This window comes from Chlamydotis macqueenii, chromosome 2 (genome assembly GCF_036417535.1).
Source record: "Chlamydotis macqueenii isolate bChlMac1 chromosome 2, bChlMac1.mat, whole genome shotgun sequence".
NCBI lineage: Eukaryota > Metazoa > Chordata > Aves > Otidiformes > Otididae > Chlamydotis > Chlamydotis macqueenii.
Window position 1 is genome coordinate 113,673,973 of NC_141557.1, and position 144,179 is coordinate 113,818,151.

Below are 144,179 nucleotides of genomic sequence, written 5' to 3' on the forward strand. Positions count from 1 at the left end.
ACCAGACAAAGCATGGCCATGTCCCGCATCCGTTCTGTTTTATTCCTTCTGCAGCTAATGCAAAAGAAAAAAAAGCCTCTAAGTCGGTCACACCATGCGAAAGATCCCTTTGATGGACTTCAAACAGCCTGCTGAAGTCCTCCGCTGCACACGCAGGGCCAGGCTGCTTCCAGAGGCGATGTTGCAGGAGGGCAGAGCGATGACTGGGGAGCATGGCCCAGGTCAGGGACCACATCCACAGCCAGAGGAAAGGCTCCTTGTCTGCACAGCCGGCGGAAAACCAGCAAACCCCATGCCCAGGGAACTTGGCATAGCACCATCCTGGTGCATTCACAGGACAAAGCAGTCCTGCTTCTCTTGCAAACCACTTCTCTTCCACCTGCATACCTCCTCCCCTCTAAAAACACTCACCCTCAGGGCAACGCTGACCCATAACACTGTTGTTTGGGGAGAGGAACCTCCCTACTTAAAGCTGGGCACCCTGGCACGGAACAGGGTTTGTCCTGTGAGCAGTGAACCAGGCTGGCATGTTTCACACGGGGAGCTGCTCTTTCTAGGTTTCACCCACACCAGGCTATTGCGTTTCCATTTCATAACACTTGCAAGGGAATATTCAAACAGGAGAGGGAAAGGAAAGATCCTCCCTGAACCTCATCTGCCCCTTTCAGAGCTTTGTCCCAGTCCGTTTGGCATTGAGCATTACTGCGTCCTGTCCCGCCGCGTGCTGTCCTCTGGCTCTGAACTGGGGCAAAACTGCAGAGATTCAGGCACAATCAAAATGACATTTCACAGGAGTCGCTCTTAATGCTCTGTAATGCATTTCCTTAAATAGCCACACATTTGGCCTAAAATTACTTGGCCTGATGACCTTTAAAAATATCCACTTTGGAAACAATTGGATACTGAATTTCAGCATTTGAAATCCTGGGATGAATGACCCTAACTGCATTTGTCATCCTCTTACCTTTATGGGCCATCATCCTCCTGCTTCTCTCTGCAGTCCAGGTATGTTTTGTACAGAGCAATACAAGCAACAAACATATCCCTCACCAATCTTGTTCTGGTGGGCAAGAAAATACTAAAGGCTTAAGACCAGCAGATGGCTATTCAGACAAATTCACATCTTATTGAGCCTGCAAAGGATTAACACACCCATGTTGTCACTCTGTGGTTCTCCTCTGAGCTGTAAGGGTTGTTCCAAAGACAGAAACTGCAAATGGTTGTTTCCAAGGGCACTGTACGCTTCATGATATATTATCAGATATTATATTCAGTCCACTGAAATGCTGATTAGGTATTGTGGTTAGTTTAAAATTCCTGTACCTTCTCAAGAACAAAAATAGGGAGAGGTGGCAACACGTCATCGCTGTTTGGAGCAGTGGGAAACTTAAACCAGGACATTTCTTGAGATTAGAAAGAGGAATTTCAACACTAATTGAAGTTCTGCAATTTTTAAACCTTTCTCTACAGCCTGTTCCTCTTCACTTCTTTTTCTCACACACATGCTTTCTACCTCCAAAAATAATTACTCAGTTGAAACTGTACAAGGGGATCTCGTGGCCCCTTGTGAGTTGCTGATGTGGCCCGTTACACCAGTACCATGTAAATCAGTGGAGGCAGAAGATCTCTCCTGAAATGTGCTTCAAGTTTCTCAACACCATGTGTCAATCCTACCATATCACCACCAAGATTTTTTCTTGGAAGTTTTTACCGATGCCTTAAATCTAAAGGTGTCTTAGGCACCTTTAGAATTTCTTCTTAGGGCCATCTCACCACCATCTGCCCTAAGGATGACAGGGGAAATGGCACACACAAATGGTCCCTATGCCTTTAGCATGTAGATGTCTCACCCTGGCCACCCTCTGCACCTCAAAGGTGGTGCAAGGGCAGTTGTACCGATATTAGAGCATCAGCAAGGGAAGCCATGATTGTGCCAGCTGAGACAAGATATAGATGAACCAGCACTAACAAAGCTAGAGAAGACATTTGAGCACTGGTTACAGGAGGGATAAGACCAGGACTGGCAGATACAACTCTGTCATCCTTCTTTCATTCCTTTCCACTAGAAAACTGGTATTTTAGGACTCAAGAGTACAAAGTGGGACATGACAGAACCACACCTGAGGTTTCATTTACATCTGTACCCTTGATGTACAGCACATCTGACTCCATTTAACTGCGTATTTCCCCCAACTTACAACTTGCCTTGAAATTCGAGTCACAGCCCCTCTGTAACTTCCAGTCCATTCATTCATTACCTTCTGGCAAAGAACTGCAGGTTAAATTCCGTTCCCTTCGTATCACTTACGGGCATGACGGCTACTTTGCTGGCAATTTTAACAGCTTGGAGTTAAAAATAAAGCACAGATACATTTGATCAGCTTCAGTTCAGGGAACGAACACTCAGAATATTGATTCAAAGTAGTATTTAGCTAGCTGCAACAATTGCTCTGGTCTCTGACCAACTGGTCAGATCGATGTTTTTCTTCCTCAGAATCCCTTCTTTTCAAGGCATATTCGAGAGAGCTTTGAAGTTCCAGGGTTTTTCTCTGTCAGCATTGCTCCTGCTGCAAGTCAACATTAAGGCAACATAAAACTCTTACAATATACAACAGAAGACCTTGTTTTTCAGTGGAGACATGCATTTAAGGCAAATATGAAGATGAAGCTAGATTCTAATAGGCTCCCTCACAAAGAACAGCACTTTAATCCAGCAGCAGTCCCATTAAAGCCTTTGGGATTACTCCTGCAGTACGGTGCTTTTCAACAGGAGTATCACCATCAGGGTGCAGCTCTGGGAAGTAACACCATGGGTGCAAGGAGGGTGCAAACAAGCTTTTACTACTGAGGATCTACTAGTTAGTCCTAACGATGGTTTGAATGTGGCTGGTTGCATGTTGTCTCATTGGTAGAGCAGAAGAGCTCTTTCAATTAGTTCTGAAAGCGAGTCAATTTAATCAGAATTTTGCAGAATACGTACATATAGATATTTACAGATTATGCAGTTTTGTGCTAAACCCCAAGTTTTTAGCCAGGATTCACTTACTCTTGCTATGGAAGCCTCTTGCTTTGAGGCAGCTTGTTCCCATAGGAACACAGTCACGGTGGCATCATGGAGACAGCTAAAACATTTCCAAAAACAGCCAGCAGAATAATTCTGCTACATATTCCTTCTACTGCTCTAGTCTGAGTGTATGTATTATGTCCTACTATATCTAGCATTACATACCTGCAGGGCAAAGTGAAATATATATATATATACAAACACATGCACACATTCATACATATAGAGAACCAAAATCTTGTTAATTCCTTTTAGTGTGTATTTGAACAATTTCCTTTTTTTTTTTTCCCCTGAAGGGCTGGTTCAAAAACCAGCCACCTCCAAAGAGACTGCAGTAAATTAGAACTAAGCCACTCATTTTTACTTTGGAAAAAGGAATTACCAGTGTGTCCAACTTCCCAACAGAGAGACCTGCAGATGCACCAAATGCCATGCTAGGAGAGCTGCACCCTCCTGCTACATTGCCATTTCTTTCAGTTTGTTTTCTGGCCCCTAACTAAGTTTTATTTTGTAATAAATTTTAGAATGGATCTAACAGACTCTTTCCAGCTCTTATTTCTTCACAGCTTAATGGATTTATCCTTTCCTTGGGGCTCAAGGAGGCTTGAATTTTAGTCTTGTGATCTGAATGCTGTCTCTCTTCCCTTACTTTCTTCTGCACTTGAATGCTTCATTTATTTAAACAGCCTCATTGATCTCAACATGAAGATTATTACACCGAGGTGCTATTCAATTTGAGCGGAGACAGCAGAAGACTTTGGGTCTGTCTTGCCAGGGGATCGCCTTTCCGTTTATGTCATTTCCATTTGCTGCTTACAAAGCTTTCCTGCCAAAATATTCAGAGGAGAAATGTATCCTGTTTAGACCAATTTTTAGCAGCTTTCATTTGTATCAGATTATGTAAAACATGCATGTGGCAAGTTACGGTTATTTTGGGTAGGGTTGAGCTGCTGGTTCCCCGAGATGACCGGACAGAAGGGTGCGGGTCCACATTTTATTTCTTCCCTCTGGCTGCCTGCTTTCCACACTGGCCTGTGATTAATGCTACCCGCTGAAGATCTCCTGAAGTTAAAAGGGCTCTGAAACCTTCCCTGAAATTCTGGAGTGAACCGAGCGCAGCACTCACGGGATATCACATTGCATGCAGCCCAAAAAATGCTATTGAGCTGAATGCAAAACCCCAGCTCCCACCGCCAAAAAGTTTTCTGTTTGCTTTCTTCATTCCCCTTGGAGTCACACTCCCTGAATTTAATATTTTCAAGAGGAGGAAAAAAAATCCTTTGAACTTTTTCTTTTTTCTTCTTGGATATTAAACATTTCCAGTCGAGCTGAACTCATAGGAGAGGCTTTGAAGTGAAACCCTCCACCAGCACGTCCCTCCGGGAATTTCAGATTCTATTTATTTAATGTTTTTACTCATTGAAGACCGTGTCTGAGAAGGTGTCAACAGCGTTTTCACTCTCACCCTGCTCCTCGGTCTGACTGTCCTGTGAACTGCAGGATTTTCCTACCCTCGGCAGCCAGCAAACTGAAGGACTTGCTTGCAATGAATGTTTCAGAAATCTGCAGCCTACTTTAAAATTATCCCGCAACAACTAAAAATTAACAGATGCCATGATGAAGACGGATGTTCTTCCAGGCTTTCCTCTGAAATCTTAATGTCCAGTGATTCCATACTTGATTCCAAATTGTCTCAAAATGGTAAAGAACAGGATAAATCACAGCTGTCACTTAATTAAAACCTTAAAAAAGCTATTTTTAGCGGCCAGTCATTCTGTTCTACTGCAGTTACAAGTTGCTTTTTATTTATGCTGCTGCTTAAGGAGATTTCCAGGGACACAGGACATTCGCCCATCCCTCGTCTCAATAAAGACTACGCCATTTTGAACCTCACGCCTGCGTTACCTTATTATGATACTGCAAAAAAAAATAAATTCTGATTTCACAGAAGAAAACTGCAGCAAGACAAGGACAAACAGAGACAGGGGTTGTTTTCTGTACAAGTGCCCACAGTTTTTGTTTTTCAAGAGAGGGAGGAGCTACATGGCCCTGTTCCCATTTAATTGCTCCAGTAAGGAGCCAGCAACGGCCACATTCCAGTTGCAGTTCCGACATGGCCACCTTCCTTGTTTTGTCTGGTTATCCCACAAGCTCACTGAGGCATGGGGGAGCATTTTAACTGCACCTAGTAAAACAGAGCTCCCGTTTTAGTGTGGGTCTTTAAGGGATCTGATAGTATGCAGAGTGAAGAAACCATGACAGTAACAATAAAAAACCTCTAAACCAGTTTAAGTTGAATGAGGAACTTTAAAAATTCAAGCACGCAAAAAAAAAGTGAGGAGGAATTCAGGCTGGATGTGCAAGCCCTCAGCCCCGCTGTGTGCATACATCAGACCCGAGGATGATATCTTTTCCTCCTGCAGCTCCTTCCCTCTCTATATCCAAACCAGCTGCTCCCTCCTCCGCTCTGCTTGCCCGCTCTGCGCCCATGGTCCGGCAGCTGCCTCCGCCGTGCCCCAGAGCAGCTGGGAACGTCCCTCTCAGGGCTCCTCTAGGTCTGGGGACTGCATGTGCTCAGCCTGCTCAGCAAATGTGTAAGGCTGAGCTTTGCTCCACGAAGATACATCCTCACTGGCACTTTTAGCTGCTAGGCAGGAATAAGTCCCTAGATAGCATGTGCGAGCTATGATTCAAAGACTTAAAATCGGACAGAGGTGGGTGGATTTTGACAGAAAGGGCACCCCTGCCTCCTTCCCCAGCCCCACCTCAGAGACAGAAGCCCACCTCCTAAATTCTTGTCTCAGAACAGGGATGCTGGGGTTTTTCAAAGGAAAGGTTGTAAGAATTTCTAATGTGGGTGAAGTGATGTGTTTTTCTTGGTCTTCCTCTTGGAGCTGGCATAACTATTTTAACCAAAGTTTTCCAAGAAATGTTTGTCCTGAATTGGATCTAGCATGGATCTAGCAATAGAAGATGTTAAGTATTCTTAATAAATGGCTGTTGCCACCAGCCTCACCTAAAGGTACTGTAAGTTGGAGTAATGACATAGATTCTGGTTTTGATCACCTAACTAGACTGCTCTAATTTCTCCAAGGGACAAACAACTATCAAATTGGCCCTACCGCCTGTATGTGCGCTACCAGCCTACTGAACAGCTCAGGAACCTTTCAACGCACACACAAACACCACGTATGCTGCATCTCTGACATCCAGCATAACCGGCAGGTTGGGCGTCCTGACCATCCACACCCCAGCTGATCTGCAGAGACACCGTTTCATCTTCGCTGAGGGCCATCTGCTTCTGCACACCCTGCCCCGCAGCCACCCACGCCGCTCCAACCATGGTGTTAGGGGGTCACATATCCCTCCCGCCTTCCCACTGCCATATATTAATTTGGTTTTAGGTTAACTGGCTAATTTTGGCACCTACCCTGGAACGATGCACGCAAACAAAGTTAGGTTCTTCCTAAAGAGGCAAGTGTGGACCCACACATATCCAAGGAATGCTGCTCTTCGTGCAAGGTGACACTCATGTTAGTGTCAAGCTTTTACGTTTCAATTAGCAAAGGTGGCCCTTGACAAGTAAAACACTCAGGATCCTGTAAAATCACCAATGGGAAGGACAAGTACTTAGTATTTCTGAGAATCAGGCTAAATTTACAACAGACTGAAGGTTAGGGCCTGGCACCAACACAGGCCTTGCTATCCAGATGCAGTATTAGTCTTTTGTAAAGAATTTGTACTGTCTTTATCCAATTTCCATTCTTAACTGCGGCTTTCAGTGAAATGTGTTCAAACTCCCTCTACTTTTTTTTTTTTCTGCCAGACAGTCCTTCTAAGCAGAAGGACTATTAAATTCATATTCCAAGTCTTTCTCCAAAAGTTAGAACAGCTTTGCTCTTTTGAAGTGCAACTCTCTTCTGAGGAGGGACTTTGGGAAGGAAAGAAAAAAAGCGTTCATAAAGATTGAGCACTTCTTGCTTCTCTAAATTCTCGCACGGCAAGGGTGCTCACAGGCTACAGGAAATCTGCCTGACTTTTGGGATCTGATAGTGATATCCATGCCCACCGGTAATAATGATCTCTGTTCTCAACTACAGGAGCAGAGAAGCGTTATCTCCAGACTAAATCTTTGCTGTGCTTTGCGTAACAGCATTACCTGGCTGATCCCGATCATCAGAAAGCAAGCCTGTCAAAATTACAAGAGTCAATTGCATTTACTTTTTCTTCCCCTAGCTGCCTCAGTCCTGCAGCTCTAACAAGCACCGGTGACAATAAGAAGCTTGTTTTTGTTGCTAAAGCAGGCAAACACTGTGCTGAGGCCACTCAAGAGCCGGCCTGGTGACTCACGCTGGTGACTCAAGACCGGTTATTCCTGCGGAGTTCACTCGCAGTATAATAAAAATCTTGCTTCTAACTCAAATTCCAGGTGAAGTCTTCAATTCACCTGCAAAGATCTTTTTAAGCTTGACTGGCAAGCCTCTCAGGAGCCCAGCTTTAGCTCCAAGGTCTGTGGCCTTTCAGACTGGCTCTTCACCTCCTCCTGCCCGCACACTTGCATTGCAGCAGGACTGCCCTCACGCGAGGTAAAGTAAACCCAAGACAACATGAGGCTTCCACAGGTGCGTTAGCTTTCCTCTGAAGGCAGACACCCAGAGGCACCAATTCTCATTTCTCCAACTGGTAAATTGCTGAGCTTTCACTTTCGTCCAAATCCCTTCCATCCTCTGCGATCTCTTTAAAGCCAGCCTCTCCACTCACCTGGGTTAATGGGCCCCCCAAATTCCATGTTGTCTCCGAACACCCACAACCGGTGAGTCTCTCTTCCAGCTCTTGGTGCACTGTGTGAAAAAGCCATTGTGCTCTACCACTCCTGTTACGACTTGTCATCCAACCACTTACATAAGCCTGTGACCTCTGAAATAAAAACATTTGCTTGCACTTGGGTAGAGCTGGTTGGTTGGAAGAGAACTTGGAGAGGGAAATGATTGAAAAAACAGTCGCAGAAGCAAGCTTCCAGAATATGTCTTTTTGGTTTTCCTTTCAACTTTGCTATTTCCTCCAGTCAACCACTGGTTCCCCATCAAAGAAAAAAAGTTTCAACCGGCAAAGTCAATTTGTTTAACACTTCCACATATCCTCCAGCAGACAGGACTACTATAGCACAAGTAATTGTCTACAGTTTTCCTAAGCACAGATCAAAAGGACACAAGTAACTGGAAGAAATACTCACCTTAGGTGTGCACATTCATTTAAATTTCCTACTAAAGGTATAAATAGGTCTAGAGAACCTGCTACTTCTAATGCGCCAATTATCTTTGTACTGTGGTACCCCACTCGTTATCAAAAATAGCTTCACTTCAGACTGAAAAAAGTCATGCTTTCCTTCTTGTATGTGGCTTTCTCAAATGGGTTTATTCTCACATGCAGTGGAAGGAGTGTTTTAATCCACCTGCAATACGATTTTTGGAAAAGACAGTCCGTGTGCACACAGGACCCTCAGGGGTGCCTGTGCATCTGGCTGAATGAACCAGGCTAGCAAAGACCTACAATTTATCCCCACCCCTCTGACTTTGATGCAAGGAGTTGTGATAAGCTCAACCATCCACACGAGCATTCCCCATCTCAGACAGAGTATTGTAAAAATCAGGTGCCAAAAAGGATCTGGACACACGTGTGGAGAAGGAAAAGGCCACACTTTCCTCTGGGACAGTTCTAGAGCAGAGACTGTGGCTCACATTAAAATAATGCTTACAACAGACAGTGATTTATGCCATCACAAGAGTAATTTTGTGAAAGGAGTGCACACTTCCGCACTCATAAAAATTGTCCAGAATTAGACCTACCTCTGGAACCCCACCTGGCGTTTTGGTGGTGGTTCTCTTTCCCAGACCTGTCTCTCGTGAGAGGCTGGATTTGGAAAATAACGCTCCAGAACTCAGTTGCCATAGCAAGCTTTTGAGCTCCAGAGAAAAGTACACACTATGGCTGCTTTCCCTCAGAAATGCAAGAGGAAAAAAAAAAATCCCTGTAATGTGGGAGGTCTGATTTTCATGACCTCTCTGCCATCTAGTAGCAGTCCTTGGACCAGAGGTCAGCATCCAGGGAACGCGCTGACCATCAGGCTACGGTGCTGTGACACTTCTCTGTGGCCCAGGAGCCCTCCTCCAAAAAGTCCTGAATTCTTTTAAAAGCAGCTGTCTCAAAACGAGCACGGAGCTCCTCCATGGGAGCCGAGTGCATCACTGCCCCAACATCAGACATCCCACTGGTTCCCACTGCAGGGATGGGGGCTCCGGTCAAAAACAGGAGTTGCTTGCCCCATCAAAGGAAGGTGGCAGGCCTGCAATTCCTTGGTCTTCCTCTCCGAAACAGAAGTTCGAAGGACACTTTTCAACTAGGGGGGTACAGGGCATCTTCCTAGCAGACAAGAGATGCCAGCTGGGCTCTTCTCTGGGGGGGGGCGAGTGTAGGACTTCCCACTCAAATGCTCCATCCCTGAAGTGCCACAGAGACAGGCACACCAGTGCCCTCTGTTAGGAAAGACAAGCATCAGCTTAAACCTCAAGAGAGCAGCCTGAAATAAGAATGTCCATACCTCTCTAAGAAGGTGGGATCTGGGAAACATCCCCTTCCTCCATCATTTCCCCTTCCCTTGCTCAGCACTTCCTGCTCAGGATGCAGCATTCTTCCCATGTAAGGAGCCCACTCCAGGGACGTGGGGCCTTAAAGTTCAGGTTTTGTGGCACTCAGCGTCAGTAAAAGTCAAACTTTCAGAAAGCAATCTGAGTCACAGAGCTCAATTCTGAAGTCACTGAATGCTCAAAAGGTCAGTTTTGAGAGGAACGCAAACCTAGGTCCATAGCTTCCTCCAACAATAGGATTAGGTCCCCCTCTCTGACCAAGCAATCTTGGTTTGTTTTTTTTTTTAATCAAACTAGCAAACTTTTGATCAAATCATAGGGGGCACTACAATATTTGGGATGACTGTAAATCATCCACCAACTATAACTGGAATATAATACAAGTCATTGTAACGCTTTACGAAGAAGGCGCACGTTGCTATCTTGCAACAACCATATGTTCTGCTGTTTGTGTGTATCTGTTATCCAACCCTTACATAAGCTGTTGATGAAATTATCATCGCAGGACAAGAACACTTGTAGCACGGTTGAGTTGATCAAAATAAAGTAATGAAGAAATGAAGGAGCTTTTACGCTGAGGCGGGACTGGCCGCTCACCCTCCCCACCTGCAGCTGCCAGAGGAGGGACAACAGCCACCCCTTCGGAAAAGACAGGGAAATATTATTAGGTCCCAGCCCAAATTCTGGGGCTTGGGCTGTAGGCGGGAGAGCAAACGAAATGCCTGCACTTTCTCAGGTGCAGGGGAGAGGGAAGGGCTGGGGAGGGGCCTGCGGGAAGGGGGCTGCTTTAACGGTTTAGGGCACTCGTGAGATTTTGTAGAGTCAGACGGACGGACACGCACGCCTTGTGCAGCAGCGGGCCGCCGGTGCGAGCTGGGGCAGGCCAGGCTCGCCGCACCGGGGGTCGCCCCGCCGGCAGCCCCGGGGGCTGCCCCCTCCTCCACATCGCACCCGCTTCTCCTCTCCCTGCCCCGTGGCACTGGTTCCCACTCGGGTCCCTTCCCACCCACGGCCCGGTGGCAGCCCGGTGCCGCTCCAGCAGCCGCGGGAGGGGCCGGGCCGTAGCCCCCAAGCCCGGTGCTGCCGGTGTCAGCCTCCGAGGGCCATGTGCCGTGTACTACGGGCACAGACTCCACCTTCCCCGGCTCCCGCCCGCCCCCACGCATCCAGGAAGGGAAAAAGAGGAGGAGGAGGAGGAGGAGGAGGAAAAGAAGAAGGAGGAGGAGGAGGTGGGGGAAGGGGGTGAAAGGGAAAAGAAAAAAAAAAAAGAGAGAGAGGTTGAAAGGAGGGAGCTCGCCGGGACCCACCCTTCTCCCTCCTCCTCCTCCTCCGGGCTGCTGGCCGGGCTTTTGTTTTCCTCCAGCTCCCCGCTCCCCACACGTGATTGCCGTGTTATTGCACAGGGCGCTGGGCGGCCGCGGCTGCACCTATAAATACGGAGCGGGCGGGCGGCGGGGGCCCGGGGCAGCGCGGTCAGGCAGAGGGGATCCCCACGCCACCACCCCCATGCACCTCGGCGGGCCGACGGCACCCATGCCCCGCCGGCCGCCCGCCTGAGGGGGAGGCAGCGAGAGGCAGCGCCCGGCCAGCGGGGAAGAGAGGGGAGGGGGAGCCGGCCGACAATGGCGGCGGCCGCCACCGCCGCCAGCCCCGGCAGCCCCGCCGCCGCCACCGGGCCCCTGTCGCCGCCGGAGCCCTGCCCCAGGAAGGGACCGCCGCAGCCGCCGCCGCCGGCGCGCAGCGATCCCCGCCGCAGGCAGGCCGCGCTCTCCTTCCTCACCAGCATCTCCCTCGACGGGCGGCCCCCGCCGCCGGGCAACGACGGCCCCGCCGCCAGGCCCCGCCAGGCCCCGCCGCCGCCGCCGCCTCCGCGGCTGGGCAGCCCCCCAGCTGCGCCCGCCGACCCTCCCCGTAGCCAGGAGGAGGAGGAAGAGGAGGAGGAGGAGGACGCCTTCGCTGCCGTGCAGGTGCCGGCCGCCGCCTTCCTGGGCGCCTCGGCGGCGGGCAGCCGCGGTCGCCTCAACTCCTTCACGGCGGGGGTGCTACCGACGCCCTTCGGCCGCGCCAGCCCCCAGGGCCCCGCCATCGGCGGCGGAGAGCTGGGGCAACCCGGCCCCGCCGCCGCCGCCTTCGAGCTGCAGCGGTCCCGGTAAGCCGCGCCGCGGGGATGACGGATGATGCGCGGGATGCGGGGAGAGGATGGATGGATGGGACGGAGGCAATGGGCTTGCCCCTCGGGAAGGCGGTGGGGCGTGGGGGAGCAGGTCCGCCAAGGCGCCCGCATCGTGGGCGCGAGTGGCTGAAAAGTTTTCCCTCCTTGGTTCGGCGCTGCAGCGCGGCCGCCGTCCCCTCCGGCCCCCCATCCCCGGCTGCAGCCCGGCTCGGCTCCGGCGGGGCTATCAGCCCCTTTCTGAGGGCTGGTAGCCGATGCTGCCCCCCCCACCGGCCCACTTCTCTGTGAGGTGTCAGGCTGGGAACCAGCCCCCCAGCCAGATCGGGATCCCGCAGGGCGGGAAGGAAATCTTTCCGCGGATGACAGCGTAAGCTGCCTCCCTAAACGAGCCCTTGGTCTACCAGCGCTTGGTGTTCCGCTGGGTTGGTCCTCGCTGCCGGGTGCTCTTTTGCCTTTTAACCGGCTTATCCCAAAAGAACAACCTCACCTGCTTGCAAAGCTGAGGCTTTTGGCTAGGAAGGTGCAACCCTGTAAAAACGTGGGAATGCATACGGGTGAATTGCTTCACGGGTACAAAATCGTTTTCCTTCACTTCTTCAACGACGTATTCGGATATCAAAGACTTGGCAGGGGGGGCAAGGAAGAAGCCGGAGGAGATGACCGCGCTCCCCAGCCCCACATCGGTCGCCACTCCCACATTCCCCATTTGCCACGGCTCCCTTCTCGTTTCTCCCTTGGACAAATAGGTAGACTTTGAGTCACATGTTATTGTGAGGGTTTACAAGGGTAATTGAGCATAGATCGCTGTAGAAAAATCCCTTTCAAAACCAACTCGCTTAGAGAAATTGGAGGTGTTCCCAGAGAAAGTTGTCCTAGCTGTGTGCCCCACCGTTGTTGGTTTTTTTTTGCTTCCATCTGTATTTTCTGAACCCTTCTTCAGGTGCTGTGCTAGGGAGCCCCACCTTCCCAGGTAAAAATGCCTGCCGGTGGATTACTACCTGTCTTCTCCCCATTATGTGTCTCTCAAAACATTTCCTGCAGTGACAACCGTGGATCACCAGCATAGCAATGTGACACACACACGCTTGTGCATTTTAGTCTGTGACCTGGTTCTGCACACCACTGCCCGTGGCCTTGTGAGTTAGGAGTGACCTATAGGCCATGATTTGGGAATTGCTTTTCTACTCTCAAACTTTTTACTTTTTGGTGATAATGCACACCCTCTTAGTGTTCAAGAGGCTGGATTCTCCTTGGCCTTCCAGTTGGTGAGTTTATTATTCATGCAGAATTCCTGTCTTACCTTTCTGGATTCCCAAGGATCCTCCTTGGTTTTCCTTGCTTGCACGCTTTGATCCTGCGCTCAGTTCTGTGAAGGATGCTCGGATCTCACCTGTATCACTTCTTCCTTCAGCCCTCCCCCTTCCCATCATTGTTTTCCCTTGCCCCTGTTTGCCACTCTCTGAATTTTTCCTTCCACAACCAATGCCTTTTTTTTTGTTGTTGTTGTTACATGAGAACAGTATGGAGTTTAAGAGGGAAAGGTAATTGCTGTTTTTGTTTAAAGCATAGAAATCCAGCATCCTGCAAGTTCACCTGTGCTGCTAGCATGCACACAGGCTGAATGGATAGCCCAAGACCATGGAAAGGGAAATCACCTAATGAAATCTCATCAGGCTGGTCCTCCAGTCCTGTAACGACACTGCATTCTGCTGTATATTTTCTTGTGGTGTAAGATGTAAGGAAAGTGCTGTTTTTCTCAAGCTCTTTTGTTTTCTTGAGAGCTAGATTCGGCTGTGGCGGAGAACTTGCATTAACTCTACTGACAAAGGTGAGGCTCGCTGTCGTAGCACTTGCTGAGGGCTGGTGCTGGTGCAGGAGAGCTCTGGGTTTCTGCCCCCGCCTTTGCTGGCTGCTGTGATGCTGCAGAGGTGCAGCCTGGGGCAGACTTTGGCCTGCCTGCAATAATTTTGTTTCTGTTCTGGAAAAGGTATGTCTATTTTAAACATCAGGAGCGGACAGCTGCAGACCACGGAGGTTGCATGGAGCATTTGCTCTGCATCATCTCAATGGAGAAAGTGGTAGAGGCTCCAATTGCCGGGTTCCGTCTTGGCTGCGCAGAAGATAAATCATGGGCATGCACAGGGCTGGCGCAAGCCCAAGGACAGAGGGTTTGAGCAGACCTTCTGCTGCTCTCTTAATGGAGAGGAAGGAGCCAAATGCTCGGCACATGGCCTGCCCTTCCTGGCGTGACAGGGTGGGAATCACAGCAACTGCCCAGGGACAGGCGTTAGCTCACCTGGAGGAGGATGCAGAGAAGCAGAGAAAAATCAGAGATTTTTTTTGTTGTTGTTTCTGTAGTTTGTGTGTACATCTGCTGTCTCTCCTCCCACCCTTCCGCTCCCCTTGCAGAGGGCTTGAAATTGAGTTTGATGCGCGGCTTGACAGGCTAGTCTTCTGTGCTGAGACATGTAAGTTATGTTGTAACGTGAAACCATTTTCTATTACAGTATCAGGCAGGACAGGCTGCCTTATGTTGTTGTTTTTATTTAGTTTTCAGAAACCATTGTGAACATATAATCAGAGTTTCCTGCCTTTTTTGTTTGTGTTAGCAGTTTGTCTAATTGCGTACTAGTTTATATTTAACAAGGTTATCATTAATGTGGTTTGGGTTTGTGCTCTGTGCGTATTCACAAGAAGCAAGCGATACAAAAAAAGAACATGGAGCTTCTAGCTGTTCGCAGGCTAGTGTGTAATTACATGTAAATGGAAAAAAAAACCCGCTTGTTCAGAAGTCGGCTTGTTGATGCCAAAGGCTCCTGTCTAGTGCACAAGGAGTTTGTTTCAGTTTTGTGGTGAAGGAGATGAGGCTGAGGACATGAGGCTGCTGGAAAGTAGGGCCAGGTTCTGCCAGGTTTTTCTTCATGTTAAATCTATAGTTAATTTTAGTAGCTTCTTCTTAATTTAGTTTTGTAGAACAAGATTTCAGCAATGCCAGTTTAAAAGCATTTCAGATCCTGGGGGATAGGTGGTGGTCCCAGGTACTTGTTTTTGTGTATTTCTAGAGTTCTTGTTGCCATAGTTTTCTTTGGGGAAAAATACTGCTGCTGTTTCCATACCTGAGCTTTTCTTTTCTTACCTAAGGCCTTTTCCAGTGGGCTGGGTGGTTAGAAACAAGCACATGTTTCTTTGTGTTGCGGGGTTTTTTTTGTGGTGTTTTTTTTTTTTTTTTTTTTGCTAAGGAAGCAAATAAGTGATTGGATTTGGAGTTTAAACACCGCTTACAGTTGAATTTGTCTGTGTCACTGTGTCAGGCTGGAAGGCAGAGAGAATTCCTTCTGGGAGCAGCTGGTGCTGGGAAGGAAGCAGAGAGGAATATCTGCTGAGTAATCGCTGGGAGGAGGTCCACTCAAAAGGACATTGTAGTTACCATGGTCCAAATGGATTTATCGTCAGAATTTATTGACCTACAAGACAAATCTAATTTCCTGAGTAATTCTGAACTGAATTTATGATTAGTACAGCTTGTGGAGATTCGATTTGTTTCTGCCCATTAGAAAATACAGAGCAGCCTCACTGTTCATCTTCCGGAGAGATGCAGTGAAGTGGGACGCTGGAATGGTTGACTTGCCTGGCTTTTGTAGGGCTCGCAAGGTGCGATTGGTTGTTGGTGCTGGAGGAAGCCTCCAGGATGTTGCTGAGGAGCTAAATCCCATCGTTTAGTTTCATGGCAGAGGGTTGTGAGATCAGAGCCCGGTCCTCCATTGCCTTGGGCAGGCGGGCAGCGCAGGCTCAGCCCACCACAGAAGGTGCCTCCAAACTGAACACGGCAGAGACAAAAGAAGAGTCTCTCAGAAGCAAGTGTCTTACAGGCTGCGTCCTGAAATAGGAGCAGTACAAAGAGCTGTGGGCACCGTCCACCCTCTGGGGTCATCTCAGCCTCAGGAGCGTGCTCGTGAGCTGCTGGAAGCACATCGGACCTTTTGTGTGTGAGGGAGCCTCTGCTATTCACTGAACTTAAAGCCCTTCAGGCTGCCCAAGTTTCAGAATGATGTGTACAAGAACAGCGTGAAAACAGCAATTTAATGGTCTGAGAAGTGAATGGGAAGCGCACGTGCTGAACTAAGCCCTTTCGTAGGTGTGTGACCTTGTATGCTGCTGGTGTTTGCTGTCTCTAAAGAATGGGATGCTTATTGACTTCAGCTGTCACTTCAGGAGGCTAAATGGCCTGCCAGTGCCACCCTGAAGAGGGGACATTCAACAGCAGGGTTAAGACTCAGGTAATAAGGGCTGTTTCACTGGTTGCACCAGCATCCTGCTGCATCTCTTGGGGCAGGTCCCTCATGGCACGTTTTCAGTGCTACAGGCCCTGTGTAAGTTGGTTGCCCCCCAAGAAAGGACTTGCAGTCCCCGTGCACACAGCTTGCAAGCTCCTCCAGGAGTCCTGTGAGGGACACTGAGTGCACCCATGTCCTTTAACATGAGCACGGTGAGGGTCTGGGTCTTCGCAGTTGCTTCGAGCTGCGCAGGAGCCATCACTGACTGCTGGTGGGCTTTCTGAGCTGTGCATGTGCCAAGCACGGCCAGTCCCACATCACACTGACTGTCATCCATCACCATTCGTCTCTGCCTGCCTTTTCCCTTGCTCAGGGCACAGGTTTGAGCCTCTCTCTGTTGCTTCCTTGAAACTTGTGGAGGATATGGTTGTCTTCCAGATGTTAGTTGAAGTTGACCAGTGGTTTGAAAGTCACTGCAGTACGATGGTGCACAGATAGATGGACAGCATAGATGCGTCAGCCTTGTTCCCTTAAAAAGCTTTTAAAAACAAATCCCAGAAGTTTGCTCTGCTATATTTTAGGCGCTTACACTACTTAGCAAGCATCTCTGACAGATAAAAAAGTTAATATTCATCAGACAAAGGAAAAAATGCTTTTTCTGTCAATTCTGAAGAAGAGCTGGGACAGAACATGGCGTTCATGACTACGAGGGAATTAATTAGGCACCTTCACAGAGGGACAGACCCTGAGAGGGAGCTGCCTCTGCTGAAGCCTCAGGACTCATCAGGTTTTGGAGTGAGACTGCCTTAGGGCTGCATGGGTGAGAGGGCTTTGCCTGGGTGGTTGCTGATGAACCCCTGTGAGAAAACCTGAGCTGGTAGCACGTGAAGAGTTGTATTTCTGTTGGCTGCCTTCGCTTCAAAGCTTTCTAGGTCTGTCTCGGGAAGTCCGGTGGCTTTACTGCACAGGTGCCTAGCTGGTGTGCGATGACCCCTCATTAGCCATCAGGAGCATGGAAAAGCGAGACATTTCAGCAAGTTTGCTTTTGTGGTCGGTGCATTTCCATTACTTGATCTTTCTTTTCACCTTTTTCTTTACTGGCAAAGCTCCTGTGCAGGCAGCCAAACTGGCCCCTTGCTTTAAGAGCCTGCTACACAGCTTTCCTCTGCAAGCATCTTGAAATGATGAAGATCGGTAGCAACCATGTGAGTCACCAGCCCTCCAGACCATCACAAAATCATAGTTTGATGATAGATAGATAGCATAATGACAGATCATAGTTTGATGACAGCTTTTAGATAGGTAGTATGCTTTAATCTGTAATTATTATGACTTTGAGAACTCTTCTGATGGAGAATATAACTTAGCTTGGAACAGTTCAAAACAGCTAAAACACAAATATGAGATTCCCAGCTGTGCTCTCTGATAGGAAAAAAACCCAACCCTCCAGTGATTCTGTGGCTTCCTCGATTCAAAAAAGTAAACACCAGGTGGGCTGTCCAGAGGCTCTGTAGAGTGACGAGTGTGATAAGAAGTAAAGACGAGAAGCAGAACCAAATCCTGATGTATTTATTTTTAAAAAATTCTTCCCTCCCACCCCTCCCTCCAATTTCAGCTGTTCGTAGTCTCTCAGGCAAGATCTCCACTACACGAAGATAAGGCTCATCTTCATAATTTAACCTGAAAATGCAGAAGTTTGGTTTTATGCATTGGGACTTCTGTACAATGAAACTTCAGTTGACACCAACTTGTCCCCTGATAAATATGGGAAATCAGATTCTATTTGAGCCATGCAAATATCCACAAAATTCACCTGTGGACATATACTAATAGCTTCAAGGATATAATCAGTCCTGACAAACACTCTTCTACACCCAGAATTGCTGTTGATGGCTATGGGGCTGCAACAAGATACCAGGCTTAGCAACGCAGCAGGTGCAGCGAAGCACAGAGCTGGCTCTTTTCATAACCCAAGTCAAAAACCGCTTGCCAGTTTGCTGTAAGAAGTATTATTCCTAGAAAATGGAAATGACATAATTTGGCATATGGAGAGTATCTATCTGCCGGCCGGCAGTTTGCAAATAACACGCTGAGAAATGTAAGGAATGGTATTTGATTTCATAAGAAGGGCTTAGCAGAAGTTTTATTTGCTGCTAGGGTAGGGTAAAGAGCTCAGCAAATCAGTTAGGAGAAGAAAATTTCACCAGTGCTTGGAGTAAACGCAGCGTGCCAGTGGGAAACTTTTGGGGCTCTCAGGGTTTGATTTTCTGGCTGCAGTACGCAGATTTAGAGGAGCACATATTTAAGGACCTGTAAGGTTCCTTTATAGAGGCTACTGTGTTATAGTCGTAGCAACTGCTTTCCTGTTGTGAATGATAAATGTATTTTCTGTTCTCATGATGTATTTCAAAGTCAACACTGCTCTTAGCAGCTATGTTTCAGGGTTTTTGCCTAAGCAAGGTTTTTTATTGTGGAGAATTTAGAAGTGAAGGAAAACTGAAGCAAAGGCTACTTTCCTTTCTAGGAGAAGTATTTTTCTTTAAAAAGCCTCTCTCCCTATATATGAATTTAAAGGACAAGCACATGTTCTTAGCAAGCACTTGTGTTTTCCTCCATGTTGCTATAGATTAGGCTAGCAATTTTGTGAAATTAAGGTTTGGGGAAAAAAAGATTGACTCACCACAACTGAAATGTGTTTTGCCCTGCTTGTCATGGGTGGCAGAGGAAGGTATGTCCTTTCTGACCCAGCATCCTGCAAAGCCTGAAGTATATATTTACATATGTATAAAATTACTCGGTTAAATCAAGCGCCGGTGTAATAAGTTGTGCTAGTAAGTATCAGAGATTTTACTGTATAATATAAGTGGGATTAAAAAACAGAAAGCTAGATAACTTTATAATAATAATTTTTCAGACAACAATGGATTGCATTTTGGTGCTCCTACAGATAATCATATTACCAAGGTAAATATGATTAGGTTTTCAAATCTACATGCTGTCAAGACAAGTCAGATATAGGCACATCAGTTTATGGGTAGAGGAATTCAAAAGAATAAATTTTTCTACAAAGAAAAAAAAAATCCCCTGATTTTGTGTAACAGGAAAAATCTGCAAGGTGACATTATGCTGACTTCTTTCTGCACCACATCATGCAGCTGGATCTGAGCCACACAGAACGAACAGGGATGAAGCACTTCAGCTTGCTTTTTTCCCTTTCTCTGGGCTTTGAGTAGGACGTTGAGCACCAAGAAGTCAGTAGTGCCACTCGGTTTGCTGCCTGCTTTACAGGTAACTGGTTTTAGCAGCCATCTGCATGCCATCTGCTGTGTGTGGTCTCGCCCACAACGGTGCAGGACAGACCTGCACATCTCTGACCCAAGGGACAGAGAAGCCGTACTGGGATGTGGTGGTGGTGCCGGTGCAGCCTCAGCGGGTACCAACCACTAGGCACTGTTGCTGTCCTCGGAGTTCAGCTTGTGCCTTGTGCAGTGTGGGAAGGCTGGTGATGGATCTTTGTCTTTGTCCTCTCCTCTCTGTCTGGCATCATGTCCTTTGCCGTTTCAGGGTGGAGAAAGAGCCACTGCAGGTACAGGGTCAGCAACTCCCAGTAAGGAAAGTGGATAGGGAAACATGCGGTTTCCAGCATTCCCGGCATCGTTGTTTCTGGTGGGTCTGCCATGGGTGGAAGTGCAGAGAGAGGTCCCAGCCCTCCAACAAGGCTGGATCACACACATGTTAATATGGCAAAAAAGGAAGAGGAGGAGGAGGTGAGAGATCCGGAGCTGAGCTGTCTCCCCATCCAACAGGAGATGTACAGGATTTTTGTCTCTCATACCTCTCTACAGACAAAACTTTTCTTTTTCTGTTGCTTCTGTACTTGTGTTGGTACCTGCAGATCCAACAGAAAAAGGTGATTAGTTTCCTCCTTTTTCAAGTCAAGGTTATGATCAGCTACACCCAAGCAAATGTGGGGTGACAGAAGGATGTGTCCGTGGGGTGCGGTGGACTTGGACAGCAGGGAGTGAAGCCCTGCGTAGGTGACAGGGAGCTACATGGAAATGAGAACTCTATCTTGGTACCAGGGACATCGGCAGAATTGAGCAGGCTTGGTAGTTACAAGCAAACTTTATAGTTCTCCAAATCCTTTTAAGTGAGTGATAACTATTTCTGACCATAAAACAGGGAGGTGTTTTTTGGGTATTAGGAAGAGAGGAAAACCAGCTTTCAGATGCTACAGTGCGAAGTACGGTTTGATCGCCTGGGTAGGTGAGTCGCGCAGGTGCTGCAGCAGGTTATGTAAAAAGGCGTGGAAACATCGCTGTCTGCTATTAATAGTCTTGGAAGCGTGGTCTTAAAAACACAAAGGTATAATTACATTTTCTAAAATGGAGTTCACATAACCTCCCTTTTTCAATCTTTTCGATATCTTATTAGGAACCTTGTTCATTTTATGAGGCTGTTTTCATAATTAAACAAAACAGTACTTGATTTTAATTGGTGATGTTTACTGTTTTGTAGAATGCCATCTTTTAGCCTAACCTAATCCAGAAGAAGTGGCAGCTAAGAGGGTGGTTGCTTAAAAAGGTAGAATTATTTACAGCAGAACACAGAGTGCCACTGTCAAGTACCTCCATCGTGACCTTTGAGATTTATTTGTAAAAGCCGTATTTTTCTGTGTGTGTGACTTGCCTCAAGATAAAATGCTTTTCTATTTTAGAAGCCACTCCGGGTACTGCAGAACTCAGGGCCTGCCTCGCAAATAGCAAGTGTCTGCACGCATTTGTTTTAAGGAACAGACTTCATCGTCTGAGGTTTTGTGCTTCTGTTTGTTTTTGTCCAAGGTTTTGTGCTTCTGTTTGTTTTAAAGAGATTATTATAAATATTGGTTTCTTGTTTGTTCATTGGTTTCCTTATTGATGTAACGCTATTCAAGTCAAAGATACTGCTAGGGTGTAACAGGGAACAGAGTTTGAGCAAATGCATTTAAAAGTAAAAAATACAAATTGTAGGAATTTGCCAACCCACTTAGATAGACACTTTCAAGGCAGTGGTTTCTGTTGCTAGCCTCATGGTCTGTGTTAAGGCTGGATGCGTGATGTGAACAGGAACGTGTATTTTCTCGCAGTGATTTTGTGATCTTGCAAGTTTCCTTCTCCTGGAAGGATGTAGCCTTGCAGCAGGAGCGAGGATTTTTTTTTTTTTTTTTTTTTTCAATGGTGTGGTACCGATGCTGTCTTCAGTGCTGTACAAAACGTCGTTACTCCTCCATATCGCTTAATGAACTAAGCCCGAAGCTTGCAAACTGTTTTGTGCAGTAGGGCACCGCACAAGGGTGTGGGTTGTACCTGCAATTCGTGTGATGGTTGTGAGAGAAGGGGCTGGAGCAAAAAAAGCCCTTGTGAGCTGCTGTGTGTTTGCAAAGGTGGAGGCATCTGAAAACGAGTGGGCTCTGAATTAATTGCAGGGTTGATCAGGTACAATGGAGAACAGGATTAGGCCTGTCTTTTCTATTTTGGGTGCGGAAGTAGTATTTCTGACCTGTCGAGCGATTGCATATTTCGAGAATCTTACAGGATAAATGCATGTGATATCGCCAGTTGAGGGTGGCACGGTCTTTCATGTAACTGGCAGTTGTCTTGCAGTTGTTGCAGTTCTGTTTCGTACGATTCCCCCAGAATATTTCAACACTGTCTTGTTCAGGGTTTTTTCATGCACACCATTTACATACGTTAGAAGAAGCACAACTCTTGAGAGGCTCTTGACCCTCACATCCACTTGCAGAAGATGTGGAGTTATGGTGATGAAGACTTGACTTCACTTCTCCAATGTTTGTTCTGAATTAGATGTCTGTCTTGTGTTATTCCGGCTAAAGAGAGCAGAGCAGTCAAGCAATTCAAGCTGGGGTTTTTGAAGGAGCTTGTGAACCATGAATTTTGAGGAACTCTCCATTGAAAATCTCACTTTGAAAAGGCAACATGTGCTTTTTTCCTTTGAGTTTTCTTAAATTTTGCTTACCGCACTCTCCAGATCTGCTCCCGTTTGTGTACTTGTCCTCCCTGGCGTTTTTTGGGGGGCATTTGGCATTGTTGTGGACTGTAGTTGTGGTGCTGCTTTTGTTGAAGTTAACAGCACATTTCAGGTTTAATCAGTGGGTCAGAGAGCTTGCTTTGTGCCGAGGCATTAATAGAAATGGACAAAAATGCTCTTTATGAGGCTTGAAGGTCGCAGCACTAATCCTTTGCATCTTAGCCCGATATTGGCCATAAAAAGCAGTAAATTGAGGTCCAAATTGTGCTTTTCTAATGCAGTGTGATTGTAATTCTCTGATTGCTGTTCAAGCTGTTGTTTCCACAAGCTCAGAAGGAGACTAAGATTGGGATAAAAAGACATTTCAAAGTCTTGGTCAGCTTCTCACACAATGTGCCCATGCCGTGCTGTGCAGTGATGGTCTGTCCCACCGGGCTGCACTCCTTGTTTTGCACAAGCTGTTTAAACATCCAGTGCACTGAAACAAAGCTAACCAAGAACCACCGGCACTCTAAATTATTTAAACCTGGAGTCTTAGCGAGAGGACTGGGCCTTCTCCAAACGGAAGGGCCGCGTCTGCGTCAACAAGCAGCATGGCCCAGCAGGATCAGGTTGGTAGAGCCAGGAGCTTGGTGCCGAGGGCCAGATGTCCGAGCTATGGACGTTTAGACCAGCTCTAGCCTGCACCTGTGAACTAAACACCTGGCAGCAGTTGGAGGACAGGCGCTGTGCTCCTGCAGTGTTGTCACCTGGCTTCCCACCGTTTAAACGTGGTGGAGTCAGAGTCTCAGTTCCCTGTTCTAGGACAGAGGGATTCATATTGAGCTAATTTAAACTTCTCACACCCTTCCTTCCACTGAGGTTAATACACTTTTTGCTTGGCCCTGTGAATTCAGATGCTTTCTTTGTAGTCATTTGCACTGGGAATTACTGACTTCCCTCTTTCCACTGGGAGTTTTAAAAAGATTTTTTAGGGAAAATTTTTTTTTTGCTTGTTGAATCAGAGCAGTAGGCATCTGTTTTCTCTTTACTGGTCAGTTGTGGGCTTTCTAAATCTTCCTTTTGTAATACAGTAAATTGTGTGAAAATGGATATTTTTAATTACCATTATCTGCATTAACAGACATCTTTCTCATCTGTTTATTGGAAAAGGTGAAACAGGAAAACCAAAATTTCAAAATTCTGCATCACGTGTTGATGGCAGTTTGTGAGCTTGATCAACAGAGAGGTCTAATGTCATGCCCAGCACGGTTTTACCCTTGCCCTGTGCTGTTTTTAGAAGCGAGCATGCAGCAGCTGAGGAAGTAGTGGTTTCTGTTCATGAGGTCTGGGGAGGAGGGTTCGTTTGTTTAATTAAAAGAGAGAAAAAACCCCCACTTTTATACAAATATAGCTAATCTTGCTATCTGTGGAAGCAGTCAGGCAAGATTTTGCCTGTTACTTTTAGGTAAGTAGCTACCAAATGAGCCTTCGTGTTGGGTTCCACCCGAGATTTGCAAGGGGGAACCACACCGGGGTTTTGCACAGAGGTTGAGGGGTTGCGCTACTCCTCTGGCCTCGCCGGCTGCAGGAACTCACGCGCACGTTTCTGCTTCTCCCCTTTCCCCAGCCAGATGCAGGCAGCATTTGGCGAGCGCATCCGTGTGTCTATCTGCCCCTACCCATCCAAGCATAAGCCATTCCCCTCTCCCCTCCGTGTTAGACAAGCTCATTATTGTTCATGTCTGAGGAGGCGAAGGATGAAAGAAGCAAAACAATACAAGTTTTGTATAATTTGGTTTTGTTTTTTTCTGCTACTGTGGCCCTCGTACAGCGACACTTAGTTCAAGCTTCCTCCTCTGCAGAGTTTTGCAGAGAGGAGAGAAAATCCTGCGGGTGCTTGGGAGAGACAGTGGCAGAAACGTGGCTTTGGTTCCTTCACTGGATGGATTCTTTGTAAGGTGCTGCTGCTTCTAAAGGAGAAATAAAGGCATATAAATCTCCTGTTTTCCCAATACCAGTTATTAGATGCTACCCAAGAGAGGAAATCTTCCCAGTTCTCCTTATTGCTCTGTCACAGGTAACTGAATGCTGCTCTGTTAGCCCTCAACGTCTCCCACTTTACTTGTTGAACTTGTACAGATGGTTTCCCGCTGTTGGGATCGATTGTCCCGATCACCATTGCTGGGAGCACTGCTGGCTGCCCTGCGACAGCACCCGTGGGAGGACCTGAGCATCGGCTACAAACCCCTGGTCCACTCCCCTCCCCACCGCCCCAGCCTCCTTACACCTTCTTGCTCTGGCAAGCTTCACGGTGGGCACACGGATTACTTGACCATGCCTTTTCACCTTGACATTGGTCTCGCAGCCCGCGAGGCTGTGTAGGGCCTGTTGGAGCATGGTGGGATGGCTGGAGCTGCCACTGTGAAGGCTTCAGGTGTGCATTGCTTCACACAGTGGCTGTATTCCACATTATATTCGTCCTTATTCATACAAGCAAGGATGCTGATTCTGTATTGATACCTGTATTTATAATTTATGAGATGCAGGAATAAATTTTTCCAGTTGCTAGATTACAGGGGTTTTTTTCCCTGTCTAGAACTGCAGTGGTTCTGTTCCCAAATGTGGTTTGTTTTTTTTTTTTTTTCCCTGAAAAAACTTCAAATCATGGTATCCTTGTTGTGGCTTGGTGCAAAATTATTTTGGGTAATAAAAACAACAGAAGGAACTGTGAAGGGGAAATACTCAGTCTCAGGGCCTCTTTCTCCGTACCCTTTCTGGCTACTATAAATACAGAGAAATTTTTGTATGCAAGCAAGTTCAAAAAGTTCCTAAATGGTTTGTCTTCATAGGTTAGTATTGCCATCAGGATACAATTTTCTGTGTATTACTTACCCAGATCCTACACTGTATGTACTTTGAAAGCTTTCAGTAACCAAAAATATACTACAAAAATGTGTGCTTCTCGAGTTCCTACTTAAAGCCAAAAAAGAGATGCGTATTTACAGATCCACAAAATGTATTGTTTGGAGGAGGAATATTGTTTCTTTAATTGCCTGTCTGATATCCTCCTTGGAAGGTGAAGTATTTTCAGTAGCGGCTTTGTGGTCTATTCCCTGTTTGCTTAATATCTGTCATAAAACAATGTAACTGTTGCTGGTGCAGGTAAAACTTGAGCTTGCATTTAACTCTGGGGTAGGGTATTGTAAATGGGACACTGTTGTGTATACATAATCCCATTAGGCAATGTTGTTGTTCAAAATCCTTTTTTCTTTTCTTTTTTTTTCCCCCTCTCACCACAAAGCTCCTAGGTCTGCGGTGAAGTGTTTGTGACACATTTTTGAATGGGCCTTTTGCCCTGCTTTCAGTTCTTTAATACAAGAAGCTTTACCAGGAAACAAGAATCTCTTTCTTCTCTGTCTGTGTTTATTCAGCTTGGGGCTGTGATGCTGCGTATGCAGACAGATACACAAGTCAGATGATCTCACATGTGTGATGTTATAAGCTTAGCCATTTCACACGAAAATAATTTAAAATCTGTGTCAGAGTTGTTAGGTCTCCATTTAATGTCTGTTTGCAGATCAAGAGATATGTCTGTCTATTAGATCTATAGATTTTTCTCTGTTTTCACCCATCCTCCTTGCATTACTTTTAGTTGGATCTCCTGAAAGACATGATTAGTTTGAAATAAGTATTTCTAAATTATCTTTTTTTCATTGATAAAGGGCTGTATAGAAACAGAGCTTGATCCTGCACTTGCAGATATGTTCAGTCTTACTCGTCCAGGTAACTTGCTGCCTTCGGCGTGTAGATTCATTGCCTGCCACTGTCAAAAGGAGCAGTTTTGCGGTTTCGTTTGAGCACGAGCCCCATCAGCCGAGGTTTCCGCAGAAGTGCATCGTTAGTCATGCAGTTAGTATATTTGTTTAGAATGCTGAAGCGCACGAGTTCTTGCAGGATCAGATCAAATGATTGGTATTTGACTGACCTTTTTCCAGTTCATTAGCCTGGTGTGTTTTAAAATCTTGGAGAAAATAGGCTTTCAGTGGTCATCTTAGAGATGTTTCTGTAAATGAATATGTGTAATTAGATCTTGTAATATTAAAAGCTGAATCTAACTTATTGCAGCCTGAGAATATTGAACACTACATCAGTGAATTCGGTAACAAAAACTGATTTTTATCCAAAGTGGTGGCAAAATGATATTTTTTCAAGGCATTTCATGCTTTATATTCTCCTTTATATGCTTAGCCTTTTAAGGAGATACAATCAGCTGCTGTCACAATTTTTTCCAGCTGGTTTTCTGGTTTAACGTTTTTTGTTGTCTGTCTGATGCTGCTTACAGAGCAAAATCTTTCCTGCCTGGAGGTGCCTGTAGGTGATTAGACGCAATTAAAGGGATGACTGGCCCTAAGGCAGAGGCTGGCTGAAGCAAATATGCTCACAATCCAACATTTTATTTCACGACCCAGAGTTTCACCTTAAACTGAAATAGCTGCTGGTTTAAGCTAGCACGCAAGTCTGACTGCTCTCGTATAACCCCACGTTTAGGTTTTTCAGCTTTCAGAAATACATATCTCTGCTTCTTTTTGGGGGAGGGTGGGGGTGGACTAGATGACCTTTAAAGGTCCCTTCCAACCCAAACTATTCTGTGATTCTATGATTCTATAGCTTTTTAGATTGAATGGAGTAGGAGAGCCATATCAACTGCATCTGTTTTCAAGGACTCAAACTTTTTTTCTTTCTGCATATGCAAGTGCCTTCAGCAGAAATCAGTAATCACCTTTGAAAGGTAGCATATGCATGCACCTCACGCTCCTGGCTTGGGGAAATGGAGGGGCAAACAACAGACAGTGTGAGCCACGACTTGGCGATTTTTAAGATTTTTTAATAGGTGTTTTTAAGATTTTTAATGTATTTTTTTTCATGATGCTTGGAAGCATTAGCAGCTTTTCTAGATCACATGATCTGATAAAGGATCCCATCTCTCCTCTCCATCTTTGTTGCAGAGGAAATTATTCCAGTATCGCCAACTTCAAAGTCTTGCAATGTGTGATAGAGGCTTTTTAAAGTTCCTGGACTACTGGGATGAGGTAGAGATGCTCAGTATAATCTCCTTGTATTCTGTCTTTTTGACAAAGTTCCTAACTTTCAAGATCAAAAAAAGATTTAAAAAGATGCAGCCTTAAGGCAAAAAAAAAGTCTTTTTAAGGATTCACAGAAATTCATAAATTTTTAATATGTTTTAGCTTTGTGTTTGTTGTTTAAACAGATAATACAGAGTAACAGGTCTCTTGTGCCTTCTGCTTTCGGAGAATCAGCAATGAATACTAAAGGCACCGTATGCACCTGTAGAGTTCTTGCATATGTTTTTTCATGGAGATAAGGCACTCCCAAAAATGCCAAATGCCACCGTGGAAGTGGTAACAACTGTCCCCATCATGTCATTGCTTTTAGCATCTGCTTTGGGACTGCTGGTCACAGAAAGATGCTGCTTCTGAGGCAGGTGTGGGTATGGTGCAGATGGGCTGGAGCAGCTGGGGTACCGCTCTGTACCAAAGCGTCCCCCTGGGAGCAGAACTGTCTGGTGAATTGCCTCTGCGCTGACATCTCCTGTAACAGGAGCCAGGGAGATGTGAAACTGGAATACAAGCCAGTGCACCCTGGTGACCAGGGATGTGGTGCCGGAGCTTCCAGGAGGAGATGTAGAGAAATCCAAGGGGAACCATGTGTCCTTCTCAGCATTGAACTTTGTTCTCACATCCTCACCCTTCCAGTGGCATTTGTGGAAGGGGTCTGGATGTGTCCAGAAATTTGTAATACTGAAATTAGCCAGGAGGAACCTCTATTTCTTTTTTTATTGGGTTTTTTTTTTTTTTTTCCTGCAAGGCCATTGCCTCCTATTTCAAAAATACTTTTTGCCTGTAGACATCACCCAGTGGCACTGTTGCCCGTCTCAGCAAAACCAGATGGCTGCTTTGAGGTGGGCTAAATCCCCAACAGGTTGTTAACCTGTCACAAGATGGGGTGTCATCTCCTGCTGGACTGAGATGTTCAAATCCAGCTTGGAGCTTTTTCAAAATTACCTGTTTTGCACGAATACAGGTTTCGTAATGGTGTTTTTTGGTCACACTGAGGGCGGTGCTGACGAGCTCGTCGCTGGCTCTTGCTGGAACTTGTTCCAACAGCAAACACTTGTTTGGGTTACGGAGGCTGCAGGGCCAGCTGCTGCCCGTAATCCTGTCTTTGGGGTATGAAGCCAGCCATGAAGTGTCTAATTAAAATACCTGGGTCTGGATGACTTAATGATTTTTGACAATAACAGAATTACCGGCAGTAGTAAAAGTTCCTTGAAAAACAAGAAGTGGCACTGCAAAATTGTCACAGCGCATAACACTGGGATTGTATAACACTGCCCCTTGTATTTGTGACCCTTATTTTTAAGAATTTCTCTCTGATTGTTGTAATCTGTGAACTGAAATCAGATCATGTCTCCTCGTGAATATTCATGAAACTGGGTGATGTCATGGCCAGCTCCCCAGTCCCTGTGGAACTGGACGGGTTTAGTGGCTGTAGTAGCTCGGGAGGATGTTATTACTGACTTTCTTTTCAGTTTGTGATTTTTATTTTGGTTTTTTTTTTTTTGGAATGTATGTACAGTCTGTCAAATTATTTGCTTGTGCAGTGAGAGGTTAGAATAAGCGTCTTCCAGAGATCAAGGTAAATATTTTTAAAATTAAGGGCTTGATTCTGTGAAAAGCTTAATGGACATTTAGTTATGCTTTGAGTAGTTCACTGGGCTTTGAAAGGGAATTAAAAATAAGAAATGCTAGAAGTGAAAGTCGTCTCTGCGCAGGACTCTGCAGCCCAGTGAAAGCAGCTGCTCCAGGGCAAACCTGGTAGGGACAGGGTGGGGTATTTGCACAGGTAAAGGAGGGTAGGGCTTTTTTGTCCATCTTTTTCCAGGACGGAGGACAAGAAAATAGCTCCTGTTTTTACTCTATGTGCAAAGGGGAGAGCAGAGCTTTCAGAGGAAATAGGAGACAGGGAAGGGGAAGCAGCCGTTTCCTTCTTCCTCTTGCTTTCCTCTTCACTTCCTCACCCCTCTCTCATTGTTGGGAGGATCTCAATGCTGCAGAGGTTTGGGCTCAAGGCTTATTTTATAGTAAGACATGAATTGGGAGACTGGCTGTGGGATACGACTTCATGTAATTTTTTTCCTGAGGCCTGCCCTGAAGAGGCCGGTTTTTGGGGTGTCAGCTGTGGTGTTCCCTTGGGAAACTGCAATTTCATTGATGTCAAAAAGTGTACTTTGACTGTTCTCTTTTAAGAATAGGCTAGATAATTTGGTGTTTTCTGTTTCAGAGAGTCGGTTTTCTGAGTTGTTCAGAAAATTGCTGTCCTTTAGCAGGAAAACTTGCAGTTTTTGGGGTGTGTGAAGTGACGCACACGCTGTTTGCCTGCAAGTGAGACGAAGCAGGTCGTTCGAATAACCATCAGGTTGCTCTCCTCACTCTTTTTCAAATGCTTGCAGCAAATAACGGAGTGAACTGAACTCAAAGTGACTGCTCATGAGATAGGTGGGCCGGCTCAGGAAATACATGATAATGCAGAATAAATATGTTGTTTTAGTGATGCCTGGGTACAGCATCACGCTGTGACCAGATGGACAGGAGGAGAGAAGCCTCGCCACCTCTAAGTGTTTGGACCACTTGGCAAAATACTTTGAAATTCATTGGTTTTTTTCCTTTTCCATCGTCTACTGACTTGTCTGTCAGCAGTGGCAGAATACCTCCTGCTCCTCCTGTGGTTACAGCCTGGAGGTAGCTGCTGAAACAGCTTCTAGAGAATAAAATTGAGAGGTAATAGAGGATAGAGAGCAGCATGGCCACGTTTCGTATGTTATCTGTAATGCCTAACAGAGCTTCTTTAATAGAAGAGATTTCTTCTCTGCTGTCCTTGTGTTAGTGGGGCGCAAGCCTACGAGCAAAAAAAATTGCTTAAGTGAATATTAATGAAATCTGTCATTAATTACCGCCGGAGCAGACTCTGGGAGAATTGGGTTGCATTTTCAGTGGATTTAAATATAACTTTGCTTATGCAATCCTGTTAAACGTTGTTGCAATATGTCACTGAGAAAGCTCATTATATTTGCTATATAAAGATTACGACTTTGGTTGGGGGGATTAAAGTTTTAGCGGCAGTTGCCGTCTTTCTTGTGGTCACAAAAGCGAACTGTTAAATGTGGAGAAGAGGGGGGGAAGCTGTGGGTCAGCCAGATTCTCCATCTGCCTGGAAACACAACCTTTAATACCTTTAAGCCAAACCAGAGGAAACTCTGAGGTTTTTTTTCACGAAGCAAAATTCTTCAGAAAGGTGACATGTGCAAACAGTGGAAAATATTTTTTTTACCCTGGGTCTTTTGTATCATATATGCAGATGAATATGTAAGTGTGTGTGTATATATAAGAAGCTTTTTATATATATAAGAATATATATAAGAAGGAAAAATTATTTCACAGTGAAACATTAGCTTCAGGTGAATCAAAATGCTCTGTTCCCCACAAAACCTGAGATTTTTCGGTTTTGCTAAGAATAGTGACTAAAATGAAAACAGATTTTTCTTTTTTTTCCTAGTTGAGTCAAAACCCTGCACCTAGTGACTAGCAAGAGCCTCTGCCCTCCAGTGTTGCAGTCGGTGTGCCTGATTGCTAGAGCTGCTTGGTATTTTCAACCTGAAGATTTTGCTCTTAGAGCCGCGTTGTCCCGTGTTTTTGCTGTTACGCACCGAAGCGTGTCCCTTTGGCCTGCTCAGCTCTGTTAGCAGAGGTCCAAGCTTCGTGTACGGGACAGCAGGTCTGCCTTTGCTGGCAGCCTCGGTGCACTGGGGTATGGCCAAGGGGGTTGATGTTCAGGTACTCTTCTGCAATGTATTTTATTCGCAGCAAGCCACGCTTGCTTCAAGAAGTCATTTGCTGACCTCGGTTAAAGTGATCTTTGCAGACAGATAGCTCCAATTGGACACAAGGCACTTGGTGTATCAGTGGTTAAAAATAAGAAACATTCTGAGTAGTTACTGTACAACTGGCTTGAAACCACTGTGTAATGATGGTACGTTTGCTGTCAGATGAGGTCATGAAGCAGCTTTGCTGCAGCTTGGAAAATTAGGATCAAAAATAGTCCTCTGATTAAAACTTGAGCTTTTGAAAGCTCTTCAGAGAAGAAAGATGTGTGAATGCAGATGTATGGGAGAAATTAGGCAGTCTGGTTATGCACCGTTCTTGAATTTAAAGAGAATAATTGATTGAACCAGTGTGCTAGCTCATTTCTCACAGTCGCCCTGTCTTAACAAAATTAAATGAAACCTCAGAGTGATCTGGGAATAAGTTGCCTAAAATACAATCCATAATGAGTCCATGTATTAACACAGTGAATTTAGTAGTTTCTGTGGACATGGCAGTTCTTCTGCATGTACCAGTGTCAGCCTGCAATAGCAGTTGTCTCGGTTTAGATTTATTAATTTCTCCCACATTTAAAAAAATATCTCATACATTTTATCACATATTTATCAGTAGTAAAATAAATTCTCTTTGAAACAAGATTTGCTTTCTGCTATCATCAGGAAATGGTCTCCTCCTCCTCTGCCCTTTGCTGCAGCAGCGTGGTTCCATCAACTACGGGGCATCCTGCGGGTCCCTTACGTCCTGCCAGGCAGTTTTTACACAAGGGAAAAACTGATGTCTGTTTCCACCTGGCCCAAGCCCATTTTTGTATATTAAAAGTGATGCTGCATAGAGGTAGGTGTTGCCTCTCGTCTGTGACATGGACGTGATTTATGGTGCCAGTAAAGGGTCATGATCTTGCTGAATCCCTCTACCACAGCTCCGTTGGGCTGGACACCTACAAGGCATTTGCTCAGTCTTGGAGAGGAGCGAGGAGCAGAGAATTACAGAAGAACATAAAATCAACTATTGAGACAGACAACTGGTGTCAAATACAGTGTAACCCAAGCTCAAATATGACGTACTCCAAGCTCGGAAGTTAGCACGAGCCTCATGCCTGTTCAGAAAATTGCCACGGGCTCGACTGGAAAGCAACAGAAACGCTCCTAGAAATGAGCACCTTCCTGGCTAGCCGGGGCACTCAGATTCCCTTGCCTGTTTATCAGTGTTCCCAAGCTGAACGGCTGATAGAAAGTGCTTCCTGATCAGCATGATAAATGGAATTTTGCATGATAATTATGTTTACAGCAGGACAGATGTACTAATAACACGTCCCCTAAAGACTTCAAATGAGCTATAAAAGCACCAAATCTCTGCTGAAAATGCTGGCAGCAGTAGTATTAATTGTGTAAGTTACAGCTGATAATTGTCTTGTTTTATTTGAATGAGGCAGTTAGCTATTAATGGCTTGCGCTCTGTAGTACCGAAACAGCAGACTGCGCAAAATTTGTCAGGCTGGATAATACAGTTATATATTAGCGATGCATCCTAATGGACATTCTCTAGTGGCTAGGGAAGGGAAGAAGTGCTACGGTTAATTTCTAATGCTGTTTCATCTTTTATATCAAAATACTTGCTTATGTGCCTTCAGGAAGAGAATTTATTTTTCTTATCTACAAATTGTTTGATGTAAGACAATGCCTGCAGTAAAAAACCAAACTCTTTTTGTGATTATTGAGGATTGAAATGGAGAATGACTAATTAGCTGTCTTGTTCCACTTATCTTTTCTGCACTGGTGATATGAATGAAAATCTTAACCTTGTTTTCATGTGTATAAAATATCTTACTCTTCTGCTAATCTGTTACAGAACATGCATAAGTGTGCAAGTGCATGGAGACAGACATATATATATAATTTAGATGTGACCTGAAAACCTGTTAGAATAAGTTATCAAGCCTAATTTTTAGAACAACAGTAAAATGAAGTCCGAATCGGTAATCCTACTAGGTGTTTTGCCAGGTTTATAGTTAAATAAAGATCTTGTAGGTAACTAACAAAATTTAAAACCCTGCTGGTCCAAATTGAATTACTTTTTGTGACATCCTAATTCATTTGCATTCCCAAAGCGTGTTTCATTTCATCTACGGTAAGTTGAGCTGCTGATAGCATCCCAGAGGAGCTCGCTTCTAGCAGTCCTAGCCCACATCCTTGCTCTGGCTGATTAATCTGTAAATCCTTCAAAATTTCTTTCCCATGCTATTACATCAAAGCATCCCCCAGCAAAACATGTGAGCAGAATCCTGATATGTGTTCCCTTAGCATGAGAAGGACTCTTTGTGTGTTGTATTAGGCAGTACTTTGGGGCTTTTTGTGGGGAGCCAGGCGGTTGACTTTCTAAAGAGTGCAAGACGTGTTCCTTGGTTAGCAAAAGAGCACTGATGGCCTGGAAAAACTGCCTGAAGAGGCTTCCTAAAAACTGTCCTTGGTTCCTTGGAACCTTTCATCAACTTAATACAGTGCTAACAAACTGCAAGTTCATTGCAATTCATTGCAGAGCTTTAAAATTGCCACTGAGTCAGATGACAAAGTGCGTTGTTTTATGATATCAAGAAAAATCCTTCGATTGATGGAGGACTAGGCGGTAGCACAGCCTCTGAAAGAAGTCTTGGCCCCTTGTCACTGAAGGGTGTGTAAGTACAGCAATTTTGAGAAAAAAAAAAAGGAAGGGGGAGACTAGAAAACCAGAAAATCTTTGTTAGCTTACATCCGTGTAGGTTTTATCCTTACACCTGCTCACCCTGGGGAAATGGTTATGTGATGGATTTGTTCCAAGCAGATAGGCAAAGCCTTAAATATCAAATATATCCATTTTTGCATTGCCTTAGTGGGATTTTTCCTATAAACATTTTAAAAGTGCATGTGTATAAATAAGTGAAACACCAAAGGGGGTGGGGGGGAACCTACCAAAAAAAACCAAACCAGAAAAAAGGGTCTGAGCTAAAGAGAGATAAATATATTTTTTGTGTCTGTAGTCATGGCATTTGCCATCCAGATGTCTGTCACTCTGCCTAAGGTTGTACTTAGCATAGCTACAGTCATAACCGCACCACTACTCCTGCTACACCCTGGACATCATTCCAACTAAGTCAAGTCAAGTCAAGGTATGGCACGTTGGCTTTGAGAGGACCAACCACTGCATCGGCTCAGGTTCCCATGCTAGGTTTTTTTTTCAAGTCTTACGCTGTGATGTGCTCCTGTGCTTCCCAGACAGTTGGAGACAGGCACCTCCAGCAGCCAGCTTTGACTGATGGGAAGATTTTGAAATGTTGAGTGGTGTCTTAACGGTGATCTCTTTTGACACTGCGGAGGTCCATTGTCAAATGCCGAATTGTGGAAGCCATGCGTGCCTCTGCTGAGCCTCAAAAGTGGAGGAGGCAGTTTATTCCTCTAACAAGCTGCCCTTCCTGGGGCTTTACTGTCATTCGTAGACTTGCCCTCACCCCGCTATGTGTAAGGACCCCCATCTGAAGTACTGCAGATTAGTTATATATGGTATATAAGTATATGGATATATAAACCCACCCAGGAGCTGCTTCCAGAGGCAGCTTAGTGTTTGTGTTAATTTGCTTGTGATGGGAAGAGGTGGGTAACTCAGATTCTCCAGACTTTGCGTAAGGTTCAGGTGTGGACCTGTTCTTAATTAGTCATCTCTACCAGAAGATGAGTTGCAACTGTATTATTGATTGCTTTACATATTTCTTTTCTTATATGCAGTATACATTAAGTTGAGGGCTTAAGAGACATTTAAAGTTGGTCACTGTGACATTAGGGGTAGGTCAGCCAACTTCTTCCCTTCTTCATTGCATAACATGAATGCAAGGCAACATATCTTTTGAGTGGGCTGGGGAGAGACTGAACATATCAGAAATCATGGCTGGAGTTATTTGGTACAGGAATCGGTATGTTTTAAGAAGACTGCCTGCTCTTGCATCTGCCTGAGCTGCTGCCGCTGGTTCTTCTGGCACAGCGTGGATGTACATGGAGACAGTGAATGTGGCACTGACTTGGGTGAACCAAGGCAGGGGAGCGTTTCTCTGAAACATATGGATTGGCTTGGTCTTTAGCAATGTGCGGCCAGGGAAAGGAGGGTGTTGACTCCTGGGTCTCTAGTAGGATAGTGGGAAGAGTGCCTGATCCAGAGGGAATTTGTAGCAAATGTGCCCAGAACTAAATCCAAAGTATGCACCAGTAAACGCTTTGGATTGTCACCACTCATGCAAGCATTCGTATCTCATGCATGAGATGTTTCATGCTAGCTTTCGCTTGTTTGATTTGGTCTTTATATCCTGCTCACATAGGAGACCTTCTTTTCTCCATCGGAATAACTTTATCCAGGCAGTTCACAGTGTCTAGGATACTTTTTTTTTTTTTAGCAATGAGATTTATTAGTGCCTATTCAGATCTCTTCTAAGTCTAATGTTAAGGTGTGGGGTTGCAGAATATGTTTTCCCAGATAGCAAACCTGCATCTGGAGGCAAGATGAAGAGATGAGGTAGGGCTGTAGGTAACTTAAGAAATACTGCAGATGAAATAAAGGAAAACAAATAGGAAAAGGCAGCAGTTTTAGTTGTGTAGTTGTGTATGCAGGCTAGAATTAAAATCTTTTTTTTTTCAGGTGACTTAGTAGTGCATATACATGTTTCCATGTGTTATAGTATCTATTGCATATAGCCTTAACTTGCAAGGGAGTTTCTTAGTTAATTCCAGAACTTTTTCTGCTCTGAAATACAACATTATGGGAATCGTTACTTTAAAAACTAGTCTTCCAGTGTGGCTTGCTCAAATAGTGTCCTCAGTTTAAGTGCTGATTCTTTATTTCTTTTCCTAGGAATAGATATCCTTAGGATGTGACCTTTAAGGAGCAACGTTGCTTGTGGACAGACTACAGTGCACAGAGTTTGTCGGGCAGAAATGACTCATGAAGAATCTCTTAGATTAATGTTGATCAGACAAAGGCTATTACGCTGTGGGTCTTACTATAGAAAAAGGACATAAAGATGGAGAATTTGTATGTTCTTTACAGTGCTATCGTATCTGCTTTGGCAAGCATCCTTGTTTTCATAAGGATGCGTGATTAATCTTATTGTTTGCTCCTTTGCTAGTTTTGAGTGGCTTTAATTAAGCTGGTGCCCATTGATGTCTTACCATGATAATACGTTAGGTTATGAGGTAATAGCTGTTCTGAAAAATATAGCTGTGGCGGTGTTCGGGCATATTCAAAACAAATCACTGTGCACAAGCCTTCTGAAAGCTATCACGTTGCTGCAGAGTCAGTAGAGAGAAGACAGTGAATCTGTAAATCATTGGTTACAGATAATAGAGGATGTAGATTTTCGGCGCTTCAGGAACTGAGAGCTCTGCTGTCTTTAAATGAATCCTAGTGAACTGCAGCTGTAGCTCCTCGTTACGGCTTGGGTAGAGCCAGCAGTAGGAGGATTGGCTGCTGAGGCAGCTGCCTGCAGAGAGAAGATGGCAGGTTTCAAACAAGATCTGTCTCCGGTGAATTGAGAATCCAGCTGAGGAAGGTGAAAATGAAAGGGCCCCCAGAATCAACAACATGTGGTGATTGCTCTTTCATTCTCCCTAGACTCAACCTTGTTTTTTTCCTTTGCTAGCAATTTCCTATCAATGCCTAATTTTGAATGCATTTCCTCCCAGAATCATGTTTTCTAGCAAAACTAATAATTAATATATCAAGTTGAATTGTGCAAGATGCTTGAAAAAAAACCCCAAAACCAGTTCTACCATACCTTCTGTTTTTCTGCAGACATGCACATTCACACTATACAAACGCTTTGTCAGTGAGCAGATTGCTTCTCCCCAATTCGAGTGTAAGTCCCCTGTCTCTTTGCAGTGCTGGTACTCCTGGTTTTGTATTTGATATAACCAGACCCAAATGATCCCTCTGGGACATTGGGACGGGGCCGTGCTAGAATTTTGTGGGCCATTTGAAGGATCACGTGTGTAAAGCTGTGAACAGAGCGTTATGTTGCATGGCCACACTGTGAAAGGTCAGTGGGATGCTTCAGTGTTGTCATGTTGATTTCCTTCATTCTTTCTTCTTTATTTTTCACTCTGTATTTGACACGAATATGATTTGTACATTAAAAAAAATCCTACCTTCGGGTTGGCAGTGTGGGTATTTTTTACACTGAGACGTTACACACAGGCAGCACTTTGAGCACAGTGTATTTCGAAGCTTCTGCCTTGGGTATTGTGGGAGCCTTGAAAAAGGAGTTGGATGGCAGTGTAGGTAGGATACTCAGTGCAGGGAGGAACATCTGTTTTGGGAGGCATTTGTCATGGAGGCACATTATAGAGTCATAGAATCATAGAATGGTTAGGGTTGGAAGGGACCTTCAAAGGTCATCTAGTCCAACCCCCTTGAAAGGAGCCAGGGACATCTCCAACCAGATCAGGTTGCTCAGAGCCCCATCCAACCTGGCCTTGAATGTTTCCAGGAATGGGGCATCCACCACCTCTCCGGGCAACCTGTTCCAGTGTTCTGCCACCCTCAGTGTAAAAAATTTTTTCCTAATATCTAATCTAAATCTACCTCCCTCTATTTTGAAACCGTTACCCCTAGTCCTGTCACAACAGGCCCCACTGAAGAGTTTCTCCTTGTCTTTCCTGTAGGCCCCTCTTTGTGCCATAGCTCTCCCCTCATCCACTTGTTTTCTGCCCACCTTCCTGCTTACCCTCAAAAGGTTACAGGAGACCAAGGAGGCATTTGGCATGGCGTTATTCTCCTGATTATCGCTAGCCTAAGGTTTGAAGGTCTCTGTCCTTGCAATACATCTCCCAAGAGGACCAAGTTTTTGCTAGCTCAGGATTTCTGCTTCGGAGACTTTCCATCGCAACCCACTGCAGAAGGCTGTAGTCTCAAACCATGTTTGCATCCTGCCTGGACGCAGGTGACAGCTAAATGGAAGACTCTGAGTATACACTCTGTGTGTTTGGGTTGGGCTGCTGAATTAACAAAATAACCCATTTTCGGCATGCGCCAGATGCTTTTAACTGCCGTTGCAGGCAGCCTTGCCAATATGCTGTGCAGCTTGGAAGACCTAAATGGAGTTTGATGTTCTTTCTTTTCAGAGAATGGCTCTGCTGCATAATTAGGATAGCACACAATTAAGTACTGCTTTATGTCGGTTTGGGTAGCTCCTGGAAACTCTTGTTTCCCTTAATAATTTTTAATAGTCTCAGGGTTTGTTTTTCCTGTGTTTGTCTTCCTGTGATATTGGCAAAAGATAGGAAGAAAATGAGCTGGGACGTAGGTATCCCAATGGAAACTCCAGAGGGAGGGCGAGAGGTGACTCATTAGCGGGTCTTTCATCTGGGTTCGTGCTGGGTCAGGGAGTCAGGGGTCAGGAAGTGAATGGGGACTCGTACACAGCTGATGTCTCGTGTAATATTTCAGAAGACTGCGTGAATTGAGAAGCAGCTTTTAGGTTTCCCCAGGGTGACAAAGGGGCTGGGGCTGCTGGGGACAGGGCATTGCCTGCGTCTGGCAGCTCTCTGCTGACCGCCTGCTCCCCTGGCCACAGAGGGGGCTGTGCTCCTGTGGATATCCAAATCCTACCTCCAAAGGAGAGAGGGGGGAGAATGGTAAATGTAGCTTATTCAGAACTCCAGAGTTGCTTGGAAGATATGTTTGTGGCCAGTATGTTCTGGAGGAACTAAAATACTGAGCAGCCAGGGTTTGTTGTGGACTGTAGACCAGAACTGTGCTTATATATATATTTACTTGTAATATATAATACATATATTTACTTCTAATGTTTTTTTTTTTTCCATTCTAGCACTTAGAAACCTAATCTTAGATCTCATGAATACTGTCCTTGTTTTCCTTTTACTGTTCAAGCCATTTTGGTGTTGGAGGGAATAATAGGAAGCACAATGAAAAAATAGCCCTAGGGTTGCTGTTCCCGTAGAGGTAGGATCATGGTGATGCGGAGCCTGGTTTGGTCTGTGAGAGCTGCAAGTCTGGAGTGTGTTTTGGTAACTCCCCAGGGAGTGTTTGCAAAGGACCAGGTTGGCTTTAGGGCAACAGTAGGTAGGCTGTTGGGCCAGAGCTCCAATTTGAGTCCAGAGTTGGCACCTTTCAGATCTCATTCCCCATTGCTGCAAGTTTTATACTGGCTTTCTTTCCATTCTCCTTCTGTACATATCTAGGGTAGTCTTCCTGTGTGTAGGGTACATCTTTTGTGATGAAGGCATGGTGAAAGTAAGCAATTCAGCGTTTTCCAAACGCCAGGTAGTCTGGTGTTCTTGTTGATGCACCTTCACTTTCCCTGGCCACCTGAAGGGAGGAAGTGACTGAGTGGACATGTGAGCTACCAGCAGTCTTCAGCTGCTGAAACATCTCCCAGCTTCCCCTGTCGGTCTTGACACAGTCAGCAGATGTTCAGGTGACTGGCACTCATGTCGTATCATCACTGCATCTCTCAAGGGATTCAGTTGTCTCAGACAAAGTGGAGAAGCTTGTCCTGAGGGATGCTTTTGATCTGGGAGCCAGCGGCACCCACGCTACTGCCTTCAGCAGTTGTAGGTTTATCATCTTCACAGAAGCAGTGGGGATCTGCACACACAACTTTCACGAAAATTAAGCGTATTTAAAATGCGTTTTTTTTCTTCCTGGTTTTGTAGCTGTGCTAGCAAGTCATTACACATGGATTTATTTTTCCTTGTCTCTTGGATTATCATCGGCTTCCTTCCTTCCTTCCTGGATGAATTTATCCAGTGTTCTGATTGCAACTCTGGGGGTTTTTTTTATCACCTCCTGTCTATGGGGCTTCGGATTTTGTATGTTTAACATAATTGAGCTGAGTATTTTGCTGCAATTGACAGTAAAGGTAATTTTCCACTGATTGATGGGTTGGGTGCAGTGAATCTTTTTGTAGTCTACTGATTTTGGCTATTTGCTGTTTTGGTTACAAACCTGCTTTATTTTATTTGTCCTTGAATTTTTTTTTTTGTCCTTGGATTTTATTTCATTTTTTTCAGCTGAGCCACATATTAAACTGACTTTGGAAAGGGGAAACGTATAACATTTTAGGTTTTAAGAAACTTGTACAGACATTCAGACAGCTGGTCAGAGATAAATCCAGTATGCAAACAGGGTCCTGAATACTTTAGAAAACAGCTGTTTAAAATACCAGGGCATCAAATATCTCTTTAGTCTCTTTCTTTGGACAAGGCTTGGAGTTTGATTGTAGGGTATTAGTAATTTCTGAGCTCCTTTAACGATTGCACAGGGAACAGGGATGAAACAGAAAAAGGTTATTTTAGATAGATGTTTAAGAGAAAGTGGTATTACATGACTTTAAAACAACAAAAAAAATCAGTGAATTGCATGAGACTACAACCAACAGTGTCCTATGGGGGCTGATGGTTAGAACTAGGAGGTCATGATCTTCCCAGAGCTAAAATGCTTTTTTTTTTTCTGTGTGCATGGGGGTACCGGGAGAGGGGGATGAGTTTGGTAAACGTAGGATGTGATAGTTTAACTAGGAGAAAAGTTTTTTAGCCTTTCTGTGAGCTAGGAGAAGTTAACATTTGCACTGAAGTATCTTTCATTTTGTTATTAAGGGCAGTTGTATTTTAGTGTGTATTAACTGGCTGGCATTTACTCTGCACAAATTTTAAAGCATTTTATATTGAAAATGCATCTGCCTAAAGACTTATCCCAACGCTTGAATCCTGTACGAGTCACATAGTGCGATTTTGTTTTGGTCTACTTATAGATATTTGTCCTTAGCAATAGAAAGATTTTCCCCTAGTTATTACTGAAATCGGACATTTGTTATTATAAAATATGTATCTTGCATCAAAATGACAGTGATGTGTGATATAAAAGTTTGGGTTATTTCAGTGCAAGTGTCTACATATACCAGCTGCTGTAACATGGTAATCAGTTTTTGAAAAATAACCCTTTTAGAAGTTGTATAGATGGGCCCTGACTGCTTGCCTGCAGAAAGAAGGATGGTAAATTAATTTAAATATTAAACACCAGTTGAGGTGATTAATTTTTAATGAAGATGATGAAAAACTGGTTTCGCTTGTATTCCCTGGAACACTCTTTCAAAAGCTTTTCTTTTCCAAATTTGTTTTTCTCCGATGTGTGTGGCACAGGATGTGACTGGGTTCACAGCAGGTAGGTTCATTAGTTGACCTGATATAATATCCAGCTGTGCAAAGCTTATAAAATACTGGTATTCAGGTCATCATAATTAGGCCTTGAAATAAAGATTTAAGATAAAGTGGAATAATTGCACATACTTCATTGCGGCTGAGCTTCTTCAGTGAGAAGAGGATGCAATTCCTGGGCAGTATGAACTGATTTCAGCAGCGCTGCTGCAAATCCGCCTCACCAGTGCTCCTGTGATTGCGCAGGGAGCTGAACTGAATAAAACAAATGGTTTTAGGGAGAGGGGAGAGATGTGGCAGTTTTCAGCTGGTGGGTGTCTCAGCTCTCGCTGCTACTGATGCCAATGCAGGCGGAGGGATTGGGGCAGCCCCCATTTATATTGTGGCTTCTGTGTGACCAATGCTTATTCATTGCTGGTGATTTGAGGGGTTCATCTGCTTTCTTCCTCCCTTCCTTGCTGGATTAATTTATGCAGAGTTGTGTTCATACAAGTTGAGAGGGAGCTCAGGTGTTGCTGCTCCTCTCCCAAGCCTGGGTGAGCACAGAGCTTCCCACCCCACTTTGAGAAGTTGTCCAGACTCACCTGCCATGTTAGGTCCCCAAAATACTGCAAAATCACTACTCATTAAAGTCACCCAAGAGGGGTGGCAGCGATTCCCATCCTGCTTGTGTTGCATTGGAGGTTAACAAGGGAAAAACAGGAGGTAGCATCCCTGGTGCTGGGTTTCAGAAGCTGGAAGCCAGCGAAATCAGAACAGTCAGCAGGCAACTGCATGGCCAGCGTTTAAAGCTGCCCTGGAGCTGATGAAATGCAGTTGCCGGTATTTCTGCCAACCAGTGCGTCTGCCTTCATAACAGATACAAATGTAGGATCTTCAAGCCCATCTCCACCAAGCCATTGGCAATGAAGTTGAGGACGGTGTGTAACTTTGAGCGAGGAGGGACTTGGAGGAGGGTTGCAGTGGCGGCTGGAATAGTTTGATAAATTTAATACGAAGACCGTCGCAAGGCTGTACTGTTGTTTATCTCTCTAACGACACGTGAAGTATACTTTTGGTGTGGTAACACCGCGAGATGGGAGGGTACCATCATTTAAGTGTGTTATTAAGCTACTGATGTATAAAGAGGTATAAAAAAGCAACAGCTATCATCTGCTATGTCAGTGGTGTTGCTAGTTGAAATGTCCAACTTTTGTTTATGGACCAGTGTAACTGAAAATGGAGGGAGAGCTCCTCCTGATCTGAATTTCTCCCCATCTCTGTGTCCTCTGACTGTGGATGGAGCCGAGGGAGCACCCGTGGGCGCAGGAGGCAGATATTTGGTCTCTTCTTCCTTGTCTATGCCAGCAAGTTCAGCACACCTTGAAATGCAGACTTTATTTTTTTCTTAGCATTTTGAAGATGTATCCTGTCTTGTACCAGATCTTCTAAAATTCTAGTTTAGACAAAGCCTGAGGGGAATTAGGTTTGCATATTTTCCTAAGAGGATTACGCTTCACACTTAGTTGCTCTAGAAGTTGTTTGAGGGTTTTTTAATGATTTTCTAAGTACACAGAAAAGCCACATCCACATTCAAATTGTCCTGAAATTTGTTGTCTGGTGGTTAGTGAAAGAAATCTGGTGTTTGAACTAGTAGTAAACTGAATCACTGAACCTCAGAGTTACTTTGAACTGAAAGACATTTTGGTAATCAGATTTGCAGCATGGCTGCAGAACAGTTGTGGCAGCACAACTGGAAGGTCTAGCAAATTGCAAGAAGGATTAGAAACTGCTTACACTGGCATCAGAGAAAACAATTTATTGTGAACATACAACCCAGGAATAAATTAATGAGCACGCTTCCAAGCACGGGGGTGTGCGTAACACATTGAGATTCTGGAAACCCGTTTCTTGCAGATCAAGGGAGTAAGGCAGCTTGGTGGGAAGGATATTAAGGTAATTGGGGGAAAAAATAATGATAGTCTATGAGGACTTTTATAATTTAAGGTCATAATCTTGAGATCACTGGCCAGGTACTGTACACCTCAGCAGTGGCCCCTGGGAGGGATGGGTGCTGATGCTCCTTTGCTCTGCTGGCTGTCACAGCTGCTTAACACCCACCGATGGGGTCATTTTGATGATTGCCAGCTTAATTTTTCATTATGTGCCTGCAGGTGGGCTGTATCTTCTACATTTTTTTTTTTTTTGTATTTGCGGTGGTTTTTGGAGGGCAGGGTGCAGCTCCTCGTTCTGTGCTGCCATTGGGGTGTTTGGAGGTTGTGCAGCAGCAATGGCTGTTAAAACCAAGCTGGTACCAGAACAGTCAAAAAACTTGAAATGCTAAGATTTGCTTACTTCATTTCACTGAAGGTGGAGGAGGGATTTGACTCAGCCTTAGGAAACTGGCTTAAAACAGGACTAAACTCATCTGTGCGTCTCTGAGAGGTGGTCAGAGCTCCCTTTTAAGCTGCTGGTTTGTGTCCAGTGCTGCTGTCTCCATCCTGTTTCGCCCCTCTTCAGTCACTCCTCACAGGAGCGATGAGATGGACATCCCTGAGAAATGAGTGGCATTTGTTTGGTAGAAAGGGCAAGGGGCAGCAAGAAGTATCCCCTGTGGCAGTGTGAATGACAGGCAGTCTCTGTAGATCTATGTCTGTGTTATTTTGTCAAAAAACTGTACTTGTAGTGTGGCAAACTGTACTACAGGAAATGTGGGACTGGTGTTACGTGGGTGTTAAACCCTTGAAGGAATGAAAACATGAAAGCACAAACTGAGGAGGAGCTGTTGGGAAGTTTCAGCCTCTGTTTTGCTATAGAAGCTTGTATGGAGTAAGTTTGCTTCTGGTTGGGATCAAATGGATTTAGGAAGGGAAGCAGAACAGAACAAAATCAATTAATACCCAAAGGTATGGCTCAGCTGGTGAACGGCAGTTTGTCAGCTTTACTAAATAACAGCTCTGAGGACTTTCACGCCCTCTAACCCCTGGTGATCTTTTGTGTTCTGTTTTCTCTGCAGACGCCGGCTGATCTCCCAGCGATCTTCTCTGGAGACTCTGGAGGACATTGAGGAAAATGCCCCACTGCGGAGGTCATTTTATTTACTCTCTCTCTGGTTATTTGTCTGTAAGGCAGGCGCACGTACAGGCTTGCTGTCCCTGCGCGCGTTGGAAAGTAGCTGGGTGTTCAGGTCAAGATGTCCTTCGTAGAGGGTAAAGTGAAACCTCACACACCCTGCAAGGTGGTAGATGACATGAATTACACATTCCCTGGCTTCAGGTTATTAAATAAAAAGTCAGTATTTAAATAAAATGTCAGGAAATAAAAAGTCAGATTTGATTAATAGAGAAGTTTAGTTGTTGCTAACAGGAATGACTAGCCTCTAATGTAGTACCTTTAAAAACTAAGTAGAGCTGCTTTAATAAAGTAAAATTTTGAAGCCTAGTATTTTTAGTATTATTATTTTAAATGGATTTTTATTATTTGATCTCTTGGCATATGCAATCTTATTTCGATAACCAGCATTACTACCTTTCTGTGTTGGCTGGTAGTTCTGTCACTGCTGCCTCACTCATAAATCTGCCACCATCCTTATTATATCAGCAGCTCCAGTGCGGATTTATTTCTGCATCTAGGAGGCCACAGCTTCTCTGGGGACTGCAGTAATTAGTCATTAGGCAATCCTCTGGAGTGATGGAAAATGGAGCAACTGCTTAACAGTTCACAACCGGGCTGATCAGTAATCTGACCGGTGCGTGGTATGCTTCCAGGTCAGCTGTTGGGCAAGGCAGCAGCTTAATTTTGAATGTCTCTTTATCTTGGGACTTGCAATTCAGCTGGTTTACATTGATATTTAGCCTATAGACTTGTTTATCCATATGCAGATGGGCTGTCTCTCCCCACCTCGAAGCAAAGACTTTAATAGCAGAGGCTGTATCAACTGGCCTACTACCAAGGCTTGATTATTTTTACCAAGCTTATTGTTGAATGCTTACCAGCATGTTATGAAGCGTTCTCATAAATGATTCAAACACGTGTAATTGGCAAAAGATGTAAACAAAGTATGTTTTGCGAGATAGTATATTTGCTTGCTAATTTGCAGGGTTATTGGTAGAACCTCTCTTTTGGTGGTATTTTCCCGTGAAGAGCTAACAAGGCTAATTGCAACCAGAGAGTGAGAGATTCTCGAAGATTTTACTACCAGGAGTAGGCAGAAATGGCAAAGTGATGGAGTCCCCCTCTCTGGGGTCTACCCGTGCAGGGTGGTGGTACTTGGGTACAACGATGGGGACTGGCAGTCCTTGGTGGCTTGGGACTGGTGATCTGTGGTTTCAGTCCGAAAAAAGGATCTCTCAGGGCTGGGAAGCTGCTGAACTCCACCTATGCATTGGGGAGGATGGGAAAAATAGCTTAGAGGGGGCTCAGCACAGAGGGACTGTGCTGGTCCTATGCGCCGGTGGAGGGTACCTGTCCCTTAGCTCCTGCGGAGGGTGCAGCGGCTGCAGTCCAGCAGCCTTGGCCATGCAGCGAGCGCAGGAGTTATCTCCGGTGCCTGCACGCCGTGCTGTGCCTTGCAATAAAACAGCACTGAGATGAAACAGAGAAAGCTTTCACATGCCTTGTGGTTTCAGCTGACTAAAAAGAGCAAGATTGGAAGGGGGGAAGTATTGCTGTTTGTCTCATTTCTCCTCCCTCTGGCAATTTCTTTCTCTAACTGCAATTTAAAAAGTGCGTTCAGATGTAAAATAGATTTAAGGATTAATGTTTTGAAGAAAGACTTTTTTTTTCCTGAGGTAGTTTATGTTATTTTCAGTTGTTTTGTATGCTGTCAGGAGTGTGAAAAGTAATACTTAGAGTTAAAAGCGAATAGGAATTATCCTTGCAAATGAGAGACTTTAAATCTTTCTAAAATTAAAACAAGAGAGAACTTTTTTCCATAGCTCCTTTAGCTGAGGAGGATACAAAAGTGCGGGTGTTGATGTGAAGAGGAATTAAATCACATATTTGCCAGATTTTGGTTTGTTTTGATTTTTTTTTATTCCTCTGAAAACTTGGGCTAAGCTGTCACGGCAGATTACAGGAAGTTTTATTTTGCTGAGATTTTTTTTGTGGTGTGTTTTTTTTGCATGAAGGGAGGGGTGGTGGTGCCTTTTCTTATTATTACTTTAAATATATATTTTTTTTTTATTTGAGCTGTCACGTTTCCAGACTTATTGTCTTTATTGTTGTTGCTGATTCCTAACACAGGGTGACTTGAATCATTTGTCTCGTCTTTCCTTCCTGCCTTTGTGTAGACTTCTTGGCCATACAGCAGGGAACTGAGTACTTTTTTTTTTTTTTCTCCCCCTCCCCACAACTGATTTATTTTTCAGATGTCGGACACTCTCAGGATCACCCAGACCAAAGAACTTTAAGAAGGTTCATTTTATCAAGAACATGCGGCAACACGATACCAGAAACGGCAGGTACTGTGCATCCAAACGCTGCTTCTGCAAAGGCAATCCATGGGGCTCAAGGGAGAGGGCAGGGTCAGCATCCCCATGCAAGAACACGGCGTGCTGGTGCCGTTTACCGCATACTACATACATAGCAATGGCCTTTAAAGTAGTCTGTGACGGTGCAGGCTGCAGTGCACACTCCTTTCTCAGGTGAAATATGAGTCAATGGAAGTGCTGGCCCCTGGATTTTTAAGACCTGTGTCTCCATACAAGTAACTTGGGTAAAATGAGAATCAGCTGGAGTAAACTAAGCATAATCTGGTTGTGTTTCTTCAATGTACCAGGTGCTAAGTATGAGAGGGGCACATGGCCAAACCTGCCTGGAGCAAGTTTAGCAATGGCTGAATGACATTTCGACATCCATGGGTGTAAGGGTGGGCGTCAAGCTAGCTGGGTTGTCAGGGCTGCCTGAGGCTTACCAGACAAGTGACTCAAGAAAAACAGCTTCAGGGAAAAGTATTAAGATTGTCCTGAGTTTTACAAGATAAATTATAAATGTGACAGATCCCGATCGCACCGCTGTGTCCTCCTGGATGCAAAGTGCTCATTGGTAAATGCGCAGCTGGGAATGTCGCAAAGTGAGGGGTGGGATCCTTGTTTTTGGGGCAGAGGCAGGCAGAGAGGCTCCCGGGGGTATGCGCAGCTATGGCCACAGCACACCTCAAGCCGGGGCATGCACTGCCTGGATTATGGCCTTAGGCACTGGTGGGACCTGTATAGCAGCGATCGGCCAGGACTTCCCTTACCGCAAAGGCACAGTACCTGTCATGGTGTTCCTATCAGTGAAATAGGTTCTTTATTGCAGTATCATGGCCTCAGGTTGCGGCAGGGGAGGTTTAGGTTGGGTATTAGGAAACACTTATTTACTGAAAGAGCAATCAGGCACTGGAACAGGCTCCCCAAGGAAGCAGTGGAGTCACCGTCTCTGGAGGTGTTCAAAGAACGTGTAGACGTGGCACTTCAGGACATGGTTTAGTAGGCATGGTGGTGTTAGGTTCAAGGTTGGACTTGATGATCTTGGAGGTCTTTTCCAACCTTAAAGATTCTATGATTGTATGATCATCCAGCTCAGAAGTGAAACTAGCATCTCCCTAATTATGAAGATGACACCTACCCTCTCTTTTTTTCCCAAGAGAATTTCCCCATATGCCTCATGATTTTATTCTTGTCCTTCCAAACCCAAATAGGTTTGAAATAGGCTAGCTCAAAGGATTGCTTATAGACTAAACCATCCCACTGAGAGGTGACCCTTGCGCATGTCTGTTCTCATACAACTGCCCTGGGTGAGAACTACGTATGTTCCTGTGGACTGATACGTGCACATAGCCTGTGGTTTCCATCAAACATGGAACCAGGACAATACAAATTCTGACGTTACGTTGAACCACAGGTTTTATTAATTGAATTCTGGTAGGTGTTTGGCTCAAGCAAAATTTTCTTCACATTTATTCTCACATGTACAATTAATTGCAGTGAAAGGTAGTAATCAACATAAATATTGCAGAAGGTGGCTCTGAGAGATGACAGCTTTTTAAAAAGAAGTTTTGTAGCAAACACACGTGCAGAACTGTTGACTATTGTCCGACTAGCAGCTGATTATTGTCTTTAGAACAATACATGTGGAATCAAAAGCTGAAAAGCAGCCCTTTAATTTCAGTCTGTTTTGTGCATAAATAGATGTATGTTCTGGGAATTTCTTACAGCAAAAAAATACTTATTCATAAAGTATTATGCGAATTCCACAGAGAACAAGTAATTTCTGAGATTGATATATAAAATATGTGCATAAACGTGATAGAAATAGTACCTGCAAAAAAAAAATATTTGTAAACTCTTTTCTCTATGTTCTGCATAAAAGTGTTTGGAGGATATATGCAGCATTTTATCTTAATTCATAGATCAGTCATTATGTCTGATAATATAACTGAATATTTTTCTTGCTAAGAAAACAGTGAGTAAGCCTCTGTTATTCAACTGGCGTCTTATCTTTATCAGCAGACACAGTTTTCCAGAATATTTCCATAATAATAATGAAGATCTCTTTATCGAGAATACAGATGCAATAAGAGTAAGATACACGGTTTTGGAAATGCTTTTCATCCTGTATACAAAGAGCCACGGGGATGGTAGCTAAAAATGAAACGCAAAGTCAACGCTTTGTGTCACCCGTAAGGCCAGCTGGATCTAGCAGTAAGTTCTCTGCACCCGTACCCTGGTTTTCCAAGGGGTGCGGATGCTGTTGCAGTCACTGAAGTTAATCGGGCATCCAAGCATTCTGGATGAAAATGACCTCGGAGAAGTCAGGTGGATCTGCTTTATGTGTTCATCCTAAAATAACAGTTTCTACGTACCTTAAGACATTTAAAGCAGGTATCCTCACCAGTTCCATGTGACGTGGAGGGGCACAGATATTGCAATGGATAGAAAACCCTCCTTGGGCTCCTTCCTGTGCCCAGGACCTTGTGCCAGGCGGCTTGTGCGTAGGACACAGGTGCAGAGCTGGGCTCTCTAAGCTCTCTCCTAAACCCCTGACCCTTCTGTCACAGCATGACAGCCTTTCACTTAACTTGAGGCACCCAGCTTTGAAAACATCACCACAGAATGTATATTTGAGTGTTGAGTTTGATAGCTGGGCTTTTAAGTAGCTAGTGCTTTCAGTGTTTCTCTGGTGTGTGACTGTGAGTGTCACAGCAAAGAAAACCGCAGCGTGGATCATAGCTTGGGGCTCATTTCTCTGCTAGCAAACTGCCCTTATTTGTGGCTCTCCACCTGTGAACTGAGTTGTCTTTGTCCTGCGCCCAGGAGAGCTCTTCCCCTCTCAGCCCCCTGGGATGATACAAGCTGAGCGAGGATGCTCTTGGTCCAGCCTCCAGCAAGGCAGGACTGGCTGTGGTTAAAATAAGAGTTCAGTTATTTCAGCACAGAGAAAAACCACCTGTACACAGACTGCAGCTTATCTGCATGTCCTTGTAAAGCTTCCTGGTAATGGTTTTGTGCACTGGTTAAACCGGTTTCTTTGGATTTGTAGGACTTGGCTTATTAAAGGATCTGGAAAATTAGGTTTCCTAGACTATTATCAAAGCAGTCTTGTAGAATAACACGCATTAAATTTTCCCATTAAAGGACAAAGACAAGTCAACCCTAACATACAGGTTAGCAAAGGTAGCCACCAGCATGTGGTTTCACCCACTTTACCTCACAGATTTATTGGTGGTATCTTCCATAAACTGTGAAGCAGAAGATTTCCTATCTAGCAGAAACAGGCCACCAAAATGGCCACCTGAGCCAGCTGAACAAACAGTTCATGGTGGGAATGGGATAAGAACATTTCTGGAGTCATCCTGTGTAGCAGATACAAAAGCAGTAAAACAATGTTCCTCTCCCACCCCCATGTTATTGCTTTCTCAGTTTTTTTGTCAATATAGCTACAGTTCCATGCCAAGGCCAAACAGCATCTGTAAGATGTGAAAAGTCTGGTTTGCTGCCCTTGTAATTGTGGAAAGGCACATATATGCACTCTGAGAGTTTGGCTATTTGCAGTGTCCTCACTCTTCATTATTACTCTCAGCCACCTTCCGACAGCTCCAACTTGAGCTTGGGAAACTCCAAAATGATGTCTGCCACCTAGACAGCATCCATGGTTTCCGTGTTCACCTTGGCATGCAGGGCAGCGAAGCCCTGGTACTCAAACATCATCAGTCAGGTATGAGAGAAGAGGCTGCAATATTCTGTGTGCGTATGGTACATGTGATGTATGTCCCATTGCCTGATCACAGCCTTTTGGTGCAACACAATCAAACCTAGACAGATGCTAAAGAAAACAGACATTATACTTCCTCAAGTCAAGCAAATTACCGATTCTGTTGAGAGCCTTGTGCTCAATAAGTTTTTGTAGTTTCGTAGCATACACTTCATTAAAGAAATTAGAAGACAAGCTTTTACAGTCTCAGACAGTTGCACATTGTCAGAGCTCTCTTGTAAAATAATGGTCGCTCTGAACCATAGTAATTAGTACAACTTCTTGGTGAAATGAGAGAATTTGAGAGTGAAAACCTGTTAATGAAGTAATTTTAGACATGTCTAGGTGACGTGATGACAGTCAAGGCATGTAAATGCACTCTGACTGAAGCTGCTTCTGATGTCAGCGATAGCTCATTCAGAGCTGCACAGGATTGTAGACACCCTTTGTTGAAGAGTTGACATCCAGGAAAATGTTTTTCTCTCTTAACAATAATTCAGTTTTCTTGAACAGCAATGGGCTTCCACCACACCTTCTTCTCCAAAACATACTTTGTGACAAGTTCCTGGACTTTCTGCTCCAGCAAACCATTGCCAGCCCTCAGAATTATTTTATTTTATTTTATTTTATTTTCCACGCATATCATCAGACCTCTAAGTAAAATGCCTTTTTATCCCTCCGTGATGAGCTTCTGACCACTCACTCCCTGCTTCTCTTCCAGTCCAGCTCCTCAGGCTGTTTTGCACCAAACTCCTCCAGCAGCTCTGCAGATGAGGTTTTGTGGCATCCTGGCAGTGGAGGCTGTGGACTCCTATCCCGCTCTGCCTGGGAGATCTTTATGTAAAGAAGGTCCCTCTGTTTATGGAAAGAGAGGCAATACTTGGGTCCCAAGGGAAAGAAATCTGAAAAAACAGAGGCTGGGCTGGTGCTTTTTGTTTCCTTTCTGCTCTGATTCCTTCTGATACACTTCTCACTGTGGTAACTTCTCACTGTTGTCTCTGCTTGTGGATGTGGAAGCACCAGTTTGTTTTTTCTAAAGTATTAAGAGCTGGGTTTTTTTTTAGGGAGATGTAGGGCGTTTGTGGAAGAGCTGTGTTTCAAAAAGAACCCAGAGGAAGTAGGGGGGAATATGCTTAGCGGGTACTGTGGTTTTCCGAATTCAAAGATGCTTTCTGATGTCAGCTTGGAAATCAGTGCCAAGTTTCATGCATCAGCAAAGAAGGCTTCCAGTGAACAAGCAAGCTGTTGTGAGTAGCAACCATTCAGCAATAAGCAGTGGCAAGCACAAAATTAATCATATGACAGGGGTTTTTTTGCTTGTGGATTGCCTTAAATGTGAAAAAATATTCTCCCCTGCTTTATAACTTACTGCTGCACCATGAAACCATCTTATAGGATCTGAGGTGTTTACCATAGGTAAGGAGTTATAGCATTCAGACAAACAATGAAATCATACTTTTATCTGCTGCAGGAGAACTTCCTAATGTTGTGTGTGTTTTTATTATGAGAAACTCTCCTTTATTAAAGGGTAAATACTACTTTGCTTTTAAACATGCTTTTAAGGAAGAAAATAGGATTGCTGTAACAGAATGATCCAGGAGAAAGAAAATTGATCATTCTGCATTTTTCCAGGCATTACAGGCAGCAGCTCTCTTGCGTATCTAAATCTTTTCCAAGAATGATTACTAAGCTGGTCCCTTAAGGAAACAGTGTTTTAATAACAGCGTAACTGGTGTGAGATTTGTAGGTGCATATTGTAGTTTGTAAATATGGACAATAAATCACAAAAGAGCTTGCTAGGGTTTGTTGTTGAGCTTTGACTAGTGTAGACCAAAGAATGAAAAATCTGGATGAAATCCACACATACAGATCTGTGGCACACAACGTCAGAAAAATCAATGTTGGAGAGCAGAGCGAGGAAGTGCAATGGCCTTGACAACCAACCTAGCAGTAGTCCCAGCGTTTGGACGACAGGTGGAGATTTTTAGAAAAGTAAAACCTCAGCAAATTCTAACACTAATCGGATTAGAAGATGGCACAAATTGCCATCACTGTGTCTTAGAGGAATTTGAAGGGATGCATCCTGTTGGCCAGCTTTAGAGAGAAGAAGGAGTCTTTTTCATTGTATGTTGTACAATTGTACAATTGTCATTGTCCTGGAGGTAATAAGGAAAGAGGGTATATTTATAAACAATCAGTTGTTTATTGGCATCTTAGACCTTGATCAAGCTTCTCTTGGCTTCTTGCCAATCTGCATTTCCCAAAACTATAATTACATAGCTACCAGCAGTTTTATGGAAAGCAGGTCTTGACTTTAAGGTGGTTTTGATGTTGCTTAATGATATGTCAGAGCTTGATGGCTATAGGTAATAGTGTGGCTGTAAAACAGGTAGGTTCTTCTAAGACATTTGATGTCATGCCACACAGTGACTTGACAGATGATGCCAAGATTTGCAGGCTGGTTAAAAATACGAGGCATTTGCTGTAAGAGCGGCCTGGATTCTGAGATAAGCTCTGTGCAGGCAGATAATGTATGCTTTCATGTAGCCAAATCTTGAGCTTCCTGCCTGTAAGGAGTGAAGCAAGCCATGCTTACAGGAGGAGGGATCAGGCCCTGACAGTTAGTGACAGATAGACTTGGTGACAGAGGCTGACGGGTCGTCAGGGCTAGACACTGATCTTAAAGGTAAGGCTGACGATGACGATTATATCTGCCATCTGTGCAACTGCTGAGGCAATGATGCTGCCCAGACCAAGAAGGGTGATGGGAACAAACTGGAGAAGATTCAAGGAGGAATCTGGAAAACAGTGAAAGGATCTGAAGGCTTATGATAATCGCAAACTTTGACTTCATCCATGAATCAGGCTATTTCAGGAACAGGAAGCTGAAAGTCAAGGGAGTCCTTTGGTTTGGCAGAGAAAGCTCATGACCAGCAGCTGGAGGTTCTTGTCAGATAAAGGCAGACTCCAAGTCAGCCACAGAGTTGTGGTGTGTACCACAGGTGGTTGTCAGCGTCTGTCACCTGGTTGCTGTGGGATTTGTCTGTTTAGTTTCAGCCATAGTGGGGAATTGTCAGAATGGCTCCTTGTCTCTCTGGGGGGACTCCTTTCATTAGAAGAACACCTATCCTGACTTCCAGGTGAGGTATCCAATATAGTCTTCCTAGAAAGCCTGTAGAGGGAATGGGACTCCACTACTTATTCGCTGTGTAATGTACGCACAGGCTTCAGCACTTCTGTAAAGACTCAGTAGCGCGATACCCTACCTGTGAGATAAAAACAAGAGGGAGAAATAATCCAGGATGGAAGTTTTATGATTACAAATTCCTCAATGGTAATATCTGTTGCTTTGCTTATTGTGCTGGGATTTTTAAATTTTAGTCTTTGATTTCTTTTATTTTCTTTTATATTTTAGAATAGTCCTTATCAGCAGCAGAAGATCCTTCTGTAGCATATTTTCAGTGCTGCCATATCGAGACTGTACCCAAGTCGGGTATGTATATCTATACATGTATTACATAGTCTTTCTGGGCCTGCATGTAGACTTATAATGGACAACAGCATGATGGAGGTTAATGCTTTTACGTATCTGCTCTGAGGAGCGATAAATGCACTTAGACATATTTGCCTTTTGGAACATCACCAGGTTAAAACTACGGCTCTCAGTCACCAGGTTGTTTATATGTGTTGTGGTATCTTGGATTATTAAACTGGAGAAAACTCCCCTCCTGAAATCAGTGTTCTTGAAAAATGTACTGTTTTTATTGTTTCTTCTGACCTCACTCATCTTTGACAAAAGAAGAACTTTTAGACAGCACGATTTTTATTTTATAAGCAGTCTTAGCTTTCTCATTCTCCCACGCAAACATGGTGCTGCTGTATCTAGATTTCCAGAACTATAGAGAAATATTTGGATTTAAACATAATACCTTTTTATTGTACATTTAGCTGTTGGTCAGATCATTCAGTGAGTGAAAACAGATTATTTTGGCCATAGTACCATACAGGTTCTTTGCTCCTGTAAGCAATGTCTGTGAAGCTGCCTTGCATCCCTCAACGTGCTGAAACACTAGACCTCTGATAGAAAAGTTTATTTGTATTGAAGCAGTTCTCCAAAGACTGAGAAAGCTTTTTGCTCTTCCACTGAAACTGTGGAAGTGGAAGAAACTGGATTTGGCTATGAGACATCGTCTGGCAGGCTCTGTGCCCCTAGGGCAGAGGAGTGAATCATAGTGACTGTGGCCACTCACTGGAGACCTGAGAGTTGCCTGTAGCTGGGGTCAGCTCAGTGCCTGCAAGGCATAAAATTTGGAGGATTTCAGTGTATCTTCAGCTGATACACTGAAATGTCTGTTCCTGGGCGAGATGTCCTAACTGGTTTAGGTTCTGCAGACATTAGTGAATGGTTTAGGAAAAGAAACAAAGTGTTGCAGGGAACCTTGGGCACATCTGAGTCTTTGGCAGAGGCGTTATCACGGGACATTCTGCTACCAATCGGCTCAGCCTTGGCCAGCAGTGGGTCCGCCCTAGGCCTGGCCAAGCCCACTGAACAAAGGGGAGCGACTTCTAGCAGTTTCCTACAGAAGCTACCACCTTAGGCCCCCCTCACTAAACAAAACCACGACAGAGGGTTTGAAAGAACCACAAATCATCTAGAGTCAAAATCATCCAGTGCAAAAAGATTGGCTCATATTTTTCAGCCGTCTGTTCAGTTCCGGACGATTATTTGCCCCAAGCTACTTGTGCATCAGTAATTCAAAACAAAGGGAATACTTGCAGTACTGCGTCCAGCTCTGTAGTCTCCAACGTAAGAAGGACGTGGACCTGTTGGAGAGGGTCCAGAGGAGGGCCATGAAGATGATGAGAGGGCTGGGGCACCTCTCCTATGAGGACAGGCTGAGAGAGTTGGGGCTGTTCAGTCTGGAGAAGAGAAGGCTCTGGGGAGACCTTATAGCAGTTTTCCAGTACCTAAAGGGGACTTGTAAGAAGACTGTAGAGGGACTTTAGACAAGGGCATATAGTGATAGAATAAAGGGTAATGGCTTTAAACTCAAAGAGCATAGATGTAGATTGGACATAAGGAAGAAATTTTTTATGATGAGGGTGGTGGAACACTGGTATGGGTTGCCCAAAGAGATGGTGGATGCCTCATCCCTGGAAATGTTCAAGGCCAGGTTGGATGAGGCTCTGAGTAATTTGATCTGGTTGAAGATGTCCCTGTTCCTTGCAGGGGGGTTGGATGAAATGACCTTTAAAGGTCCTTTCCAACCCAAACTATTCTGTGATTCTGTGATTCTATGATTATTTTTAATGCACAAATGAAGGGAGACACCTTTGTAGGAGAGTTGACTTGCTCTCCTGTCTCTTGGAGTAACAAAACCACGACATTTGTCTTTCCTTAATTAAACTGGGATGACACATCAGGCAAATTCTTGACAGACTGGCAGCTTTGTTTGTTCTTCTTGGGTACACTGCTGTTCATTTATGGTCATTGCCCTATGGAAATTGCCTCTTTATTGAAAATTGAATATATTTTGAAATGTTGATGACTGGTTATACCTTCTAAATTGCAGCAGTAATGAGCCCAGCTGCAAACTGAAATATTATTTCAGCATGTGATGTCTTGTACCATGCTTACGCAGCAAGAAGGGCATGGGATGAGAAGGTAGCATGTGCCAGTACAAAACAATCCAGCCCTGTTTCCTTTGCTAAAAAACCAAGATTGAAAAAAAAAAAATGCCCTCTGTCTTTCTTCCAGAGCATCAGAGGAAGCGAGAAACAATTCAATGGCACCTCCTTCCAGGAACAGCTGGTGCAGAGAACAGATGAGGCAGTATAGCATAAACTATAGCCACTCTGTTAGAGCTGCACAGTGTTTTCTTACTTGTTTGCACATTTTGGATGTGTGGTAGGAGCAGGGAGAGACGCTGGTACCCTTTTTTAAGTACTGTAGTGACAGCACCCTTCAGCTTTGCTTTCTCTGAATCTCTGGATCGCTGATGTCTGTTCCTGGGCGAGATGTCCTAACTGGTTTAGGTTCTGCAGACATTAGTGAATGGTTTAGGAAAAGAAACAAAGTGTTGCAGGGAACTTGGGCACATCTGCAGTTAGACTAGTAAGCCCTGTCAGGAGAGCGAGGTGGATGTGTGCACAGGGGAGGCTGCTCCATGTGAGAGGAGCACATGGTGGAGCTGCTGCTGCTGCTGCTTCTCCACTCTGCTCCAACTCGTGGGCACTGCAACCAATGAGGAAATCTCTGGGTGCAGCTGTGTTTTGGGGAGGCTGCCAGCCCCACTGATATTGCAGGCAGCACAGAAGAGCTCTGCTGCATTGATGCTGACAGATCCACTTCAAAAAACGATGTGAATGGCAGTTCCTGTGGACACAGCCAGACTCTGCGTGTTTGGCCAGGGTGGATGGAGTGGCATCGCCCCTTACCAAGCAGGTGCAAGCGATGTACCTGAGGCTGTATCCCTTGCTTGTCCACCTTTCGTGCTGAGGCCAAGCTACAGTAGCAAGAACCCTCCCCAAGCCCCCAAACCTGTGTTTTTAAGTGGTTGTACAAAAACAAATGGAGGTCTGGGGGGTTGCAGGGAGGAGAGCTGTGGAAGTACATGAGGGGATGAAATTTGAGCTGTCCCTAGAATACCTTTCCCACATCCCGCTCCCTGGCAGCCGGGCAGCTGCTGGCTCACTGGAATGTGGCTGGCAGCAGGCTTTTGAAGGGAGACATAGTCCAGAGCAGCACAGAGGCTGCCAGTGATGAATGGTAGGTGTTGCTGCCTGCAGTTTCAGAAGGCCCATCTGGTGGTCCTTGTTGGGACTGAGAAGGAAGGACACTGTGTGCTGGGGGAATTCCTTTCTCTAGTTCTCTCTGTTAGGCTGAGGAGAAGTGAAAAGTATAAAGCCAAGAGTGACGTGGTGTGGAGAAAAAAGTCATGAACAGAAATAATCACGAGAATTTTCTGCCCTCAAAATTTTGTCCATATCTTGTATCTGGTGGAAATAGAATGCTTTAGCTGTGCTGCTTTTGTGCAAGGGAAAAGGGGAGAATTAAAACTAAATTGACAAAGATTATCTCCTTTATCTCCTACTAGAGTCGCTGAGAGGCAGGTACTTTTCTGGATCTGGGCCGTAATTCTCCTCTGTAGGTCTGGCTACGTTAAGATTGCCCACATCTTTGCTGGTGGCACGAGGACGAGCACAACTTCACCTGTTTCCGTGGGCAAGAGTAGGGTAATGGGCAGGACCAGAGCTTGCTTTTCTTCTCCCATCTAGACCACCAGAGCAGCTGTGAGAGCAGGCATAGCCAGACAAAAGCAACATAAAGAAGGCTGTACTGCAAGTCAGGAGCTGGAAGAGGTGCTGAGCATCTTGCCTGCTGGCTTCCCTTGGCCCCCAGCAACCTGCAGTGTTACAGCCCAAAGTCGTCAGACCCTGCGCAGGGTTTAGTGGTGGTTGAGGGCAGTGATGAGAGGGTTGCCCTGTGCTGAAAGCACTGTAACAGTGTTATTGCCTCTGCTATTAAATTAACAGACACACACACAAACTCTCATTATCATTACAGGCTGATCTGCAGAGGCAGATAGCACTGCAGGATCCAGCAACACTGATAATGTTGTCTGAATGCTTGGCTGTGATGATGCTTTTATGAAGTACAAAGCACCTCAGAGGTGAGGCAATTCAAGGGCTAGTGGTGGTACTGCAGGATCGGTTATGCAGTTACTACTCTTTTTTTTTTTCAGTGTATTAGAAATCTTCATGGCTAAAGGGTATTCATGATCTGAATTTTTCTGCTGAAAAAAGTCTTGCTCACCTGTTGTGGTAATGTTTGCAAAGAAAACACATGCATGAGGAGATGTAGCAGTGTACTGAACCTTTTTTACCATTGTGGAGAGACACTTGTGCTCTATAAAAATTGTTTCTCCTCTCCTTTCTCACCATTCACTGATGTTATACTATGGATCACGTCAAGACCACAGTATTCTTTAATAATAGTTAAAAATTTGAAGCATCATATGTAATGTTATGCTAATACTATTCTTCAAGTTCCTCTTTCTTACTTAAATACAATACTCCAAAAGATGGAAGAGCTACGTTGTGAACAGTATTGAAACTGGATTTCTGGCTCAGCATCCACTTTGTCTCCCTTGCAGGAGATGAGAATTAATCCCCGCCTAGTTCTGCAGATTGGCAGAAAATGGGAAGTAATGACGGTTATTGGAGGTGCGCCTCATGCAACCCCTCAGCTGCTGTAGCACACACCACCGTTGCCAAAGTTTGTCAGGGTGGAAGCTCACAGCAGATGGAGTTGAGCCTTCGTGCTGTTCCTCTTCCGGGACAGGGGGAGATGCCTCAGGTCACTAGGACATAGCTGCCCCACCACACACACACTCGGCATGTGGACATACACACGCGTGCTGGCCTGCTTTTGGCCCTCTGAGGGAATTCATTTCACGGCAGACCAAAGAGTGGAGCCGCTTGCAGATGGATTAAACAAGACTTGAAGGAGTTCTTAATTTGGAGATGGGCTCCAGATGGTTTGAGGTGAATTGGATTTCGGCCCTTTGAGCTAGGGATCAGACACAGTGGATATTAGCCATTTAGCCATTAGACATGTCGTGCTCCAGGTGCTAGGATCACTGCACGTGTCCCCATGGAGGAACTGTTACAGCTGGGCTCTCCCTTGCAGCCAGCTCAGGGAACATGGCTGTGGGTTTGTGCCCACCCCACTCCCCAGCAGAGTCTGTGCAAGGGTGCTCTGGGGACCCTCCCTGTGACCCTGGCTGGGAGGGAGGAGGACCAGGTTCAGCTCTACCTCCAGCTAGCTAGCCTGGAAAAGGCAAATTTCCTGGGCAGGGGGCAACGGGAACATGTTCTGCGTTGCTTACCTGCTCTTGGAGCTTCTCTAGGCACCACTTCTCCTTCCACTTCCAAGGAGACGGTGCAGCTCTGGCAGCCTGCATGGATGTTGTTGGAGTCACTCCATGTAACCTGCAGGACATGGCGGCCTGCAGAAAGGCTTTGCATGCTTGCAGCCAACTGAGCGCAATCCAGTTCGCATTAGCATTTTAAAGTGCCTAAGCATTTTAAAAAATGGCAATGGCAATGTATGTCTGTCACTGTTAGAGGTGCTATAAAGAAGGAAGAAGATACCGTATTGTCTTTCCCCCAGGAAGAGAAGGTAGTGCAGTTAGTTGGGTTTATAGTTCTGTTGTGTTGTGGTTTGTTTTTTTTTTTTTTCTTTTGGCATGCATCATTATGGTTTATAATTTAAAAACATGTTTTTAAAAAGGGACTTTTTAGGCTTGTTCTTGTTAATGGCAAAAACACTCACAGATTGAAATCATACCTATTCTAATGATATTTTATTTTGTGATGTTGTAAGAACCTTTGAAGAGCTTCCAAGTTCCTGTGAAGTCCTGCCCAGAAGGTGAATCTAGAGGACCTAGGGGAGGAGAAGAGCTGGTGGTGCTGGTGCTGCACAGATGTGGCACTGCAACACGGCTAGTCTTACCTTTGAGACTCACCGTGGCCAACTGGCATTGAGGCTGGAGGTGATGAGCTACAGGACAGAGAAATCCAGAGCATCGGATATTGCATGTCCTTATAAAACCAGGCAATTCACCTTATCTTTTATTCTTCATGGCAGTGAATTCATTAAGTGGTGAGAAACTTACCTGCAGTAGGCGTAGCTGCTGAATATTGCTCTCTTGACAAGAACATAGGTATTTATCTGACTAAACTTGCCTCCAGTTAAGGGAAATAATACAATATGAGTAATCGAATGGATTGAAGCCCAGGAAACAGACCATTCTTCTGAAGTATAGCAGCAAGTTGTTAGAAAAAAAGAATTTGTGTCATTCTCAGAAATGCTACAAACCAGCTTCATCCAGTTTCTATAGATAAATCACTACTGAATTGAACTTTGAATTTAACTAAATGCTGGCCAGAACACTAATGAATGCAATGATGCTGCAAGTAAGAGGTTTTCAATACTTTCAGCCCAAATAACACGTAGCCACAAAGATCAATGAGTCCATAGGCCAGATGTTCCCAATGGCCTTCGTTATCTAAACTCTGAAATCTTTGTTCATTTAAACTGAGTAAGAAAGTCATATGCAAAATGAGGCAAAAAGAAGGATTTAGGTGAGATTTTCTCACACGCTGTGCCCCTGCCATCAGTTGTTTGGTGGGTCAGGTAACAAACATTGCGGTGAGTGTGGAAAACGGGAATATTTACAGGAGAGAGCATCCAAATTGCCTTAAGGACAGTAGAAATAAGCACACAGCAAAGCAGGATACTCTTGTTATGTTTTTCAGATTTGTTATCAAGTTCCTTGCTATTCTTCCCCAACAGATTTTTTTATGCCAGGCAGTTTTGATTAAGTCATCAATCTCTAGTGCTTTTTCTCAACATTTATCATTCTGTAGGCTTGGGGAAGAATAACTACTTGGTTTTAGTTTATAATAGGGAAACTGAAATATCCCTGCTTTTCTTTAACGTTGCTCAGTTTCCTTGCTTCTCCCAAATCGAACAGAATCCAAAACTAAGCACATATTAGCTTTATAGAAAGACACATAAATCTGCTTTTTTTTTTCTCACAACAGGATATTTCAAAACTAATCATCCCATGTATGAATTTTACAGAGGTGCCGTTGCTCATTTTTGTGAGTTGCCCTGTTCCCTTAGGTTGAAATTAGGCAATGAATCCCAAAAAGCTACTAGGTTTACCTTTTGAACTTTTACTTCACGTTGGGCAAAATATCAGGACAAGAGCTGATGTGCTGACACCTGAATATGTTTGGAGAGTGGAAAAGGATACCGGCCCATTAGACCCATCTTTCCAGGAGTTTCTCCACCGCCTCTCCCTGTAAATTGCTACTGGAGTTGTTCTAGCAGCACTGATGGCAATTAGGATCTGAAAGCTCTGGATCAATTAAAGCAAGCAGTCTCAGACAGTGGGAGATCTGCTGCTGGATTGGCTAGCAGTGCGTCTTCTCCAAAGCTGTCGTTGTCCTTGTGCCTGTCCACAGAGACGATAAGTAGAAGTTATTTACAGTGACGGCTAAGAGCAGTATCTTTTCCTGATGTCTCATGAACCGCCTTTGTTTTCAGAATAAATCTTAACAGTCAGGAATCACTAAGCATAAAAGATAGACACAAAAGGCTTACATCTCTAAATAACAATTACCAGATTCCTTTTTGCAAAAAGCAGAAGGCTTTTTCATCTATCTAGAAATCTATTGAATATTTAATGGACTTCTAAATTATTCACAGGTTAAAGTGTTCAACTGTTGCTGTCATTTAAAGAGCAAGTGCCCAGCAGGAGTCTTGCATGGGGCTTTGTAGATGACATCAAAGCATAATGTTTGATTCATTAAAGAAATGTTATACTTCCAAAGGTAGTAGCATCCAATTTATATTCTGTTAATCCTGACCCGACTAATAAAAAGATACAGTGAGATTTCCTGTTTTGATTCTTATCTACCTGCTCAGTAAAGCTTTTCACCATCCCACAGCAAATTTGGGATCCCAAGTCAACCAATAGTGTTCCAAGAAAATCTGTGGACTCTTTATTAGGTGGAGAAACTTCTATTTTATTCTGCAGTCCTGAATAACTAAAATGATATGCTTAGTTTTGAGTGTAAGTTGTAACACTGCTCAGCTTTCTGGAAATGGTATGCGCAAATAGAATATTTGCAGCTTGACGCTGATGTAAATCAAGGTAACTCCCCAAACTTTGGAAAGTGGGATCTAGTTTTTTGCCTCCTAAGGAAATGCCATCCCTGATCTTATCATTTCTTCAATCTTTCCTTGCTCAAATAAAATAAAGGTAGTAAAATTAAGTTCCTATGATTTATTTCCGCTTTTCAGTGTCGAATCCCTTGAAAACTTTGTTAAAAAACACTTTTGGAAAAAAAACAGAGGAAAATCAAAACTGAGAAAGAGGAGGAAGGAAGTTTTCTTTGCTTAAAAGCATTACTCATCTATTTGGAGAGGGCAAAGTGAAGGCATAGCCCAAGTCTTTCCTAGTTGTTCTTGGGATTTTGGGGGGGAAGCAGCTGTGCTGGGGCTCCCCCAGCAGTAGGGTGACAACCCCTGGACTTGCTGTCCCGGCAAGAGCTTTGCTGAGGCATTTGTGACCTTCTTTGTCTTTAATAGGAGGGAGGGAGAAAAATTAAGGCTTGGCCTGCAGAAACTTGGCTAGCTTGCTGTTGATCATAGTGATAGGGAACTCCAAAAGGATACAGTAAAATCACCTAGGAATTTCTAATTAGGTGTTCACTGAGATTTTTTTTACCAGTGAGAGGAGAATGTGTGTAAGCTAGGATGAGTCTTTCTGTGCATGTTAATAAGAAACTGCACGTTGGTTAGTATTGATTTCCCTCAAGAGAAGAAGTTTAATTCTCTGTTTTATGGACAGTTTTCTTTCCAAACAGTAGTATTTTATTATTCTGTTTTACAACACAAGCAATTATGTACTGCCTAGAAACGCAGAGCTTATGTAAAGGAGCAGGAGACCTTAAGTAGCCCTTGCTGCTCAGGGTGAGGGATGGTAACTACAGTGTTGTTCACAGGGTTCTGAAGGTAGAGTCTTCTTTAGAAATATCAGAAAAACAGGGAAAATGGTGGCATTAATGTCCATCAGTCTTCAGCTGATATCCAGGAGTCATTCCTATGCATGCTTACAGTTGCCAGCTGACCCTGATCTGTGCTCCCAAAGCACTGATTTCTTTAAAGTCCACAGATACGCTCTTTTAAAAAAAGCTGCTGTGCTGACTCTTTAAAAGGTGCCACATTTTCCTTTGATGAATTACAGAGTTATCTATCCTTGTCTGTTAATTGCATGGAGAAATTTCTCCGTGACTTGTTTTCAAAGCTGTAAGGGCATTATTTCTTACTCAGTGTCTGTAAGATTTTGAGTGGAAGGAAACTAAACTTTCTTGATACTATTTCAGGTATTTCAGATTTTTATTTCCATTTTTGCGTTTGGGGGCTTTCTCAAGTCGTATGTTCTTGGATAAGATCTACTGAAATGGTTACTATCTGACATTTATCTCCATGAAAAATAGTTCCTTTAAGCAAGTTCTGCGCAAGAGCTGAGAGGCTAATCCCATGCCTCTGACAGAGGGTTATTTTTACATAATTATTTGTCCAGCCTGTCAGTAACACGATCTCAGGAAAAAAAGAATGATAATGTGACACTGTGCTAAGTGAACCCAAATCAAGAAACTAAGAGGGCTTTGTTGGGATTAGAAACTCGATACAGTCTTTTCCTTTGTCACAGAAGTATGTTTTCCAGCAGACAGACATGTTGGATTTTTCTAGCAGTGAGGTACATGATTTATTGGGGACTTGCCGATTGCCATGTTTCAAGAGAAATACAATGAGTGACAGGTTGGAAGGGGCAGACGAAGAAATGGGTTGTGCAGAGACACAGTGGGAGATAGCCCAGCCCTGCAGTCAGGTGAAGAGCCTGCAGGGCTTCTCCCTGCCTCAGTGTCAGCATCTCTCCCACACAGATTTTTAAGCACATATTTGGACCTTAGTGGAAATCCGCCGGGAAAATATTGCAAGGTAAATACCCTGGAGATCATTAGCAGAGCACAAATTTGCTGATATTCTTTTTTACCTTCGCTAACATTTTGATCATAAGGCTAAAGGACAGGATACAGCCTGGTTATCTCAGGCATCTGTTACCTCCAAGTGTAAGATGTCAAATGGATCAGTTCTCCTAAAGTAGACCCTCAAGTTTCCATCCCGAGGTGATGGAGAGCTGGATTTCCAGCCTCCAGCAGGAGGGTCACTGGGCTTTGGACACTCTTCTGCGACTCAGAGGAGCAGGAATCTCTCCTGAAGACTTTCATGGGTAGTTACCTCTCTGTCCAATAGCGCAGGGGGACGTGGGTCTGTACTCTGGGAGAGTCCATCTGCTCGACACGTGGCTGTCAAGGCATTCAAGCTAGATTGTCGGATCTCAGCTGAAGTTTATAGGGCTCCCAGTTCCCTCCCAGTGCCGGGTTCCTTCAGAGGCACCCAGTTATGGGGAACGTTGCTTTACCCCACAGGTGGGGTATGAGGTGCAACCTGGAACAAAGTGCATTTTTTTCTGTAACTGACCACTATAATGTATTTTAGGCAACACAAATGTTGCCCATAGGAAAAATTGTCTTGTCTGTGCTTTGCATTGACATGTTTGGATTAATGTTTCTCCCTTATTTCTGCATCGGTTGGTGGACGATGACCAAGGCGTGTGCACTGAGAGCTGTTTCTGCTCTGGTTTCTGTTCCCCAGGGATATGAAGCTGGACGGAGGACGCCAGTGCCATTCTACAGGAGTGTGTCTGAAGGAGATAATTGGTCTTGAAGGTGTGGAGCTCGGAGCAGATGGGAAGGTGGGGATGCTTCAGTTCCTACTCCCTTAGATTTTATATAGTAAGGGGAAAAATGGCTTAACTAATAACAAGAACAAATATAAAAATAAATTATAATATGCAGTGCAACACTGTAGTTAAAGCACAGTATGTGCAAACTGTAAATAAGCTTAGGAGAAATTCAGGAGGACTGCCCAGGCTGTCAATGCAAACAACTCTGTCTTCTTGAAGAAATTTGCCTCTGGCAACATCTGAGTCTGTAAAGCATTACTGAATCACGCAGCCTTCCCCTGGCTCTAGCAGGAGATATCACTGCACAGTGTATTGTCAGGGGCTTGAAAATAATTTCTAGTGAGAGTTTTAAGTTGTAATTCTATTTACTCTCAATTTTATTTAATAAAATATATTTCATTTAACAGTCTATTTTTCCAAAGAACTGGAAGACAGTAGTATAAACCTCATGAGTATTTCAAAATCCAAGAGTGCATTCATTTGAATAGAATAAGCAATTATGAATTTTTAGGTAAAGTGATCCATTTTAAACACATATAGAGGGAAGAGACAATTTAATCATGAATGAAAACATTTTTTCCTGAAAGCCTGATCTACTTTATAGTTCAGTTTACCCAGTCTGCTTTCGTATATGGATTTTAAGGCCCTAGGTCAATGCACATGGTGTGCTCACCTAACCAGGTGTCGAGCCAGACCACAGGCTGTAAATTCCTGAGGACAATCTGTCTGCTTATAAATAAATGAAAGCTCACATGTTTTATTTGATACCTGTTCTGACCTCCTTGTAAACCAGTCTAGAGTCTGAGGTGCATTTTTTTTTTCTTCAAGATAATGTTATTTTTGGAAAATAAAACTACGAGAAGCAAGGCATAGCCTTTTCCTGGCCAGGGGTACAAGCAGAGAATCAGTATGCTCTAAAAATAGTTTTGTCACAAGTGGTTCATTCACACTTAGTCCATTCTGGGAGGCAGTAAATGATCTCCTACAACCATTGCTATAAACTGGTAGTTCACTTACTACACCGGTAAGACTCTGCCAGACAAAAATCCTAAAGGAGAAAAATACCGGAGAAAGTGCTTAAGTTAGGGAATGTTCAAGTGATTTGCCTCTGGCTGCTGTGTGCTGAGGGACCCATATAGATGATGCTGTTTCAGTAAAGAAGCAGCTGAAATCTGCTACAGAGAAGGCCCACTAAAAAAACCCGACCAAATTGACATATTTTTAAATCTGACCCTTGAGTATGATTTTCTAAATCCGGTATATTCCAGCTTGTGTGTGTGTGTCTGGTTGTGGTTTTGTTTTGTTGAAGAATGAATGCCTTTGCAAAAGCTTTTTTTGCGTGGGTAAACTGATTGCACTGAAGCAAATGTAGGTGACTGGTGTTGATTCATCTGTGCCTAACTATTAAATCCAGAAAATCCTCTGCTAATTTGGCTTCCATTGCTTCCAATTAGGATGCACCAAAGGCATCCCACTGCAGCTGAGCTGGACTGAGAGTAACTGTGTGTCCGTTCTGACTTTCTTTTTAGACGGTTTCTTATACACAGTTCCTATTTCCCACCAATGCTCTGGGAACTCGGAGAAACACAATAGACTCCACCTCGTCCTTCTCCCAGTTTCGCAATGCAAGCCATCGTAGCCTTTCTTTGGCAAGAGTTAACAGCACCCAGGGGAGCATTGATGCAGGTAACTTCTCAAGAAGGTTGTTTTAATGTCCTTGAGTACCCTGGTGATAGGCAGTTATTGTGAAGGATGGACATATGTCATGTTTTAGCCCCTTTTTTTCTTAAATTAAGCAAAATATAGTCTCATGTTGTGGGTGAAACATAGGTCATTCCCTGTTTGTTTAGCAAAGCTGGCTAACAGATGATGGAAAGTTAAGTAAACAAGACTGCTGGTCATATTGACAGCCACTGATGGCACTCAGCGTGCCTCCTCCTGTCACTGGCATTGTTTGTTCTTCCCGCATCAGGCTCATTGTTACCTTCCTTTGCTATGGAAAACTTACAGGAGCAGCACGGTAGTCATAAGCTGAAGGCATAAATCATGCTTCTGACCTTTATTAGGCTGGAAAGGGTTGTGTTTACAAAACCAAGACACAAAGCATAAGCCAAAGCGCTATATGCTTAAGATATTTTGGCATGTTAAATGAAACAAATCAAAACATCTGCACAAACAGATGAAGATTTGTTGCTGGGAATAAAAGTCATTGTGGAGCTTTATATAATTTTGCAATTCTCTAAGCCATAAATTCACATTTACCAGGTAATTTGTAAGCTGTAGCTCTGTATCTTTGCAAATTGTATTAGTAGAGTTTTCAAGATTTAGAGAAATCTTTTGACTCTTTGCATGAAGATCACCTTGTGCATTGTCTGTGAACTCGTTTGCCGCTTCTGTTAAGTCCAGGGATTTCTTGATGTAATGAATTCCTTTATTATACTTACCGTTGTCTTATAGGTAGCGACCTGGGAGACTTTGTTGAATACGACCCAAATCTTTTAGATGATCCCCAATGGCCATGTGGCAAACATAAGCGGGTTTTAATATTTCCTTCGTATATGGTAAGTGATATGCAAAATTAGATGTAGCACAGATAAATTTTGGTAACAGTGTTTTGAAGGTTGAGGTTACATTTGGCCATATTTTAAGAAGATTATTATTATTTTTAATCTACTAATAACAGCTATTTGGAATGCTTTGTTCTAAATGACAGTTACTTATGGGGACATGTGAAAACAAACTTGTGGAGGTATTACAAAAGTAAATGATTCTATTACCACTGTATTTCATAAATGCTTTAGATGAAAGGCTTGTTCAAACAATGCGTTCATTCTCTCGCATTCAGAGGAAGATTTATACTTCCTCTAATTGGCATCTATTACAAAATAGGAGGATGCCCATTGAGGTTTTTCTGAAGTCATGAAGCTGCATTGTGTTTTGATGCTTATCATTCACTCCTCGGAACAGCACTTCGGTGTCTAATAGAGCTTTTGTTTCCCAGGTATTTATTTCACCATGGGATAGTCCTTCCTTTAATTGCAGCAATTATGAGCAAAGCCTGTATATTTTTCACTATATCCAAACCTGTAACAATACAGAGGCATGACTGTTCCTTGGTCTATGCTCTAACTCAATGTTTTCTATGGTGAGAGACTTCTGTAGCCTTTTTCTGGTTGCACGAAGTTTGTAGACTTTGGTGTGCTGTTTTGGCAGGACTGTTGCCAGCTGCAGTTGGCCAGTTGTAGTATGCATGTAAGCACAAATCTGCCTGAATTATATATCCAAAGTAGTACTAGGGAGCAGGGAAAAGCTTCTTTTTTTATTTTCCAATAAAATAAAGTGTGACTGGCTACTCTTACCTATATATAAATAGGATATGATTTGAAACACTGAGGTCTAAAGTGTCATCTGTGTCCTCACTTAACTTGGAACAGAGATATGATTTTAAAACTACTAATGTATGTAAAGATACAGTCTTTGCCAATTCTTTTCTGCCCCCCACCTTGGTCTTTATTTGATAATAAGGTTCCTGGGTGCTCCTTCTTCAAAATAAATGGATTTTATTCATTCCATGTAGAGTGAAGCTTATCTCCTCACTGGCAGGGGTGTTCTGTGTTCTGCCTGTTGCACAGAAAGGCTTAATTGAGCTCTGAGGCTGTGTTTGTGCTAAATTTTCAAGTGGGAAGTCCAGTACATCTTCTGCTTACTTTCAGACAGTTTTACTTTTAGGGTTGGCAAGTTATTTTTTGGCTGCCAGCCCACAAAGCATCAACCTTTTATGGCAGCTACATCTGGGTGGGAAAATATTTGTTAGGTTTTGATATGGTTATTGTCATGGGAAGGGAACTGTCTTCCTTCAAACAGAAAGACGTTGTTAACTGGCATCCAAAGTGAACATGGCTTTAGAAGTCATGGTTTGTTTCCAAGCTTCGTCAGGCTGTGGATGTGTGCCAGGCAATCTGAGTCCTCTAGGATCACCTGAGGTCTTTGATCCCTTTTCAGCTTGATGCTGAGATGGGCATGGTTGGGCAAGTCAAAACAGGACAGTCAGGATACCATCCTGCAGGGGAGGTCTCTGAGCCCAGGAGCGGGTGTTCGATGCTCGTCTTTCCGTGTTGGTTAACCGTGGCATTTTGAGGTACTGTTATTGCAATAAGGAGCTGACTGGGGATTTCCACTGTGGCAGAGGTATGATTAGATGTTTGAAAGGTGAAAAATGGACGTCAAGGGCAATTGTTAAAATCAACGTCTTTGTTTGTCCAGAGTATATCTGCATTGACAGGGGTCTCCTTGGTTTTTCATTTTATCTAGGGCTTAATTACTCCCGTGTTTGGAAAAATGCCTTATTTCACATTTGGGTTTTTTTTTTTTGTCTGAATTTGCCTTCCCGCCATCACTTTCTCAGCACTGCTTGAGGGTCTGCAGCACTCGTGTGTCTCTCTCTGAAGGCCAGCACTAATCTAAGAAAGGGCTGAGGGACATTAAGTACTGTGTTTCTTTTGTTGGTGGGAATAACTGACATGCCAAGAGCTCTCTTGTCCAATGTCCAAGGGTTTTGCCTGCCCTTGGTTGAAGCAGCGTAGCTGTGATGCCGCGCAGGAGATGCACAGCTTTGCAAGAAACCAAAGAGCAGATGGTTGTTCTTCAGGGCTCAGCTGAGAGATTTCACAAGGGGCTGGTACTGCCTTCAGCTGGAAGAAGGGAGAAAAAGTAGGGCCAGAGTGTCCCAGGACCTTGCAGGTTAAATAGGATTTTGCAACTCGGGCTGGGGGTAAGGAGGGCTTGTGCGTGAAGCTGGTGAATAGAGGGCCATATTGGCTATTTAGGAGACTTTACTCGCATCCATATTAGACTTTCCTGACTCAGCTGGCATGCCCCCTTCCTGCAGTTCTTATCAATGTGAACAGAAGCATAACAGTCTGTAATTTCAAGTAATTTTCTTCCCCAAATACAAAAATCAGCATATGCTGCAATTAAAGCAAATTGCAGTCTGAGGCCAGTGAGAAACCTGTGTTTTTTCCTGACCGTGCACAGCCATGGCAGTAGTGACAGACCTTTGCCGAATGACCACGGAGCTGTAGAGCTGCTGTACACAGATTGAACCCAGTCTCTGATCCTGAGCGAAATATAGCTGTAATTACTGCTTCTCACAAGTGCCGGAGCAGCTGAGAGTGGCTCTGATGTCAGTGCCGAGCATTTTGTTATGTGTGGAGAACTGCAGCTTGTAATTAAAGTTTTGTTACTTGGCCAGCATTTAGCATTAATGCTTGGCAGCTGCAAGCTTACAGATATTAGAATCATAGAATCATTAGAGTTGGAAGGGACCTTCAAAGGTCGTCTAGTCCAATCCCCCTGCAAGGGGACTAGACATCTCCAACCAGATCAGGTTGCTCAGAGCCCCATCCAACCTGGCCTTGAATGTTTCCAGGAATGGGGCATCTACCACCTCTCTGGGCAACCAGTGCCAGTGTTCCACTACCCTCAGTGTAAAAAAATATTTTCCTGATATCAAGTCTGAACCTAACTCCCTCTATTTTGAAACTATTACACCTTGTCCTGCCACAACAGGCCCTGCTGAAGAGTTTCTTCCCATCTTTTCTGTAGGCCCCCTTTAGGTACTGGAAGGATATATTCTACCCCCTGCCCCTTAGGGGTGTCAGAGCAATTAATGGGCGGGAAGGTGTGTGGGAGGTGAACACATGGTGGTGCGGATGAGTGAGGCTGGATGCAGGGCTGTGGCACGGACCGCGGGATAGAGCTACACGCACCGATATTACTCTTGGGAGCCCGGCTCACACTTTGCAGGCCTGGGTTTCTCTGCCGTTAAACTCTGTTGAGATCTGTGTGAATGCTGCATCAGTAAACAGTACAGGCTTTATCCTGAGGCACGAGACGGACAAAATGTGTGGTCCAGCTTGGATTTTTGCTCTAAAATACGTGCAGTTAGCACTCAAAGTGCAGTTCCCTCCATCTTTGTGGAGCCCGAGTTTATCATCACTGGCATTGACTTGTAGTCTTGTAGTTTTACTGAGCTGGATTAGTCCTGACTTGCAAAAGATTTTTAACTGCAAGTCCTCACCTGTTTTCAAGGAGTAGCTGAGCTTCCTCCTTGAAGATAGCTGTGGGGAAGGAGAAGTGCTTTCGGTTTGGTCTTTTTTCTGCAGTGAAGTTCCTGGCTTGAAAGGGTATACACTTCCCTGTTGCATTTCTAAAAGTTATACCCACAAACAGCCTGTCAGGGGACGATTCTGAAAAAGCAGCTTCAATACTTTCCCAACACAAACTCTACGGCTTCTATTAATTGTATTAGTCATATTTAAATTTTGGTCTACCCTGGAGAAGTTATTTCACTTTGTGTTGTCTTTGTAGGAGAGTCTACAATCTCTACCGCAATATAAACAGTAAGAGGTAGAAAAAAATTCATGCTGGGGGCAGGGAGAGGAGGGAAACATCATGTCATGGTTAACAGATGTCTTCCTGGCTGATACTGCTGAAACAGGAATTCTTGCAGATTTTTAAATCTCTCTAGAATAGGAACTTTATCTACCAGACAGAGCAGTAATTTCTTTGCTAGAGTCTCATGTCGACCAGCATACATCCGGCTTGTCGCTGCCTCCCTGCCTTCTTGTCAGCAGAAACAAACTCCTTCCGTGCAGAAGAAGACAACTGCTTGGCAACAGGCATGAGGCTAACCCTGCAGTCCTCCTTTTGTTGGTAATACAGAAACACAGGAGCATGTTAGCTAGCTGCTGTGTGCTGCCAAAACTTGCACAAAAGAAGAAAATCCCAGATCAGTAGCATCTTGACTTTGAGTGACCCTTCTGGAATAACATCCCTGCGATACCCATCTATCTGTGCCTAAGTGATACACTTGGAAGTTTTTTTGGGTACTTAACTACAACTTCAGTCCATTGGTTTAATTATGTCAAAATAAATTGTCATCTCTACACCGCTAATAAAAAAGCATCTCGCAAAAGTCTGCGGTGTGCTTACAGCAGGCCAGGACAGCATTTGCCAGGACTAGTGCTGAGCAAAGCCAGGCTGTGTTATTAAATATTAGTCCTCCAATATGATTTTAAAATTAGAACTGGTTGCTGCCCTGGCCGTTCAGTCTAATGAAAGTCCTGCATGATGATATAGCGCATTTGGTCTCTCGCTCCCCTGTTCTGTCTTTCACAAGGAGCATCAAGGTCAGGAGTGCTCCACTATGGCCAGTATCCTTCAGTGCCGTCATGCTATTCTTTGAGCCGCTTCCGCAGTTGTAAATTAAGCATCTCCAGGCTGCTTTTTTTATCAGCTGCTGACCTTGTGCCCAAAAGCCTGAGGGAGCAGAGGGTCACAGTGGTGGTATATAGTCATATTGAAACCCTGTGCTATATGCATTTGAAGCTATATGGCTGAGACTCCAATAAACGCGTATTTTGTAACAATGACACGCTGTATTAATTAAGAATTATTTCTGTGTGTTAACCGTATGAAATGAACTGGCATCCTTCCATGTACTTTAATTCAGAGAGGCAGAGATTATTTGCTTTGTGAAATTATAAATGTTTCATTTTTAAATCCTTGAATGTAAATAACTTTGTAACAACGGAAACATCGTTTTTTAGTCTTCCTTTTTCTTTTTTTTGGTGTTTTTTTTATTATAAAGATGGCATCTCTCCCATTTTCCATCACTGTTTTAAGCCTCTGCTCTAGAAGAATTTGCCATGTATATACATCTTCAGCCATAAGTATATACATTAGTTTATTGACAGTTTATAGTACATAGCTGGTCACCTATGGTATGCATTAAGCTAGCCAGGCAGCCCAGAGTCATCGACTTATTTTCCTTTGTTATGTGGTTGAGAACTTGCCACTGACCTACGGGAAGTCCGTTCAATGTATCAGTCTTGGGTCTGCTCTCTGTGAAGTAGATTTGTCACAGGTGCACAGTAACAGTTGAAGAGAGCCTATCATATAGATTTCCTTTTATTCACCTATTTTATTCTGAGTTTATCCTTCTAGAGGCATCCAAGGCTAGATCATCTTTTACTGGTAGCATGCCAAAGTAGGATTTATTTTCAACAATATTTCATCTTGCCAGTCTTTCCAACCATTTCAGGCATCCTCCCTCCTCCCCTCTTTATGAAACTATATATACAGCTTTCCTATGAGAAAGCAGCTGCTTGAAAACGCTTGTGAATAACACACACGCTAACCTCCAAGTTCAAAACTGCCAGCCATGCAAAAAGCGTGCGGAGTACAGACTTCAGCTGAAGCATTCATCATGTTGTCCAGGCATCTGTCAGCTACCATATATCAAGACTTTCATTTGTCTTGTGCAACTTCCGTCGCCAAACTAAAATACACATCCACCCATTTGTATACAGAGAACACGAACAGAGCTCGGCAAGGAGTATTGCTGAATACTGAAGTGAAATGTGTTTTGTGCAAATAAGCTGTGAGAAACAAGACAGGCGTTTCTGGATGACAGAAGTTACAAACATTGGAGATTAGAAGGAGGAGAGAGACAGTTTGGTAGTTCCCAGTGCCTTGCTCATGCGTCTGACGACGCCAGGCGTGCAGGGTGCCTGCCTGCTAGGGAATAACATTATGTATAAGAAAGCATGTTTGGATAGAAAAATGCTATGCTCCTTTTAGGGAAATATTTTACAAACCCTTCGTAAAATTTGGGACATTGGTGTTGAATAGTACTCCTACATGAACAATACCAGAATTGCTCCAGACAAAAACCCCATGGCGTTTACAGTCATGTCTTCTCCTCAGCATGGCGGTGTTGTTTGGGACTCAAAATACAATGAAGTGGCCTAAAACAGAGAAGTGTAAATGCTGAGCAAAGAACAGGCAGCAAAGGATGACATTAGGTCAGAGCCCTCCCATGCTGGATCCCAGCTGGTCCTTGTGGGTGGCTGGGCCACCCCAGAGGTTTCCTCCACTCCAGCCCTCGTGGGCAGATTGCTGCTCGGTGCGCAACCGCTCGCGGGGTGCAGGCGGTGACCTAGGCAGGAACGGGGTCGAGGACCGGGATTTCTACGTAGCCTCGTGGGTGTTGTATGGCAAGAGGGGTGCTTGGGTGCCTGGTCAGAAACAATTAGAAGGGGTGACTGATCTGATCACTCAACAGACATTAATTCAGCATTACTTTCAAATGACCTGTCAACAGATTTTTTTTTTTCCCCTATCTGCCTCTGGTGGGCAGAGTCCCACGTGCATGCATTTCTGTAGGCACTGGCCAGGCAAATGGCATCCCACTGCTCAGACAGTTGGGTTTCTGCAGCAGCTATGAAAAAAAAAAAAAAATCAAGGGAGAGAAAAAAGAAGTTGCACAATTCCTTTTCTACAGAATAAGGGCAGTTGAGCTCTCCATCATGGCACTGACAAGATGAGACAGCTGCCTTAGAGCCAGTGTGTTCAAACATGCTGCTGTTATCCTGTTACATGAATCAAAACCAGCACACACCAGCTTTCATCTGGATTTCATTATTGTGATTTATATCGTAGAGACTGTTGTCTCGCAGGAAGCAACAGTATTCGGAGTTGGGGGGGTGGAGATTCTTATCCACAGGACAAAATTGACAAATCTCCCTGTTTAAAAATAGCCCTACCTCCTTACCATTTTCAGTTTTAAGCTGTCTGCTTATTCTTAAGCCTCTGAGTGCTCTGCTTTAAATAAAATTTTTATAAAGAGCTTTTCTCCTTCTAAAAAGAATTCAGCTGAATTCTGGCAAATCTCCCATGAGCCGGAGGGGTCCCAGGTAAAACAGACGGTGCCTGCCGAGCGGCTGTGGGGAAAGGTGCACGCCGGGGGGCTGATGCTGCTGTGTGGCAGAGCCCAGGTCTCGCTCCCCCTCTGCGCAATCGCCCCTGGAGCTGCAGTCGCACCGGCACCTACTTGTTAGAGGTGAAAGCAACTGAAACTGGCTGTCTGGCATAATTTCTGTGCAGCCCTTCAGCTGAGTCCAGAGGATGGTTGGGCCCTTTCTGCTGCAAAGCGGTTTCTGTCATGCACACAAGGGCCACGCGTGATGGCATCCTCCCCTCTGCAAGGGAATATGGTTACGTGGAGAGAGCCAAAGGCAAATCTGCCTGAAAAACCCGTGATCTCTTTGTGGAAGATAATTAAGATAAAACTGAGGAGCTCCGTAGTAATGGAGAGCGGACAACCGGCAGTTAGGTTTGCAGTGAAGCATGAAACAAGGTGTAGCTTTGCACAGTAACAGTGAGCTCGCTCTTTCTAGGACTGCCCAAGACAACCAAAAAATGCCCATAGTAACTAAAGCAGTCTTTGGATTAATAGTGGGTAACTTTACGTGCTCAGTGACTCTTGACAGCATGGACCAATGCTTCTGTACTTTGAGTAGCAGATGGCACTGGTCAAATTATGTTATGTGGCTTGTTTCAGTAGTCCTCTTATAGCAGTGCTAAGAGGAACTCTCTTAATAACACATAAACTCCTAGCATAGCTGTGTAAGGGTCAGAAGCACCCAACTTGCTGATGATCCTCTGGAAATGAAACCAAGGAGTAGACAGGCAGGCAGTAGTATCCCAGAGAAAGAAAGGAGAGTAATTGGTGAGATTTTCATTCTTCTGCTTTGGAAGGCTGAGCCCTGCCAGGTGAGATGAAGCACTTGAGAAGCTGTCTGTGACAAAGAGCCATGACCACATGGGCGCTTGCATACATCCTTCCAACCTCAGCAAGATGAAAACCAGACAGACCCACACGTACAGTTGAAGCCTTTCCCTCCAACCCTGGGTAGGGCAAGGTTTCTCCTCCCTGTCATTTCCTCTCTCCCTTTTATTCAGACATGGTAGCACGTTGCCTGCCTCAGTGTCAAGACAATGCATGAATTTTTAACCTCAGTGGCACTGCAACATCTGCCCGAACCTGCGCTCAACCTCATCCGTTCGCATGCAGGGCAGCAGGAGTGGCTGAAGGAGGTTGATGTGGCTTCCTCCTTTTTGATGATTTCTTAAAACTGGCAGCTTTTCTTACAGGACTGAATTTTCTTAATAAACTGTCCCCTTTATTGAGCAAACTGTGTTGGAGGGGGCTCACAAGCATTTTATACTTAGGATGACAGCAGCAGCTGTCGTGTGTGTCGTGCCCAGCAGACTTACCTGCTAGGATGTAATGGGGAGCAGTTTATCTGGATAAATTATGCTTCTCACACTGCAAGTCAGATAGCAGACTAGCTTGCATTTGAAAACGCCTATGTGACCGTAACAGCACCCTGTGGCAAGAAGTTGGTTTTTTCCTCTTTATTACAGTATGTTTACGTCAAATACTGCTGTGTGCTATTTAGGGGAAACATATACTTTGCTTTCTTTTAAATTTCTATAATTATCTATTGTTTCAGTACTGTATCTCCTAAATACAGTGCAGGAAAAGTTAGGTATGTTTTACTCCCCTTCATGCTCATTTCTGATCCAGCCAAGAACGTGATCAGATAACAAGACTTGTCCAATTGCTCTCTAGAGCCGTTACACTCCCTCCTCCCCAAGCCTTTCCATATATTTCAATTACTGAAAGCAGTCAGACTTTTTGGCTGATTTAGATCCCCATGAGGATATATGCAGCAAGGATCCATCTTCTATAAAGGCGTGACATGTGACAAGTGTTTTGCATGCCTCTTTCCACCTCTTCTTGTTTAGGTGTAACGGCCTTTTGCCATAATACATGTTAATCGTAAACAGAAATTAGAAGGGAAAAATTATTTTACTGGAAGGAGAACACATTGCACTGCAGACTGCTGCTCTCCCACTGCTCGCGTTTGAAGCTGGCGGGGAGCTGGGGACCAGGCTGTCCCCTGGCTGCCCTGCGGCTCTTCTCTACTTCTGTCTGAGGGGCAGAACAGCCAAAGCCAGGAAGAGAATTAGCATACCCCCAAAATGGAGGTTGGCTTGTTCTTCTGCTCATAGGTTTTGTCCAGGAGAATGGTGACAGAGTAGTTGTGTAAAAAGCTTCCTTGAGTGAAGACTGAAGGAATGAGAGAAGTGCTGCACACCCATCGATGCGAGCGCTGGCATTGCAGTACTGGCCAGGAGGACCCTCTGCTACTCAAGGGAATTCTTTAGGTTGTGACAAAAAGGAATAGCAAGCTCAATGTAAAGGAAATAGACTGTACACTTTGGATGTTGTCATAACGCAGTATTTTTATCCACTTAATTGCCTAGCTTACGACAGCATTACTATCTTGCACTCTGCTGAATGACGTGCCGTGCAGGTTAATTGCCTGCTTGGTCACAAAGGTGCGCTATGGCAGTCAGGAGTTTGTACCAGCAGTTCTTTGAAGAATCAGTTTGAGAAGAGCTCACAATATGTCTCAGAACCGCATGGAGATACGCACACAAATCAGTTCTTGTGATTATTTTTTTCTGGTGTAACGAAAGACTTCTCAGCTAGGATTTATGCGGCCATATTTAATGATACTTGGAGAACCCTAGTAAGGTATGTGTTGTTTGGGGCTTGTGCTGAACAGTCATCTCGGATTTCAGGTCATTTGTTCTGATGGAGCAGTCGCAAACAAATTCTTGCCTTAATTCAGATTTGCTTTTCCCTCTACTGAAAGCATTGGGAGTGACTGGCACTTGTTTGGTATTCCTTGCTTTTAGGAATTGAGTGGTCTTGTTTGTTACAAACTGAAAGAGTAATTCTCTCTTGGCCATGTGTTGCAGACCACAGTCATAGACTACGTGAAGCCATCAGATCTCAAGAAGGACATGAATGAGACCTTTAAGGAGAAGTTCCCTCACATCAAGTTAACCCTCAGTAAAATAAGAAGGTACGTTGCAGAGTTTGGTGAGGCTGTAAGGTGATGCAGCTGTCTCACATGTCAGTGCAGTTGCTGCTGTACGTGAGGGGAAGCACGGCGCTCATTGATCTTCCAGGAGTCGTGACCGGCAGAGGTGCAGAGCAAGTCAGGTGATTGCTTTGATTAGTAGTCTGAGTAAACGACACAGGGGAACGTACAAACATGCACTGGTCGGGTGTCAAACGCGGCATCTGATGGGATGAGGATGCGTGCTGGGCACGCACTATACTAAAAAACCCGGAAAAATAACGCAACTTGTTGAGACTCTAAGCTCATAGCACTTAGCTGAAAAAGGGACTGAGGAAAGAGGAATGCTGACTTTTGTGTCTTCTCCAGAGAGCATGGCCGGAAGTAAAACAAGTGGTGAGCTTCACAGCAAAGTTGTAGTATTTCATCACTGTTTCCAGTGTAGCAGCCTCGATGTATTGCTTCACTGAAGTAATGGTGATTTCATTTGACTAAAGTGGCCAGAAGGCTACTGAGTCCTGTTGCTCCATAACCAGACAATACTGCAGTGCGTGGAAAGACTGTCAGTTTGGATTTCACCAACCATAACCAGCAGCAAAGCTGCTTATAGAGCACAAGCAACCAAGCTGTTGTTACTAAATAAATTGTGTGCAGCTTAAGAACTCTGATGAAATGTTGTTACTAAAAATGTTGAAGCTTTTCAATGCTTTTGTCATTTGACACAGTTGCTTTTATAGTTTGACATAGTTTGTTGGGGGCAGTGGGGGAAGGATAAGGTCAAAATGTGCCATGAAATGTGTCCCCAAAACAGAGCATAAAGATATCTGCCCCGTAAATTACGTTTTCCTTTTCCCCTCTATTTGACTAAGCAGAAATCTCTGAAAGGATGACTGGTAGGGCGAAATGAGAAATGCTTTAAAATGCAGCTCACATCATATTTGTCTGGTCTCTTTACTCAGCTTGAAGAGAGAAATGCGCAAGCTTGCTCAAGAAGAATGTGGTTTTGAAGAGCCCACAGTGGCCATGGCCTTTGTCTACTTTGAGAAGCTCGCTCTCAAGGGGAAGCTGAACAAGCAGAATAGAAAGCTTTGTGCTGGAGCCTGTGTTCTTTTAGCAGCCAAAATTGGCAGTGACCTCAGAAAACATGAAGTCAAGCATCTTATAGACGTACGTATCCACAGGTTTTCAGTGTTCCTTCTACATGAAGTGCCAGTGTGTGGTCTACACAAGCCTGCTTGTCAGTGGTCACATTCTGGTTTCCAGCGGTACAGCCAGATAAATACCTTCTTTTGTTACACATTTATGTGGAAGTAGTGGTGATCAATGTCACTGCAGAGGCGTGGGAAGCTCACTTGGTGTGATTGAAGACCCTGGTGTCAGATAACTGTGAGGCCTGAGAGGTATCTGACTGCCATTCTGTCAATACAAGTCAAAAGTTAACCCTCAGAAAATTCATTTTGCTTTTAATTATGTTTTCAAGAGTATCAATAGGGATGCTCCTTTGAGAGGTAAATGCAGTTACTGATTTCAGAGGGAGTCTAATAGACTACCAAGTTTGTATTTCTTTCCTCAAGTTAAGCTTCTGGGCAAGAAAACTTCAAGAAGTGTTCCCATTAGAACACCTCACCCCAGCTGGTTTTTTTTGTAGAGTAAGGTGTTTGCTTTTCCACCCACTTCATATGAAGGAGTTAACAGAAGGGACTGTTATTCCATAATCCGTTTGCAAGCACCAAGATACCAATCTGATATAACGCTATGGAAAATCAGGGCAGGTAGCTGAGTACTTGGCTACAACCAACTCACTTAGTGGAAACTTGATTGGGGAACAGAACTGGACTCGTGCCCTTCCACCACAGTTACAGAGCTGGGTCATTATAGAGTCATGGAATCATAGAATGGTTAGGGTTGGAAGGAGCCTTCAAAGGTCATCTAGTCCAACGCCCCTGCAAGGAGCAGGGACATCCCTGACTACATCAGGTTGCTCAGAGCCTCATCCAGCCTGGCCTTGAACGTTTCCATGGATGGGGCATCAACCACCTCTCTGGGAAAGCCCTCCGAATATCCAGAAAAAAAAATGAACCCAGTGGGAGCTGGAAGATCTGGCCTCTCTTGCTATCCCGAAACATTGCTCCATCCTTAAGACACATTGAGCTTTTCAGTAGACCCAGTGGGCAGAGAAATAGCAAGCCAGGGAGATAATAAGAAGAGGACAGGGAGGGGAAATACCCCTGACCAGCTAGTTGCCTACTTGTAGCATGCAAATCCAGTGAGAGCAGCAGAGCAGATGGGAGGTTTAGTACATTACAGCAGAAAGCCAACTGTGAAACCCATCCCATTCCCCTTGGGGACAATCGTTTCTATTACTCACTGTTCTTACGGTATGGCAGATGACACCTTCTGCCTCTGAGGGATTAAGATGAAGTGTGTCTAATTGTAGCAGAAATAATTTCCCCAGTAGGGTGTTGTAACACAGTCTAATGCTGAAAGGAAAATTAGCCATGTCAAGCAGCGCAGGAAGTTTGTGGGCAGTTACGAGACGCACGTCTTCCATTACACGAGTGATTTCAGTGTTTGCATGAAGCCAGGAGTTTCCGCTTCCTGCAGCGGTAATCACTATGATCATTAGAAGACGTATCTGCTGGAGGTGGTATGAGTGAAATGACAAACATCTCAGAAACAGCATGGCTGGCTGAGCTTTGTAGGTTCACCTTTGCAGTAAGGAATCTATACATCCAGTTCATCCTGCTCTCATTTTCTAAACCCAGAGCCATGCAAATCCAGCAGGTTGGAGGTGTAATGACAGCAGCACGCGTGGTTTGAATGTCATTTGTAAGAAAGCACTCAAAAGTCAAATCCTCATTCTCAAAGAGTTTTTCTTTCTTTTTTTTTCCCTCTTGGCTGTCGTTGCAGAAACTGGAAGAGAAGTTCCGGCTGAACAGGCGAGAGCTGATCGCCTTTGAGTTCCCGGTGCTGGTGGCCTTGGAGTTTGCTCTCCACCTTCCCGAGCACGAAGTGATGCCGCACTACAGACGCTTGGTGCAGAACTCCTAGCGTTGGCTGCTTTGCGGGGAAGGGGCTCCCGACTGTTCCCGCTTGGCTCTCCTGAGCCGCAGTTACTACTGGAAATGCAAAATCAGACTCCTAACACTTCCCTCTCTCTCTCTCTCTCCAAAACAGTTTTTCCGGTAACATATAGGAAACACTGCATCGATGTAAGACTCTCAGCTTTGACAGATTTACATATTGTTGCTTTCTCAAAGCAGGTGAAGACTGAGCTCTTGTTAAATGGTTAACGTGCTGAAACTGGGTGGTGACTGACCCTACCTGTGGGGACTGCATCTCTAAAAGTAGGCAAAAATTAGATGGACAGCCTCCATGACCACCCCTCTCTCCGTCACACAAACCCTGGAAGCCCACGTGAGTGCATTCTCATAGCGCTTTTTCTACAGACCTGCTGCAACTTCCAAAAGGACTTCTTAACGTTGTGAAAAAGCTTTTAAAGAGGATATCTTCACTGTGTCAAAAAGAATGTGCCAATCTATTTTTGTATCAGCAATTGAAAGTGCACTTTTTCCTGTGGGGTGTTTGTGTGTGTATCCGTGTGTGTGTGCGTGTGCGACACCAAACTGATCTCAGTCCAGGTGGTTGGCTTAGCTGTTTCCGAGTGTATCAGTTACCGATGGTGAAGATCAAGGTGACCTTACGTGTTTACTTCTTGAAAAACATAACTACTGGAAAAGTGGTAAACGGGATCATTTTTGGACCCTTGGTATTTTTATTCTCTGATCTCTCCAACGTTGTACCTTTGAAAGGATTACACTACTATGAGAGAAGGATCAGCAACTGACCTTAAGTTTCCCGTCATGTTTGTGATAAAGATGAAAGCATTAGAATGAGATTTCCATGTCATGTTTTTTAAAAATATCTTGTGTTAAGCCACATGCATATTTTTAACCTTCGCACTTTTCCCACTGTGGAGATGGTTAGACTTGCACTCTGTAGTGTTGTATTTCTGTGCTCTATGTTAGAGTGCGTAATAAGCACATTTATTGTGCTCTATCTTAAAACAGTGTTTTATTAAAAAAAAAAAAAAGAGTAGGGCTCAGCAGTATAACAGGTGTCTTAAGGCTCCAACAGCAGGGGCATCAGCTATTAAAAGTTTTGTTTTTTAACTAGAATTGACTGTGCAAAACCTAAAATCAGTGCCCGTTGAAGTTAGAGGTCCAGTTCCTTTAGACATTTCAGTACTAGAGTTTCACAGTAAAACTTCTTGCAGCTTCCCTGGTTCTGACTGGACACCCAGAAGGCTGGAGGGTTTTGTCTGAGCTCCCCAATGCTACATCCACACTAAGCTAGCGCCATGCTTACGGACATCGTTCAATTGCTGTTATCCTATGGGATTACACCCCTGTCCAGTCTTCTCCTGTGCTGGTTCACTTAACAAGCCTTGCCCTCGACGTGCCCCAGATGGATCTGGTAAAGCCAAATACTTACATTTGTGGTATTTATATAAAACAAAGAGTAATCTCGATGGTGAGTTTTTAGCTGAAGCCTTACCTCTCTAAGTTTGGGAGTGCTTGCTCAGAGTATGGAAAGGGCTTGTGAGCAGATCGTAGAGAAGTGGGACATACCAGAGGATGTAAACACACTAATGCTTACTTTCTTTCGCTCTTACTTTAATCAATTTTATTATTTCCATCAGTTAGGCCAGGAAACATCCAGTTTCTTTACCAGCTTTGACTCCTTTAAATTCTGGTGTGAAAAACGCCTGCAAATGATTGCTCTGTAGGATCTGGAAAGGTTACACGTGTCAGGACAAATGGGAATTTGTTTGATACTGTTGCTCTCCCTCCATTCTAAGGGAGAAGGTGACCACGCTAGCTTGCAGTTATTATTAATAATTACCTAATTACTGATACAGATACATTCCAACAGGACTGGGGAGGAGGGGGTAAAGAGAAAAGCATGCACTTAACCTCCCCAGTTCAACACCCCACGCTGCTGCAACTTACGCATCACACAACCAACTGCAGAGCGAGGGGATGGGGACCCTCACCAGTGCTCCTGCTCCCTCCTTCCGGCCCCCACGCAGCCAAGCAGCAGAGGAGCCAAGAGCCTGGAGCACGCCTAACGCCTGCAGTGCTGCCCTGCCAGTTTATCCAGCCCAAAACGGCAGTGTAGTGTTGACCTACAAGCCAAAACAGTCTGCAGGTCTGCTAGGAGGGCTTCCATCCTTGGCTGCATCCCTTTCCACCCAAACCGTGTATATACGTTCAAGATTTACTTCTGGTTGCAGAGATCTGTTTCTGATAGCGACCACTCAAGGCTAAGCAGAAGTTTTACCTTTCTGTAAAGGCTTCTACCTTTTGCTTTTGAGTCTGATTTTTTTTTCATGTTGCTTTACAGTATTGCAGGGAAAAAGCAAATTGTGATTGCAAGATGCAGACTAAAGAATGACAGTCTTTACAGTAGTCTTTAGAGACACTATTTAATCACACTGTCACATCTTTTGTCTTCTGTGCTGCTACCCAACCCTGATCTACAGTTTACACAGATTTCTGGGATGAAATCTGATTGCTGGAGACTTTCTGCTTTTCGTTGTTGTTCTTGTTGTTGTTGTTTTAGGGGCTGAAAAGAGTTTCAGAGTGATGTTTGGTTACAGCTTGAATGTGGAATAAACACTTAAGATGGTGATGATGTTGCACTGTTCACTTAGGAACGTATTATAAAGCCATATGATGCTAGATCTCAGAGCACAAAGCTTGGTCAGTACAAATACGGTTAGGACAACGGGCAGGATTTGCCCCCCTTTTCTCCCCAACCCTGGGAAAATTCAGGCTGAAGTGGTAGAGGAAATCTGTACCAAACAAAAAACATGTTGATTGTTTTCCTTTGTCTTACATGGTAATGAGTGCTGATTTACAAATGATTTTAGGTTCAACTTTAAATAGTTTGGGAAAATAATCCATTCCATATCACTTGTTCTGTTTTGAAATTACATACCGTACACTCTACCATGCAGAGTTTATTCCTTTTCTAAAAAAAATAAATAAAAGTTTAAAAAAAAAAATTGAAAAACCCAGACTCTTTTCCGCCAGTGACAGTATGTAAAATTATTGTGTTCTCTCATCTGTATTTGTGAAATGGTTTTGGGTTTGTCTTCTGGGACATAAAGCTGCTTATTAATAAGCCAAGGGTGGGATTTCCCAAGGGCCCTTGCCATCTCCTGGCATTCATCACCCTGCCGAGCCCTCACTTCCAGGATCTTTCCTCCAGCCAAGATCTTAATTATCCTCTTCCCCAGACCATTGTTTTGGGTTGGTCGGTTTTTTTGAGCCCTTCTTTTTTGCACCAGCTCCTCTTCCTGGAGCTGCCAGGCCCTGGTTCTCCTAGTCCAAACCGTCAGTGGGCAGAAGGGTGAGGCACAAGCAGGCTCCTCAGCGTCACTGATCTCTGACAACCCCTTGTTCACTAGAGAAGTTGGGACACACAACTTTGGTTCAGGTGGTAATAAAATTTACAACTGGCCCCCGTACCAGTTATAGTTCGCAAGCAGCTGCTTCTGCTTGGGAAACTGAACGTTCAGTTTTGGACATTCATGCATGCACACACCCAATTATCCACCACCTATTCGCATTCAAGCTATTTTTTTTTTCCACCTATGACACCCCCTAAATCCAACACCTAGCCAGGCGGTCTCGCCAAACAACACCCCTTTGCTGTGCATTTTCACTCCACATTAATAAAGTTAGGCGAAAGGTTTGGCTCCTTACCTCCACCCCTCACTCTCCGGGTTCTCTAGAGACCCTCAGCTGTAAATCATATTTGTGGCAATACAGACATTGGCCAGATTTACACAGACCCCAGAACATACAAATATACAGAAAAATACTTTACTTATAATTTTCCAGAACTACTCACTAACAGGCAGTGTCTTCTTTGGGATAGTCTGTGAGGTCTTTTAATGATACAACTGCAGCTGATTGCTCCAGCCTCCTAAAATACGGAGCCCACAGCATAAGGCTTCCCTGGAAGCAGTGAGGAGCAGTTTGTTAGGAGATAACACCTTCCCACAATACTAAAAGATCCAGACTCCACATCAATTTTTTTTTTTTTAAAAAAAAAAGGTAGAAGTTGTTTAGTGAGGTGAGAGACTGAGCAATCACAGCAACTGCCAGCATCACTAGCTGAGGCTGGAACCGATCTCAAGTTGCACCTTTGGGGAGGGAGGGAAGGAGCGTGGGAGGCAGATTTGGACTTAATTTGTTCGTGTTTCCTTGTAAACTTTGTAGTGAAGCAGTGGGGGGAAAAAGGAAAAAGAAACTTCAGGTGCATCCCTTTGAAGAAAGCTGCACACAAGCAAAAAGACCTTTCTGACATCCTAAACCTTGTTCCTTCCCACTGACTTCACTGTGAGCCTGTACAGCCGGAGACTCCCTGCCTCGGGCTGGAGCCTGCTGGTCCAGGTGAGCTCAGAGGAGAGCTTTGCAGTCACTATAAAAAAAAACCAAAAAACAAAAAACAAACCTTGCCCAGATGCCACCAGCAAATACCAGGACCAAGAGTGAGAGGAGAATCAGTGCTTCTTGTGTGCTACTGGGAAAGAGCAGGAACAGCAATCCCGGAAAATGGCCTGCATACCTTCAAAGCAAGGCAAGGGGACCAAGAAGTTGCTGCTGACTTGAGTGGCAAACACTTCCTTCCCTTAGCAAGAGCTAAATATTGGCTACTATCCTAAGTTAAATTGCCCTTTCTACGCATTCCTCTAGCCTGTCATTCTCTGCTTTCCAAAATCTTGCTGAGCATCATCTTAAACCAGCTAGGACCCTTGCTTCCGCTATACACAGATGCTCCAGGACTTAATTCCCCAAAGCAGAAGCTTTCCAGTTCGCAGTCAAATTTCATCGGTGACTCATTTATAACTTTTTGAACTCCTATCAGTATTTCATCTAACTCGAAACTGAAATCTTTACCCTATGGGAACTCTGGTCTGGGGGCTGGTCAGCAGCAGCAGCTGCTGTTCCTAACAAAGTTCTGGCATTTAATTAGACAAGATACTAAAAGAAGAAAGGAGAGGCAAGAACATAATCCTCTTCCAAGAGCTTCCAAGTGCAGTGAAATGTTACCTTGGCTAGCATCAGTGGGTACATCCATGGAGGAAGAAGCTGTGCAAGCCAGGTTTTAAGAACTGCTGACAGGAGACCTAAACTTCCCTCATTTTCAATTCATCGGCATCCGTGTAGCTCATGTAGCCTTTATATTCTTCTCTCCTTTCCTTCCAAGCACATAAAGACATGAAGGGCAAGTTTCCCTCTTCCCCATTGCTTCCCTCTACCAACAGCTGGAGGGTTTTTACTCTGAGAGTTGACCGGAAGAGCAAGAAGATGACAAGGCTGAAGGGTTTATTTACAAACCAGTATTAAATCCCTTGTGTTCACAGACACTGATTTACAAGGAATGGATTCTGTTCATTGATTTAGGGGAGGGAATATTGGGATTTTCTGTTAGTTTCCAGATTGAGCTCTCGACAAGCTTTTCTTCATCACCTGTAAAGGCTGGGAGCCTTGCAGCAAGGAAAGGTTTGGAGCCTTCTAGGCTACCTCAAGCCACCCATTTCTCCTCTGTTGCATTGTTTATGTTGCCCGCAATCCTCTGCTGGGTTTTTACAGAGGACAAAGGCGGTGTGTCGCGGCACGAGAACAGCACACGCAGCGTTGGCTTTGAGTCTCGCACCAGAAGGCAAAAGGGTCCTCATTCTGGTCCCTGAATTTCTGCTCATCTGTTTGGGCATTAGGACCCCCTGGGAGCACACAGGTCTCAGCTTTTTATCATTCTCTCACACTTAGCCAGTCTTCACATACATACACACAAATTAAAATAAAAGGCAGGCAAGATGACAAGTCTCAGCATATTTCTAGAATGCTGCTAAAAACCGTAAGCATACCAAATGGTAGGCACGGGAGATGTGTTAAGTGCTGGTCTGCTTCCCCCTTGCAAGGAGCAGAGGTGGCAGATCCTGGCTGGGAAAGCAGCACCCTCGCGACGGCACCCCGCATCCCTCCACAGCTCAACATGGTCCTGACTGAACAGCCGCTCTGGATGGGGAGGGGAGACAACGCACCAGGAATAGATTCAGAAAAATTGCAGGGCTGAACAGTCTGACACGCTGTGTGAGGGAGGGAGGAACAGGTCACGAAATTATAAATATGCAGAAAACAATGGGAGTCCATGGTTTCCAGTGGTATTTTCTGCTGGCAACAAACAAGCTTAATTGGGGGGGGGGGGGGGTGTGTTAAAAAAGATAAAAATCTAATGTAGAAACATACTAGCTCTAATGTTTTAAAAAGACAGATAAAAGGCTTTTACTTCTAAACCACTCTCATCCCACTCAGAGCAAAAATGACTGAATTGTTACCATCCATGTTGGATTAATGGTCTAGACCATGCTGTTTCCCCAGTCCCTCCTCACTTGCCCGTGACTGAATGACCCTGCAGCACGTGTGTGTGACCACCCCTAACCCGAAGCCTGAACCCTAGACACCTTCCTCACATCGTCCCGCATCAGTGGGTGAGAGCACAGCCTGCGAGGCAATCGACTCCTGTTGATTAAACTTCCATGTGCCATCATTTTTAACCAGGAAAGATATCAGATCTGTCTTCAGTGCAGGGCTGGAGTGCATGGTGGGCCTGGTTCCCACCTGTATCTTTTGGCTACCTCTTGGTTGCATGCTGGGGTAAGACTTCCACCCACCACCCATTCAGCTTTCCTTTAGATGGAAACCCACAGCACTGGCAAGAAGGGAAGCAAGAGACCATCACCACAGTTGATCCACGTGAGCATTCCTAGTGGAAAAGGGAGAACTGAGGCATGTTAAAGACATGCCCACCTAAAGAAAGGAGAATTGAAGCAATGGTTACTCACTCATCATCATCATCACCACCACCATCATCATCTTCTTCACCATCTCCTTAAGAAAAGGACCTGTCTTCTCCCACCAGCTGTGAGAGAACTAAAAGGGTGCAGAACAGCATGGTTGAAATGCAATCATTAGCAACCTTCTTCCCGCCTTCAAGGCCAAAAGTGAGCTATTCCAGGAGGGCTAGGTCTGGGCTCTGACCTCCCATGGTGCAACCACAACCTAACTGCACTGTAGCTGCTCATGGAGCAAAAATATTTTAATGAAAAACATCTAAGCATGATTTAGACATTTCAGATGGACAAAGTCCGACACATTTCTAAACATCAGTAGGTTGCTCCAATTTCAGTCTCTTCTAGTTGCCAGCATTTTTTCTAGCCAAAACTAGACCAACTCAAGCTTATAAGCAATCCCAGGGCATCTACATGTACATCTTTCAAAAGCACAGACTGCTTTAGAAACCTCAACATTTAATGCCTTCCTCCAGAGCAACATCCTCACAGCTGTCTTGAAACATCCTCCAGTGAGCAGCAGAGACTGGACGCCAATCAGCATCTGAGGTATTTCCATGGGCAAAGATTACAATGCACACAAAGCCAACAACAGAACTGTGAAGTGCTCATCTCCCATGACAGCCCAAGAATCACAGAATGCTTTGGGTTGGAAGGGACCTTTAAAGGTCACCTAGCCCAACCCCCCTGCAAGAAGCAGGGACATCTCCAACCAGACCAGGTTGCTTGGAATCCCATCCAACCTGGCCCTGAATGTTTCCAGGGATGGAGCATCTACCACTTCTCTGGAGAAGTTCATCAATGCTTTCCAAATCCAAGACTCTGCAAGCTGTCATCTGCCTTCCAGGGTGACCTGTTTATCATCTTCTTTCTGTACAGATCAGAGTCGAATTAAGACAATAACTTACATAGAAAAAAAAAAAAAAAACACCTTTTTTGGTCCAGTACTCAATCTTTCAGTTCCTCTAGCCTGAGAAATATCATGCTGAGTTAGACGTCCAGGAGAGCATACAAGGCATTGCGTTCAGATGTACTCTCTAAGGAAATTTCGGATATCACAGTTTAAATTACGGATCATGTAGATGGATTAAGAACTATGAGATCCCATTTCCTCTTTTATCCCATGTTAGGTGCTTTTCACTTGACTGTTGCTGTTTAGGTGATTCTTTTTTTTTTTTTTTTCCCTTTTGGTTCATCTTTTATTATTTCAATAAACACAAAGATAAGCAGAAAGAAGATGGTGCAGAGCCGGGAGTTGGGTCTGGCTGACTCTTTCACATGGTGCATCCGGAGCTGCGGACTCCACCCTCGTCTGATTTATTTTAAAAGCCTGCTGTGTCCATTAATGGAAAATTGGACTCTGTTCAGGCTGTGATGGTGTCCATGGACAGGAAAATGGAAAGTTTCAGATTAAAGCTGCAGGAGGCCAGGAAGAAAAATATCTGGTGAATTTAATTGATGGTGGCAGCACAATTATTATGGACAAATATTAAAGAAATAATGGCAGCCTGCGACCCAAAGCAGATCCTTAGTGGAAAGATAAAGGAGGGTAGCACGAAAGTCTGGAAGGCCACAGGGCTGAGAAAATGAAATATTTCTCAGCAGCAGGAAGCTCAGACACTTTGCAAAATTGACCTTTTGAACATATACAAAGGACATCTAGTGCTGTGATGTTAAATTTCCTAACCATCCAAGTTATTCTGTCCTTAATTCCTTAATCTAGACATAGCTGGTGATACTTGGGCCTCCCCTGCTCGCTTTTGTATTGATCACTTGGTTTGAAAGTGGTAGGAGTCTCAGGGACATCATGCTGTAGTTTCATTATAATAAGCAGCCGAGGGAAGAAGTGATGGTAGTAGCCTTTACTGAAGACCTGATCGGACATTGGAGAAGCCCACCAAGGCACCTGGAATCCCATCTACACCTGAGTTGCTGCTGTCCACAGAGCAGAAGCCAGTAAATCAGGGAACAGACTTTTCAAAGCACAACTGAGCCTAGATCCTAGCAATGGTATTCTTAAGGGGAAAAATAGATAAATAAAAAGCTGGAAAAACAAGCAGAATTGCTGCTTTTAAAGCTACTGATTGATTTAATAACAATGTCCTCATGAATTTTTTTTTTTTTTTCAGTTCACAGTGTAGCAATAAAGTAAAAGAAATATTTATTGTTGGCTTAACTGTAACTACGGTTACGTATATAAGACCACTACAGAATATAGAAGGAGATTAAACTAGTGTGATGACATAGAAACTTAATAGATTCTGCTCTAAAAAACCCACCCAAAACTCAAAAACTTTAAAGAATGCTCCAACTGAAATCTCATGCCATCAGCTTGCTTTACTGTTTGTTTTCAAATGAGCACATGGGAAATGATGATAGAATTCTATAGCAGGAACATATTTTTGGAGTGGTCAAAAATATTTCAGAGTACTTTGTACCTTCCTATTAAGGCAAGATAGCTGAATCTCTAGCCCGTGAAAGAATTTGTCACGAAGTGAGGTCATGAAGTCTCTCAGAGAGACCAACCTGAAAGACACAGGCTCTTCAAGAGAATGTTCCCTTCTCTCCGTTCTCTAAGAAAACATTAACACTTGCAAAACCCTTCCAGTCTTTATGTTTGGATGAATTGATTGAGTGGACTGTGAGCTGGTGCAATATAATATTCCCTTCTTTTCCTCCTCCGAGCAGAAGTCACAGCCGAAGACGTTCCCATTGGCACAACCACCTGGGAGCTGTGTCTAGCCTGAAGCCCATACGAAGCGCATAGAGTATCATGATTCATTGATAATCAGATTTAATTTGCATCAGTTTAAAAGCAGATGCGCTTTATTAACTCGCAGTGCAGAACGCGGGAATAGACCCAAGTGTCCCCCAGCCTTGAAAACTCCCCTTTTTTCTCATGAGCTGCTGAAGCCCCAGGTGCTGGCAGCAAAAGGTTATGCAGTCGTCTCGGCTGTTTTCCACTGCATTTAAAACTGACTTTCCATGGTTTCAAAGAGGAATTTGAGCCCGAATGGTGCCCTTGTGTCACGTTGTCAGAAACAAGAGGAGTAAAAAACATGACAGTGCTTTTGAAGGGAAAGGGGAAGTTACTCTCTAGCTTTTACACCTATTTCTGTACCAGGAGATTAAGGGTTCCTCTGTCAAAATTTTCAGTGGTGCTGTCTTTGTAATTCAGCATTCGCTCTGGTGAACTACACTGCTTTTCTCCAAAGATTTCTGAATCACAGAGGGTTTGTTTTATGGATTTGTTTGTTTTAACCCAAAAGAAAACAATATTGTTGAGTTTTTTCCATCTGAGAGGCTGCGGTAAGCAACTTACCCGTACAACACAGCTATTCACAACACAAGCCACTCAATTCTTTGCTCAGCAGTTTTAATATTCCACTTTGAATACAGCTGAGCCACATGGAATTCTGTTGTGTAAGGCTCTCCTTGAAAGTAGAGATTTATTTTTCTTTGGTTACAGCTCATCAAGTCTTGAGGCCTACAGCCATCTGTGTTAATCTCCGCACAGTCTGTTCCTATTCATCATCAATAATAAGCCCAAGGAGCACCCATACCGAAGATGGTATGAGCAGACAAGTATATTAGAGAAATAAAAGCTGCCTTGCTTATTTTTTTTTAGCTTCTGTGTCCATCCTACATCCTAATTCTTTGAATATAACTGGAGACATTTAATGAGAGAAAACAATTAACTGCACCCTGAAGGAGCATAATTTTTGAAAGAAAGTTCAACTCCATTTTCTCAACAGCCATCACTGGAGTGATTTGCAGATCTCAGTCTTCGGCTTTGGGACAGCCAGAAGCAGGATGGCAAAGAGAACTTGGATGCTGTTTTCTTCTGCCTGCTAAAACTTATTGCACCTCTTACACTACAGCTATTGCACTAACTGCTGAAGCTGCCTACACACAGGTAGACCTGATTGTTCAGTTGCTGGCAATGAGATGCAGGACAATGCCTGTAGAGTCACATACAACTTTACCTCTAGCTTGATCTCCAGTGACACCAAAATGGGGTTGGCACTTCTGTCATTCAACTTAAATGAACAAACTCACCCCCAGCAACATGCTGAGAATTGTTTTGCTGGCATTGGACCACCTGCAGACTTACGGGGATGAAGGGACTCAATTAAAATTTCTTCTGACTGCTCTAACCCAAATGAACTTCCTTTGCTAAGTTGTGAACCCGTGGAGATAACTGGCATGGAGGGATCCAGGCATCAGTAAGGGAGAGGTGACTCCTTGCGAGAAGTTCCCCATGCCTTGTCTGAAGCCAAAGCTCATCCCTTGGTGTCCCAGAAGGTGCGTGCCAGAGAGACAGCAAAAATCCCTTCTGGTTCCTGTATCCAGCCAGGGCTAGAGTGGACGATTAGCCAGACTGGCTTAGTCTCCACAGCTTTCAAAAGAAGGTCTGAGATAAATATTTGCCTTGTAGTGTTTCCTACCCCAGTCAACGAATGCTTTCTGCTTCTGCAACATGACTGCTAATTACAGGAGTGCAGTTCTTGCAGGGGGCATTAACAAATCTCCAAAACATTTCTACTCAACAAAAACTTCATGCTTGAAACATATTCCTCTTAGCAGAAACTTTAACCCTCTTGTTACTCTATCTGGAGTTAGTGACACTCTTTCTGTGCTTCAGCATGGCAAATGGCCATCCGAGCTCTCCACCTTTCCTCTCACTCTTTGTTGCCTAACGTCTTAACGAGCCTAACTCCAGACTACCCGTTTCTCACTTCGAATGTCCATTTCCTTCAAACAACATGAATGCCTTCTCCTTATCAGCTGGGGATGTGCTGCAGGCTTGTTTAATTCAGCCAGCTTGCCTCAGGCAGGCATTCACATTACACAGTCTGGCAGGGCCCTGGACGCCTGCAACTCCAGCATAAACAAACTTGATGGTGCACCGGCTTTCCTCATTAGCAAGGGGTACGGACACCAGAAATTTCAATGTAAACATGGATCAAACTCCTACAGGAAAATCATAGAATGGTTTGGGTTGGAAGGGACCTTTAAAGGTCTTCTAGTCCAACCCCCCCTGCAAGGAGCAGGGACATCTCCAACCAGATCAGGTTGCTCAGAGCCTCATCCAACCTGGCCTTGAATGTTCCATGGATGGGCCTTACATCTGCTCCCCAAGGTGTAGTGACCCTCAAGTACTCAAACCAACATAAGTCTTAGGATAGAGCAACCACCTCTTCACCAGCCTCATCTGTAAAAGTGCAAGTTTGCGCCCTTCTCAAAGTGATGTTTGTGGGGAGTCATGAAAGGTACAAAACTGCTGACAGCAAACAGCAGGAAGGAAAAGCTTGAGCACTCTCAGCTCCTGACATCATGCAGCATCTCCCACAGCCGTGTCTGCACATGCAGTTAGGGGATTTCATCCATTGCCAGGCAGAATTATTTCAAGAGGATCGCACCCATTTTACAATTCAGAAAATCACGTGCTTTGCTTCTCTATACAGGCACAAGCTGGCAATTGGGCAAGTTCTGAGTTGTATGTTTTTAAACCTTAATGACAGAGCCTAAGACAAAATGTACTACGTTTGCTCTCAGTGTGGTTTTGAAAGAGATTTTTGTATACCATCAAATCAAGAACTTAACATGCCAGCTGGCTACTCTCATCTATTCCGGAAGCCCATACATTTATTAAAAGGTAGAAAAGCATTGTCTGATTGCATCGCGTCCCAGACGGTATGGAAGAGGTGCTCCCCACCTTGGTTATTCAGAAGAGATAGCACAACTTTTCACCAGCATTCCTCCAAAAAAAAAAAAATAGTCAGTTTTCTAGCAGAAATCAAAGCTTACACAGTGTCACTTTCAAAGCACAGTTTAAAAAGGGTTAAGCTTCTCAAACAAGGCAATTAATATGGAAATGGTTTACACAACCTTCATGGGCTCCTTTACTTCCTTTTTCGGGCTAAACAGACATGTATTTGTAATATACCCTAATCAAAACCCTCCAGCCTATGAACAAGCAACACGTTTTTTCAGAAAGCAAACCTCTTTCCATTTTGTCTCCTGGTACAAAACTATTTCGGCCTCAATTTTTTTCAGTTCTGCTCCCAATCTCCTTCCCCTCACCCATGCCGCTTTTTCAAACAAAATGAGCCTGTCCCCGTGTCTTATCGTCTGGGACAGGATTAACATTTCACACTGAGCCTTTGCCTGGTTCACAGTAGCAGATGATCTATTTGAAAGCTGTTCATTCAGCTTCTGCTCTGGGCAAGACAAATTTGCTATGGAGTCTTCTTCAACCCACCATCTCCTGTAGCTGACAGGTGAAACAAAGCTGGAGGAAACCTTTCTTCAGCACTCGGTACAGCTCCCAGCAACTAACTTTTCTACCATACTTAATAAAAGCATCCTTTTCAAAACATGTCATAGAATCATAGAATCATAGAATGGTTAGGGTTGGAAGGGACCTTCAAAGGTCATCTAGTCCAACCCCCCTGCAAGGAGCAGGGACATCCCTGACTAGATCAGGTTGCTCAGAGCCTCATACAGCCTGGCCTTGAACATTTCCAGGGATGGGGCCTCCTGTTCCAGGATGGGCAACCTGTTCCAGTGTTCTATAACTCGCATCGTAAAAAATTTTTTCCTAATTTCTAATCTAAATCTAGCCCCCTCTATTTTAAAACCATTACCTCTCGTCCTATTGTAACAGGCCCTACTAAACAGCCTTTCCCCACCTTTCTTCCTATGTTGACATCACATTTCTTGAATTCTTCAGATCATCTTGTTTGAAAATGGGAGACAAGAACATAAATATATATACACTCATCCATCAATTCGGACATAGGTGTGAAAAAGAGAAAATTCTGTGAAAAAGGGAAATCAGAACTCTACCCCTTACCAAGTATTTGAATAGGTCCATTGCTTTAAAAAAAAAAAATTAAAAAGCTTTTCTTACATTGCTTTTTGGTAAGATAACTTGCTCTGCAAATTTTCAGCTTCAGTATTAAAGTGGCACTGAAAGACTGGCATAGATTCTCTTCCAACACGAAGCACAACAGCCACTCAGCAATAAGCAACAGCATCACTTCAGTGGTAAGCAACAGGTTCATTTAATTCATTTAATAACATTTTCTGCTGGAAGCTATGTCACAGCCGCCAGATGCAGAAGATTGTTTTGAAACAGCATCTCTGCTGCCAGTGTTTTAGTAACCCACTTGTAGTCAACATCCATCAGCTTTACTATTTCAGTCTTCTTTCCGTGGCACTTGGCTTTAAGTAGAGTCTCTTTAGCACAAAGACCAGCCACACGCACGAGTCACGCCTCTGCAGCAGATAACACAGGCCTTGCCCCAAACCAATTACTTCAGCAAGAAAAAAAAAAAAAAAGGATATTCAGAAAATAGAAGTGTAAGCAAGAGAAGAACAAAAGGTATCACATGATTCAGAACCATCTCTGTCAGAGTGGTTGATCAAAACCAGTAGATTAGAAAACAGCGTGATGGGCCAGCATCCATTCTGCTGTCCCTCAGAAAGACCAGCACACTCCAGTTTCTCTCTCTAGTCCCACATGCCGATGGTCAAAGAACTGGGGAGCCTTCACCCAGGAAGTTCCTTAAATGACAGATACTGATAAAACCAGAAGTTCTTCCACCAGCTGAGCTACGACCCGTTGCTTTGCATTCAGGCATTAATTAGTGTCATTGCATCTTTGCAAGATAAAGGAACTCCTCCTTCCTCAGAGCTGTGTGTTTTGTCACTTTGTATCTTTGACTGACTGGAAAAAAAGGTCAATTAGATATAAATAATCCACCCTTTGCATATTTGCTCGCTAAATTACTGAACATAAGTGTTCGCTAGCCTTGCAAGGGCCATCTTAAGCTTGAACTTCAGAGGTTTCCTGCTTCGAAGATCATCATAACAACAGTGAAGTGTGTTTTTACCATGCAGTATCCCTCCTTTTGAGGCAGGGCTGAATTAAAGATCAGGCTGCTGCTCCCTCAGGAAATGACAAGGTTTGCTCTGCCCCAGCCCCTCCAGTCGCCAGCCTCTGCAAGCAGCTAGTGTGTGTCTGTCCTCCCCATGTTCCTTCTCTGCTGTAATCACCTCCCTGCCTGGGACTCCAGCCCCTCTCTGTGCCTCTTCTCCCCTGTGCCAGTGGTGGGAATGCACCCCTTCCCAAGAGCAGTGCGGGGGTAGCCAGGGTCTTCCCATAGGCACCTTCCCACAGCTCATCTGTAGATTTTTATCGCACGCCTGCTCTGAACTGCCAGCTGAGACATCATCTTAGAGCTGCAGCTCAGCACTAAAATGGATTTTAAAGGCCCTGAAGCTCCACTTCCACCCTACTTTGAGTCTTCAGCAAGACTGACGAGCCTCGTGCTGGTCTGCAGGAGTCATCCTTACCTGAAAGTATGTCAGGTTGGTGCCTTTTCTTCCCAGCCATGTTTCACTGTTAACTCTGCCTCCTTGATTTGCGTACATGGCAATTTCAACCTGCAATATTTTACTTACATCAAGGAGAGTCTTAGAAATGCAAGCACATTACGCTAAGGCAAAAAATTAAAGCAGAAGCAAACAGCTCAGTGTTTTTTAACATGCATGAATTTAAATAAAAAGGTAGTGGACTTACCATGCTTGGAGATACCAATTCAGCAGCTGCAGAGACAGAATTCCCTGAGCCCAGACAACAAACATAATGCTTGCTGCAGCCAAACAGCCTTCCCACAGCCGCCCCAAGCGTGCCCTCTGCAATTAAGATGCCACAGCAACCCTGGCTGATCTGGCTACCGGCTTTCTGCTGAGACCACCAGCAAGCAAGCAAATTGGTGTTCTGGGTTTTGGTACATTGTTATAAACAGCAGATGAGAGAGGAAGAAAAAAAACCCAGACGGCGGCCTACCCTCGACAGTCATGCAAGAAGAGAGGTACGCGATGAGCTTTTCCCACAGCAAAGGTTCCAGCTACGATTGCAGAACCTTGGCTGTCACACAGGGACTCTTTTATGAGGTCTCCCAGGGTCACTAGTCACTTCAAAATCAGCAGAAAGGTGGCATGGCAAGGATCCTACCATATTGCCACAACTGGCTGGCAGAGCTAGTTGTCGGGAAAGCCAGCGTGCCTGAGCTGTCATTCTTAGCACTGTCTGAATGTACAGACTGGAAGGCCATGAGGGCCCATGGCTGGCTGTGTCTTGGCTCACTGGGCATGAGTTTGGGCTCAACTTCCTACGACATGTGGTTTACATACGTTTCAGGACTAGTGCTCAAGTTTAAGAACATGTTTCTTTCATGCTCATCCCTCTCTCCCTCTTTCTTCCCAAACTTGAATTTTATCACTTGGCAAGAAAATAACTCACTCCAAACTCAAGCCAGAACATGACCCAACATACAAGGACAACATGCCGGTATAACAGACCTATTGCGATTAATTGGGTTAAGCTTAGGTACAATACAGATCAGAGTACTTCTCTCAATTATCTTTTTTAAACTACAGCATTTTTTTTTTCTGAAAACCAACTAATCTTTACCTAAAACTCTCCAGTCCTAGAAATTGACTGCAATCCTTTGTAAAATTTACCTTCTTTGTTAAACGACGGTGTTTTATTTGAAGTTAAAATGCAGCTACACTTTAAAACCCAGCTGGTGGCATTTGTAAGATTGAAACAGGTATGCCTCCACTAATTGTAGAATTCCAAAAGCTAAGTGTCTTATCTAGACTAGTCATCTAATTTCCATCTACAGAGAGATGTGCACTTCCAGAGGATCTTTCCGTTGTATTAACATAGGAATCTATGGAAGAAGAATCATCTCTGTGAGGGCACTCCTCTCGTTCCACTGATTAGGAAGGAAACTGTCAACTTAGATTAAGAAACTACTCTTTAGATAGCTAATGTCATGTGAGGCAAGTCCCCCTCCTCACTGAAGATTTGTTATCAAGCTCCTTTTACCACGTAGACCTTCCCCACAATATTATAAAATCATCACTTAATATTACTTTCACACAGATTGCTTTCCCAGGCATTAATCTATCAAGACTAATTTCTAACAGCCATTAAGCAACCAGAAATGAAATTATTTTAAGAAGTCTTGAGATGAACTGCCTTACACTCTTGATGAGATTCACTCAAGGTTCATAATCTTTGTTTTCTCTTGCAATAATTTAAGAGACAAACCACTGCTGGGAACAGTACGTGTCCCTCCACCCGCTCCAGTTGACAAAAATTTGCTGAGTTTGAGAGAAATCTTGGAAAACAGGAGAAGAAAAAAAAAAAATACACAAAGAGCAATCACTACAGATACTGAGATTTATTGCAGATTTCCCCACGCTGCAAAGCTGTCAAACCGCCGCAGTTCCAGAAGGGGATTATCTCCAGAAGCCCCATGGCCTCAGTCACCACGCCAGTTCAGACAATGTGACTAGAGACCCGTGTGTGGCAGCTTGCTGCTTACAGAACAGCTGGAGACAAAATACATCCTTCCTGATCCCGAATTCATGGCAGGATCTGGGCTCTGACATTGTTTGGTACAACCTGCTGTCAGCTGCCAACAAAACAACCACGGGCATCCAGCGGCGAATGCTGCTTTTCCTGAGTTCAGTTCCCTGTGCAAGAAGGGAGTTTCTGAGAGGTTCTCACACAGAGCCGTCAGCATGAGACAGTACAGTTTTTCCCTTTACCACATCAATCAGAAATAGTTTATCTTGTGCTTTGAAGCAAAGGCTCCCTAACCATCCTGCCAACTATGCTGCTCTCTTACCAGCACTATTAATAGCATAGTTTTTATTTCTTAATAAAAAAAAAACCAATAGTCTCCTTCCTTGTGTTGGGTTGCACTTCTTAATTCCTGCTGCCGCATTTTATTCATGACAGGGTCTCTAGGCTGCAAGTCAGCTCTTTTCCAGCTGGTGAGATCTGGTTCCTCTTTATGTGCCTGTCCTTTCAGTGTAAACAAGCAAAGCTTCTCCAACTCCACTGATCACAAGGCTGTAAAGAAAGTATGCCACAAATTTAGCATCAGGCAAGTCCTTCTTAATACAATGCCAAACAGCACAATATTAAGAGAAAGATATTATTTTGTCTAAACATATTTCAACCTAGAGACAGTAACCCAGGTGATTTTTGCATCTGCCTTGGTAAGTAAAGGCCAAAATGTCTTATTTAACTGATCTCATCAGAAACTACCCTTCCTATGTTTTAGGGCTGGTGGTATTCATGTGAAAATACACAGGGACAGATCTAGATAGAGGAGGAAAGGAAGGCAGAAGAGTTTGAACCTCATTAGGTTAACGATTCCCCTTACAATTTCTGTTTGTGTTCTATCCTGAAAATTTTCCACTTGACAAACTGAGGAGATCTAACGCCTAGGTTTTGAGGACTGAGGAAATTAGGAAAAAGAATTTTGCTCTGGGGAGATCTCACTGGCATAGTGAGGCTGGTAGAAATTCCCAAGTTTATTTCTCTTTGTGAGGAACCTGGTGAAAGAACCTGCCTCCACCGAAATTGCACATGGGCCCAAGCGCTTCCTTCCTACGCTGCTCACAGCGTAGTGGTGGCACTAGCGCTTCTCACCAAGACTCAGGCTAGAAGCAGAGCTCCAAATCAGGATGAATGCTTTTACGAACAAAACCATTCACTGAAATAAGCTATCGGCTCACTCAACCCATGCAATAGTTAATAATCCCCAGATCTCCTCTGCTATCTATCATAGCTGACATGAATATGGTGGGATACCAACTCATCTCCCCTTCTGTAACAGTGCAAAGCTAAGTACTGACCTTTCATTTTAGCCTCATGGCTTAGTTAGCTTATGAAACAGAAAAGCTCCTTAATGAACTTTATAAACACAACAAAGTTCTGTTAAGTTCATTTCTAAGAGGGCTTTTTTTTTTTATTTCTTGGGAAAAAAAGGCATGTAAAGCTGAAGGCTCTCTGGTCTTTAATAGTATTACACTCACTTCTCTCTTAGCTTTGGTGAGCTGTTTTAAAAAAAAAAAAAAAAAAAATCACATAATTGCCCTTGTTCCCGAGAGGAACACACATCATATAACAACAGCACAGTACCTTACAATTACAAAGGAAACAGCCCTGGAAAATTGGTGCTAGAGACAGCCTGTAGACAGTCCACTGTGGAGACAGAATACCTTTGGATGTGGAATTACCAACAAGGAGCAAAGGGCTGCCAGGGCTGCAAGCTTGGAAAAAAAGATCTAAAACATATGAGTCTGTCTGCCTGTAATCACTAACAACCTCCGAGCACTTTTCTCTGGAGAGGGTTAAGCCCCATGTGTTGCCTGGATTTCAGCCCCAGTTACAAACATACCCTCTGCATTAATTCTGTTGGAAGCGAAGGTTGGATAATGTATTCTTTATTCTCAAGAGAAAAAATCCACTGCATATAGGAAGACCTAAAACCAACAAGGCCTTAGACATGACTCAATTTTTTTTTGTTTGTTCCTATAGATGTGTTGTTTTCCACAACATTTTTGGCAGAGACTTTAAAAAGAAACCTATCTCTGACGTATCATTCTAAAAATTAGACTGGCAATTCTGTACAAAAGATAGTAAACTCTACAGCCCTGTTCTGTAAAAAGGTGCCTGCATCTAAATTGTTTTTTAGTATCTTATGTCCTACATCAGAGAAGAATAATTCCTTTCTGAAGGATTTTAAATCTCAGGTATCCATCTGCCCATGCAATCCAGATTACTAGGCCAATAGAAACCATCTTTACAATTTCACGATGAAGCAGAGCAAAAAATATGGCTAGATGCCAACCCTTGATTTACCTTCGATTTACCATCTGGCAAATCCTCTGGCTTCAGTTTATTGTGGGGTGACAGCTAACTGCATTTGCCCATCCCTCAGAAATTAACATATGATATTGTCCATGACAACACCGGAGCAACACTAAAAACCTCAGTGATAAATGATCTCATGAGTGCTTTGCAGCTGCTATCATCTAACAAACTATTTCCAGAGCTTTGCTGATAAGCCAAGGCACTGCTGATGCACAAGCAATGACAGAACTCAAATAAATAAATAAATAAATAAATAAACAAATGAAATTGTTCTCTTTTGGCACTATGAGAATCAAAACATAACAGTGGCCTAAGGGCTAAAGCGAAGTTTCTTTTGAAGATACAGATGTGTTCATCATTTATATTCTTTTCAGTGCATATAGGGCATGCAGTATGGGTGCAACTAAACGGGCCCGTGTGCTCACATTAACAAAGGTACACATGGTTTTTTAGCACACGCCAGTGGATACATACATATTATAAAAGCCTCCCTCTAGGCACACACATGATAGACCTGCACAAACACATGTAAAACAGTGAGGAATGGCAAGGTAGTGGTCTAAACTAGGAGTGGTTTAGGTACACTGACATTAGTACAGCCTTCTACACGTAAATGTATTCCCACAGCTAAAAAAATTACATGACTTATTTTAGTATTTGAGGGTACATGTGCCTAACATACATATGGGGATGCATATTCACACATATGTATACGGGGCTAGTTTAAACTGAGATTCTCCTTCCTGTAACTTCTTTTTCACACCTAAGGAAAAAAAAAATATGCTAATTCCATTCAGTGTAGAGCTGAATCTTCAGGATGGCAACCAAACTGTGAGGGGAAAAAAGGAAGCTTAAAGCTTTTCAAAAGTAAGTAGATTTTTATTTCCAACAACAAATCTGTCCTCAGAGATACATACCTATGTACATATCTGTATTTAGTTGCTATTTGCATTGCAGAAGCATTTAGGAGCATCAGCCATGGGCTGGGATTGCCTTTTGCTGGGTGCTGTACAAACACAGACCAAAACTACTATCTTTTACTAAAGGAGTTTGCACCCCAATCATTTATATTACTACCTAAAAATTTGAGGTTAGATAATCTGTAATGAGTGGCCACATGTTACAAAACCCAGATACAGCTTTGGAAAAAGTTTGTTATTTCAGTTTTCTATTATTTTCATTTTATGCATTCACAGTACACACTGTGTTAGGGAAACCTGAATGCCCTCTATTGGTTAAAAAGATGCTGTCATCAAACCATGACTCCCATGTTTTATTTCCAATTCCACCACTAATTTATAGCATGACTTTCAATGGGTCATTTATTTGCCTATTGCATCCATTTGTCTAGCCGTAAAACATGCTGAGTGAATTGTGGTGAGGCTTACTGTCCAAAATGTCCATGTTCTCCCACAGAGGCAGAAGAAACTCTTCTATTTGCATTACTGTACTGCATCCATCATTGCACACCTGGTTCTCCTTACATGCAAAATATTACTGGCCCTAATAGAAACTGACATTTAAAAAGTATTTCCATGTGAAGCACTGTGTAGAAATTTTTACTGTTAAGAAAAAAGCTCACGTAGACACTTACCAAGAAATTGTTAGTACATTGGCAGTCATGACAAAGAAGAACGGTGATAAGCTAGCAGTGATAACCTGTAAAATTGAAAAGAAAAAAAAACCAAACCCTTGTGACCTTGTGATATCACAAATGAAAACTAGAATATATTTGCTGAAGTAGATTTCTGCATGCGCAGTCACATTTTTGTGGGGGTTTTTTTGCTTTGTTTTCTTAACCATTAGATTTAGTACCTAAAATAGAATGTCAATGGACAGGAGAAACTCAATGAGTCTATGCTGAAGGGTGAGACATAGCTAAACACTGAGCTTCCACGCTGGCCCAACCTTCCTCCCCTGCATAAGTACAGAGACTACATACAGGCACCTCCTTTTCCTTCTAGTCAGTGGGAGACAGGCCAAAAACAGCAGAAAAAGACCCAACAGACTGGGATACAAGAGCTGCGCAGCCAGCTTGGGGCAGGAACCTGGCTGTGGGGTATTGCTGGGAAAGCATATGCAAAACATGCTGGTCGTTAGGCTGGGAAACCAATGGAGAAAGTAGTACGACAGTCATGCATCGCAGTTTAATTTTGACTCCTACAGAACCTGAGACACAGCAGAGGCAGGGCAGGGAACCAGAGATGAGGGTCCCTTATCACACATCCCAGCTGGACTGGCCTGGAAACCTCTTAGCTTTTATTTGCAAACAGCAGACTGGGGAGAGCAGTGAGATCCCAGGCTTGAAAAAACTTATATTTCTGGGGAGAAGGAGAGCTTGAAAGGTGTTTGTGGGTGTAGAAAAGCCAAAAAAAACCCAACCTGAATAGGGTATGGGGTAAAGAAAAACAATGCAACTTCAGTAAGGTTTATAACACAGATCTCTCATTACACCAAGGTGTCCTGGGCAGAGAAGCTGGGGACAAATACCTTTATATTTTCACAGTACTGATCGCAGAAACAGCCAGTTCCCAACATCCAACGGTTTGTAACAGATCCCTGCCTCAACAGCTATGGAGCTACCACATCTGCAGCCTGCGTGCAGTTTTGGACATTTTGTTGCCAGATGGATAATGTAAAATGGAAACAGTTCAGAGAACAGTGACAGAGTCATTAGATGGAGGGATTGATTTTCAGTCAACAGTTAGGATAAGCAATGCCTGTGGGAAAGGAAGATGTGGTAGTGATTTACAAATACTTGGGAAACACAAGCACTGAGGAATGAAAGGAACTACTTAGGATAATACAAAATTGCCCAAGGAAAAAAGATGAAATTAAGAAACAAAACATTTAAACAATTATCAGCTAAGATTTCCTAATCGTTGTTTGTCTAGTTGACTCCCAGGGGAGACAGCAGAAACTTCATTCCGTAATCTATTACTTGTTAAAGCACTACTACATGTGCAGCAGGGAAGCAAATGCCATTTTAGCGTTGACTCTGTGCACCAGACCTTGCACTGACAGTTTGTTAATCAATACCCACTACATTTGTTACGACTGCATTTTAAAAGGCAGGGCTCTGAATCTGTCTGGAGCATCATCAGTGCAGGATCACGAGCAGCAGCAGATGGAAAAGAGATGGTTGTATGTCACTTCTCCAGCCCCATTCTTACGAGTTAGCTGGAGAGGGGACAATAATCTAAAGCTAGCGGTGAGACCACGCAATGGCAGTAAGCACCACACAGGAACGGTCATGCTCGATGGGGACTATACTGTGGCCTATTTCAGGATGTTCTCTCCTTTAGGGAGATTCAGGCATGCAGATGGTTTTTTTCTTCCTAAACTTTACCATAAATCACATCCTGACTGTTGTCCACTTGGTTATAGCACAAGCACCTTGCAGGGGGAATGAGGCAGCAGATGGAAAGACACCACAAGACTACAGATCCACTCCATTCCTGCACAGCATCAATGCAACCACAGACATACCTCCTGATACAAACTATTCATTCATCTGACTTAAGTATCTGCACACTGCCTACCACAGTAACGTACAACATGGGCAATACTGTAAAGCTCAAAGCTGACAGAAAAAGTGAGCTTCCACTCCAGGGGAAAAATCAAAGATGTGTATCAGCTCTACCCCTGCAGCCTTGTATGTATACATGCAAGCAAACATATGACTAAACAGATGCACCCAAAAGAGACTGACAGAGAAGAAGTCGTCACAAATTGAGAGTTACTCTTCAAAACCCAAGAAGATGGTATTGCAGCTGTCCACGTTCAGGTCACACCTTGGCCTGTCTCATAGTCATTTGCAGCCAGAGAGAGCTGACACCTCCTCCAAACAGTGGAAGTTCACCATTCAGGAGCTGAATCTTTCATGCATTTCACCTAAATACAGCTCCTAGGCTGGATTATCCATCAGTTCAAATGCAGCACTCTATAAAACAGAATCACAGAATCATCTGCATCTTGTTCTAGCAGGATGGATTCTCCCCTTGCACACCTTGCAGCAGCTGTGCTGACCTACAAGGAACGATTTCTCATTTACATCAATGATTGCAGAATTAACTGCATGAAGCTTATCTCAGGCTAATACTAATTTATTACATAAAAATATAAAATATTAATTACCAACAATGTAATGGAACTAACGAAGGCTGGCAGCTGTGGTATCTACAGAGCATTCTTTTCTTTAAGCTGTTCTCCTGAAAGAAACTGAAGTGCTGTATTTGAGAAGTGACACAAGTTAAAGTTGTGTCACCCACTCCCTTGTAGAGTTCTGTTTATTAGAAACTTGAGAAGAGGCCAAGAGCAGAGAAACAGCCATTTAAGAGCTCTCCGAAAACAAGCCTTATCAAAAACAATACACCATTCTACTGCGATCATCCCAAACCTCTGCAAAAATGCAGGCTGTAGCCTTTTGGACTATTATAATAGAACACTTTTGTATTTTTGAAAAATTATGTAAGAGCCTCTCAGTGCCAAACAGAAAGAAAATGTGGGTTGGAAGAGCACATGAAGTAAGAGTGTGTAAGGAAAAAAAAAAAACCAACAAACAAAACAAAAGGAAAACACATTGCTGAAACGTCCACCTTTGATTGTTTATCTAAAAGAGGAACACATTTAAAAATGAACAACAAATTTTTAGGGAAGTTAACCATATAATTTGTTCCAGAGGAGGAATCTAAATCTAGGGACATAGTTCAGAAGGTAATTTTCCTTCAAGTACATTTCAGCATTTTCCAAAGTGGTTTAAGTGCACATTGAGTTTTTTTTTTTTAAAAAAAAACCACCTACATTGATGTTCTCCATGTTCTTTAAAAAAACAAACCACATCACGCTAAGTGCAGTAATCTCTCTTTCTTCACTTTAAAGGTCACAGTTGTCCTCCTAGGCATTCAGATGCCTTAGGAAAAGGAATGAGCTTGCAAGACAAAAGAAAACAATTAAAAAGGCAAACTAAGGTCAATTATTTCCACATATATTTTGGTGCTGAATCTTTAAAACTAGGAGGTGGAAAATTTTAATTAGCTGTAACCAGCGTATTTTTAACAAAGGTCCCCAAGCTTTTGACATACAGTCACTAATTCTACCAAAACATACAGACTGGATGGTTGAACCCCAACAATTTCAGAAACAGGAACAGCTCTATGGACTCTGCCTACCTACTTGCTTAAAGGAACTGTGACCAGGCAGAACTGCAAAAGCTATTTTAAAAAACATTCACACTGTGAACATTTGTACAAAATTCTGAGTTTCCAGTGATTAGGAAAAAAAACCCAAGTGTAGCATCATTTAATAAAACATTTCCATGTGAGCTGAAATTGTTCCTGATAAATCATTTCAAAGTCTTCCTTGCATAATAAAAGAAGGAAAAAAGATTGTTTCTTAAAATAAATTTAATGTGTCACTCCATTGTACTGTGGAAACAAGATCAACTTAAAGGAACACTTTATTAACACCTATTTGCCTTTCTCTCAACTATTTCTATAGGTTTCAATCACTGAACTATTTACAAGTAAGTTTATGAATAAACAAAAATCTAGCCATTTCAGAGTGTGTTTGTTATCTTCATCAAAAACAGTCCTAGCTCTTTACAACATGTATCAGCATCGAAGGAAATAAGTGTACCCTTGTGATGGATCCTTACCTGGCACGAGGTCTGTGTGTAAGAGGAGAGTGGGCTGACCTTCTGCACTCCTGGAAGACACAACTTGCAGAAATTCATCAGCCCAGCCCAGCTTTCCCTTGATGAAACTGCTTCTACGCTAACACAGCCAGTCTGCTTGAGCTAGGACTGCAGATGCCACCAGGGAGAAGAAAGATTAGAGCAGCAAAAGCTCTAGGGTTTGTGCATTAGAGAAATCATGGCCATCAAAGATAACTTATCAGAAGCTGGTAAGGCATGAACTATGGTGAAGCTTTTAGGAAGGATCATGAGGAATCACTTAGAAGGAAAAAAGTCTGTTTCCTCAGTAGGGAAAAGCCTGAAAGTCTGAGCTTTGGGTACTGGTACACCACAGCCTGGCAAAGCAGAGGGATGCAGAGCTCCAGAGTATTGACCTACAAGAAGTGGTACAGTCAGAAGTTTCAAACTTCTTGGTTACAAGAGTTCCACACAAAAAAGGGTGAAAACTTCAGGCATTCCCATCATTCTGGGAACCTAAGACAGGCCCAGATGCCATGTAACACCCTGTACACTGCTTACATCATCATTTACATTTAACGAGCTGTTCTGATGGACAACACTGTGCCCAACTTCAGAACCAAAAGAGAAGGGAGTCGATTCCACAGGTCCAGACTTTGCTCCTTATCAGGTTGAATTACTGGCAACAAGAACAATGATGGCACTGTTGAAATGCTGGATAACAGACTAAGATTCACAAAGCAGAAATATCCTAATGTGTGGAAGAACTTGTTGCACGGTAGGGACAAATCCAGCTCATAAAATCACCCTTGCACAGGCGAAAAGGAGGTGTAGGAAATAATGTGCTCTCATGCATCTGCATTTGTAAATTTGCTTTAGTGATTCATGAGTGGAGGGAGGTGCTATTACCACTAGCTTTAAAGAGTTCCCAAGGAACTTCGATAGACAGACCACTACACAACTCACAACGTGAACGATCCCCTCCAACAGTTTGACATGTGGCTTGAAGACAAGAGATGGCAATGGCATCCTAAGAGTTCCCGGTCTTTGACGAAGCAGAAACTTGAATCCTAGGAGATACAGAAATGTGGGACTTTGCATTCTTTGCTGCCTTGCCTTCTCCACTGACCAGCTGTTGTTATCCCACAGCATCTACAGTGTCAATTCAAATCAGCCAGCACTGGCTAGATGAATCTGTCGTTCTTGACCAAACTATCGTTGATCCCTTCCATCTCTGGCTTTACAATTACTTTAGAGAAAGATTTTCAAGCTGCAAAAGCTGGCTGTAGATTTTGAGTATCTGGCATTTCTGAGGTGTTCAGGAACATGTTGTTTACATAGCCAAGAACACAGATGAGGACAGTTTCAAAATTTAGATTCTGATTTAATCTTCCTATCTGGAATGGAAAGATATGGGGGATTTAGTCCAGACATGACCATGGATTTGTTAATATTACAACTATACATGTGCATACCATAGAAAAAGTATGTTTCCTCTGATTCACTGTTAAACTGCTAGAAAGTTAAATGTCATAGTTCTTGCTACAAGTGAACACAGAATACTTTACAAAAGTTTTCCTTAGTCTATGTACACAGAGCCAATCCTGGTAACCTCACTTCCCCAAACTGCCAAAACCTCTGTCCTAACAAAAACGCCTATTTTTTTCCAAAGATAGTGTTTTGAAACGGCTCATCAAGTTCACTCACTGTGAATAAATCATTCTATTTATCATCAGGTCATCTTCTCAAAACATCAGGAAAAAGCTTCTGATGTACGTAACCTTTGTTTTCATTCTACTGTTGGAATTAAAGCAATGTCAAGCTTTTTATAGACATAATATTTGTTTTGTCCCTCTTCTGCATGTTTTAACCAGCTGCTAAGATAATAATCAAAAATCGCCAGGGAAATGGATCACTGTTAGTGCCACTGAAAGCAGCTACATCAAGATAATCCAGTACTACCAAAAAAAAAAAAACCAAAAATTACAGCAGGTAAACAGTAACAACACACACTCTTTTGTTTCTTGAGGGAGGGCCACTGAAATAATTCCCCAGATTTCTGACTTACATCTCTTGTATATATGTCTACTTGAGAATAAGCATATGTACATACGTGCACACAAAATGTTATGTCAGGTCTGGAAATGTAGCAAAAATGAAACAAAAATATTCAGAACAGGAAAAAGAAACAGTTAATCTTTAAATGCCATCTTCTGTATTGATTAATTCACATGAATTTTCTAAGCTATTAACACAATTTCTCCTTGTTTACATACATTTTTCATCTCAGCTGGACTACAAGCCATTGCTATCTAGCTCTCCCCCACGTTGCTACATCCAAAGTTAAGGCAATGAAACATTGCCAGATAGGTAACTTCTCTGCACCTTAGCAAGAATACTTTGATTCAGAGAGATTCAGCAGCTACAGAAACAGATGAACAAGGCATTGACTGGGACAGCCAAATACATGAAAGAACGCCATGGGACGTGGAACTCCCCTGTCTAAACCCTGACTAAAGTGGTCCAGCATGCACTGACAAGACTTTTTGAAATAACCCAGACTTGAGAGAAGATCTTTGTAGAGCCTGACTGTGAAGTTTCACAAACTGCAGAAAGTCAGCAATGAACAACGAGAGGCACCAATGACCACCAGTAAGATCACCAACTGTGGAAGGCTGGGACAGGCACTGGATACGTGCCATCAGTGGGCAGCAAAAATCCCTGCTGAAGATGAGATGTGGTACACGTCCTTACTCACAAGAAAGAGGACTAGAACTGAAGTCAGGTACAACCAGACCACTTGTGAATAGGACGAGGCAAAAAAATAAAGTACAAAGAAAACATTGAGAAAAAATGAATATACTATTTTTCTCCCATGGTCATAGTCAAAATAAAGCACTACTAACAGCTGCAGATACTGTGCACAAACCTCTGGTTAAAAGAGATACAGCAAATGGAGGCAAAATTCCTCAGACCAACTCTCCTGTAAAGCCTCCTTCCCCTAGGTATTGATTCAGGTGTATTAATCAACACATTGAAACCACCCGTGAGAGTTTTCAGCTTTGTTCTGAGGGTCTGTTGTTATACCAATGAAAAGGCAAGACAAAATACGCTGCTTAACCTAATGGCTTCAGCTGATAATACAGCCTCCTGAAGGCGCACTACGAAGAAATCCACGGACAAAGAAGGATTTTAAACAGAGACACAGCTTTTCCAAGGAAAAGTAATGAAAAGCTTTAGCTTCGAACCACCAAAATAATCGCTGTTCCCTAAGGAAACAACAATGCCGTGAACCTGTCTGAAAAGCTGAGTAGCCCAAACAAGGGAAAGAAACAATCCAAAGTGAAATCCATTGGAGGAAGGGGGAAAGCAAAACAAGTTTTGCTCTCAGTTCTGCTCATTAATTTAATGCTAACTTGAGCATGTCTACTGCTTTACCCTCACAGCCTGACCCAAGTGCAGACATGCCCTAAGGGTTTTCGTTCCCTGAAAAACATAACTGCAGACTGTCAGGCTATGAATTCAGTACACAGCACAATGTTTGTGCATTACAGCATACTTACGTGCACATTGCTCATAGGTGGACTCTGCTCAGCTCTCCCGAAGGAAGAAAAGCCTTTAACCTTTAATGGTTTTAAAATAGAGGGGGGTAGATTTAGATTGTATATTAGGAAAAAAAATTTTACAATGCGAGTTGTAGAACACTGGAACAGGTTGTCCAGAAAGGTGGTGGAAGCTCCATCCCTGGAAACCCCATCCCCAACCTGATCTAGTTGGGGATGTCCCTGCTCCTTGCAGGGGGGTTGGACTAGATGACCTTTGAAAGTCCCTTCCAACCGTAACCATTCTATGATTCTAACCCTCCCCAACACATTTCCTTGTTCAAGAGATGCATGGGCCTGGGCAGCGTTTTTTACTTAAAGGCTAAGCTGGTGATGCTGACACCATGGCAACGGTGGCACCATGGCAACAGTGCTGGAGTCAGCAACTTCATGAACCACACAGCTTTGATCCAGCCACACAGAAGTTTTACCAGCTGCTGTAAATTTCTTTGAGATCCTTTATTTCATATTTGCCTAAAATATTTCCCTGCACAGATCTCTAGTTTCCCTAAGCACATTTTTCTCAAAGGAGGTTTGGTCACTCTCTTCTGCCCTTTCCTTACATTTTATTTCTCTTTATTTTTTGAGCATTATTAAAACACTAATGGTAAATTCCAGAGGTTCTTTAAGAACACCATCAGTTCCATATATTGTGACTCAAAAGCAGCCAGTGCTTAAACCTGCCCTGGCAGTTAAATAACTAATGACAACGATAAAACTTAGTTGTAGTGTAAATGAATCTACCTGGTTTTCATAGCAATTAACTTCTGATCCAGCTTAAAATCAGCAACATGTTGCACTTAAAAATAAAACATACTAAAAAAAGAGGGTGAGGGTAGATCAAATGACAAACACAATCTGCAACCTGCCCTCTAAAATGTTTTCAGAACAGAAGCAGTATAAATGTTTACCTCTAGCAAAATCATGAGATATTTTTAAGGTAATTTTTTTTTTTTACCTTACCAATACCCCAAACAATAATGTCTGTATCACAGAGGAGTATTTCTATATAGCAGCTTTTCAACTGCTATAAGAAAGCAGTTTTTTAAATTATCCCCTGTATGTATTTAGAGGGCAGATAATCCTCTGCATTTCTATGCCTAGATACTCATACACAGTTCTAGTATTTAGGGAATTAGGTCTACATCCTCTACTTTCGAACACATTTATGAAGATTTTCTCAGTGCTATTTTTCGTATGTTCTTTTTGATTCCAGGATGGTCATTGACCAATATAACCAAGACACTGATCCTGCAAGTGCAAGACTGAAGCAATAGGTGGTTGTTTCGGCTTCCTTAAAGTCATTCATCGTCCTGTCCTATCAGATTAATACACTGTCAAGGATTATTGTATAATCCTTTCAGATTAATATGTTACAGTAACTATTTTTTAACCCAGAGCATTATATCAATGCCAAGAGAACTGCTGAATTGTTGTCTAACTTCATCATTCTTTTATTCCTCATAAGACAAAGGTGGCCAAGCTATTGTTCTTGCACCATATGCAGCTCATTAGCAGTTTGGCCGCGGGAGAAAATGAGCCATTAGGGGATACTGAAGCTGTGGTTACGAGGTCATTCTGGAACCCAGCTGCATGCCCAGCCCTATCCTACAATCCAAAAAAGCGCATCTGTCTCTTGCTTCTGAATCACTTCTAGAGAACCCTCTGCCTTCACCTCTTTAAGGTATGCGGTGCCTGTCTTACAGCTCTCAGCCATACAAGGATTTAATGTATAGCTAATTGATAGCCTTTCTGATTTTTGGCAATACCTTTATTTCCTTGGTTCTGCACTGCCTCTTTCTCTTTTTAAACCTTACAAGAGCCATCACAGAGAAAGATACAGTAATTCTTTTACGTTGCAGAGACACCTCACAATAGCTAAGTACAGAAAGTAAAGAAAGATATATGGGTTACTGTGTGTAATTAGTAAAATTTCTGTAAGAAAACTCTCCTCTTATGAGAAACAGGATAACATGGTCATCTTTACAATGATCAGACATGAACAAGACAAGACTTTTTCTTTTCAGAAAGGCCTACATCTATCAATGTGTAAATATATATCTATACCTGCATTCATATATAAACATATACTATACCGTGCACAGTATAAACATACATGAGACAGGACTGAACTACTACAAGCACATTATAACTCATTTTGCTTTCCTACAAAAACAGTGAAAGACATATTGAGGCTTTTTAAAAAAAAGCAAAACTCTTTGCCCCTTGTAAAACACTAGATTGAGTTGACAATTATGGTAGCTATTCCTTTTTGAGCATCAGGTAGCCACCCCACCCTACTTTCACTCAAACACAAACACCAGACTTTCTGTCATAATAAAGAGAAAGCCAAAACAAGAAGCATTTGCCCTCCGCTGCTGGAGATAATGGTCAAAACATACATTTCCCCTTCCTCTGACTAATGAGATAGCTGGTAAAAAGTGCACCAGTCTTCAGCCTATATAGTGCAGAGTGCTTATAGTACAGAATTCAATTTTAACAGTGCCTCTGTTCATATTTAAATATTTATTTTAAACGTGATCACTGGAATCGTAATCCAGATACTGCTTTTACTCTCAGTGTTCTGGTTCTGTATTAAGGAGACAAAGGGAATACTCTGCACAACTCACGTCCATTCTCCCCGAAGCATGCTTTGCTGATATGGAAACACTATCAATCACGATTCAAACAGGTGTGCGTACATGCACCAGACCAACGGCATCTGTTCAGGTCAGTTCTGCAAACGAGAGGCACAATCCATGCCTCTGCACGGGGCTGAAGCAGCTGAAGCTTCATCAAGCAAAGCAAGGACAATAAAAGTCATTTAACGAGGGATTCAGGAAGGCTTCTTTAGGCCAAATAACTTTGTTCTTCCTTAACTTTTGCCAAGAAGTGCTTTGTCCGTTCTTACTGCTACAAGATTGACTGCTGATGCACATATATTTGATCAAAAGCTGAAATATATTTGTATTTCCAGGTTATACCAAACTTAAGACCCAACATCTCCTGTAAATGCTTCACGCATTATAATGCTTACCTGTACTTTTCCTCTGTTGCAGCCTCTTGAGGAGTCTCTTTTCCTTATATGCTGCCCCATTACTGCAAAGGCCTTGAACTGCTCCTGCTATTTAGTCTTTCCCCGAAACCTCTGAGCTCAGAAGTTGACAGGGCAATGTGATTCATCATCTTGTTCTTATTTTATGAATTATTAAATATTTGTGTAATGGGGTAAGCATTGCAACAGCAATAACAACAGCAGTGAAGTGCTCTGTCTGTTAGGATCACAGACACCAACTGGAGAGGACCAAGGGTTTGTTTAATCAAGTATTGGTTGATGGCAGAGAATTCAGGAGAATTTATGATCCTCTCCTAACGCAGCAAGTCTGCAGTGGATGTGCACTTCAGAGAAAGTGAGGGATTTGCATCTTGACCTTAACTTGATACAAAACTTACATCCCGTGGCACGCAGTTTTTTAATCTTTCCACTCCTGTCCTAGAAAATTTTCCACATAATGTCTGCTTCTGCTGAAATTGCTAGCAACCTAGTCACTGAAATCTTTTAAGCAGATCTGAAGCTGTAAAAAATATACACCTCTCTTTACTTTTACTCAGTCAATTGTCTCAGTATTATCTTCTGTTTTATGCCCGGAATTTTACTGGTCAGTAATATGGTATACCGTGCTAAAAAATTGGGCTTTTCTATCTGATTTGAAAAGTATTGCTTTTCAGTTTTGGGGAGCAGCCAGCTGTTCTAACACTCTGCTACTGTAAAATACCGCAATAAAATATACTTCGTCTTATGTTAAGCTCAGCAAGAGCTACCCTTTTGGCATTCCAAGTTATTCTTCACCTCATCTAACCCTTATGAAATCATGAAATCGAGATTACCATAAAGAGACAGAGAAGGCTGATAACTCAGAGAAGAGGACCATGCTTTTCATTGTCACACTTAAGCCGCGAATTTAACAGGCAAACTGGCAGTTTGCTACGGGTGGCTGGCACAAAAGGAGTTGGCTACTTGAGAAGGACCGAGCTCAGCATCTGCCTGTGTCTATCTTCCTCATAAGTGCTGGATGCCAGCGGGTGGGCCAGCAGCCAGACCAGGCAGGAACTGTTACTATAACTGCCTTGCAGTATCAGGACCTTTGATTAAAGGCCGGAGAGGAGGCAATTCCAAACTCCTCACAGGTGGACCATGACCTCCCACAGCAGTGGTTCAGTGACAGCTCAGCTAGCATGCAGGAGAGAACTGAAAAAAAAAGGCTAGTTCCAGCAGGCAGAGTGTAAAGCTCCTGGCAGTTGGGGTCCATGAAGAAAAGGAAAATTAACTTGAGTTTCCTGGAGGCAGAATACACTGGCACTGTGGAGGAAGACTATATTTTTAAGAACAGACTGCTCAGTGGCTGTGATAATTCTTCAGCATTTAGCTACTTTATGTACATCATTTAATAATTCTTACCAAAGTCCAAATTAACCAGGCTGATACTTTCAACCTTTGTCAGTTTGTTCTCTCTCAAAGTGCTAGAGAACATAGTTCAAGGGACTACAACTTCTGAAAGAGAACAGTGAGGCAACTAAGACAAAAAAATGAGGCAAAAGGCAGATATGTTACAGGCTACCCCAGTGTGTTTCCCTGCATCACAAGAACTGAATGTCTTTTCAAAATCAGCTGGACACTCGGTCCAAAGCAATTAGCTTAGGTGTAACCCTGTACCAGATAATACCTTCACAAAGCAGACCAGAAGATTGACAGCAGAAAATACCTCCAGGAGCAACCTGGGAAGCCAACAGTGAAGTTTTCTTTTCCACACAGACATCAGGTAGGTGAACACCCACCTAGCATGCACTCCAAAGCCAAATCCACAACTGGCTTAAATGGCCCAGATGAGGACTGGCCCGTTGTGCCAAGACTGATCATATCTGGAGTACCTTGCTGTAGAGAGGGTTGCTGGTAAGATGCTGCACACATCCTCAGCGACTGCTCTTTCCATGCTAGATTGCCCAAAGGTCGCGGGCTGAACACTGCAGATTGAAGCCATTGCCAGTTCAAGACCTGTGTGTTTTTTGAGTGCATCTTCAAACCTCTTCTTGCCCCCAGTATCACTGCTATAAGAGAACAGATCTTGAGCATGTTGCTTTACTTATAGATGGAAAGCACAAATGTTGCTGCAAGGGCTCAAGGATATTGTTAGAACCAATGAGGATGCCTACCTTAAGGGGAATATTTCAGTGAAAAGCAATATAAGGCATTTTTCCATTGTTAAAATCTATAGAAATATGTGAAGCACTTATGTTCCTTGTCAACATGATCAGATGTAAAACATTTTTCTGTCATGACTAACTCAGAACTCTGTGGAGGATATCGCTAGTATCAAAAATAGCATAGGAAACTTTGGGATGCGTAATCAAGTATTTTCTAAAAATCAGTTACCAAAAATAGCAAGTTTCCATCAACCTCTCTCCCGCATGACACTTACAGTCTTGGTATTTCTGTGCATGTCTGAAGTCCATTTCCTATTGTATTTCCCATCTCACGGCTCCTTTGGGAAAACCTAATTCATAAACAAGCAATTCCCAGACCAGATAACTAAATCTCCTTGCTGACCCCTTTCCGTACAACCCAACCATAATAACAGAGACACAGTCTCTGCACTGCCATTCTCTGGTGTGTTTACCCTGTTTTAGTAATGATGTAATGGAAAGAAATCAACATGCTATTATTATTATTATTGTTATTATGCTAAGGACTGCAAGGAAAAATTGGTATTCTTTAAGGTTTTATTTTTCCATTCAAAACCAGAAGTCTTTCTTACCATTCACTGTTAACAAAAGGTCAAAATATTCCACCAGAAACCTTAAAAAACGTGATACTTGAAAAAATGTTTTTTTACATCATTAACAGAGCTAATCCATTTTGAACAATGCCTTTTATGAGCAATGTTACACACTCAGCCCTGCGGCCTCAGCAGTCCCTGTGTGTCCCATGCCCGGGTTGACTATAGTCTTTGGCCTCCCATTCCCTCAGAAAGGGTGAGAAAGACTCAACAAGAAGACCCATTTCCTTCTGCTCCCTTAGAACAACCATCCATAGCAACATGCATGAAGAGAAAGTTGGACTCTGCCCTCTGCCTCTCCATGCTAACCATGGATAGGACGAGAACAGCTCACAGTCATCTCCTGAGACTGTCTGAAGCCTATGTGATTTCCCTGAGCACCACATATTCCAGGAACCAGACATAAGCCATTCAGCTGGCCTCCTCCAGAGCCCTATGGCTCTTTGATGACTCTTGTCAAAAGTAAAAATCTAATCCTTAAAACGGGTATAGAGAGTGGGATTGAGCAATGAACGCACTTGAGATTTTGCAAAGATTGGTTGTGAGTTGGAGAGGGAGAGGAAGAGAAGGACACGAAGACTTGTTTCAGACAGCAGCAGCTTGCTAACCTGAGAAGTTTCTGAAGAAAGCAACCTGGAATGTGACACCAAGTCCTATCAGAGAGGTCAATGATCAGGCTCAAGATTTGTGAGGCGGTTTGATTCCACCCATGAAGGTTTTTAAGAATCAAAAAGGCAGCTAGTGATCCAGATCCTGAAAAGATCAAGGAACCAGCAAGGAAGAAGACTGTGGCAATTTTTGCTCATTTTTTGAAGCCTAGCCTTCGGTAGCTTTGAACCCTTCTACATTAGTATGTTATATACTGCATGGTTCTCGCATACAATTTTGGCACTTACATCAGTACAGTAGCGATGGAAACAAGTTCCAAAACAGTCCTCATTCTTTTGTTTTTCCTTTGTCACACTTCTGATTCACCTCCCAGCCTCAGCTCTCCATGTGTAAGTAACTTAATCTAACAATGAATGTCTGCTGAGACTGCATTTATTATATCGAGCACACATGAAAATTGTGCTGTGATACTACCCCCAAGTTGCAATACATAACTTTATGTACGTATTTGTGTGACCATGTCATGCCCAAAAGCTGTGTGGCTGCCATTTTCAATGGATACACAACTGCAGCCCTATGTAACACCTCTTAATGTACATATTAAAATTTTCCATTACCTGGAGATTCAAAATCTCCGACAAGTCTCAGCTGTTCTTACAAGACAGCTTCCTTAAATCGCATTAGTGCCCCCAGGGAGCCCGTGCCGCTTAGCTTAGTGGTCATGTAGCACACAAAGGAGTTGTTATGGAGACTGATGTCTTCTCAATAATTATATTGTGTAATTAGTGTTGGATGCTACAATGTAACTATCAAGCTGTCTCCATGGAAACTATCCAAAAACCTATACTTTTAAGGTTTCAGCAACTGGTCTTTTTTATAGACCCTGAAGATGCAGTTAAGAGCACACTGATTGCTTTATCTGCTCGTCAAGCTCAGCTGAGAAAACACATTTTCTTTTCCAAGGTATTTGCATAGTCCCCATGGTGAGTCATAGGAATCAAATATATGTGTCAAGAATAAATGTACATATTTCATACAGTGAGGACCAACTACAAATCAATAAGGATTTTTACAATTTTTAATTATCGTTATGCATATGTGTGTGCATATCCACATGCATGAGTATACAAGGTGCGTAGATGGAAGAAGCTCACTTCTACTTTGATGAACTCCTTCTTGGCATACTTGAAAGCTTTAGGGTCACGGAAACTCCCTCCCTCAGATTAGAGATGCACTTCAAACCACACTGGTGCCACGGAGAGCACCTACCAGCAGAGTCTGGTCAGCTCTAGCACACAATTATCCCTCTCTCCCAGATCTTTGGCTTGCAGCTGCAGAGTTTTTCCAGGCTGGGAGAGCAGAAATCTTGAGACAGCCTTGCACGCACTGCAGGATCTTCACCAAGCGCAAATGCACTGTGTTTATAGAACTTCTGTGGGAGTTTATGACATTTCTGCATAAAGCTTTATGAGGTCCAAGCTAAGAAAGCAATGTGATTTTCAGCCAAGGATCTCACTGTCACTTTTGCCTGAGCACAGCAGCATGCAAAGACGACACTACTTCAGCCTACAGTATAACCAAGTGGGCAAGTGCCAGATAACCAAACACATTCTTGTTCTGGTTATGACATATGTACAAAAATTTTAAACAGATTTTTTTTTCAATCCAGAATCCTCTCCCACTAGGGCAGAGATGAAGAAGGAGAACCATTTGCTTCAGAAGGTACCAATGGGAGGACTCTTTTAGAGTAGCACTTATTTCTGCAAGTAAATAGCCCTCAGCACAAGCAAGGAACTGACAGTCTGCACCAGAATATTTTACAGCACTTGCATGCTAAATAGCAGTGAGAAAGGAAGTAAGGATATACAAATAGGAGCACATGCTTTACCGGAGGTTTTAAGACTGCAAAAATGTGGAAAAACATGAATTTGTTTTATTGCTCTTGGTTGGTTTGCCCCTGGAATTAGAGCACATAAAATTCTCATGTGAACTGCTATCTGTGAAGAGAGGTGCAGTGAGCATAACTAGGCTAGGAACCCCTGAAGACTTGCAGTTGTGGCCTCTCCATTTTATGAGAAGCAGGAAAAAGAGATTTTCTGCTTTAATAAAAAATATCAGTACTTTTCCAATCTTTAAGAGGGATATAATCATTTTTTTTTGCACTGACATGAAAGATGGATCCAATCTATCCATTCTCTTCAAGACACCATGGGGACCAAAGAAGGAGATACACAGACACAAAATATAAAATCAAAGACTACAGGAGACATTCTGAATAGCTTTTATATATTTTGGGGGAGGACTAAAACTGCTGGGGTATAAGAACACTGAGCTACAGTTAGGTATATATGACCTAAGGATAAGACACTCTTTCAGATGCTCCTACAAAAGTACTTTTGCAATGTCTGGTAGCCAGCATTAAACATCGGGTGATCTGGAGCAAACACTTCTGAAGTTAAGAAACAAGGAACCAGAGCAGACCAGTGTCTCCAACACTAGAGATTACAGAATGGAGCATGGGATGGCCATACAGAAAAGAGCTGCATACCCCTGATCAGATTAATCTAAATTTTCTTCCAACCAATGCATGAGAAAACCAGTGTAAAGCTCAATGCAACTTGTTTTCAGTTATTCAACTTCATTTCTACAGAGGAGGGAAGAAGAGAGTATCAAAAATCCACTTGCCACTGACCTTCCCATTTATTCTTCCTCTTTATCACAAGCTGTCTCAAAAGGTTCCTGTTGGAAACATGCAGAATTCCCTACTACAAGTTTATTGGGATAACACTAAACATGACACGGGAGCATGAATTCATAAGTAACCAGTATCTTGCTGAAGAAATATTCTGAAATACCATTTCCCCTGCTTCTATTCATGATTTAAATTCTTTGTACTGCTTAACTTTTAGAGACACTCATAGGTTTCATCACCAGATACAGATCAGTAGCCTTAACCTAAACAAACTCACTGACAGCACTGTTAGAGCTCATTAGCGTTTTCACCAGATGCTTCTGTCTGTATATATGAGCATCTCCAGTTTTTCGTTCCAGTACATGACCCATTATACCAGCATAACTTTCAAATTAGAACGAGAAATCTCAGTACAGCTTCAAATCCTTGCTCTCCTGGGGATTACATCTGTGCAAGGCTATGACAAAGCATTCCATATTTCCTGAGTTTCTTAAAAGTTTTTTTTTTGTTTTAAAGATCACTTCAGCGATTTTTTGGCATTTCTCATAAATCTATACAGATATGACTAATACACACACTATTTGCTTTCACAGCAAAAGTGCAGAGAGCATTTGTCACTATAAATATCACAGAGAGCTATATAAACAGATGAAACCTGTGCTTCGTCTGTCTCTGCACAAAGCAATGCTTTGACACGAAAGCTGTCAGAAATCATTACGGGGAATAATTTAAAAATGTCATACAATCATTAAGTTGCTGCAGCCAAAGTAAGTATCATAAAAACAAGTTACGACCCAGCTCCAGTTTTTAAGTGAATGAAAAATTAGAGGGCAGGGAGGCCAAATATGTGGGCTTCACAAAGAATGTCTCCTTGAATCTGCAAAGCAGGCCCGATCAGATCTCATGGTTGGTTTATCGGTCTATCGGCACTTAACAATAAATGAAGTGGTGGCAACGATCTCAGCCCCAGCTCATCAGTCACACAGGTACAAAGCATCCAAATGGAAAACAGATTTTCTGATTCCCTGCACCTCCCCGGAGGCCTGCGCTGCTGTCTGAGGACTACAGCATTCTCCTTTCTTGGCTCATTTGCAAGATAAACATATTCTGGCCTCAAATGCTGCTCCTTTCCAACTGCTGGTAAAAACTCCAGTCAGTCTGAGAGATTAAGAGGATGATCTAGGGCACTACTCAATCCAAGAAAAATGCTCATGTGGAAACGCAAAGCCGTTGTTGTGAACAGAGTTTTTTTTTTCCACTGGATCTCATTCTGTAAGTCCAGACTCAAATAGCCTCTATCTTTGTTCTTTATCCACATTAACTTCCTCCCTTTTCTTTTTTTTTTTTTTTTAAAACAGAAAGGAGTCGCACACTTGGATTTAAAAGATTTTTATAGTACTAGTGAAGTACTCCTTTCTGCATGTATGATGGCTTAAGATGTGATTGAGACAGCCCTCATACCCAGGCCATGTTGGGCTGGATCGGTATGTAGCTTTAACACTTCCAAACACCTGCAGGAAGCAGTGTTAATGAGATAGAGAGGACTCTTCTTAACTACCCCATATATAAATTTATGGTTCCTTGTAATTACAAGATACCTTGTGAGAATTTTGTAGGAGTTGGTAGATCAGAGCCTACCCTTGTAGGCAAGCTCCAGTTCAGTTCTTCTTTTCTGCCTATCCATGTCTGTCTCTGCAGTCTCTTTGGATCCCTGTTCCAAAACTGGTGTATCGTGTTTGCCAATTTTTCAAGCATTCCCTGACTTCTACCCCAAAATCAGCTGCATTTCAGCACTCGGAGCAGCAGTCCCTCTGTGCTCCTCATGCTGCCTCAGATGGGTATGACTGAGCCCTAAAATCATTCTTATAGCAAGCTTTAAAACACTAGAAAAAGACACTATGGAAACTGCTAGTTTTGATAAAATTATTAGTGCTACAGACAGATCTCATGTCCTTATTACTTACTCCCCTCCTTGAACTCAAGACAAGACACATAATTTGAGCACTGGGTTAGAAGATACAACAGGAAAAGGACTAATACGCTCTGTTACAAAAAATACTTCTTAAGCAAGATAATTAAGCCACGCACATTAACACACACATACTTTTAAGGCTGAAGAACAGATTAAATTATCATAGTGACACAGGGACAAATCCTTAGTTGCTCTAAAGGCACATAACTTCATTGACAACAGCGGCTAGAACAAACTTTGTCTAATTTATGCCTAGAGTTGGCCAAACCCCCACAAATCTAGAAACTCTTGAACTTTGGGAAAGCTTTGATCCAGTCCAGACTTTGTGGCTCTGATCCACTTCAGCTGGGAAGGACCCAAATCTGCTTAAAATATATTTCACAACATATCTTTGCCTGCATTTTTTTTCAGATAGGTCATGAATACCACACGTAGAACCATCTCTCCTTATTCACAATACCTACTAGCAGAGCCAGCTATTCCCATCTCCAACCCAGAATGTTAAAAAAAAAAAAAAAGAAAAAAAAAAGAGAAAAGGAGACATAACAGCAAGCTTTAGATCAGCTGACTTGCTGCTAAGGAGCAAGAGGAAAGCTAAGGTACTAAAATCTGCACAGTCAGAATGTTTGGAAAAAATTAAAACCGGTGAGAAACTATGCGACTCGTACAGTGTGGAACAGCTTGCAAAACACAAAATGAGCCATATCACTCCTTTTTTGTTATCCCCAGAAAAACCAGAGACTCATTTGACTACAGTTTCTAAACAAGCATATTATGCAAGTGTACTTTTTTTTTTTTTCTTGGTAAGGTAACAGCTTCATTCACTGTAGTAGGAAAGCTGTGATCACAAACCACATAAGAAGGTTGTGGTTTTCAGATGACCTAGCTGAGAGTGGTGAAACTAAGTAAAATCTAACCAGGGAAAAGGAGCCCAACCACCTCTTCTGACTGCATTTACCGCTGACAATTTAACAAATGAGCTGTTAATAACTTAAATCAAGTACAGCCAGGCCCTAGATCCACAGATCATATGATAATTCCTGTAGGAATGGACCTCAGGAGGTCAGACGGGGTTGCTCAGGGCTTTGTCCAGTTGAGTCTTGAAAACTTTCAAAGACTGAGACTGCACAGCCTCCCTGGGTAACCCGTGCCCCTGTCTGACTTGTCCTATGGGTGAAAAAGCTTTTCTTTATGCCAAATTTGAATCTCTCTTATTTCAACTTACACTTGTTATCTTTCACAGCCCCACCCCCCACCCCCGACCATGCACCAGTGTGAAGAGCCTGGATCTGTCTTTATAATTTCTCCATAGCTTCTGGGTGGCTGCTGTTTGTTAGGTGCTTCCAAAGCTGTCTCTCTTCCAGGCTGAACAAGCCTGATCCAGCAGCTGCTCCTCACAAGGGAAGTGCTCCAGCCCCCTGACCTTCTTGGCCAAACTTGCTCCAGTTCATCAATGTCTTCCTTGTATTGAGGGGCCTAAAACAAAGGTCCCTAATCCAGATGTGGTCTAACAAGTACTGAGAGAGAGGCATGATCACTTCCACCAATTTACTGCCTGTGCGACTATTAGTGCAACACAGGATATTTCTGGCCTCCTTAGCCGCCAGGGTACACTACTGGCTCATGTTCAGCTTCCTTCTACCAAAATCCCCAGGTCCTTTTCTGCAGAGCTTCTTCCCAGTCATCCAAACCCCAGCCTATATTATTGCTGGGGGCTCCTCCTTCCCATGTGGAGGGCTTCACATCTGTCCTTGCTGAATTTTGTAAGATTTCTGTTGGCCCATTCCTCCAGCCTGTCCAGGCGTCCCTGGAAGGCAACCCTGTCCTTCAGCATGATTGACTGGTCCTCCCAATTTGGTGTCCTTTGCAAATGTGAGTGCACTCTATCACCTCTGATTCTTCAATAAAGATGTTAAACAGGATTGGTCCCAGGACAGACCCCTGTGCTATTCCAGTTGTCACAAGCCTCCAGTTAAAGTAGGAATCATTAACCTCTACCTTCTGAGCCTGATCATCCAACCATTTTTTTTTACACATCTAATTGTCTGCCCATCCAGACTGTAACAGTCTAATTTGGATATAAGAACACTGTGAGAGATACCGTCAAATTGTCAAGGCAAATGACATCCACCACTCTCCCCTGCAACGACAGCAGTGGGAGTTCTGGTATGGAATTTCAGGGAACTAGTTTTAACTCTTGGTGCTGGGAAGACACACTGGAAACAATGGCTGGTGCACACACTCTCTGAAGGAGTATTCTTCTCCAAAATACTCTTGGGAAGTATAGATTTGTATTAATGGGATTCAGCAGGCCAAGTCGTTAGCTGCAATGATCAGCTCAGCTCCATTAAACTCAGCCTATATTCAGTATTTCATCTCAGCTAACGATGTGGCTTATAATGTATCCAATATTTATCACCACAACTCTATGTGCAGGGTGCACTGACAGGCCCTAGGAGTGTCAAATAGGAACAGCAAGGGAAACTAAAGAGATGCAGAAATTCCTCAGTTCTCCAGGGAGAAGCACAGATCCACGGTGTTCCTGTGATAGTCCCTCTTACCTTTGCAAGGAAATTCCATGCTGCGTATTGCCCTGAGGTTGTGCTGCTTTTTAGCTTCACTGTGTGCAACATCAGAAAGAATCCCAACAGTCCACTGCAAGGGATGGGGAAAGCTTGTTAATAAAGTCTCTTAATTTCCACTAAACAATTCTTACAGGCATCTTGGTTTTCCTAATGCAGAACTGAACACTCACCCTTCAAACACCGTTAATCCCATTCGGAGAAAGCAAGCTGGTGGATAAAGAGCTTACATTATGTCCAGAACATCTTAGGTTTTGTTCAGTTAGTGACTAAAGTCTGAGTAAAGTAAGTCTGACGCTCTTACGGCTGGACTCTAATGCACTTGCATAATCAGAAAAGTAGAGATTATTGGAAACATGAGGTAAAATATTAACTTCAGGCATTGAAATGGCTCTGAATAAAGGCAATGCTAATTTCAACAGGAGCCACACATGTTTGGCAACTAACTCACTTCAACCTCCACAGAGCCTTGAACTGAAAAAATAACCACTGGAAAGTTTCTGCCTGAAGCTATCAAGCTGTTCAAACTTCATGAAGCCTAAATTCCAATTAGGAAGTCAAATACATCTCCACTGTATAACAAATAGACAGATGCCTTAGTAGTGCTGGGAACAGAATACTTCAAAGCTCTCTGCTGACAATGAAGTGAATTTTGATTCGCAGGTCATATAGGACAGTAGTCCCCAGTGCTCCTGGAGCCAAGACTACTCTTAAGGAAACTCTGTTCCACATCACACTGGACCTCACAGAGCTTACAAGCTTTGGCTCTGGATGTTATTTCACTTGTGACATACTTACAACCCATTGGTTGTGAACCAGTGAAACAGTGTAAACCAGCAAGCCGGGAACAGAAAAGGACTTAAAAATTTGCAAGGTACAAATTACTGTGTGGCTGGTTGAGAGGCATAAGAGGTTACAAAGTGCTGTGGGAAGCTGCATGGGAAAGGAGATAGGATCAACACAGCACACAGACGGTGAGGCAAAAAGTGCCTTGGTATTGAAAGAAGGTATGCTGTTCTGGATACTTGATGCAATGCAGTTGGTGCCCTCTCTGCAATAGCAGGAAGAGTGGAAGATGGTGGCTCCCCAGGTCAGAAGTTCCATGCTGGGCTTCAGCACCTCAGCCAAGTGCTGCTCCCTGCTCAGTACATGTGGCAAAGCTGCATCTCAGCCACATGTTGGCACAGGTGTTTTTGATACACCGAACAGCAGGGTAAGAGAACTGCCCAAGAGCAGGAGGTACTAGGGTTTCTTACACTAAGCCGTAACGCGAGACTCTAAAGGACTTTCTGCCAAGAAAGCAGATGGTGCTTTGATGATAAAAGATAGGCTCAAACCCAGCTCCCTGTTGCAGATGATTAAGTGCTGAACAGTAGAGCATTCCACTCTGAGAAATCAGTGAGGGCAGTGAAGCAGCACGGCCCAAACTTTTGAAAGTCCAGCATCTGGCTTAACTTTGTTCCACATCTTCAGACTTTCTGAGTGATTTCAAGCTGTTTAGTGTAATTCAGAGATAAAAAACTGAAACAGCTAATTATAATACCTGAAATATCGATGGCACAACTAACACTAATGTATTTCATTAAACAAATGGAGCACTTCGCACCTTACTGCTAATGCTTCAGACATTCTGCACAGGTAGCAGGTTGAGGTGCCTCAGTTACCCTTACTTTACTTTGTATAGGATTTTCTCTAAATCCTTTATGCCCGCAAAGACACTAGATTACAAGATGCAGGAGAGCAACCGAGATGTTTGTTTCTCCACCTAACTATTCCTTTCCACTTGCTGTAGTGTACAGTGCTACCTCCTGTACATATACTGAATCTGGGGCAATGGAAACAGTAGTGGGAGGCTACAATGGTGGTAAAATTCTAATGAAGTGAAAGAGAAGAATATCTGGGCTAGACAGATATCCATTAGTGCCAGCAGTTAGACCTTGCCTTCAAGAAGAAATAGACATCACCTACCTACTGTGGAACAACTTATTCATTAACACCTAATTGCAAGTTACTTGTAGTGTGGATAGTCTACCCTTGAAAAAAAAGCCACTTTCGTACCAAGAAACTATGTATATAGGGAAATAATTTCACAATCATTTTTAATATCCCCTTTTAATGAAAAATTGAGATACAATTAAGAAAATCCCTAACAATCAGGAAATATCTTTGCAATCAGCATGAAAATATTTTTTCCCCTCTAAAAAGAAAATACTTCAATTTGGTAAAAGACTGGAGAGGAAAGACAGGAATAAATTATTTTTTTAAGATAATTAAGACCTATAGAAAACACTTACGTTGTCCTGTGAGAATTACACTATTGGATAGTGAACTTTTGCAACTCAGAATAAAGGAAGCTTGTTAAAGCTTTGCCTTTTACCCAAAAAAAAGCATTCTGCCAAATAACAACATGTACAGGCAAATAAATCCATGTACACTCATATACTGCTGAAAACTAATACTTTGTAATCACTGCAAACAGCAAGTTTTACAAGGGCTAATCCGACTTGAGAAGCATTTGAGAGAAGCTTTGCTACATTAGGTAGAAATTACTTTACTGGTGACTGGGAACTCTCCTGATCAGAATTCACTCACTCAAACAAACACATATACTTCCAGCACATTTGAATCTCAAGCCTTCAAATGCATATTCACAGATATTCACAGATATATATCTTCTGCAGTTTCACTGGCTTACACCAGCAGATGCTAGTATAACTAAGGTTTTGCATACTCCAGAATTTTTAAGTGACAGTCAAGGTTGAAAGTCAATGGGATCTCTTATTTCAAAAACATTAACATGTCCTGTTACAGAGAGGTTACCTGGCACAGCAGCTGCTGTGAAACCTGTAGAAGTACAGGAATGGAAAGTCCAAGGCACTGAAGAGATCACCTGAGGGACAAAGCAATATACTCGGTGGAACATAGAGGGAAAAAAGAAATTACCCACTCTTACAAGCAGAGGAACAGCAATTACATGAACATTACTAGTTTAACATTCCTTTGAGCCTTTACAGCTGGCTGACTTTTTATTTATGATGCTTTCCACATTTCTAGTGTGTTTAATGATTTCTCTCTGACCTTGCTTCTAGCCAGCTCCTGCCTTTGGTTGCAAAAGGTGAAAGAGATACCTAAGAGTATTCTTTGCTAGTATACAGAAGATCCTGCTCAAGCAACAGTTGTCAGTGGACAGACATGCATCATATCCACTTCTTTTATTACAGAGCTCATGATAGTTCCCACTGAAGCAACAGGAAACACAGACATATGTTGACTCCTTCCCCCTCTGGCATTTGAACTCTGTCACACAGAGTAAGCTGAGAGGTTTAAAAAAGTTCCCCAAGATCCAAGCAGAGCTCTTAAGTACTTGCACTTCCAGGAACCTGGGCCCTGGTTGTTCTTGGTAGCAACAATTCCCAGGAGTTCCCTGGCTTTCAGGCTCTACAGATTCAGAGGAAGCTCTGCCTTTCACTTCTTGAAATGCAGGGCTATTTTGCTTAACATGTCTGTCTGTCCTGGTGGGGGAATGCTATGTGCACAATATGCACCACCAGGCAAAAGGAAGAATTTATGTTTATTTAAACGCTTCTTCCTTTCTTTTTCTGACTGAGCAAACGTCTAGTGAAAGCAACAGACAATCATGCTTATTCTTCTATCTAAACATCAGCATGATAGGAATATTAGCCACCATCAAATACTCAATTTCTCCCTTTTTAGCCTTTGATCTTTTGCTACTTCAAATCCTGCCATGGGCTCCACCAATGGGATACATCTTATGAAAGCAACAATGCTCTCTGCAGAGCATTGAGGGCAATGCAGAGCAGGAAACTCAGTTCTCTGAGACTCTGGGACACTGCTCTGAACAGGAAATATTCACCTAGGGAATCTTTGTTCTTTACTATGTAGCATCTCAAAAGCTGTTCTTTGTTGTCTGTCCCATGCTGCTTCTTTGCAAAGGGCAGACAAGAAATGTACTGGTAAATATCATGCAAAGTACACAGTGTTATATACCCTTCTCTCCTCTTCCTACAGGACATCATATTACCGGTCATATTCCTGTTGAATTCCAGGGCTAAAATCCTACAGGGTTTGGCCTCTAAAAACATGCACGGAAAGGAAAGGCAATATGGAAACCTAGAAAAGGAACAGCTCAATCCACTTTACCTGCAGGATGGGATGCAGAGGCCAATAGCACCACACTAAAAAATAAAAAAAAAAAAAGATTAATTAATTGTATACTACAAATTTATGGCATGGCCTGAACATTATAAATTGACAGCTTTGTGCTTGTTTTTTCATAGTGAAACTTATTCCAGTTAAGTAGCATAACTGAGGTGTAAGTATCATTTAAAAAAAAAAAAAAAAGTTGGTTGGGACAGAATCTCTAGAGTCACCTAATACAACCTCTCCCCTGAAGCAGGATTATCATCAATACTTGATTATGTTCTCTGTGGCTCTGTCTCAAAAAGCCAGGTCTCAAAAACCTCCCAGCATGGAGATTCCACACCTCTCTGCGTAACTTGTTCCAGGGCCACCCAACTCTCCTAGCGAAGAAGTTTTTCCTGATGTCTCATCTTTAAACCACCAAAGCTGCAATTCATGGTCGTTGTCCCACGTTACACCGTCTCCCACTCCTTAGAAGAGTTTGGCTCTGTCATCTTTGCAACTCCCATTCAAGAAAGTGTAGGCAGTTGTTTGCACCTTGGTCTCCACTTTGCCAGTCTCAACAAGCCTAGCTCCTTCAAACTCTCCTTGCAGTAGGCCATGTGCTCTGAGTCCCCAACAATCTCAGTAGCCCTCTGCTAGATCTTCAGTTTCTCATTATCTTTCTTGAAATGGGAAGCCCAAAACCGAACAGAATATTCCAACTGCAGCCTCAGCAATGCTCGTAATACCTTCTCTTGATCTGACAGCCACAGTCTAGAACTTCTAATCTAGCCCAATATATGGTTTGCTTTAATTTGCCACAAGCACATACTACTGCCTCACAGAATCATAGAATCATAGAATGGTTAGGGTTGGAAGGGACCTTCAAAGGTCATCTAGTCCAACCCCCCTGCAAGGAGCAGGGACATCCCCAACTAGATCAGGTTGCTCAGAGCCTCATCCAGCCTGGCCTTGACCTCATACAGGTCTCAGCGTTCACTGCTATGCCCAAGTCCTTTTCAAGAGACCTGCTGTTCAGCCAGCTAGTGACACAACTGAGGCAGAATCTATAGAGAACTGTACTTGAGCGTCTCTTTGTCCAAGGATTAATTTCAGCTGTGTGTGTACCGATGTTTGCTTTATAGGGATGTGCATATATTGCATATGAGTCAAATATAGAGTCTTACGTGTGTGATTGCACATGCACTGCACATTCATGCCCAAAATGTCAGTTAGAGAAAGGACAAATATTGCAATTAAACAAGTTTGGGTTTTTTTTCAAAGCATGAAAATAAAACAAAGCACCAGCCCAAGTGATGCACACTGTTCAGCAAGATACAAGCGAACAAGAAAATCAGCTCTGGTCAGTTTTTTAACTGGAGTATCACTTAAGACTTTTCAGGTCCTACAACATCCTCTTGAGCTTGTGGTATAGGCTGTACAGAGCCTTTTTCAGTGCTACTGATTCTTCTGGTAAATTTCTGATTTTTTTTTTCCAATTTTTTTTTCATTCCATGTTGTTTCCAAGGCTAGAAGGCTACAGAAACATACTCTGGGGCACTGTAAGATGGGAGGAGCACGCACATCTTCAAAGGAGAGCTACAGCTTCCTCCAGTTACCAACAACATAGATCCATGACAAACATAAAAGACAAGAGGGAGAAGGAGAAAAAAGCATCTGGAGAGGTTGCTTCTTGATAGGCAGCAAGCACTGCACTTACAAAGGTAAAAAGACATTCATTAATGTTACGAATGCTAAAGCTAGGCAATTTTCCCCGGCTAATTATCAGTGATTCTTATAGTTCACTGGGCCCAGTAACGGCAGTAAAGTGCCAGCCCAGCCAGCGGAGGAACGAAGCCTGCACAATGCAACGTTAAGGCAGAGAAAGAGCTGGAAGTGGTTCCCTACACACAAGGTTATGGCTGAAAACTGAACACGCTGTAAATGAGCTACCTCCAGCACCTGCAGCAGTACCGTGTCACCAGCGTGGCACTTATACCAGGCCAATTCCCTTTGCCAGTGTTAACACAGCTACCGCTTCCGAGCCTGCTCCCTCTCAGCTGGTCACAGTTCTCCATGTGACCAGGCTGCTGAGCTTGGTGCCATGCTTTGGTCAATCCCACCGTCATTTGCAGAGGCACTGGCAGCAAAAGGAACTGCAAAGAGCATGAAGACCTTGTGGCTGGGGAAGTCTCAGGAGGAAAATTGTCACTAAAATCAGCCGTGGATGACAACGGGCTGACGGAGGAAACTGTTCATGAGTAACAGGCAGGTGGGTATTTCAGGCTTCACGTTTCATACAATGTATTTGAAAGGCATCAGCTGGCACAGTATGTTCACATAGTTGATATTTATACATGTTTTTAAAAGATGTGGTTTTCACAAAAACATTAAACAAGGCAAAGCAGATCACTTGCAGTAGGCAATTCCCCTCTGCCCCTCCTCCCCACACACGCGTGCTCTCCCCGCACGGGATGCCAAGAGGAATTCACAATAAACAGAACCAATTCCTCAGTTTCCTGGTAAAGAGAGAAAAGGAAGCGAAGGCCTATTGCTTTTGACTGAATAACAGAGAAAACAGGAGGCTGGCAGAGCAAGTGAAACTGTATCAACAGTGGATGAGAATTATGACTAAGTCATGTTTCTCCACTTTTGCTTTTTGCATTATTAATTTTTCAACAAAAAAAAACAACAGTGAGACTGGGAAATGCTCAGAGACAAGCTTCCTTCTGCTTCTCTCTGACCAAAAGGAACTGATAACCCTACCAGACATCCCAGAACTCAATCCAAAGAAAACATAGAAGGAAAACAAAATCTTCTTTGCGAAGTGCGGGGCAGGTTAAGGCAAATGGGTTAGATGGCATTAAAGCTCTACCGTAACTCTGCTCTGAATAGAACACCGGTAGAAAAGACATGACGGTGCTGTAAAACCAGATTAGGGATTCAGAGGTTTCCAGCAGGACAGCCTGGACATCACTCTACAGCAAAAACAAAACCCCTGTGCCAGATTTCTCTGCTCCTCTCTTTTTCCCCTGTACTCAATACTGAGGGCTGGGTCACCCGTGGTTTTCCTTCTGGCTAAAAAGAGGTTTTGTCAGCAAGAACAGCAATTTATGCCTGCAAAGCTGCCCTTCCCTACTGTAGAAAATCTGCTGCAGCTTTTTTAATTCACATAAGTGACAGATTAGCAGCTCTTCCAGAAGCCAGATGCAGTTTAGCTGCATAGAGTAGAGCCTTTACCTCACACCTTTGTCAGTGCCATTTATTCACCATTTGAAACTCTCCCACTCTAGGTCTTCGTTTTCTCCTCACCAGTGACTGCTGGGCTATCAGGCATGCCTTTGCGAACAAGCGTCGGACAGTGACAGATACCGGGATGTACTGAAACTTTCTTCCAGGTTCTCCACAAGAAGTACCATATATCTACCTGCCTCAGCATAGGAGAAAAGCCCAAGATGAATGGTGATCCACTTCTAAGACACGATGTGTCCCTCAACATGTCAGGTAGACATTACTGTCCCCCACCTCATGCTACCCCTTGCCATCTAGCTAGGGAGTGAGAAATGTGGCTCCCTCCTTGACCAAAAGTGGGGGACTGGAAAGGAATAAAAGAAAATGCAAGATTTTGTTCCTACTTATAGGAAGTAGAACACCAGCACAGAAGTCAGAGTGCAGGGAAATAAAAAACTGCAGTAAAAAAAAAAGTGGTGGGAACAAGACTGCAGGATTACAGGGAGGTTCTTGGAACTACATCTTCCCTCTTCTCTTCCCTTCCCTGCCCCAAACGCTTAAGCACAGGGGAGATGGATGAACAGGATGGATGAACAGGATGCACAGTACAGCACTGCTTTCCCTTCCCAGTTGTTCCTGGTCTGGCTCCCTTTCTAAAACCCATTGAATAATCATGTTGTAAGTGATGAAGTGAAAACACCACCGCGCTTTCAATATCAGCAAATATTTCTTCACATCTCTTTGGTTCAGGAAAGTTCCAGTTCATGTACATTTGCTCAAGATGTTCTCCCCTCCCAAATTGTTCCAGATTTTAAAACAGGAGACAGTGCATGGCATGTAGGGACAGCATATGTTAGGAGACTTCGCTAATTTCAGTTGCACCTCTGGAAGTGTCCAGAGTCAATATAGTTAATGTTTCTTTTTAATCAAAATAAATATTTTTTTAATCTAACATATTCGTACCTTCTAACATCCAGTAGCTTGGGGCAGAACCTTTAATCTGCTCTATCCAGGCAGTCTCTACACTTAGCATACAACTGTGCTTTCATACCAAACAGAAACACTTTGAATAGACTCTATTGTAACAAACTTATATATTTTCCTATTTTTTTCCTATGTATTAGGAAAAAATTCTTTACCAAAAGGGTTATCAAGCACTGGAACAGGCTGCTCAAGGAAGTGGTTGAGTCACCATCTCTGGAGGTATTTAAAAGACCTGTAGACGTGGTGCTCAGGGACATGGTTCAGTGGTGGGCTTGGCAGTGTTAGGTTGATGGTTGGACTCAAAGATCTCAAGGGTCCTTTCCAACCTAAATGATTCTGTGATTCTCAACACTATCTGGCTGTGCCCACACAGCTGCTTTCTTTTCCCCGCACAGCCACGTGTCAGCTGTCTGATCTAGGTTAGAAATGAGGACCTATAAAAGCCTATTGATAATAGAGCTAAGAGGGGAAAGTTGCACTGATGCCACACTAGCAAGTTCCTTCATAAATCAAGGAGTCATAGAATCATGCTCGTACAGACAAGACCACCGGCACACATTAGACTGCTCTGTTCTGGAGATGAAGCTGGGATCCTCTCATGGCTGAAACAGTCCTCAAGAAGCCCTGAACAGAGCAAGCAGCATATACCTTAATGCCTGCTAAATCACAACATTTAGTGCTGGGTACCCTCTGACAGAGATAAGCACACGTTTACAGTAATTCTGACTCAGAATTGCCCATGAGGAGTTAGTGCTCATTCTGAAAATGTTCAGAGTAAAATGCCCTCTACTTAGTGTGATTTAAAAATACTTTTGACTGTTTTCTACAGAAATTAAGCTTGTGCAATCAAGCTGTGTGTACACATATGTACATAGTTCTACATAGTTCTCAAACACGCTGACCAGCTTCATTCAAATTTGGAAAGTGTCAGTCATCTCCAAGAAAACTACATGCGCAGAGGTCTCAAAGAAACAAACTCTGCCAGTCCCTTCTGCAGTATAAAGATTTCAGTCCCATTAGACACTGGAGGACCTTCACAGCAGTGGCACATCATGGAGGTCACAAACAAGGAGAGAACTGCCGCCAAATTTCACATCCTTTCAAACATCACCCGCTATTACAACAAAACAAAACCCTGAAAGATATCAGATGTCACTTATTCCACGGCCCATGGTACTGTTTGTTTTCCCTAGACAATATGAGGTCCAAATGCTATGGACTGCAGGCTTCTCTAGCACATAGAAATATATGCATACATACATAGAAATATAGATATCCACAGACTCAAGCCAAACAAATAAGCATTCAGTCTTCTACGTCCTCTAAGCCACCTGTTTTCCAGCAATTGCTTTGCACCGTCATCTCGCAAGCTACCATTAATGTCCCTTAATGGTGAAAATCTCTGCAAGCTTTGGTAACACATTTTTGCTGTTAAGCAGATGCTAAAAAAAGCACCATCTTCCAATTGGCACAATTCTATTATTGGTGTTTTGTTTTGTTTTAAAAGGAAGAGTTTCAAAATACATTCCACTGCTCTTCACAGTTCCTTAGTGAGAAGTTTCTCCTTTTCAAAAGCCTCTAAACCAATAATCTTACTTTCCATGCAATGTGGAACTCCTGCTCTCTGCTGGACACAACTTCACAGACTTCAAAGGATACCATCAACTAACACAGCAGGAACCCAGCCCTGACTTTTCAATCAAAGCTGCAAAACTAAGACCTTCAGCCAAAATCTGAATTTAAAGGTTCAGGCCTAGATGCAGTCTTCAAGTAAAATGACGGGGCGGGGCGGGGGGCGGGGGGGGGGAAACAAACACCAAAAAAACCAAGCCAACCGCACCCTGTGCTGCAACAAAAGAAACAAAAGAAGCGTGATCAACAGGTCGAGGGAGGGGATTCTCCCCCTCTACTCTGCTCTGATGAGACCCCACCCGCAGTACTGCATCCAGTTCTGGAGACCCCAACATCAGAAGGACATGGACCAGTTGGAGAGGGTCCAGGGAGGGCCACGAAGATGATCAGAGGGCTGGAGCACCTCTCCTATGAGGACAGGCTGAGAGAGTTGGGTTTGTTCAGCCTGGAGAAGAGAAGGCTCTGTGGAGAACTTATAGCAGCATTCCAGTACCTAAAGGGGGCCTATAAGAAAGCTAGAGAGGGATTTTTAGACAATAGCATGTAGTGATAGGACAAGGGGTAATGGTTTTAAACTCAAAGAGAATAGATTTAGATTAGACATAAGGAAGAAATTATTTACTGTGAGGGTGGTGAGGCGCTGGAACAGGTTCTCCAGAGAAGCTGTGGATACCCCGTCCCTGGAAGTGTTCAAGGCCAGGCTGGATGGGTCTTTGAGCAACCTGGTCTAGTGGAAAGTGTCCCTGCCAGGGCAGAGGGGTTGAAACTCAGTGATCTTCAAGGTCCCTTCCAACTCAAACCATTCTGTGATTCTATGATTCTATGACAACTGAGAGCCACAGTCAGGCAGCTGCCAAATGAAAAATCAATTGATTTTACTGCTTGTTTCATGATTCTCCCTTCAACACAAAGAGCTGCGGTTCATTCAGGACTTAATGGGTTATTTCTGCACATAGCAGCATATTTGCAAGTTCCATAACTAATTCTTCAAAACACTTTCAATATACACAGTTACCCTCTTTCAATAAAATTAATTTGCCTTGCACTTCACAGTAGATGGAAAACAACAACTGACTTACTTTAACAAGAGCCTACTTCAAGCAAATTGATATTCAGATATTGTCAATGCATGGGACTCTGGTGAATAGACGCTGGAATAATACACATGCAAAATCAGAGGCCTGCATTACTTATTTATGGAAACAGGAGATTTGATTGAACTAAGATAGAAAGAGATGCACAGTATTATCACGTTGATAAATTCACAAGATAAATGGGAATTGAAGTGAAGTAACTGTCCTACACTGGTGTCCCTGCTGCGTTCCTACCAAGGATCTTCAATGTGGTCAGATAGGAGCACACATCCATCTAATCAAATGGACAAGCACAACTCCACTTTTGTTATGCTTATTCCTAACTTCTGCTCTCTCTTTCATTCCTTTTGACCATCCTTTCATAGAACTTGGTATGCGTACCCCATAGTGTTCCCATACAACTCCAGCTACCATTCCAAGGAAAGAGGTCAACATATACAAGATGTGATTATGGATAGAGGAGAATCTAGTAAAGTCTCTTATATGCCTTGCTTCAACTAAAGCCTTACAAAAATCTAGCGGAAGCCATGCACACCGAATGTTCTGGCTTATATGGCTCTTTAAGGAAAGGATTTTCATTTTTTTTTTTTAATATTAAAAAATGCAGGGTAGTCCAGTCACTGACTTAAGCTCTTTCACTAACTACAAAATAACAAGCCACTTTTATACTTCCAAATCAGAAAAACAAATGAAAGTCTGAATTACTCAGTCCCAGTAACGGCACTCAGAACAATCACTGCTCATGTTCTTTACACGTGGTACTTTTGTAATCACTACCTCCCCTTCTGGCAATTTTGTAGAAGTTTTATTTTCTGAAGTGTGGTATTGCCGGGGAGTTACTCTGTAAATATTATTTCTGGAAACGATAGATCACTTGTGCACATGGTGATTAAAAAATTCATAATTAACACCTCGTTACCTCCCCAGGTGTATACTGGCATGTCCACCTATAACCAGAGCCAAAAAAATTCAGCTGCTAAGCCTTTCAGCTTAGCACTGTTCTTTCAGTGAACGTTCTGCTAAATAAATACATGTAAGTAGTGGTAGCTATGAGTTTCCTAAACAAGCCATGGCTGAAAATGAAAACATACACCATATAAAACCAGCTATGGTGTATCAAAGGCTTATTCATTTTACCTGAATACATAGTTGATGTACTGTTGGTCCAGATCACTGGGAGAGGAGGGAAAGAAAAGAAAAGTGTTCATTTAGTGACGCAGTTCATTTGGTATGAGAGATCAGTCTATTAAGTAGTACTAGAACACTGTAATATTACATAATATTAACATTATAAAATATATGACACAATGTTATAATTAGTTAATACTAACATTATATTATAATAATATGCCTTATAACAATAATCTATTAATATTATATTACCAATATATTAATCAGCATATTAATTAACACATCATTTGCATATTAATTCTGTTGTTACTATGTCAGTGGGAGTCTCATTTAAAGTGAAGATAAAGTGAGACAGACTAAAACTTAGACCCTTTAAACAGGGATGGAAAATGGTTTTAAAATAAATGAGCTTACCCATATCCTATACAAGCATGTATTTTGTACATATACATAACATGCAGTGGCGACATATCCATCTCCATCCATACAGACAACTGCAGCTTATAGACATGAACACGTAATGCCACTTGCTTTCAAAATAACTATTGTCTGAAGTTCTAACCCACACATGGGATTAGTGTAAGGTTTCAAGGTTTTTAAGGTAGTTAGCCATTCCAGTCCTGTGGCAAGTCACCAACGGTTAAACATTTTTGAGGCTGTGTCGCAAAGGGAGATACTGACAGATTCAAACCACAGAGTTTTCAAGGTGAACATAAACTAACAGTTGCTCTTAATGCCTGTACCAGTAATTAGGGGCTCTTTTTCCAGGACTGAGTCATTGTTCTTTGATAACACACTGTTTAAAACTAATTCAGTGTTCGAGTTTGCAGTATAACTATCAATAACCACATGCTGTTGTTATCAACAGTAAATAAGGCTTCTCTTGCAAGAGAAGTCATTAACGATTAACCAAGTGGCCCAGCTCCCACTGATAATGCAGTGATCCCTACAGTTTACCTGACTGCTACACGTATGTGTCCCTAACCTTCTTTGATAGCAATCTCTTTCTTTTTAAAAGAACATGAAAGCACATTACCTTAAAGAGCTAGGCTTCCATAACTTGTGAAATACTTTGTAAGCCCCTGTAATTGAAATGACATGTGTAATTGCCATAACACGCAATCATTCTGACAAAAAACAGCTTGTTTGGCCATACTGGCAGACGTGGAACCCCTCTGAATTACAGTTTAGCAACACGGCACAAAGGATGCCTAAACCACGAGTAAAATGAACCTATCACTTCAAATTAATGGTTTTCAAAGTGTTATCATCCCACAGTACTGTCATGCTATGTGTTTCTGCTAGTCCTTCTGAGAAAGAGGTAACTCCTAGCTTGCAGCTACTACAAAGGAGAGAGAGAGTGTGTGTGTGTAAATATATACAGAAAAGTGTCACATAATAGGTTCTTCAGCCCACCCCACTTTTGGGGTAACTTCTATGATGTGTTTATCTATCTAAACCCCTACGGCTGTTCACTCTGAGCTGTCTTTCCTGTTTAGAGTTCTCTCGGCTTTCGGGTCTCCAGGTTCTTTACATTCTTGACCTACCCACCTCTTGGTTAGCTCTCATTTCTATTCTGGGGAAAGCTTTAAACGCTCAAGGAAGGAACAATACAGCTTCAGGCTCTATTTTTCCAGACCATTTCTTCAAGGTTTTGTTTGGGGTGGTTTTTTTGATTCACAAAGAAAACCAGAACATGAAAAGCAAATCCAGCAGAATACTATGTAATAGATGTCCTCAATTCCGACTCCATTAAACAAGTTGAAGGGTAGGACATGTCCTTTCTCTAATGCTCTGTCTTGATTAACTGTGCAATAAGTGAGTTCATCTGATGCCCTTTCTTGAGCATCTTTATTCTATGTCAGTTGATAGGAAATCTAATTACAAAAAAAAAAACCCCAACAGTCATATCAACAACTTTCTCTCAAAAGAGAAATGAAAAGAAGCTATATTTTAAACATAAACATTATATTGTCACGTCCTACATGTTTCAAGCACATAGAAGAGGCCTCCTGAAGACTCCAAGCAGTTTTCCACCTCCATGGCCTAGCACTGCTTTACAAATGAGACCTCTTGGCTTTGAGAAAGCAATAACATCACTTGTTCCAGCAAACAAGTACTTGAAGTGAAAAATCCTTAGCTTTTTGTTTTACTTAAATGAGCAAATGTTTAACACACAACATTTCCTAAAGGAAAAAAAAAAATTACACTACTTCTTATTTGTATGTTAACAGCATTTTAGAATGGGATCTCTAGACCTCCCTAGACACAAATACATATAAACACATTACCCTGAAAATCTTACAGTATGAATAAAGAAAGAATCATCCCTGATTTGCAGACAAGACTTAACATATGAATGAATCACTCACTAAGTCAATAGGACAGCTAAGAACCAAATACACATCCCCCATTATCCAGTCTAATGCTCCAAAAGACACAAAGCTCCTAGTTAGAAGCTACTACTCTTGTTTTCTTCAGGTTTTCTGGGTCTGGCTGTTTCTACCTTTTCAGGGAAGAATTATGATTTATCCATATAAATGTTTACCCTGAAAAAAGAAAAAACAAATCCTGACAGGTTACGCAACTCATTAAAAATTTTTTTAACAAATGCATATGATTGCATAAAAAACCCCAATATTTCAACACCCTTCCTCTGAGAGCATATTCCATGGTATTTTAGAATATTTTTGTCAGTTTTTAAATAAAATCAGTGTGTGCAATAAAGTTCCAACTACAGGTTATTGCTTGGGGTTTTTTTCGTGTTTCTTTTCCCCTCAGAAACATGTGGGGAAAAGCATCTAAAGAGTGTCTAAAAGTGTCTCTTAGTAGGCAGCGCTCGAAAACTCCCAGAAAAGCTTAGTGCTGATTAAAATTGCATGTGCATTTTCTCATTCACTGTTAACTAACTGTAATACCTAGTTTATTCTGTTGTTGTTTTCAGTGTAAATGCTACAAAAGAAATGCACTTTCTTATATTTACTGAGCTTCTTCATTCTTTCCAAGTGTTTCTTACACCAAGAACCTTAAATATCAGTAATTTCATAATAAAAGATGATTTCTCCAACACATTTACTCTTCCTCATTCCTTTTCCAAAAGAAAATTACTTACCAACACAGGTCAAATGAATTAGAGCCCATAAATAACCGTTTGGATCAAACTGCAATAAAGAACATTTACATAAATAAAAGCAAGTTCACACAAACATACATATTGCTATTTCCCTGCAGTTAGCTTCATAAAGCAAGTACAGCGGGTGGGAGCTACGCTACAGAGAAAGAGGAAACTACTAAAGAAGATGGGGAAGACTGAAGTTTTTCCTGTCCCACTTAGAGACCTGGCATATGCCAGTCAACCAGGCCCTCAGCTAGTCTTGGCAAGAGTAGCTCTATTTATTTCAGATAGGTACACCATTTTAAACAATCTGAGCATATACACTCTAGTCTATTTAGTCTTGTATTGGCAGTCAGGAAGGGACAAGAGGATCAGAGGAACATCACTAAGGTTTTTATCTTGTCTCCTTTTCCCTCTCAGCCCTTGCAACTGCTAAGCAGTCTCTCTCCCCAAGGCTCCAACCAATTACAGAGTATCCAAAAGAGTGCTTTAAACACACATCCGTCTTTCGGCAAGGTAGGCTCTCTTCACAAATAACAGGAAAAAATAAACATTTTTGAGAGGAATTCACCTGGCATATTTTAGATGTCTGCTTTCAGGGGAGATGAATTATACACCAGAAGTTCCTGCTCTGCACCTTGGACTATGAAGGAACCTAGTGCAGGTGCAACACTTCCAATGGCTACATTTGATCAGATGCATCTAGACAAGTTCCCAGATTCATCCCACCCGACTTCAGAAATTAACTGAAGTATCTAAAACACGGAAGCAGCCTTCCTAAGTCTACAAAAGAGAAAAGCACCTCCAAGGAATAGATCTTTGCTGGTCTGAGCACTCTCTGGAGCTACCTCCTTTCTTTCTCAGTAGCTACAGAAAGCATGTAGAGTGACTGCAAAGCTAATTTAGGAACCTCCTGAAAGTAGAAGCAATTAATTCAAACCTAAGAGATTTGCTCTAAGTTCTGTAAGAAGTTAAACTGCGGTTTCCCCAGCCACCATCTTCACTGAAGAGCTACATGTCCGCACCGCTCAGAGGTTTTACCGTGATGCAAACACATTAAAACCAGCGAGACTACAGCACAGCAATGGGCAACCTTTACAATTCCTTCACAGGAATTCCATTCTAGCTTACAAGTAAAAGCTGCATCCTCATATGCTAACAAGATGGCAAACATCAAGGTCTAACTGGAGCTGCTTTACAAGGCAGAGCTCACCTGTGTGTCACAAAAAGGAAGGCACACTGCCGCTACCAGGAGAAACAGCACACTGGAGAAGAGAAAAAAAAACCAAGACAAAAAGCTCAAAACCTGGATTTGTATTCTCAAAGTACAGGGAATTCCACTCAATTTTACACTGACATTTCATTTGTTTAATTTTTATTCCATGTTTAAAAAGTAATTTCTGCCACTAAAATGAAGTTTTACATCATGCATTCTTCATAACTGATACACAGCAAAGTTGTAAGAGGGAATAGGCAATACTATTCTTCACTTGCCATCTGGCTTCCCTAGGCTGCTTCAGAAAGCCAAAATCAACCAGTTTCTGGTTGCGAATGGCTACCAAAATGTTCTTTCATTAAGGTGAATTGCCTATTACGACAATTCCAGCAGAGGTGACTCCATTAAAAGTTACGGTGTAACTCCAGAACACAGAGCAAAGTGGAGTGAGTGGTATTATCCTAGAAATGGCTTAAGGACAGCAGAAATCCTCCCCTAGTCCACTGACCTGGACTGCATAAATTCTTAACTTGTGGCTGAGTTAATATTTCCACAGGCTACACTGAATACACTGATGTTGAATTTCTGTAGACTGTCACTATTAATAATAACAAACATTTGTTTTTGCAGCTTATTTTCCTGCTCTCTAAGGGCACAGAAGAGACAGAATGAAGATGATAAAAAACCCAGTATCCTTGACAATAAGCCAGTGGTGAAAACAAGGCCACAAAGTAAGTCAGATAATGGAAATAACAGGAACAAATGAGGAAGATAGTGCCTCTAAGTGCACTAAATAATAACCCAACATCACCCACTCTGAAGTACAACTAAAAGATTACAGAATGTGGAGGACAGCAAATACATGTTCTTCAAGGGGACAGAGTGGGAAGAATGAAACTTTTCACACATGACTGGATGACTTCTGTTTGTCCCTTTCTATCTCCTTTTTGAAGCCCTGAACAACTGGAGCCAATGAGGGCTGGTAGGTTGTGTAGCTTAATATGAATGATTCTAGCAGAACTGGATATCACTTACCTTTTCTTTCTTAGCAAAGGCATTTTTAGCTATTTTCTATCATATTAATTATCTTTTTCTCATTGTTTAAGATTACTCACTGGAACTTCAAACCTGATTTCTATCTCCTTCCCAAAAACATACTTACAAGCACCGCTTTGTTATTCAGGAAGACTGGCCTTCTGGCCTATTTCAATTTTTATAAGGAGGAAAAAATGTATCTATTCAAGCAATTGTTAAAAAAAAAAAAAGAAAATACATTTTAAAAATATTTAATTATGCCTATGTTGCAATTTAGGCTCACCACCCACGGGAACATGCCTTACATTCTTCATTGTTTTGGTGTGCCATTATCTGAAGCAAATACAGAAGCTGGAGCCAAAACAAGTCTGAATCTGAATCTGAGCAGTTTTAGAAGCTTACCTACAGACTTTCAGATGAGAGGTCTGCTGTAAAAAAGAAAGCATGATTAAAAAAATTAAAATTTAAAAATAGAAAGGGTGAAATAGTGCTTTTTCCTTCCAAAACCAGGAAAATGATGACAGCTGATCTTACTGCACCAAACACATTAAAAATCCAGCCAGCAAAATTCAACGGGCCATTACATTTGACCTCTGCTTAGCAAATTTAATTTGAAAAAAAGAACCAGGACTACAGATTAGTCTACTTCAACTTGATTTATATTTTCAGATTACTTACCAGCAGGTAAACCTAAAATTAGACACGAACTTTATACTTGGTCCTCAAACTTAACTTGAACTATACCAAATCTATGTATTGTATATTCTCAAATATTGAGTACTGTTAAGTAATTAGGTAATACTCCAGCCAAACCACTCTTGGTCTAAACTCATTAGAGTTTCCCAATCCTTTGGTCCAAAATTATTCCCAGAAGCTTCCCAGCCAGACTTGTGTTTGTGTTATCCTTGTTCATAGTGCTTTTGTTTTCCAATAAAGGAGACATAAACATGGGAGCTAGAAGGAAAATACGAAACATGTTGACAGGGACACTAATCAGAGGACAATGCCATGGGGACATGCCATGGTACACACTGCTATGTCCCTTAGGCATAACCTTAGTGACCTCTTCAGTCTGTTAGGAGTAGCAAACATGGGCCAGTTACTTGTCTTCTATACACACAACAGAGGCAGTGAATGGAAGACCCCTTCCACAGCAAGCCAGGGACCACTGCAGAAAGGACTTTGTGATGAGTGATTTCCCAGTGTTGCCTCACACAGCAGCACTCCGGTCAACTAGAAAAGCATTTCACAGCGTAAAAAGAAGGATCTCCAATGCTGTTTGTGAGAAACAAACCCAGCTCTTACTAAAGGGAGCAGGAATTATTCTCCTCACTTTAAGAGGTCTTGGGACAGATTCTCAAGTAGTGAAAACAAAGCCAAAAATACACTGTTCTTCCTGCATTTCATGTGGGGATGTGATCTATCTATAAACATACGATACATCAAATACCAGATATATTATACTGGTTAGATCTAAGGATTCAGTTCTCCTCCTGCTCATCTCAAACAATTAGATTCTTACATGAGAGAGAGGAGATATAAACTTTCAAAAGGAAAAAAACAAGCAGGACCAAGCTAGTCTTAAAAATGTAGATCAAACTGTTGATATACATTTGCACTGTTTCATCCACTAAGAGGAAAAGAAAACATCAACAGAGACACTTGTCAACATCAAAGCTCTCTCTGGGTCTCATTACTGACTAGCTATCGCGGCGAGACCAGAAAAGTACATGGTGCTAATGCACATACTAAAAGAAATCAGGTGTCTTGTTGTAAGGCAATTATATCACAGGAGGTACATTGAATGGATCAATTAAATGATCAATTACCTCTTTCTGCACAAACTTCTGGAACCCACAGGTTATAACTTCTGCTGCATTGTGCACGGTAAGGAACATCGGGATTGGCTGCCATTGGAAGAGAATAAAAACACCCAAATCAACCCAGAACAGTCACACACAGCAGAAGGGGCACTCCTCTCAGGGACAGCTGTCCCACATGTTTATGGTTTCAAGTTTTCTTTTTTAAGTTGTAAAGCCATGTCACATCTCCTAAAAGGGACTTAGACCCATTCCAATTGCTGTTAAATGGCATCTTTAAATGCAGACCCTGCTTGCTCCCACTTTCAAGTGCTCAGTCGGTTTGTGTGTACACAGCTACCTTCGTGAGACTTGCTCCATGTTTCTGCCTCTAGTTTTGCCTCTCTGTTCAAGTATCTGCAGCCTCCACAGTAAACAGTTCTCACTAGTTTTCCCATCTCTGTCTACTGGTACTAAGAACACAGTGTGACTCCTACCAAGAGAATTACAGGCAAGATGATTTTAGGTGATTGCTTTCAGATAACGCTAGGAAGAGCTGCCCGAAATTAGGGTAGAAATGTAATAGTTCATACACAAGTGATGCTGAAATTATACCCACTGAGGTATCTGGACACCATCCCAACATGAAATAATTAAGAAACAAACCCCAATGATAACAATAATGAATCAAACACCCATTGCCCTGGGCAAACCCCACTAGAATTAGTGGTTCGTAATACTTCCTCCAAATCAGATCCATGGTCTCTCAGGCAGTTGAAACAGGAGCAATTCTCTGCTCCAATTAAGATAATCTAAAGACTAAGGCAGTTTTAGGAAGTAGTACTTCCCCACTTGTGTATATTATTTAAATCACACAAGTGAAGAATGAGTTAATTTGTCAGTGATGTCCATGCCTTTTAAGTATCAGGTGATACAAGCAGCAAATATATCTTAAATTTGACTTTGTATTCAGAAATCTCAATTTTCTGGATTTGTCTTTTAATTCCCATAAAGCTGGATAAGCATCGCTAATTAAACATTTTAAGTCATAACGACAACTTGGGTGGATCCATAAATACAACAGTTACACCAAGATAACTTTTAACACCTCTAAATTAGCAAGGAATGAAAATTACACAAACACAACTCGCATGAAGTTGTCAGCCTCAGCTTCACTGATTCTGAAAACCAATTTTCAACCCTGTTGCTGGACAACTGAGAACATAAAAGCACAAGTATCTAACAAAGATCCTGAACCTATAATAATAATAGAAAATAGAAGAAATAACCATACCCAAGGAAAGTTGACAGCAGAATTTACATTCTTCCTTTTGTGAAGCCAATTTATTGGGGTTTTCCTTTCTTCCTCCTTGCTTTTGGCTCTTTCACGTGTTTTGGAGCCAACAACAGCTCCAGTTTGCCTAGCCCAGTTAACCTCCATACGTCTACTGTCTTTGATGCATTACTTAAATTT

At 43.0% G+C, this 144,179-nt stretch overlaps 2 protein-coding genes across 6 annotated transcripts in view; one reads left to right on the forward strand and one right to left on the reverse strand.

Moving 5' to 3' along the window:
• Positions 1 to 11,055: 11,055 nt before the first annotated feature.
• CABLES1 (Cdk5 and Abl enzyme substrate 1) lies at positions 11,056 to 83,771 on the forward strand. Its single transcript, XM_086740719.1, has 10 exons — positions 11,056 to 11,857; positions 44,310 to 44,381; positions 46,663 to 46,755; positions 53,943 to 54,020; positions 64,827 to 64,926; positions 66,447 to 66,603; positions 67,375 to 67,478; positions 77,596 to 77,702; positions 78,659 to 78,866; positions 80,610 to 83,771. Exons 1-10 carry the CDS (start codon positions 11,331 to 11,333, stop codon positions 80,748 to 80,750), a joined length of 1,587 nt encoding a protein of 528 aa, XP_086596845.1. The 5' UTR covers positions 11,056 to 11,330; the 3' UTR covers positions 80,751 to 83,771.
• Positions 83,772 to 97,877: 14,106 nt separating this feature from the next.
• SLC35D4 (solute carrier family 35 member D4) overlaps positions 97,878 to 144,179 on the reverse strand; it is a 57,940-nt gene continuing 11,638 nt past the window's right edge. For 2 of the 5 annotated variants that reach the window (XM_086740725.1, XM_086740721.1), the window contains 11 exons: positions 142,736 to 142,813; positions 141,309 to 141,331; positions 139,869 to 139,920; positions 138,653 to 138,701; positions 136,577 to 136,622; positions 135,547 to 135,582; positions 127,487 to 127,521; positions 126,146 to 126,215; positions 123,305 to 123,398; positions 101,976 to 102,040; positions 97,878 to 98,569 (listed from right to left, as the gene is read on the reverse strand). In XM_086740725.1, the coding sequence (XP_086596851.1) occupies positions 98,509 to 98,569; positions 101,976 to 102,040; positions 123,305 to 123,398; positions 126,146 to 126,215; positions 127,487 to 127,521; positions 135,547 to 135,582; positions 136,577 to 136,622; positions 138,653 to 138,701; positions 139,869 to 139,920; positions 141,309 to 141,331; positions 142,736 to 142,813 (609 nt within the window). In that variant the 3' untranslated portion in view covers positions 97,878 to 98,508. Of the gene's footprint in view, positions 98,570 to 101,975; positions 102,041 to 123,304; positions 123,399 to 126,145; positions 126,216 to 127,486; positions 127,522 to 135,546; positions 135,583 to 136,576; positions 136,623 to 138,652; positions 138,702 to 139,868; positions 139,921 to 141,308; positions 141,335 to 142,735; positions 142,814 to 144,179 lie in introns of all 5 variants that reach the window. The other 3 variants (XM_086740724.1, XM_086740720.1, XM_086740722.1) reach the window with 2 other exon arrangements.

Excerpts from the sequence above, each read along its gene's own strand:
- CABLES1 (XM_086740719.1), top strand. The coding sequence starts at position 11,331 with ATGGCGGCGGCCGCCACCGCCGCCAGCCCCGGCAGCCCCGCCGCCGCC. Across the intron at positions 54,021-64,826 it reads CGAGACTGTACCCAAGTCGG|GGATATGAAGCTGGACGGAG; the intron begins GTATGTATATCT and ends TCTGTTCCCCAG. Across the intron at positions 66,604-67,374 it reads CCAGGGGAGCATTGATGCAG|GTAGCGACCTGGGAGACTTT; the intron begins GTAACTTCTCAA and ends GTTGTCTTATAG.